At 41.4% G+C, this 144179-nt stretch overlaps 1 protein-coding gene and 1 pseudogene across 1 annotated transcript; one reads left to right on the forward strand and one right to left on the reverse strand.

Annotated features, from left to right (window-relative positions):
• The first annotated feature begins 29496 nt into the window (after nucleotides 1-29496).
• On the forward strand, nucleotides 29497-100815 carry CENPE (centromere protein E). The gene is given in 47 exon segments (XM_069459151.1): nucleotides 29497-29552; nucleotides 30760-30851; nucleotides 31647-31736; nucleotides 31860-31978; nucleotides 32662-32781; nucleotides 33098-33179; nucleotides 33341-33408; nucleotides 33585-33650; nucleotides 37567-37618; nucleotides 40408-40495; nucleotides 40788-40917; nucleotides 41988-42107; nucleotides 42949-43107; nucleotides 47131-47278; nucleotides 48325-48413; nucleotides 49968-50135; nucleotides 56135-56254; nucleotides 57700-57822; nucleotides 57907-58072; nucleotides 58416-58570; nucleotides 59753-60067; nucleotides 60226-60498; nucleotides 60647-60802; nucleotides 62452-62655; nucleotides 64309-64467; nucleotides 65968-66258; nucleotides 66375-66533; nucleotides 67426-67628; nucleotides 67630-67708; nucleotides 68866-69156; nucleotides 69299-69457; nucleotides 69644-69931; nucleotides 70366-70653; nucleotides 71213-71371; nucleotides 71452-71835; nucleotides 72404-72562; nucleotides 75108-75212; nucleotides 77164-77382; nucleotides 79537-79734; nucleotides 80569-80772; nucleotides 88674-88895; nucleotides 90189-90374; nucleotides 92589-92701; nucleotides 94113-94210; nucleotides 95854-96037; nucleotides 98039-98325; nucleotides 100721-100815. Coding segments are annotated over 47 exon segments (7689 nt in total).
• Nucleotides 100816-126649: 25834 nt separating this feature from the next.
• LOC138375511 (programmed cell death protein 1-like) lies at nucleotides 126650-127930 on the reverse strand (annotated as a pseudogene).
• Nucleotides 127931-144179: the final 16249 nt, after the last annotated feature.

Genomic DNA, 144179 nt, shown 5'->3' on the forward strand with positions numbered 1-144179 from the left:
GCAAAAGGGTATTATCATTAGCTTCCCTTACTATTGAGAGTGGATATTAAAACATAAAATAGGCCGGGCGCGGTGGCTCACGCCTGTAATCCTAGCACTCTGGGAGGCCGAGGCGGGTGGATTGCTCAAGGTCAGGAGTTCGAGACCAGCCTGAGCGAGACCCCGTCTCTACTAAAAATAGAAAGACATTATATGGACACCTAAAAATCTATATAGAAAAAAATTAGCCGGGCATAGTGGCGCATGCCTGTAGTCCCAGCTACTCGGGAGGCTGAGGCAGTAGGATCGCTTAAGCCCAGGAGTTTGAGGTTGCTGTGAGCTAAGCTGACGCCACGGCACTCACTCTAGCCTGGGCAACAAAGTGAGACTCTGTCTCAAAAAAAAAAAAAAAAAAAAAACATAAAATAAGTACAAATGTTCCTTGTAGGACTATAAGCATACAAAATGACTATTAAATCACAATATTTATGTTTCACCTATTATGCAAAAGCTTTTCTTAATATTGTGGTCTGTAATGTTGATAATTCACTATTCGATCACCTATTTTTTAAAAATTCGTAGGCAGTATACCCTATCTACCAACTACAATTTATTTATTCTTTTATGGATACATAGTATTTTAAATACTTATATGGTACCAATGAGTGTTTGTTACATGCATAGAAAGTGCAATGATTATGTCAGAGTATTTGACGTACCCTCAGTCATTTATTCTTACGTACTGAAAGGTGTTATATATCATCTTAGGTGAAACAGATAATTTAACACATCATATATAAACATTGAAGAATGAAACCCTTAATATTGAATATTTAAATATTTTAGAAAAATATGTGTTCAAGTTTTGTACGTATATACACAAGAAAGATTTTATAGGAAGTATCCATCTTTGCCCTTAAATTATGAAAAACCTTTCAGGTTTAAAGCTCCAAATTCATAGTGAAACAAAATCAAGTAACGGCTTTGCAAGTTCTTTTGACCCAGATTACGACAGATTACTCACGCTGGCTGCTCTCCTCAGGCTGAAAGATCTATCATCAAAGTGATGACTGCTTCCTCTCACTGGCCTTAGATTTCACCACCTGATTTCTCTCAGGAATTGAAGGAACTTCTGCAAACACCAATCAGCGGTTTCTCTTTTATGCCCGTCAGAATCCATGGAAATCATGGTCTAGTATAAAATGCGGTCCACCTACCTCATATAATAACAAAAGAGCAGACTATGACTATTAAGGACAACCCCTTATCCATAAAGGTGAAAGCACCTACAAGTATCTAAGCACTCTATAATTGCATTGCTAATATTCTTCAATGATGACATGAAATTTCATTGTTAAGGATGGAGTTAAGACCATTGTGATGTTTCAATTTATCATTATGATCATCCTTAGAGAATGCAAGTGTACAAATAGAATATAAGGGCTATAGAACATTCACAATGGTCCATAATATTACACCAATGAAGAATTTCCTTTCCATGTAGTATTAGAGATTGCTCAATTTATTCCTCTTATTTTGTTTATCTTCAACAGAAAATATGTAAGAAGGCAAAACAAAAGTCATGTACTGTTAAGAGTTTTTAAAACTTAACATTTATTTAGTTAAATATAATTTATTACCATGTTCAATCAGCCTCACACCCTTACTACCAATGCAAGCACTGAGTTTATATTCTGAGCGTCATGCATGGCTTATTAATTTTAACACAACCTTATGAATTAGAGTCTTATTCAGATCTTGTAAACAAAGACATTGAAACACAGAGATTTTAAGCATTTTGCCCAAATACACACTTTGCAATGCATGAACCTAGACTTTCAACCCAGGTAATTTGACTCTAGAACCTACCCACAACTTGGCTAGTAGTTCCTGAGTTGCAGCCACATGAACTTCAAGTAGATGCTACATTTGTCTGTCTCGGACTCTGACCATAATCTTAGAAAATAAACAGTTCTGTCACATTCTGATGTTTTATCTTTAAAGTATAGATATGAAGCATTTCATGTGGTAGTTTTGAAGCAGATGAACTACTACCTCCAAACATTTCCAAATATGCAGTGTTTTCAGAGAAGAGGCTGATCAGATGGATGGTAAGAGGTTGTATGAAGTCTAGTTATCACGGTGAACGAACTCCAGTCCTGGTTCTTATTCTAAGCCTTAAGGTATCCCAGGGTTGATTCTGAATCAGGACAGTTAAGTAATATTAACAACATTCACAAGAAACTGGAGAAAATATGAGAATATTGACTAATATTGACTATCAGTATAGTTTTGAATTGTCTTCCTACATGGAAAGACAATTATTCATAAAATTTGATGAACATTCAATAAAAACAAGAGTTATTACATAATCATTTTATTTTATTGGTTCTCTTTATCTATTGTTCCTTGGATAAAAATTCTTATATATGCCCAAGACACCATTGATTAATGTGGCATCTATCTTTTTTGAATCTATCTTGTTAAATCATCAAAATACAAATTAAGCCTCAGTTGCATCTGTGAACAAATAATTTCACTATAATATAACAAATGATTAAATAATAGATATATAAATTGCCGTGATAACAGATTGGGGAGAGCACGTCTGCCTGCCTCAAATAATTGGGAGGAAAGAAGAGATCAATAGGGAATAATTTTCACAGAAGAGATGATGCTTCAGCTGAATCTTCAAGAATAAATATGAAGTCTCTGAAGAGAAGAAAAAGGCAAGCATGGAAAACAGAGTGAGCAGGGCAAGGAGACCGAAATAATTCACAATTTTTTTTTCCCATTAACTGCTAAATTACTTTCAAAGTTAAGGGTAAAGAAAGTTAATAGTATATCATTAAGCACTATTCAAATTATCTTGAGGTTTGACAATGCCAATTAATAAATTTCTTCTGCCAGACAGAGCCAGTTACCTTGTATAATATCAATTTAGATTCACGCAAATAAAGAAATGCTCACAGCCTCTTCCCGTTCTTCTCAGGTTCTCCCAGCCATCCGTCAAAGTCACATGAATGGACACTAATCTGATTACACGTGATCAAGGCCATTCCTGTCTGTGACATTTCAGATCAAACTCAGCATGTAGTGTGTTTCCTGAATTGTCATTAGCATTGAAAAGAATAGGGCTTTTTAAAAATTATTTTCCATTATTTGTACAAGCCATTGGAGCTATTGACTACATAACATTTTGACACAGCAACACCAATGCGGTCATTTTTATTTTAGAAGGACTTGCATGAAAAATATTCAGCTGTGTTGTATTACCATCTAATTTTTAATGCAGATGTGCTCACTCGGCGTCTGAGACTTAACTCCTATGGTGAGGGATGAAATGGGAGAAAAGGTGAGAGTTAAGCATGACTGCAGAGAGAGAGAGGGCTTGAGGTGGAGGAAGGAAAGATATGAAGACCAAGACCACGGTGAGACCAAGTTCAGAGCGAGGGGCTCGGTTGGGAGTGAGGATCACGTGTGGATGAAAGTGAAGTGTCCATGTCAGAATGCCCTGCCTCGGAACCACTGACACTGCTGCTGATTAGATGACTAGTACTCACGTCCATGCAGAGAACGCAGATACAAAACCATCCACATACAGCCCACCGATCATTGACGAAGCAGACAAAAATATACACTGGGGAAAAAAAGTCCTAGTCAATAAATGCTGCTGGGAGAACTGGACAGCCACATGCAGAAGAATGAAACAGGATCCGTATCTCCCACCGCTCACAAAAACTAATTCTAGATGGACAAAAGACCTATGGTAAATGTCAGTACTAGTTTTGAAATTACTCAGAGCCAATACTGGACTATTAATGAGTTGGGAATTCAGAGGGCTAACTTTTCTTTTTTTCTTTGAATAGTACTGACAAACGGGCACTGATCTAAACTTTTATTTAAAGATAAAATAAACTTAGAAAATAATGACAAGACACATAAAAAATAAAAATTAGCCAAGTTTAATTAGCAGATATAATGAACAATGAATATTTTTGCTTAGCGCATAAGACTGTGGATGTGGATGGTCTTTCACGGAAATTTAGCAACTTTCCTAATCCACCACGTCTTCTAATAGAAACCTGCAGGGTTTCTGGTTTTCTTTGTAAATAATTAGCATAACAGACAACATTTGTGTTAAAGTCACTAATGCATTGTCTTGAAATGCAGTTCAAAAAATTCATGAGTTTCTTGTCATTTCAGACATTGTCTGAAAATGGAAATGACTAAAAGTGTAACAATTTTAATATAGCCGCAATGTGTTTGCTCACACAGCTATTAATATTTGGGGTAAAAAGGTGACTATGGTAGCTTACAGCTACACCTACATCCCCCTTATCAGCCATGCACACAACATAACAGCAAATCTCAGTGGACTTCTGCCAAGGGTAGAAACAGAAGAATATCTGAAGAGTTAATGGACAAAAGGAACTAGGATGCCATCCAGAAGTTAAAGATAAATGATGAGAAAGGCCCTAACAGAAAACTGGAAGATTTTTAACCAAGTGAAAAATTGCCATATATCCTAAGTGTTTTAGGAGTCTTCTGGCAATAACAAGAATCATGGCCTCATGATGTGCATGGCCCACACCAAGGGACAGGATCTTACCAGCCCCATGAGAAGTCCTCTGTGCCTAGCAGCAAACCCAGGAGAAGTAGAATACTGAGGTAGGAAAGTAGACCACATTGTTTGGGAAAGCTTGTGTCTTTCAGAAAAAAAATGTTTGAAATTAGAGTCACTAAATTCCTATATAAGTTGTCAGGGAGTAATTCTGTACCAGGCTTACCTATATAAAATTTTATTATCAAATTCCATGGATGTGCAATCTCTAAGAATGTCATTTTCTGATAACTATACCTCCTAAAAAATAAAGAGAAAAACTTATATAGTAATGTCTTCTCCTAGAGGTGAAGTCAGTAGAATTGTTCATAAAAATTCCACTGAGAAAAGTAGCTGGAAGACAGAAAACACATTTCATTATTTTAAAAAGGGTTCCATATGATAAGTCATTTTTAAAAGAAGAAGAGAGGGAGTTGTATATTTTTACAGAAATAATTCACTCAATTCTTCTAAAGATTTTAGAAGATGCAATGTAATGCCATTACCTAAAGCTTTAGCCTGTCTGTGAGATGTTTAATTTTGTATTTTCCCCAGGGAAAGCATCTATTTTTTTGGCCTTTTTCAATACCGTTGTCTTTCTTTAATGGCAAATCTTCCTGACCCAAAACAGGGGCAGCGGACTAAGGAGAGGAGCAGAGCCAGAGCAAAGCAGTTATACCGCATTTGACCGTGGTTTGCCATACTGCACATCACAGACACTGCATTTCATACCAGTTGAAGGTTCGCTGCAGCCCTTCATTGTGCGAGTCCTTCAGCCCTGTCTCTCCAGCAGTATGTCCCCACTTCATGACTCTGTCACATTTTGGCAATTCTTCCAAAATTTCAGACTTTTTCATTATTATTATATCCGTTATGGTGGTCTGTGCCCAGTGATTTTTTTTTTTTTTTTTTTTTTTGAGACAGAGTCTCGCTCTGTCACCCTAGGTAGAATGCAGTGATAATCATCATAGCTCACGGCAACCTCAAACCCCTGGGCTCAAGTGATCCTCCAGCCTCAGCCTTCCCAGTAGCTGGGACTACAGGCATGCCACAATGTCCAGCTAATTTTCCTATTTTTAGCCGAGACAGGGTCTCACTCTTGCTCAGGCTGGTCTCAAACTCTTGAGCTCAAGTAATCTTCCCACCTTGGCCTCCCAGAGTGCTAGGATTACACGCATGAGCCACCACGCCCGGCCTGTTTTGGGGTACCATGAACCATGCCCATATAAGATGAGCAAACTTAATAAATGTCGTGTGTGTTCGGAAAGGTCCACCAGCTGGTCCCCCATTTCCCTCCCTCTCCTTTGGCCTTCCTATTCTCTGAGACATAACAATATTGAAATTAGGTTAATTAATAACCCCACAGTGCCATCTCAGTGTTCAAGGGAAAGGAAGTCACACAGTTCTCACTTTCAACCAAAAGCTAGAAATTATTAAGCTCAGTGAAAAAGGCATGTCACAAGCCAAGACAGGCTGATGGCGAGGCCCCTTGTGCCAATCAGTTAGCCAAGTTATGAAAGCAAAGGAAAAGTTTTTAGAGAAAATTCAAAGTGCTACCCCAGTGAAAACATGAATGATAAGAAAGCTGAACAGCCTTATTGCTGGTATGAAGAAAGTTTGACTGTATACAACAGTAAACCAGCCCTAACATTCCCACAAGCCAAAACTTAATCCAGAGCAAAGACCAAACTTTCCTCAATTTTATGAAGACTGTGAGAGGTGAGGAAGCTGCAGACGTTGGAAGCAAGCACAGATTGGTTCATAAGGCGTAAGGAAAGAAACTGTCTCCGCAACATAAAAGCGCAAAGTGGGCCGGGCGCGGTGGCTCACGCCTGTAATCCTAGCACTCTGGGAGGCCGAGGTGGGCGGATCGTTTGAGCTCAGGAGTTCGAGACCAGCCTGAGCAAGAGCGAGACCCCATCTCTACTAAAAATAGAAAGAAATTATATGGACAGCTAAAAATATATATAGAAAAAATTAGCCGGGCATGGTGGCGCATGCCTGTAGTCCCAGCTACTCGGGAGGCTGAGACAGGAGGATCGCTTGAGCTCAGGAGTTTGAGGTTGCTGTGAGCTAGGCTAACGCCACGGCACTCACTCTAGCCAGGGCAACAAAGCCAGACTCTGTCTCAAAAAAAAAAAAAAAGCGCAAAGTGAAGCAGCAAGTGCTGACGTAGAAGCTGCAGCAATTTAGCCAGAAGATCTAGCTAAGATAATTAATGAAGGCGGCTACGCCAAACCAAAGATTTTCAATATAGACAGAACAGCTTTATAATATAAGATGCTGTGTGGGACTTTCGTAGCTAAAGAGGAGAAGCCAATGCCTGGCTTCAAAGCTTCAAAGGAGAAGCACGCTCTCTTTTAAGGGCCAATGCGGCTGATGACTTTAAGTGGAAGCCAATGCTCATTTCTCATTCTGAAAATCTTAGGGACCTTAAGAATTATGCTAACTCTACTTCATCTGTGGTGCATAAATAGAACCACAAAGCCTGGATGACAGCACATCTGTTTACTCATTTATTGAATAGTAATGGTTTACTGAATAGTATGAACCCATTGTTGAACATTACTGCTCAGAAAAAAAGATTCCTTTCAAAATACTGTCAATGCATTTAGTTGCCCAAGAGCTCTGATGGAGACGTACAGGAGATTAATGTTGACACATTAATCTGCTGACACAACATCCATTCTGACACAACACAACAACATCCATTTGGTAGCCTGTGGATCAGGAGTAATTCTGATTTTCAAGTCTTATTGTTTAAGAAATACTTTTTGTAAGACAGTAGTTGACTTAGATAAAATTCTGATGGATCTGGGTAAAGTAAATTGAAAACCTCTGGAAAGGATTTAGCATTCTAGATGTCGTTCAGAACATTTGTGATTCACAGGAGAAGGGAAAAATATCAACATCCACAGGACTTTGGAAGAAGTTGATTGCAACCTTCATGGATGACATTGAGGGGGTCAAGACTTCAGTGGAGGAAGCAACTTCAAATATGGTGGAGACAGCGAGAGAACTAGAAATAGAAGTGGAGCCTGAAGATGTGTCTGAACGGCTGCAATATCATGATAAAACTTGAACAGATGAAGTGTCACTCCTTATGGATGAGCAAAGTGGTTTCTTGAGATGGAATCTTTTCCTGGTGAAGATGTTGTGAACATTGTTGAAATGACAACAAAGGATTTAGAATATTCCATAAACTTAGTTGATAAAGCAGCATCAGAGTTTGAGAGGATGGACTCCAAATTTGAAAGAAAGTTTACCTGAGTGAAATGTTATCAAACAGAGAGATCCATCGATGTGGCAAACTTCAGTATTGATTGTCTTATTTTAGGAAGTGGCCACAACCACCCAAACCTTCAGCGCCCTGATCAGTCAGCAGCCATCAACAGAAAGGCAGGACACTCCACCAGCAAAAAGATTACAACTTGCTGAAGGCTCAAATGACCATTAGCACTTTTTAACAATAAGGTACTTTTTTTATTGAATCATATATATTAGACATAATGCTAATGTATACTTAATAGACTACAGTATAGTGTAAAGATATCTTTTATATGTACTGGGAAACAAAAACATTTGTGTGACTTGCTTTATTGCCATATTCTCTTTATTACAGGGATCTGGAACCAAACCCATAACATCTCTGAAATATGCCTATATGACAAAGAGATTATCTGAAAGTTTAATCAGTCACCATCTCATCAGAAAACAGCTCATAGCAATTGGGTAATAAGAGACTATTTTCATGTTGTGTACAGGGTATAGACAAATCTGAAGAGATGGTAAAAATGTAGAGTTTTTTGTATGCAACTGAGATTGTTTTCTGCTTAAAATGGATTTTTATAACTACACGATATTTTATGTAAGCTCTATTCTAACCGTGAGAAAAATACCTACAAAATATGCAAAAGAAAAAGAGAAAGGAATTAAAGAATATCAATACAAAAATCAGTGAAACACATAGGAAGACAGGAATAGAGAAAAAAGTGAACAAAAGAACTACAGGACAGAAAATAATTAACAAAATGTCACTAGTAAGTTCTCCCCTATCAATAATTACTTTATTTATTTATTTATTTTATTTATTTATTTTTTTTGAGACAGAGTCTCACTCTGTTGCCCAGGCTAGAGTGAGTGCCGTGGCGTCAGCCTAGCTCACAGCAACCTCAAACTCCTGAGCTCAAGCGATCCTCCTGTCTCAGCCTCCCGAGTAGCTGGGACTACAGGCATGCGCCACCATGCCCGGCTAATTTTTTCTATATATATTTTTAGCTGTCCATATAATTTCTTTCTATTTTTTTAGTAGAGGTGGGGTCTCGCTCTTGCTCAGGCTGGTCTCGAACTCCTGAGCTCAAACGATCCGCCCACCTCGGCCTCCCAGAGTGCTAGGATTACAGGCGTGAGCCACCGCGCCCGGCCAATAATTACTTTAAATGTAAATAAATTAACTCCCTTACCAGAAGACATAAAGTAATTGAATGGATTTAGAAAATCAATATTCAACTAGATGTCCCTATAAGAGACTGAATTTAGATTTAAGGACACACATACACTGAAAGTAAAGTGGTAGAAAAAGATATTCCACGAAAATGCTAACCAAAAGAAAGCAAGGTGGCTATACTTATATCATTCAAAATAGATTTTACATGAAAAACTATCAGAAGAGACAAAGGACATAATATAACAGTAAAAATGTCAATTTACCAGGAAGATACAATTATAAAAAAATGTACACCCAACATAAAAGCACCAAATATAAACAAACATTGACAGAACTGAAGGGAGAAATGGAGAGCAATATGATACTAGTAGGAGACTTCAATATTCCCCTTTCCATAATGGATAGAACACCTAGGCAGAAAATCAACTGCAAACAGCAGACCAGAACAACACTATAGAGCAAAAGGACCTAACAGACATATACAGAACATTTCACCCAACAGCTGTAGAATATGCATTTGAATTTGAATTCAATAGAAACTAGAAACCAATAGCAGAAAGAAAACTGAAAACTTTACAAATATGTAGAAATTAAACAATACATACTTTTTTGTTTTTATTTATTTATTTTTAATTGACAAGATATTACATATTTATGGGGTAGAATGTGATGTTTTGATATATGTATACATTGTGGAAAGATTCCAAGATAATAAACAATATACTCTTGAACAACCATTGGGTCAAAGAAGAAATCATAAAGGAAATTAAGAACTGCCCTAATACAAACAAAAATGAAACATAACTACCAAAACTTACATAATGCAGCAAAAGCAAACTAAGATGGAAGTTCATATCAATAAACACCTACATTAAAAAGGAAAAAATATTTCAAATAAATAACCTAACTGTAAACCTCAAAGAACTAGAAAAAGAAGAATAAACTAAGTTCCAATTTAGCAAGTGATAAATGATAAAGATTAAAGCAGAAATAAACAAAATAGAGAATAGAAATAAATCAATAAGACTAAGAATCGGTTTTCTGAGACAAACAAAACTGACAAACTTTGAGCTAGACTAGAAAAATAGAGTGATGACTCATAAATAAAACAAAAAATGAAATAGAAGACATTGTAACTGACGCCACAGAAATAACAGCATCATAAGAGACTACCATAAACACTTATACACAAACAAATTGGATAACTTAGAAGAAATGGGTACATTCTTAGAAACATACAACCCACTAAGACTGAAGCATGAAGAAACAGACTTATAACTATAACCAGTAATCAGAAACCTCCCAACAAAAAAAACCCAAGATCCAGATGGCTTCACTGGTAAATTCGAATAGAAAATTAAAGAAAAATTAAATGCCAATCCTTCTCAAACTTTTCCAAAAAATTGAAGAAAAGAGAACACTTTCAAACTCATTTTATGAAGCCAGCATTACCCTGATACCAAAGCCAAACAAAGACACAACCATAAAGGAAAATTATAGACCAATATCTCTTCTAGACATAGATGCAGAAATCCTCAGCAAAATACTAGCAAACTGAATTCAATAGCAAATTAAAAGGATCTTACATCATAACCAAGCAGGATTTATCCCTGGGATGCAAAGAAGTTTTAATGTATGCAAATAAAGAAATGTGATACACCACATTAATATTAATAAAGTGAAGAATAAAATCACATTATCATCTTGCTAGTTGCAGAAAAAAGCATTAGATAAAATTCAATACCTTTTCATGATAAAAACTCTCAACAAACTAGAAATGTAAGGAAATTACCTCAACATATTAAAGGTAATAGATGATAAACCCACAGCTAATATTCACACTCAATGATGAAAAACTGAAAGCTAGTCTGGTAATAATCAGGCACAAGTCCCAAGGCACTTTCACCACTCCTATTCAGCACAGTATTATAAGTTCTAGCCAGAGCACTTAGGGAAGAAAAAAAAAAATGTCATCTAAATCAAAAAGGAAAGAAATAAAATTATCTGTTTGCAGATGACATTCTCGTATTCTCAGACTCCACCAAAAAACTGTTAGAACTAATAAACAAATTAAATAAAGTTGCGGGATACAAAATCAACATACAAAAATCAGTTGCATTTTTTACACTGACAGTGAACTATCCGAACAAGAAATTAAGAAAACAACCTCATCCACATAACATCAAAAAGAATAAAATATTTAGGAATAAACGCAACCAAGGAGGTGAAAGATCTATATACTGACAACTTTAAATCATTGATAGAAGAAATTAAAGAAGGCATAAATAGGCTGGGTGTGGTGGCTCACGCCTGTAATCCTAGCACTCTGGGAGGCCGAGGCGGGAGGATCACTCGAGGTCAGGAGTTCGAGATCAGCCTGAGCAAGAGCGAGACCCTGTCTCTACTAAAAATAGAAAGAAATTATATGGACAACCAAAAATATGTATGGAAAAAATTAGCCAGGCATGATGGCACATGCCTGTAGTCCCAGCTACTCGGGAGGCTGAGGCTGGAGGATCGCTTGAGCTCAGGAGTTTGAGGTTGCTGTGAGCTAGGCTGACGCCACGGCACTCACTCTAGCCCGGGCAACAGAGTGAGACTCTGTCTCAAAAAAAAAAAGGCATAAATAAGTGAAAAGATATCTTGTGTTTATGAACTGTAAGACAATATTGTTTAAGTGTACATGTTACGCAAAGAAATTTACAGATTCAATGCAATGCCTATCAAAATCCCACTGGGATGTTTTATGGAAATATAAAAAATCCTAAAATTTCATGTGGAAGCACAAAAGACCCCAAATAGCCAAAACAATCTTGAGAAAGAATAACCAAGTGGAGGCCATTACAAAACCACATTAACTAAAACATATGGTACTAGCTAGCATCAAGACAGACAGACAGACCAATGGAAGAGAACAGAGAGCCTAGAAAAGAAACCATGCATATACAACAGACTCATCTTTGACAAGGATGCCAAGAATACACAATGGGGAAAGGATAGAGTCTTCAACAAATGGTATTGAGAAAACTGGACATCCACATCCAAAAAAAATAAGAAATTGGACCCTTATTTTACATCGTCCCCAAAATCAGCTCAAAGCTGACTGAAAGTTTAAATGCAAGACCTGAAACTATAAAACTCCTAGAAAAAAAAATAGGAGAGGAGCTTTATGGCTTTGGTCTTGCCAATAATTTCTTGGATATGATACTAAAAGCAAAAATAGACAAGTGTGACTATGTCAAACTTAAAAACTTCTGCATAGTAAAAGAAACATCAATAAAATAAAAGGCAACCCACAGAACTGGAGAAAATATTTGCAAACCATTTATCTGATAAGGGACTGACATCTAAAATTTATAAGGAACTCCTTCAGCTCAATAGCAAAAGAATAATAATAATAAATGGGCAAAGGACTTGAATAAATATTTCTCCAAAAAAGATATACATTTGGCCAACAGGTATGTGAAAATATGCTAAACATTATGAATCATAAGGAAAGTGTGAATCAAAACACAATGTGATATTACTTCACACCTGTTAGAATGACCCTAATCAAAAAAAAAAACAAAAATTAACTTGTTGATGTCAATATTGAGAAACTGAGATACTATACACTTGGTAGTAATGTAAACTGGTGCAGGTACTATAGAAAAAGTATGAAAGGTACTCAAAAAATAAAAATAGAACTATCACGTGATCTAGAAATTCTACTTCCGGGCCTTTACCCAAAAGAATTGAAACTGGGATCTGAAAAACTTATTTGCAATCCTGTGTTCATGGCACCATCATTCACAGTATTAAAAATGTGGGAAAACCTAAATGTCCAGTGACAGATAAATGGATAAAGAAAATGTGGTGTAGACATAAAATGGAATATTATTGAGCCTTTAAAAAGAAAGAAATCCTGACATATACTACAACATACAAGAACCTTGAGGACATTATGCCAAGTGAAATAATCCAGTCATGGATGGACACATATTTTATGATTCAGCTTATATGAGGCATCTAAAATTGTGAAACTCAGAAGCAGAGAGAATGGTGGTTGCCAGGGGCTGAGAAAAGGAGGAAATGGGAGTTGCTATTTAACAGATATAAAGTTTCATTTATAGAAGATGAATAAGTTCTAGAGATATGCTGTACAACATTGTGCATATAGTTAAGAGTAGTATAGTGTGTATTTAAAATTTTGTTAAGAATGTCTATAGAGTATACTCAGCCACAAAAAACAATGGCGCTCTAGCACCTCTTGTATTATTCTGGATAGAGCTAGAGCCTTCTACTAAGTGAAGTATGGAAAAACAAGCACCACATGTATTCACCATCAAATTGATATTAATTGATCAACACTTCAGTGCACATATAGTAATAACATTCATCGGGTGTCGGGCAGGTGGGAGGGGGAGGAAGGGAGGGCTATATACACACCTAATGGGTGCGGTACACACCGTCTGGGGGATGGACACACTTGAAGCTCTGACTCGGGTGGTGCAAAGGCAATATACGTAACCTAAACATTTGTACCCTCGTAATATGCTGAAATTAAAAAAAAAGAATGTCTATCTCATATTAAGTGTTCTTACCGCAGTAAAAATATTTACTTAATGAATACGTCTTAATGATGAAAAATCAGTGCAGATGCTTTCATTAAAGTTTTCTTTAGAATAAAAAAAAAAAAACAGATACTAAACTTAGGGGCACAAAACAGGAGATACTAATCCTTAGTAGTTTAATGGTCAGGGCACAACTGACTGTTGGACTATTGTTCAGAGTCCAACCAATATATCTCTATCTTTATAGAAGAAATAGAAAACAAAACACTCTTCAGAATCATTATTCTCATTTTTCCTTTACTTTTATTCCCTTTAGTAACTTTGACCCTATGGCATATACTATGTAAGAAAAGACCACGCACAGTTGACTGCCTGGAGTTGTTATTCCTGTTGGGCCTTCCTTCTCTCCTCTTGCTGGTGTACACCCTCTACCTTCACTCTTGATGTCTCCATCCTACACTTCAGGGTCCAGCCAGGCCTCCCCCTGTTATCCTGCTCTCCTCAGGTTCTTATCTGTGATTAGCTCATTCCAGGAAGTCAAAGGTTCTTCTAACAGAAGAGCTTGCTCAGTTCTTCTTACAGTTTTTTCTCAGTACTCACTTCTCTCTCAAAACTGCTCATACCCCCACATTCCTCTTCTCTCCAAATAATTTCTTCCAGAACACTGTGGAATTTCTCTTGTGAGAGAAATAATTTCAGCTCATTATTATGAAGCAGAACTATTTCATTTACTGAAATTGTTCTTCTAGAATCATAAAATTAATCAAGACCGACAGGATTAAAATAAAGCTCCAGTTATAAACACCCTGATACTTTCATCAGTTCCTACATGAGTCCCTTGTTTTGTAATAAGTAACTATGCCAACTTTTGATTATAGCCAGAATGCATTCCTATGAGTCTCAGAGAAAAAAATCTCCTTGATCTCTTTTATTTAAGCCGTCTCTGCAGGCTTAAATACACTTAGCACTGCGGAACGAGTAAGCATGGCATGTTCAAAGCAAAGCAAGATGTGAGCATCAGAAGAGACAGAGGGCAGGGAGGCAGGAGAAGAAACCTGAAATGAAAGCTTTATTCATTTACTCATCAGAAATTCACTGAGTCCCTTATGCATACTAGCCACTAGGTTCTCTGTGGCGCAGCGGCACTAAAAGAAAGAAGAAAAATGACAAAAGTAAAAAAAAACAAAAAAAAAAAAAAAAGAAAAGAAAAGACATACTAGCCACTAGGTGCTGGGGATGCATCAGCAACAAAAGTTGGGGATGATTAGGAAAAGCTTTAGACTATTGTTCCTCAGTCCTAGAAAACATGCAATGGTATTAAAGAAAGAATTGACATGATCTCTTTTTTAAAAAAAAAAAAAACTGACTTGGAGCAGAAAAGACTCTAGGAAGAGAAAACAGTAGCGTTATCATTTAAAGTATCGGGGCCGGGCGCGGTGGCTCACGCCTGTAATCCTAGCACTCTGGGAGGCCGAGGTGGGCGGATCGTTTGAGCTCAGGAGTTCAAGACCAGCCTGAGCAAGAGCGAGACCCCATCTCTACTAAAAAATAGAAAGAAATTATATGGACAGCTAAAAAATATATATATATAGAAAAAAAAAAAATTAGCCGGGCATGGTGGTGCATGCCTGTAGTCCCAGCTACTCGGGAGGCTGAGACAGTAGGATCGCTTGAGCTCAGGAGTTTGAGGTTGCTGTGAGCTAGGCTGACGCCACGGCACTCACTCTAGCCTGGGCAACAGAGTGAGACTCTGTCTCAAAAAAAAAAAATAAATAAATAAAGTATCGGGGTAAGGGACCAATGAGAATGAGAAGATCAAACAATGATGGTGGCAGTGGGGTTAGAGTCATAAAATGTCTAAAAGACACAATAAAAAAAAACTGTGTCATTAAATGATAGCGTTTTAAGAACATTGGTAAATTTTTATTCCCAACATGAAAAAAATGACTTTTTAGTGCCATGGAATTAAAAAATGTTTTATTTAATAGTTTATAAGCATATCCAGTAACTGTCATAACTTTACAACTATTTTAAATTAAAATATGAAAATCATGTTAATGAATTCAGTGAGTTTTTTAGTAATATCTATTTTACTTTCACAATTCATAATTTATGACAATAGAGCATAAATAAAAACAAGAGTGGAATAAAGGTGCTATCAGAAACAGACTTATTTAGGGGAGAGCTGATATGATCACCAATGCTAATATTATATCGTCTTTTTAATTATTTTGTATAATCAATGCATCCCACTTTTCCTCCTATTTTTTAAAAATAAGTTGTTAGAGACAAATTCTTCCCAAATGTGTTTAAAAAATTTAACACTAAATAAATAATTTTGTCCCTGTTAGTTTAAAAAAGACCCAAGATATAATTACCTCATTTTAGCTAACTAAAGTAAATTTGTTTTAAAGTTTAAACGATACAAGCTAATACACACTTGGGACATTCATCAAGCACAGGTAAGTTTTTACCCTTTGGCCTTTAAATATCCAATAATTCCAGAATGGCACGTCAAGGAGCTATGAATACAGATGCTCCACAGACTTAGGGAATTCTCCTGACCTGATACTGTATTTCTGACACCACACTAGTTTGATGCTTTGTGCCAGATACTTTCACATGTTGTCTTGTTTAATCTTCACAACCATTTCTAAGAAGGAGAATTTTACAAATGAAGAAACTAAAATTTCAGAAAATAAGCTATTTCCCAGATCACATGACTCATAAATAGTAGAAATAACTTCAAATTCAGTGCTCTTTTATATTGCTATCACTGCAAATACTCATATTGCCATACACAGTGATAAAGCAACAGCAAAAAGCACAAAAAAGACTTCCAGATGAAAAAGGTAACAAATTATATAGAAAGGCAAAGGGCTCTCCCTTTTTGAGTGTGAGAAACACTCCACTTTCCTGATATCTAACATGCAGTTACTATGAGAGCCTGAACTGGGTCATTTTTACAGTCCTCTAACTTATTACTACGGCCCTCCAAAACCACTTAGAGCAGGACCTTCCAGACTATCTTTCAGCAAGGTAATAGAAATATTTTCAGGAAAACATTTCTTTCTCTGCCGTAGAGATGTCTCTGAGCATATGGCCATTCTACGGCTCAGTTTCAGGTTGTGCTTTGCAGTTTGAACTATTCTCTGTAGAATTAATCATCAATATTGTTAAAACTGCAGATGGGGCCCTGCAGGGTAGAGGAAGCTGAGTAGAGCAGACAAGCTAGTAAGCAAGAAAAACATGGGCAGGTATCGGTGTCCTGGCATCCTGGCAGGCAAGGTTTCTGAGTGATATGATATAGGGGACGAGTGAATTACCAAATCCTTCCCAAGGTTATATATTTAACAGATAAAATAACAGAAAATATAGGAAAATGATTAAATACCTTCTCTTTTCATGATAAAAATAGGACTGGAAAAGGAAAAATGAAAATAATTTCCCTCTAGCATCTATACTAAGAGTAAAATAATTTTTATGATTCTATTTCATAGCAGACAAATTCTCCCAAATGATTAATGTTAAGAAACAAAAAGGACACTGTATTTCCATATAGTAACTTAAAGAATACAGGACAATAATATGACTGCTTTTACCAACGTTATATGCTTTGACGTTATCAACCAGTGGCGAAGGAAATCATTATGAAGAAGGTGAAATGCAGCTTCAAGTCTCCATGATTAAATAAATAGAAAATACGCCAGAAAGATTTTCCTTTACCCCATGGGTTCTTCCCTTCCATCACATACAATCCCAACTCAACCTGTGGAACTAATGTTTTTAATGGAATTGAACAGTCTCAAGTTCTCTAGGCTAGGTAAAAAAAAAAAAAAAAAACCAAGAAAACTTGGACAGAAACCACCTTAAAACATGTTAGAAAAGACATTTTGGGTATTCCCATTCTATCAGCTAATTTATTCATCACAATGATTAAATATACGTTAACTGTGAATTACTCAATAAATACTACCAAGAGCAGGGCAATAGAATTAGGAAGTGCCTTGCTTGTGGATAATTTAAAAACAATGATAAAACTGAGTTAAAATTAATCTGCTTTTTATTATCAAAGTATGCAAGTAATTCTAAGCAATATCAGTGATAAGGAGTCCTCTATCCAGAAACCTTCTTAGTCTAAATTCTAGATAATTGCACAGATTACTGTTGTGTTTTAATAATATATGTATAAGTTACACATGAGCACATTTTTATTACTTGTCTTTTAATAAATATTTCTTATTCTTTCCTGTTCTGCTTTCCCTGTTTTCTGTGTCAGATTTCTGTATTGTGGATAATTGTCAAAGAACAATAAAAAAAAGTAAATGCTTTACCTGAAAAAATTCAAGTCAGAGTATGAGCCAGAGAATAAAGCTTGAAATAAGAAATCAGGGTGGAAGATGCTGGCTGATGATGAACTCAACCTACAGGCCTAGTCTGAAAGTGATAGGGTAACAAAATAATACCAATAAAGCGAAAGATTCACTGGGTGCCAGGCAGGTGGGAGGGGGTGGGGGATGGGCAAATCCACAACAAATGCATGTAGAGCGTGCTGTCTGGGGGATGGGCACGCTTGTGGCTCTGGCTTGGGTGGTGCAAAGACAATATGTGTAACTAAAATGTTTGTACCCCCATAATATTCTGAAATTAAAAAAAAAAAAAAAACCAATAAAGGAAAATAGAATTGGAGAGGAACAAAAGCAAACATCAAAGAGATTCAAGTTGGAGGAACTCAAATTAGGGTTGTCAGATAAAAGATGTCCAATTAAATTTGAATTTAAGATAAACCACAACTCAAATGTAACTGCATTTTTATTTGCTAACTGGCAACCTTAACTCCAGTGGAATTTTAATACATCTCCAGAGCATCATTCAAAACTCAGCTCCTCTCTGAGCAGGCTTAGGCCAAAGAATAATAAACCTTGAAGGAAAAGGAAAGAGCCAACATCTAGTTGCTATTATACTTCTTGGATCATATCAAGATACAAATTTTATAGGTGTGACCTACATCAACAATTGGTTTCAATTCTATTTAATTTCATTGAGCAGCAAACCACATGAATAATAACATGCCTGCCTTACAAAAGCATCCCAGATAAGGATACACAAAGTTTAGCAAGCTTGCTTAATAGATGATAAACTGAGTCAGGCAGATCTGGGTATGAACTTATTTCCACTTTAGCAGGGTGACGGGAAATTTACAAAACTTGCCCTAGAGTCCCACATTTGTACAATGAGAATGATTATAGTACAGATAAGACTGTTACGAGGATTTTAATAATACTAAATTTGTAAAGGAGTTGGCATAGAATCTGGTCTCTAGAAGTAGTCAATAAATATTAGTTACTAATTAATTCAATCTATACCTATATTCAGGAATGTATCAATTGCATAAAACAAAACTATTAACTACTTTTAAACAAAAGTTATAAGTGTTTCTCTTCCTACTGAGTATCTGTGGAATTTTGGAAAATCCTACCAACCATTCCTACTTTTTTTCTTTTTTTTTTGAGACAGAGTCTTGCTTTGTTGCCGGGGCTAGAGTGCCGTGGCGTCAGCCTAGCTCACAGCAACCTCAAACTCCTGGGCTCAAGCCATCCTCCTGCCTCAACCTCCCGAGTAGCTGGGACTACAGGCATGCGCCACCATGCCCAGCTAATTTTTTCTATATATATTTTAGTTGGCCAGATAATGTCTTTCTATTTTTTAGTAGAGACGGGGTCTTGCTCTTGCTCAGGCTGGTCTCAAACTCCTGACCTTGAGCGATCCACTCGCCTCAGCCTCCCAGAGTGCTGGGATTACAGGCGTGACCCACTGCGCCCGGCCCAACCATTCCTCTTATTCAAATAAATTCTTCTAATAAGATTACCTTCACAGATTTTACAAACAGAGTATGAGTTCTTGATTTCTGATACTCTGCTCTACTTGGGATGAGCTCTTGTCTCCTAAACCAGCCACTGATCAGATCTCTCTGCTTTTTTTATCCTACAATTTATGCAGTGACATTTTCTAATGATAATTGCCTTGTAAGGAGTGACTTGTTTCAGTGCTAAAACCTATTTGCTGAAACAGGATAAAGAGGAGATGCCTAGCAATGTCATGAACACTCAAGCCCTCAATAAATAGGAGTCTGTATAGGTCAGATTCTTCGGCCAGTGTTCTCATAGCCAAAATTATCCCTGACATTTCCAAATGTCATAGCTAATCCACTCTTAATGACAATGCTTTTAAATGTGCTAAAAGGAAGGCCTCCCAAAGTCATGGGTAAGGTAGAGGAAGCAGAGTGATTTTTACCTCAGCGTCTCCCCGAAAATAGCAGAGTCATTTAGACGTGTGTTTTCAAAGTTCTTTATCAATACTATCAGAATACACACAGAAATTTAACATAAAAAATGGTTAGTGGCCGGGCGCGGTGGCTCACGCCTGTAATCCCAGCACTCTGGGAGGCCGAGGTGGGCGGATCCTTTGAGCTCAGGAGTTCGAGACCAGCCTGAGCAAGAGCGAGACCCCATCTCTACTAAAAATAGAAAGAAATTATCTGGACAGCTAAAAATATATATAGAAAAAATTAGCCGGGCATGGTGGTGCATGCCTGTAGTCCCAGCTACTCGGGAGGCTGAGGCAGGAGGATCCCTTGAGCTCAGGAGTTTGAGGTTGCTGTGAGCTAGGCTGACGCCACGGCACTCACTCTAGCCTGGGCAACAGAGTGAGACTCTGTCTCAAAAAAAAAAAAAAAAAAAATGGTTAGTGTTATTTAGTGAGAACCTCGAGCTAATGGTTCCATGGGTTTGATCCCAACGTGGCTAACTTGGCTAACTTAGATTTACTCTGTTCTGTGACGGCAGACCACCAGCTGTGACATCCCACCACACTCCCAACCACCAAGCACCTCAAACCCTTGACCGTTGAGTTGGCCCAAGAGCGGGCAGTTTACCCGATCCAGGCCGATCAGAATCATTCTGATGATAGACATGGACACCATTTCTTTTCTTAGTCACAGCTCGTGAGACTGGGATGATACGACCCTGAAGATCTCTGTGGCTATGCTACATTTTCTTCAACACGTGGAGAAAGGCTGTCTGTTAGAGGAAGCAAACACACCACAGAGAAACAGAACCAAGAAATAGAGGAGAGATCAACTGCAGAGACAGCAAGGAAAAAATATCATTCTTTGAATCCATAGTGTTTCTCATTTCTAAAGACAATCCCACTCTCTTGGACTTCTTAGTTATGTGCATGATTCAGTAAATTCCCCCTTTTAAAACTAGTTTATTTGGGTTTCTGGCATTTTTAAAATAACGATATCTTGGTCATTTAATTTGGCCTCCCTAAGCAAAAACAGGAGTCAGATTTTTAATATAGGTCATAAAGATTATTTTGAAGAATGAGTCGCTATGGCCATATGGCATAAATGGATTTAGATAATCTCTTCAAAACATAGTCCAGTTCAAATGGAAAGTTCTATTACAGTAATTATAAGCACACTTCTTCTCACCGCCAGGATCTATCCAAACATCCCTTGCCTTTGTGTATGGATTATTATATGACAAGATTCTGAAACTTTCTTACAGGAAAGGAACAATTCACTTTCACATACTCTTCAAGTTTGCCAGTTTATAGGAATAATTAGTTTTCTTTTTTTCTTTTGTTTTTTTTTTGGAGACAGAGTCTCATTCTGTCACCCAGGCTAGAGTGCCGTGGCATCAGCCTAGCTCACAGCAACCTCAGACTCCTGGGCTCAAGCGATCCTCCTGCCTCAGCCTCCCGAGTAGCTGGGACTACAGGCATGCGCCACCATGCCCGGCTAATTTTTTCTGTATATATTTTTAGTTGTCCATACAATTTCTTTCTATTTTTAGTAGAGACGGGGTCTCGCTCTTGCTCAGGCTAGTCTGGAACTCCTGAGCTCAAACGATCCACCCGCCTCGGCTTCCCAGACTGCTAGGATGACAGGCGTGAGCCACCGCGCCCGGTCCGTTGCAAAACTTCTTGAACCATCACTGCACTGTACATTCCTTAGCAGTTTCTGGGCCAAATGTGTTGCTGACGTTGCGAGTTGTCTCCACTGCTTTACGACCCATTGTGAACTTGAATAAGAAAATCACTTGAATTTGCTTTTTGTATAACATCATTTCCATAGTCTAAAATAAATATAACATAAACAACAAACAGTAAGTCCTTACGAAAAAAGCATAAAGTGAGAAACGTGGATTAAAATAATATAGAACATAACCACATTTATTTAAGAATGTATTCCAATATCAAACGACAAATGTCAACAATGCTAAAACCACAATTACTTTTGCACCAACCTAACACAAAGTAATAATAAATATCTTTTTTCCTCTTAAAATTGACAAAAACTAAAAATATTGATAATGTCCAGTGATGGTAAAGAAATGGGGAAGTAGACATTTACATATTCTTGGTTGTAGTATAATTGGTACAAATTATTTGAGAAGTAATTTGGTAGTACTTGCTATAATTCAAAGCAAGCACATCATTTGCGCCAGCATTTCAACTTCTAGCAATGTAGTTTATGAAAATAAAAGCTTAAGTGTGTAAGCATATATAAGATATGTGTGGATGGATTTTTGTGTTATAAGCAATATTGAAAAATTGGAAACAATCTAAATATACATAAAGAAATGATATCATTGAATATTATGCAACCAATATAAATATTGGCTTGTTAGTGTAAAAAGCAAATTTTAGCTCAGTAAGCACATAATGACTCCATTCTTGGAAACATAAAAGTGTGTGGTTATATATACAGATAGATTTCTTGCATACACTCAAGAAAATGTCAGACAGGAACTTAACATAGGTCACCTTTGGGAAGATGAAATTTGATGAGTGGGTGATAGAAGAAATGTTCACTTAACAACTTTAGAGAATTGTTCTAAAGTAATGGAATTACAAATTATTTTTCTTTTTTGTTGTGTTCTAGCATTTTTCTGAAATAGAGAGCAAATAATGGCTGGATCAGGATCCTGGAAGAGACGGTAGAGGAAGGAACCAAGGGTATAAGCGGAAGGACGCACTTCAAACACAATGAATACTTCACTCCGCAAGTGCGTGACAAGAGGGAAGAATTGGTGGGGATGTAGGTCTGCAGGGGTGCAAGAGGTAGGGTCGGAGAGCTAGGAGTGGAGACATCTTGCCTGATGATCCTGCGTTCTCAGTAAAAATGAGAAGGAAACCTGGGCTTGAGGAGAGTGGTGAAGGTTTGGAGTCGTCAAAGAGGAAAAGAGGAAAAGATGCTGACCAATGACAAGTGAGGAAAAATGCACCTGTGAAGTTTTTCTTATCTAGACCTAGCGGTGGCCCCTCACTGCAAGACACTAACAGCAAGACAGGCTAACGATGCAGTCTTGGTTTCTTGCCAGAAAGAGAATGGATTCGGTGGACTGCCATCATTGTCTGCCACGTTGTGACTACCTTAGATGTTTTCTGTAACGCAGATCACTTTTCCTATCCCCTCACGCATCCATATTCAATTTTACACTCACCCATCCTCAATTTGAAATTCATTTTTTAAATGCTATTATTCATTTTTTAGTCGACAAAATTGCATACATTTACGGTGCACAACATAATGTTTTACAATATGTATATGTTGTGGAATGGCTAAATCAAACTAACATATGCATTACCTCATATACTTTTTTGTGGTGAGAACACGTAAAATCTACTCTCTTAATTCAAGTTTTTTTTTAATGAAGACATCCTAAACTTATTGGAGCTAAAAATGACCTTTGAAATAAGCATTGTATCTATTAAGCAAAAATTACTCCTATGGAAGGTGATGGCATGATATTTAATATAAACATAATGCAAATAATTTTATATGAAAGGCATAAAAGAGCATGGGTGAATAATTTGAACTGATGCATTTTTTTTAATACCAGGAGCTTCTCCAAATTCTAAAAGTTGCACCACATTCAAGACCTTCAAAACACTATCCAAGGATACACCATGCTTTTGGAAGGACTACACTGCCCTCTGTAGCTTCAGCATAAATAATACCGTTTGTAGGGGAAAAAACAGCAGTTGAAACATCAACATGGAAGTGTGTGTGATTAAGATGCCTCAGAAATTCACTTTTCCTTCTTGAACTGAATGAAAATATTAAAATTTTAATAAAATTTAGTAAATTTTATTTATTTTAATAAATAAAATGAAAATATTAAAATAAAGATCACATTTTAAGCAAAGTGCACTACAGTATGCATAGCAGCTACCTATTTATGTAAATAGATATGAAATATAGAAAAAGATGCATATATGTGCATATCTGTAGATTATTTTGAGGAGAACCCTTTAGGAAATGACACAGTAGCCTACAGGGAGGCAAACTGGCACCTTAGGGGTTAAATGTGAGAAGATTTATTTTTCACTGTGAATCTTATTGTAATACTTGAACTTTTTGATCATACGTATTCGTTAATCTTTCAGGTAGGAGCATCTCTTTCCAGAAATTCCATAACTTCAGATAAGTTATGTAATCTTTGTGCCTGCCCTGACCACTCAATTTAAATTAAAGCATACCTTCCTTAACTCTAGATTAACTTATTAGCTACAGCCCAACATCTTCACAGTACAGCCACAAAAAGGGTAGTGTGTACTAGCTCACATTTGGATAACAAAACAAATCTGAATGAATACATTCTATTTTATATACTGTTTTCATTTATTAACGAATGTCTTTAAGTTGAGAGAAACTAATTTTATATGGCTAAAATATTAATTATGAAATAGTATACAATGAAAGGTAAATCTATTTCCAACTCAGTCCTCCTCGACAAAGGAAGCTACATGTAGTCCATGTATCTTTCCAGAAATTATGCCAATAAGTATTTATGGAGTGGTTGAATAAGCAATATTTTAACTGAATGTTTCTTCTGTGCCAAGCATCTTTCTAGGTGCAATGGATAAGGAGTAAACAAAACTGTCACTGACCTCATAGAGTTGACACTTTAGTGAGAGGAGGCAGATAATATATACATAAATTAATACATACATACTATGTCTAGAAGTTATAAGTGGTATTTAAAAAGAAGAAGATCGAAGGAACAGAAGTAACAGACAAGGCAGTTGCTGTTTTATGCAGAGAAAGCTCTGAGAAGAGGACATTTAACCAGATATTGGATTCAACGGGAAGGAGGACACACGGGTATCGGGGTAAGTGCCTACCAGCCAGAAAGAACAGCCAGCACAAAGGCCTTAAGAGGGAGTCTGTATAGGATTCAAGAAACTGCCAGGCCAGGTGCAGTGGCTCACATCTGTAATCTCAGTGCTTTGGAAGGCTGACGTGGGAGGATCACTTTTGCGGCCAGGAGTTTGAGACTAGCCTGGGCACCACAGTGAGACCCCATCTCTATTTTTAAAAATATACATATATTTCTAAAAGAAAATAAAAATAATTACAGCTGACTACTTTGTTAGAAACCATGCAAGCAAAAATGAGTGGAGTGAAATATTTAAAGTATTGGAAAAAAAAAACCCCACCATCCTAGAATTATATATCTGACAAAATTATTCTTCAAAAGAGAGGAGAAATTAAAACGAAAAAAAAAAAAAAACTGCCAAGAGGCCAGTGTGGCTGGCGTGTAAGGCCAGAGTGCTAATAAGGAACAAGATCATGTAAGGCTTGGGAGACAAATGAAAGATTTAGGTTTTATTCTGAGAGAATCAGAGGGTACAGAGGAGGCTTTGGGGGTCTTCATAGAGGAGTGATATGACCCAAATTACATTTTTTAAAGGATCCCTCAAATTGCTAGGTTGAAAATAGACTCGCAGTGGGGGTAGGAAGGTAGAAACAAAGATGAGTTCAGTGTCAGATGGTGGTATTTTGGACCAGGTGGCTAGCATAAGTTGTGACAAATGGTCATATTCGGGAATATTCTCAAGGTAGCCCCACAGAATTTTCAGGTACATCGAATGCAGACTTTGAGAGAAAAGGAGAAGTTGAGCAGCATGACTGGATACCTGGAAGGACGATGGGCTTGCCCTCAATTGAGATGCAGAAAGCTGCCGAGCAAGCAGTTGGTGAGAAGGAGATTATGAATCAGTGTTGGACATTTTAAGTTTAGAGTATCTATTAGATATCTAAGATGGGAGAAATTACGCCATATGTTTGCTGCTGAGACTGGCTTATTAGAGCAGGAGAAGATGCCGAGGCAGAACAGAGAGGACTAAGAAGGGGAAAGGATCTAGTGTACACGTGGAGAGATCTTCAGAGGGGAGAACGGTTGTTCATCTAGACACAACCGGGAAGGCAGGTATGTGGGCACAGGCACAGGTAAGTGGATAGACAGGTTGACAGGAGCTAGCGCAGAGTCTCTTCTGGAAGCTTCTGTTTTCGTAGTGAAATAAAGAAATTCTTGTTTGAAGGAATTAATAAATCCCTTTTTACTCTCTTGCTTAAAACCCTCCCCAGGCTTCCTCTCGCCATGAGACTAAGATCCAAATGTTTTATCACAGCCCACAAGTCCCCGCAGGATCTGGCCCCGCCCACCTCTCTCCATTGCCCCAAATGCTCCAGCCACAGGGGCCTTCCTTCTGTGTCTCAGACACATGACAAACTCGGACAAGCACGGGTTCACCCTCTGTCTGGTACGGCCTCTCTCTTATCCTCATCACGTAAGTTTTGCCTCCAAGTTCACCTCCCTGGGCCTTCCTTGAACATCTAAAGTGTCCCCTCCTCCCACCATAAATTATTTTACTCATTTATTCTGTATTGTCTGCTTCGTCCCATAAGAATGTGTTTCCTAAGACATTAGCACCCCTACTCCTGGCTCCCCCTCCCCCTCTCTCCTGATCTGGCTTTAGTTTTCTTCTCAGGACTCATCAGAACCATATCTGGCACATAGCACGTGCTCAGTAAATACTTCTTGATGAATAATTTTGACAATTTAAATGAAAAAAATGGATATAGAGCACATAACTGAGAGCCTGGCATATAGTAAATATTCGATAAATGTTACCTGCTATGGTGACAGCGACAAAGACAGCCACGGCAACAATCAGAAGCACAACTCTGAAAGACTGATGCCTCCTCTGTACGCTTGAACCAATTTCCTTTTGTCTCATCAGAGACTTTCATTCGTCACGTCCCTTCTTCCTCTTGACAGCATCCTTCCCTTCAAGTAAATATGAATACGTGCAATATTAGCCCACCATTAAAAACAAAAAGTTAAAACATACCTATCTTAACTCTGGGTCTTATTAGATACAGCTAAGTGTCCTCATAGTTTAGCAATTAAAAAAATAGTCGAGGCCGGGCGTGGTGGCTCCCGCCTGTAATCCTAGCACTCTGGGAGGCCGAGGCAGGAGGATCACTCGAGGTCAGGAGTTTGAGACCAGCCTGAGCAAGAACAAGACCCCGTCTCTACTAAAAAAATAGAAAGAAATGATTTGGACAGCTAAAAAATATATATCTATAGAAAAAAATTAGCCGGGCCTGGTGGCACATGCCTGTAGTCCCAGCTACTCGGGAGGCTGAGGCAGGAGGATCGCTTGAGCCCAGGAGTCTGAGGTTGCTGCGAGCTAGGCAGACACCACAGCACTCTAGCCTGGGCAACAGACTGAGAATCTGTCTCAAAAAAAAAAAAAAAATTAAAAAAAAAATTAAAAAAAATTAAAAAATAGTCTATACTAGTTCACAACTGGTTAACCAAAACAAATCTTGAATAAGTAGACTCATTTTTATTTACCACTCTTATCTATTAACTAATTTCTTTAAATTGAAAAAAACTACTTAATATTTCCATGGTTATATTAATAACTATAAAATAATATTCAATAAAAGATCTATTATCTAATTCAGTCCTCACCCTGCAAAAAACTGGCATATCTGTGTAACTTTCCAGAAATTATGTATGCATATTCAGACATAAATATCTTTTGAAAATACCAGTATGCACACAATTCTGCACCCTAGATTTCCTTTAGTTAATAGATATCATGACTAGCTTTCTAAAGTACACATAAAGAGCTATATCATTACTTTTACTGGCTGTGTTCCATGAGATATGAATGTAATGTCTTCCAATTTAACTATTCCCATATTTACTGGCATTTAATGTGTTTCTTGTTTCATTTGTTCTTGTAAAGAATGCTGGAATTAACAGTCTTGTATATGTGTATGTATATTCATGTATATATTTACTATATATACACTTCTTCAAAAATATCCATACATAAATTCTTAAAAGTACAATTGCTGGCATAAAAAGCATATGCGTCTTCAGTTTTTATCCATATTGACAAATTGCTTTCTAAATATTAATAATTTTATTAAATCAGTAGAATTTTTGACTCCTCTCAATTATGAACAATCCTTAACTGCTTTGCTTCACATTCTTGTTGAGGGAAGGTGGATAATTACTGATATTCCCTATATCAAAGCAGAAAAAGACTGAATCCACTTTTAAAGAAAATGTTAGTACCTACTATCTACTATGATACATACAGTTGTCCCCCTCATCCAGGGTTTCACTTTCCACAGTTTCAGTTACCTGTGGTCATCCATGGTCCAAAAGTATTAAATGGAAAATTCCAGAAATAAACAACTCATAAGTCTTAAATTGCACACTGTTCTTTCTGTACTGAAATCTCTCACCACCCCACCCAGTAGGTGAATCATTCTTTGGTCCAGTGCGTCCCTGCTACACATGCCACCAGCCAATTAGGCACTTAGTAACCATCTCCATGATCAGATCAGATCAGATCCTCTGTCCTGGTTCCACGGTGTTTGTGTTCAAGTAACTCTTATTTTACTTAATAGACTTAATAGTAAAATTAAGTAAATACTACATAATAGTGGTCCCCAAACTCAAGAATAGTGACGCTGGTAATTCGATATGCCAATGAGAAACTGTAAAGTACTTCCTTTAGGCTGAAAAATGAAAGTTCTAGACTTAATAAGGAAAGAAAAAAATTATATGCTGACGTTGCTAAGATCTACATTAAGAAAAAGTCTTCCTCAGTAAAACTGAGACAAAGGAAAAGAAATTCTTGTGGAGCACAGAGGGTTCAGTACTACCTGTGGTCTCCAGCATCCACTAGGGGGCTTGGAATGTGTCCCCCTCAGACTGGGGAGGGGGGAGGGGGAGGGGGAGGGGGAGGGGAGGGGGAGGGGAGGGGGACGGGGAGGGGAGGGGGGAAGGGGAGGGGGAGGGGGGAGGAGGGGGAGGGGGGAGGGGAAAATACCGTGTTTAAGACAAAGGAAAACCAAGCACTATTTGGGGGAAAGAATTTCTGCATTTAGAAGAATAGCTTTCTCTTTCAGCTAATGAAAGCCTCAACACATTAAATGAACTTCTCCAGTCCTCAGTGGTTCCTTCCCCTAAGTCAGCCTCTTAGAAACTCACAGCCTATGAAAACAAGAGTTCAAGAAACAAAAAGAAAAAAAAAAAAAACCTAAACTCAAAGAGTTTCTCAGGAGCACAACGAGCTTCTTACCTTTCTAGACCGGCCAGTGAGTTTCAACTTTCGTCGTTTGAGGTTTTTTTTTTTTTTTTTTTAACTGTTAGTGCGGTTTTTTTTTAAAAAAAAAACAAAACTGTAATTCTCTTTTAGTGAAAAAGTATATATCCCTGCCTTGTTTCTTCCACAGATTGCAAACTCTTCAAGGGAGGGGGTGGAGGATAGTGTTGAGGGGCTTTTAGCAAGTAGCAGCGTCCCGCTCTGGCCGAGACGGCCGCTCTCCGTCAGCCCGGTGTGCGCCGCCCGCCGTCGCGCTCCCCCGCCCCGCGCCGCAGGTGGACTCGTCCGTGACGTCACGAGGACGCTACCCAATCAGAGGCGGCGTTTGGGAAATTTTAAACTCCAAGGCGGGTCGGCCCCTGCGCCCCGAAGTGCCGACGGCGGAGGGTCTCGGCCATTTTTCCGGGGCCCGGCGGGAGAGGATGGCGGAGGAGGGAGCCGTGGCGGTCTGCGTGCGAGTCCGGCCGCTCAGCGGCAGGTAGGCGGCCCCGGACCGCGGCGGGGCGCGCACGGCGGCCGGCGGCGCGGGCCCGAGCGGGAGTCCCGCGGCCTTGCCGGAGCCGCTTCCCGGGGGCAGGAACTCGGGGCTGACCCGCTTTGGGCCGGGGTTCCCCGGCCTGGGAAGTGACGGGGGAGGATCCGCGAGCTGGAAGGTACTTTCCAGCTGCGACAGTCGCTGCACGCGAACGCGGGCTCGCCGGCCTCCGAGACCTTGCCGGCCGCGCTGGCTGTCTTCCCGCCGCTCAGGCTCCTCCCCGCGTTCCACGCCCTAAAGCGGCCGTGAGTGTCTTCCCGTTACCCGTCGCGGTCGTCTGACGCTCGACCGGCCGTCTCTGAACTCCCTGAGGGCAAGGACTAGCCTGTCGCATTGTGTTCAACGGTCCGGGCGCGGTGGCTCCCGCCTGGAACCCCAGCACTCCGGGAGGCCCAGGCGGGAGGATCGCTGGAGGTCAGGAGTTCGAGGCCAGCCTGAGCAAGAGCCAGACCCCATGTCTACTAAAAATAGAAAGAAATTAGCTGGACAACTAAAATATATATAGAAAAAATTAGCCAGGCGTGGTGGCTCACGCCTGTAGTCCCAGCACTCCGGGAGGCCGAGGCGGGAGGATCGCTGGAGGTCAGGAGTTCGAGACCAGCCTGAGCAAGAGCAACCCCGTCTCTACTAAAAATAGAAAGAAATTATCTGGACAGCTAAAAATATATATAGGAAAAATTAGCCGGGCATGGTGGCGCATGCCTGTAGTCCCAGCTACTCGGGAGGCTGAGGCAGGAGGATCGCTTGAGCTCAGGAGTCTGAGGTTGCTGTGAGCGAGGCTGACGCCACGGCACTCACTCTAGCCTGGGCAACAAAGCGACACTCTGTCTCAAAAAAAAAAAAAAAAAGACGAGCCTGGGCAATACATGGATACACCAGCCCCAACCCCCTACAAAAAATACAGGCATGGTGACACAGGCCTGTAGTCCTATCTACTTGGAATGCTGAGCCAGGAGATTGCTTGAGCCCAGGAGTTTGAGGTTGCAGTGAGCTATGATTGTACCCCTGCACTCTAGTGCCAGCACCAGAGCAAGACCCTATCTCAAAATAAAATAAATATTCTTCAAAAGACGAAATCTTAAATTATTCCTTCCTATAACATAACTTTTATGACCAATTATGCTAAAATGCAGTATTATTATATTTTTAGAGAAGAAGCACTTGGAGAAACTGCCCAAGTTTACTGGAAAACTGACAATAATGCCATTTATCAAGTTGATGGAAGTAAATCCTTCAATTTTGGTAAGATATAATAGGATCAAAAATTAGCTTGTTGGCCGGGTGTGGTGGCTCACGCCTGTCATCCTAGCACTCTGGGAGGCCGAGGCAGGATCGCTTGAGGTCAGGAATTTGAGACCAGCCTGAGCAAGAGCGAGACCCCATCCCTACCAAAAAATAGAAAGAAATTATCTGAACAACTAAAAATATATAGAAAAAATTAGCCGGGCATGATGGCATATGCCTGTAGTCCCAGCGACTCAGGAGGCTGAGGCAGAAGGATCACTTAAGCCCAGGAGTTTGCGGTTGCTGTGAGCTAGGCTGACGCCACGGCACTCTAACAAAAAAAAAAAAAAATTAGCTTGTTATCCTTTTGCTATTAAGAGTACACAAGGCTTATCAATAATACTAGATTTATTACTAAAGATGAGACTACGCCTTTTGTAAACTGCTTCATTGGAAACAAAAAATTGTTTAGCCATCATGTATGCTAAGTGAGATAATAAATTGATATTTAAAGCACAGTTACATAATTTGTATCCAGACAGATTCCAGACCCCCATGTGCAACCACTATGGCCTACTGCCTTGTAAAAACACACAGAATCATTAACTTGTAATATATTTTTTGTTTTTGAGGACCAAAACATTTTACCTCAAGGAGAGGTTCTCTCAAAGGACCAAAAAGTCGAAGAAAATACTGTCTTAAATATTTTATCATCCTAGATTGACAATTTTATTTCTTTGGGTAATTACTAATTCAGAATGAAAACACATTTGATTTATTTGGTTTAACTGCAAATGTGTTGTTGTTTTGTAGATCGTGTCTTTCATAGTAATGAAACTACTAAAAATGTGTATGAAGAAATAGCAGCACCAATCATCGATTCTGCCATACAAGGCTACAATGGTTTGTATTCGCTCAGTGTTGCAGAAACATTTTAGTCTTGGGTGTCTGTGCAACAAGTATTGATAGTTTTACCCACTGCAGATTCGTTTTTAATCTTTGTGTGTGTGTATTTTGTTTGTTCAGGGACTATATTTGCCTATGGGCAGACTGCTTCAGGAAAAACGTATACTATGATGGGTTCGGAAGATCACTTGGGAGTTATACCCAGGGCAATTCATGACATTTTCCAAAAAATTAAGAAGGTAAATAACTTAGCTGACTTTCTAGTATAAACTGGTAAAAGTAGCAACAATCTTAGTGTTTTTCTTGTGTAATAATAAAAGGAAGTAAATTTACAGCTATCTCTTGATTATCCATAGGGAAAGAAGAGAGGCATAGCACAGATTTACCTTTATCCCCACAAACTTACTTTTTAAAGCTTAAAGTTCTTTCATTCTTTCCCTTGAATCCTGCAACGGTAATACTTTCAACAAAAAGTAGTCATTAAGGAAGAGGAAAATCTTATCCGAATGGTTTGCTCCTCATTGCCTTTAACTACTAGCTAGTGATTATAAAGGAACAGTGAAAAGTGGGTGCAGGTGAAGGAGAAGGGAAGTACAAGGCCAGAGTAGGCAACCTAATTAGTTAAGACTTGGTTTTAAATTAGCGTTTTCATTAAAATAAGAACATCTAATGGTAGAGTTTTATTTTGAGCCTGGAGAGGTGGAATGAGTGCTCTCCTCTTCTAATTTTATGATACATTACTTTTCATTATTTCTGAAACAATGCTTTTATATTTTTGTGTTTATTGTCAGCATAGAATCATGGGTTTTATTTTACAAACATAACTTCCTTCTTTACCTCTTTAATATAAGCACATAAGCATACAATACTAGGTTTTCATAATTGGATGCTCACTGGTGTTTTTACATATTTTTTCTTCCAGTTTCCTGATAGGGAATTTCTCTTGCGTGTGTCTTACATGGAGATATACAATGAAACCATTACAGATTTATTCTGTGGCACTCAAAAAATGAAACCTTTAATAATTCGAGAAGATGTCAATGTGAGTAACAGACATTATAATCAACTTACTTACTGGGATTAAATAATATGTATAGTTTAAAAATACTGTTAGCTCTAATAGGTTTAAGTGCCTAAAAATAGCAACAGGGAAGTATCAAGTTAGAATTTAGTGTGCTTTGGTATAGGAATTAAATTATTCATGGAGTTGCTTGTTATATTCTTATAGAATAATGATTCCATTTTCCACCTTTAACTTCCACAAATGAACTCTGTAATAGTTTGAACCTTCTTTTTGAAAAGCAGACTTTTAAGTGACTTCTATTTCTTTAATCTTTCCGCAATTAAACTTGTTTCAGAGGAATGTATATGTTGCTGATCTCACAGAAGAAGTGGTTTATACATCAGAAATGGCTCTGAAATGGATCACAAAGGGAGAAAGTAAGACTTTCTGCTGTACTTCTTTAAAACCCTTATAAAAGCTATCTTTTCAATCAAGTGTGTTTAGACTTCAAATCATACTTCATTAAGTTAAAATGAAAATTACTATTTTTCGTTGGATTTTAATGTATCTGCAGCTGAAATATAACTCATTTTTACAGAGAACAGACATTATGGAAAAACAAAAATGAATCAGAGAAGCAGTCGTTCTCATACAATTTTTAGGATGGTAGGTAATATTCTCTCTCTCTGTCTTTCTCTTTTACAACATCTGGTGGTAGGGTTTTATTTTGAGCCTAGAGAGTTGAACTGGACGCACTCCTCTTCTTATTTTATGGTACTTTATTTTTCATTATTCCGTGTAACAATGCACTAATTTTTATGCAAGTTGCCTTTTCTATCTAGATTTTGGAAAGCAGAGAGAAAGGTGAGCCTTCTAATTGTGAAGGGTCTGTGAAGGTGTCCCATTTGGTGAGTATAAATGAGCCATGATAAAGTACTGTATGCGCCTAAAACAAAAGTTAATTTAGCTGCTGGGTATTTGGTTTAATATGAACTGTTAACTAAATGGGGGGTGGGGGGAACTATCAATTGGCAGTTTCATCTTGTCAGTAGCATCAAATTACTAGCTGAAATGTTGTAGGAAAAATTGAGAGGGTCTTTCTTGCTGTTAATGTCATGGCTGTCGTCTCCTAAAAGTTAGATGTAGGAACTATAGGAGTTGAGGCTTCCTCTACCCACTAATGAAGTAGGTTTTTTTCTGTACACATTTAAGAGTTTAAGTACTCTTAGAATTTGGGGATTTTTTTTTTTTTTAATCTCAGCCAGTATGATTTAGACTTGTGTGATTAACAAAAATCTAGGTGGGATGGTTAAAAAATAAATCACATTATTGAAGGCTTTTCTTAAGTACAATAAGAAAATATATTTTGTATTATAAACATAGTGTTTTAGGCTATAAATCTCTTGAAGATGGAAGACTGATACTGCATTCATCTTTGTAGCCCCAACACATTGCGTATTACATAGTTTATGTTCAATACATGTTTGTTGAATAAGTGAATATAAGCATTATGCAAACATTCCTTTTCTCCACAAAGTAAACTTCCCATTTCCTTCTTGCTGCACAGTATCACTGTCTTTTAACTCCTTTCCTCTCCTTTACCTTTATTGCTTTATTCTCTGTCTTCAGGGCCTTCGTTCTTTAGCTTGATGTGGATATGATTTAAGATTACCCTATTTGATTTAAAAAACATCAGGGGAAGAAAGTAATAATATGTTTATTCATTTTCATATTTTATAAAATCAAAATTCTTAATATCCAATCCTAACTTCACTTTAGTTATTTTGCTATAAAAGTATATAACTTATTTTAATCTTTAATTTTTGTTTTAATCTTTTGATATTTAATCTTTAATCTTGTTTTAATTTAACAACAAAAAAAACCCCAAAACCTAACCTCTGTTTTGTATTCCTACCCTGGCCTTTGACAATTCACTATAATTTAACGTTTCTCTTAATAATTTAGCTTTAATACTCTTGGCACCATCAGTGATGTATTTGGTGATTTTCCTCAGATTCCCTGATGCTCTGTCATTTATGGTCCAGGTGGGCCAACCCTCCAGGCTACCCAACGACTGTAAGAATCTTCCTGGAAAGAAGTCTTCCCCAAAGAGTGGACTTCTGGCTCTTTAGAGGTGGAGATATTCTGTCTAGATTTTGAGGTTGTCTCTTGGCCTTGGTGGGATAATAATATTCAGTTTCTCTTAGCTCGTTCCTTCTCTGTTTTCTCCCATGGCTTCTTTTGTCCTCCCCTACTAACAAAAACTCGGAAGTGTTCTGTGGCCTTTCTTACTTGAAGTTACTGCCCTCGGGCATTCTATCATCATTTCTGTGTTGATTACTGCCATATATATATTTTATAGTCTCTAAGTCCTAATTCATATCTTCCTAAAGATTGTTATGATTGTGTCCCGCTGTTATCTCAAACTTCAATATACATAAAACCAAATTAATTTCTTCCAACCATAATGAATATTCTTTTCTTCTGATAAAACAAACATTATCTCAATTACCTAGGCTGGAAACCTGAGTTTTTTGACTCATCTTTTTCTGCCTTTCTCTTTGTTCACTTGTCTCATTTCTTACTGATTCTACCTTTGAACATTCCTCTGGGTCTTATGCTCATTTAGGTTCTCATCTCTTTTGAATTACTACATCAGTCTCCTCGACTTTGGTCTTCCTTTCTTCAGTACATCATACAGATTTCTAGTATACTCACAACTGCTTTGTTATGTTGTCTTCCCTGGACAAGAGGTAGCCACTCTTCACCAGTTTAACTTTACTTCCTTCTGTTCCGCAGGAATGGACTGGGCCTCTTAGTGTCTTTGACTATGAAAGCTGGTTGCCATCTATACCTTCCTCCTACTGCCCTCATTACTACTTTGCCCATTTATTATGCATCTAAGTCATGGTAGTGGATATCATGCAAGAAAAATTAGACTTCCTTGAGTATTTTAGAGAAAGAAGTACCTGAGGTAGTACTATAAAACAATAGCACATAAATACCTGTATGCTCTTGAAAATCTCCATAGAGAGAGATAACTTAAAGCTCATTCTTTTTAAGACAGGGTCTTGCTCTGTCGCCTGGGTTAGAGTGCAGTGGGGTCATCAGAGCTCATTCCTACCTCAAATTCCCGGGCTCAACCCATCTTCCCTCCTCAGCCTCCCGAGCTGGAACTACAGGCACACCACCATGCCTGGCTCATTTTTCTGTCTTTTTATAGAGATGGGGTCCTGCCATGTTGCTCAGGCTCGTCTTAAACTCCTGTCCTATCCTCCCATCTCAGCCTTCCAAAGTGCTAGGATTACAGGTGTGAGCCGCCGTGCTTGGTCTCTACCTTTCTTTTAACACATTCAGGATATTTGATGAACCTTTATTATGTTCTGAGCATGCTGCCGGGCTCTAAGATTAAACGAATAAACAAGACATCCCTGCGCTAACTCACAGGTAGTCTCCCTGGCCCAAACTGCTGCCACCTCTCACTGGGATCCCTGCACCAGCCTCCCAGTGAGGCCGCCTGCGGCCATTCTTGCCCTTCTTCAATCCATCCTCCACCAGGGACCACAGTGGATCCTTTAGGAAGTTGAATCGGGTCGTATCACTCCCTTGTGGGAAGCCCTCTGATGGCTTCCCAATGCATTTAGAAAATTCAGACTTCTTAAGCTTGCTCACAAAGTCCTGCATAATCTGACGCCTGCCTACGTCTGTTACCCTGTCTTCTCCTGTCTTCACTTCACCAGCTGTCCCACTTTGTGAATTCACCAAGCACATTCTGCTTTGTGACCAGGTGTCCTGGCTGTTCTTTCTGACTAGACTACAGTGTCCCTTGATCTTTTCATATCTGGCCCCCACCTCTCTGTCACTTAGATCTTAGCTTAATGCCAGGCCTTTCCCTGCCACCCCATCCAGCGAATCTACTCAGTCCCTCCCTCTGTCCTCTTCCAACTCTATATGTATATTATCTCTGTTACACTCATCGCAATGTGTTTCTTACTTGTCTGTCTTTTTTCTCTTCTAATCAGCGTTCTTTCTGTAGAATGTAAGTTCCATGAGAGCAGAGACCTTATTTGTTTGGTTCATTGCTGTATCCCCGCACCTAATGCACCACCTGGGGCATGATAAGCAGTCACTTTTTCAGCAATATTTGTGAAACAAAAGAGAGGTCCATGCTTTTAAAGATGCTACGGTGTAGTTAGTGACACAAATGACTGGCCCAATAGAATAAGTGCTCCAAGAATAAGTCCCATCTGTAAATAAGTCTATAAGTATTTATTAGGAGTTCTGGATATGCAGTTGAAGGAGCAGTTCATTCAAGATGTAGGGGAAGAAGGATAAAGTATGCAGAGCTATCTTGAGGAGGTAACATTTGCCCTGGTTCTTGAATAAAGAATAAGGGCAGACTGGAACATTAGAACTAACTGAACAAAGGCAATAGCAAAAAGCTGCTGCTTGGAGGTATAGAAGTATGGAGGGGTGTTTGGAGAATAGTGAGGAGTTCGGCTAGAGAGGTAAGAGTGAAGGATGGATAGATATAAAGCTGGAGCAATGGAAGTGCCAGGTTGTGAAGAATCATTCACCATGGCATCGTTTTGGACTTTGTGGGAAACAGAACCTACACTGGCAGAATTATGGAAAATATATTATAAAGAAGGAAAGGTAGAGAACAGTTTGACTCATAAAAGGGAATGCCTAAAGAGTGAGCTGGGAAACAAGGATACAGATGGGATATTCAAATATGGCATGTATTTAAAATGTTCTTTTGGTAGTTTGGATTTTATTATTTCAAAATACCTTTCCTAAAGATTTATTTCATCTATCTTACAGAATTTGGTTGACCTTGCAGGCAGTGAAAGAGCTGCTCAAACAGGAGCTGAAGGTAATAAAAACTCATGAAATACATGAGTCTTTTTTTTTTTTAATAGAATGCCCAGTTTAATTTGAATTTATAATAATCAAGGAATATTTTACCATAAGTATTTCTCAAACATTGCATTACGGAAATACCAAAATGGTATTTAAGGTAATAAAAAATAGCAAATGTACTGAGAGACTATCAAATATTGCATGAGACATACTTAATACTAAAAAATTATTCATTGTTTACCTGAAATTCAAATTTAACTGGGCATCCTTTATTTTAATTTGCTAAGCCTAATACAATCAAAGAAATATATTAGTCTTAATGTCTTACTGTTCTTTTATTGGATAAAAAGTACCACAGGACATTTTTAGAAACTGATAAAATAATAATAGTAATCGTTTTCTGATAAAAAGTCTTTAACATAAAAATTGGTATCTGATCAGCATGCAGTGAGATGGGTTTTTTTAAAAAATTAGCATTTGTATCTGGCTGATTATTTGCTTTGCTCTACTATAGCATCAATTAAAAAACTAAAATTATGCAATTAGTAAGATTGCATAGTTTGAAAGCCCATGAGATTATCATGAAAATCATCTAAAGTTGGAAAATTAATAAGGAAATTAAGAAAGTGAGGTATAAAATTAATATACAGGTATAAATAAGTCATAAACAAAAACCAGTCATAATATTTAGCAGACAAAAAAACTCCATTTACAATAATGACTCAAAAGATGTGATACCTAGGAAGGAGCACAACAAAGTTTGCACAAGACTGATATAAAGAACACCTTAAATTAGACATGAAGGATACAAACAAATACTTGGAAAAATGGAAAAGCATACTTAGATGGGAAGATTCAAAATCACAAAGATGTCAGGCCTCTCTATGTTAATTTCTAGATTTATCACAATCCTAATAAAAATAAAATAATACATTTTTGTGTTGCTTAGATAAGGTGATTTTAAAATTTGCATCAAAAAATAAAAAGAGGCCGGGCGCGGTGGCTCACGCCTGTAATCCTAGCACTCTGGGAGGCCGAGGCGGGTGGATTGCTCAAGGTCAGGAGTTCGAGACCAGCCTGAGCGAGACCCCGTCTCTACTAAAAATAGAACGACATTATATGGACAACTAAAAATCTATATAGAAAAAATTAGCCGGGCATAGTGGCGCATGCCTGTAGTCCCAGCTACTCGGGAGGCTGAGGCAGGAGGATCGCTTAAGCCGAGGAGTCTGAGGTTGCTGTGAGCTAAGCTGACGCCACGGCACTCACTCTAGCCTGGGCAACAAAGTGAGACTCTGTCTCAACAAAAAAAAAAAAAAATAAAAAGAGACAAGACTAGCCAGGAAAATTCTGAAAGTGGAGTTTAGCCCTACAAAATAGTAAAACATGTTATGATACCGTAGTAAAACAGTGTGAATTGTCAGTCCAGTGGAAGAGAATAGAAAATCCAACAAGAGTTCCAAGTACATACAGAACTTAGAATATAATAAAGATGATCTTCGATTTGTGAGGAAAAGACAGCTTATACCTGAGTTGATACCCATTTGAAAATAAAAAAGGTTGGATTCATACATCATGCCATACACCAAGGAATGCATTATAAATGACTCAAAGAAGTCAGTGTCAAAACAGAATCACAAAAATTATTGGAAGTCAATTTACAGTGGGAAAGACCTATTCTAACCATGACACAAAGTATAGAACCTTAAAAGAAAAGCCTAAGAGAAACCAATAGAAAACCGGGCAAAGACTATGAATACATGCTCCGGTGGGTTTAGCTCATGACTGCACTCTTGCCATACGCCATGAGAAGAGCTGCGGACCCCAGGAGGATGAGATTTGTGCAGCAGAGCTGAGCTCATTAGTAGAGCCACTCAACCGAGCCTGGCCTACATCCACACCAGTCTATCCTCAGAACTGTGGATAAGAAATGTTTGTTTTAGCTGATTTGTTAAGTAGCAATATTACAGCAATAGCTAACTAATGAACCTGTGAAATAACATCTATTCAGAATTATTTGTTCCAGTACTTTTTGCATAAGCAATGGATCGGAAACCTACATGTCCCTTAACAGGGGGTGGGGTAAATAAATTTAGGTACATTTATACAATGGAAATCTGTGCTATAAAGGGATGAAAAAGACCAGTGTTTACTGATATGGAGATTTTTCAAGATATGTTACCAAATGAAGAAAAGCAAAGTACAAAGTAGTGTGTATGGACTGTGAATATTTGTATCAATAGGGAAGGGAGGAAATGAATATATGGACTTTTGTTTCTAAAAATCTCTGGAAGAATAAACATCATAATAACTGGTTTCTTGGTAGAAGGACAGGAACTGGTTGAATGGGGGATAAAAGTGGAAGGGAGCTTTTTCAGAGTGTGCTTTTTTTTTCTTTATGAGCCATGTAAGCACATTAACAAAAAGTAAGAAATTAGAGACTAATTTCATTGCAAGTCCATGGTTGCCTTTATTTAGAGGTTAAAAAAATAGATGTGAACTGAAGTATTAGAGGAGCTCTTCTAGGAAACAGGCTTTGTATCCCTCATTCTTTTCTCCCTTTTCATCTTTTTACTGTTTCTCTCAGGTGATAACCTTTTCGATTCACTTAATAGCTGATAGCAACAGGAAGAGAGCTCCGTCTACCAGTGAGATATTAAAGGTGGGCTCAGGTCTAATACTAAGCATAAACTTTAGCATCTGATCCTTTAATTCTTGATTATTTTATAAACTACTGACAAATAAGTTTGTCATCTAGAGAAGGAGACAAGTTCAGTTTTCATATTTGTGTAACAAATTCAGGTGTGCGACTCAAGGAAGGCTGTAATATAAATCGAAGCTTGTTTATTTTGGGACAAGTGATCAAGAAACTTAGTGATGGACAAATTGGGTAAGTTTATCCCCTTACACACTTTCCAAATATGCTTATGTTTTTCATTACATTGAAAAGTATAGTATTTTGGTGACTCAAGTACACTGATTTCTTCCATATATTCAAAAGTTTTTATGATTCTTTCTATTTTAAATATTTACAAGTTGTTAGTTTTAATCTGCCTCATATAGCTTGTAAAAAATTAATTTTTAAAACTGTGGCTGATTTAAGTGTTCTACATTAAAAACCATCTTCCTTTGTTATATAAAAATTCTTAATCTTTTTCTTCCTAAACTCATTTTTTGCTAAGCGGTTTCATAAATTATCGAGATAGCAAATTAACACGAATTCTCCAGAATTCCTTGGGAGGAAATGCAAAAACTCGTATTATCTGCACAATTACTCCAGTGTCTTTTGATGAAACCCTTACAACTCTCCAGGTGAGTTCGATTTTTATCTGAGCTTAATATGGAAGAAGAAAAATTACCTACTAACATTAGGCATAGGTTTTTTAAATCGATTAATACATTTGTTATAATAAAATTGATGTGTTCTCGACTAAATAGCATTCCTTAGTTTAATTTTCCCAGACTTAATTTCTATCTCACCTCCATGATTTTTGCCACATCCAGCACTATTTTACTGAAATTGACTTGATATTTTTCTTTAAATAACTCACTTTTTATACTTAATGTATGATAAAAGGAAACTTTTATATCTGTCCTATCAATGAAAAACTACTATTACTTGTCACAAATAGAAGGTAACAAAAAAATTGTGTGTGTGTAACAAAATAATTCTTAAATTCCTGCCACCTGTTTACTTTCTTTGCTCTGAGCCAAAGGCCTGCATTTACTGTTTTAAAAAGGAAAGGAAAAATGAGAAATGTCAGTAGAATAGCTTTCTCAAAGAAGGATTTGATGTTATTTAATGGTCCCCTTCAGGTACCCACTTAAAGTTGTTTGTGGTAGTCATACTCTGAAAAGCATTGCTTTAGCTGTTGAGCACTGGACCAAGGTAACGTCAGAGGTACAAAGATAGAAACTGGAGTCCCTGACTTAACAGAATTTATGAACTCTGTGACAAGACCGATAACACTTTTCTTCTAACGTGGTTGCCTTGGATTAATAGTTAAGTGAGCAAGAAGTAGGATAGAGTTAAAAGGAAAGAGAGAGACTTTTGGCTGGAAGCAAAACTTCAGAGTAGAGGGAGCATGTGCTCTGGACCTTGAGGGGTCAATGGTATCCCAATAAGCTGGTGTTTGTAGGTTCTCTGTTAGTACCTGTCTTCAAAATATCTTTTTTCTTCTGAAGACTATCAGCCAGGGTATGTTACAGAACACTGTTACAAGAACATGGAATGTTCCCTGTGTTCAAGAGTATTAAGCCAACTAGAAAGATTGGCTTGCTTTCTTTTAAGAGAATTGAGTACAAGAAACCTAAATATTAAGTTAGAATTTGTTTTAGTGTTGAGCACTTAGCACTTTGGGTTTTGTTTTTTTTCCCCCTAGTTTGCCAGCACTGCTAAATATATGAAGAATACGCCTTATGTTAATGAGGTATCAAGCGATGAAGCTCTCCTGAAACGATATAGAAAAGAAATAATGGATCTTAAAAAACAATTAGAGGAGGTATGTATGAACCACTTATTTCAGTAAAGAGCAGAAAGTGATTTATAAGGCAATCTGCCCAAATGATCAGAGATTCCATCTGAGTTGCCACAACATAAGTTTAAAACAGTTTTTAACCAAGAATAAATTAATTCGTAAAAATTTTAGTTAAATTTACTATAAACTATAAGATTTGGGGTTTTTAAAAATTATTTTAGATTTTCTTTTTCATTTTCAAAAGACAAAATCTGAGATTATGAAATGGACCAGGTAGAGATATTTAAAACTTTCCATAAATACATATGAATTACATTTAAAAGAGAGGCCATGTAGAGTTATTTACGACTACTTCCTATATTTTCATGTAATCCTGAGGTCCTCTTCTTCCCCTAAGATAGCAATCTAATAATAAGCATAATCACCTATCATTTTAGTTCATTTTAACCATCATGGTCCCTTATTTTATAAAAATTTTACATATTAGTGATCTTTTTAAAAATTAGCTAAAATATCAAGTGGTAATCTTAGGAGAACATCTTACCTTTACTGTGGGTATTCAAGTCTGTTTTATGACTTCTGCCTATTATTCATACATTCTTGGCAATTAATGGAATTGTTATAACAGCATTATTATTTTATACATGCATATAGATAGTAAGAAGAAATGTATATTTTACTTTATTACAAGTTTGAGAAATGATTATGATAACTCTACTTTGGTTTTCTGCAGTTAGGCCATATGTTATTTCAGTAAAATTAAAATTCTCATAGTGAGAATTAAAATTCACATAGAAATTTAATATTCTGTTCTTTTAAGCTACTTTGAAGGTTTTAAAATCTAGCTACATTTATTATGTTATAGGTTTCTTCAGAGACTCGCGCCCGGGCAATGGAGAAAGACCAATTAGCCCAACTTTTGGAAGAAAAAGATTTGCTTCAAAAAGTACAGAATGAGAAAATTGAAAACTTAACACGGATGCTGGTAACCTCTTCTTCCCTGACATCACAACAGGAATTAAAGGTAAAATTTAAAAGATGACTGCTTAAACTTGGGATTTGGGATAGAATTGATATTTCTATATGCTACTAATATAGTTATGCACTTACCTTCTCATACAGTACATTCAAGAAACCCAGAACATTCTGTGTGTCTGCCTACACGTCAACTACACCTAAGAGGTTCATTGAAAATACCTGATTCCCACATGTAAAGAATTCTAATTCAGGAAGCCTGGAATACAGTTAAAGAATCTATTTGCAATATGCCTCTTAATGAGGTTTAATACAACTGACTGGGTGATTGGAAACCACAGGTTTCCAGGCTATGTGGGAGTATTTTCTATTTAAAGAACAGAAATATTGGCCGGGCGCGGTGGCTCACGCCTGTAATCCTAGCACTCTGGGAGGCCGAGGTGGGCGGATCGTTTGAGCTCAGGAGTTCGAGACCAGCCTGAGCAAGAGCGAGACCCCATCTCTACTAAAAATAGAAAGAAATTATCTGGACAGCTAAAAATATATATAGAAAAAATGAGCCGGGCATGGTGGCGCATGCCTGTAGTCCCAGCTACTCGGGAGGCTGAGACAGGAGGATTGCTTGAGCTCAGGAGTTTGAGGTTGCTGTGAGCTAGGCTGACGCCAACGGCACTCACTCTAGCCTGGGCAACAGAGTGAGACTCTGTCTCAAAAAAAAAAAAAAAAAAAAAAAAAAAAAAGAACAGAAATATTAATCTCAGGAAAATTGATCCAGAATATGAATCAATGTAGTGATCAAAATTCTGGCTTCCAGTTTGTATACTTTTTGTTATTAATAGGACAGGGGTTTATTCATCCAATAGACATTTCTGGGGTATGAGAGTTGTCATGGTTAAGAGAATGGCCTCTGGGGCTGGATCGCCTGGATCTGAATCCTGGTTTTGTCAATTGCTAACTCTTGAGTTTGGACAATTTCTTGAATTCACTTTGTTACTGTTGCCTTATCTGTGGGATAACTTGATACCTACCTCATAGGGTTGTTGCAAGAATTAAATGAGATAATACATAGAGTGTGCATAACGGAACGCTTTCCACATAGCAAATTCTCAATAAATGCACGCTATTAACATTACTGCGAATAGGCATATGTGCAAGCCACCATGCTAGGTACACAGAAGACACTCAAGAACTGTGGGTTGACTGAGTGATGAGTAGGAAATAGCCCAGTGGATGGCTTAGGGAAGAATGTTCCAGGTGGAGACCTGTATGTACAAAAGCTTGGAGTTGTGAAGCAGCATGACATGTATTCCTTGGACTCAAGATTTTCTGGTGGCAGGGGCATTTTAAACCACATTGAGGGATTTAAATGTGACATTATGCTAGGGACAAAGAAAAGCCGTATGTGACATCAGAATTGCGGTTTAGAAAGATGTAGCTGCTGTGCTGATCACATTGGCTGGGCCTCCACAAGGATTGTGGCTCCGGAAAAGGAACAAATTGGATAAAGTGGAGAGCTATTTGCGAGGCAGACTCAACAGGACTTTGTGATTGGAATTTGGGGGCAGGGACAGGGAGATGTCCAGAATGACGTGCAAGTATTGCTTGCCTTCCTGGATAGCAGGTGGCAGTATTCATTGAGTGAAGCGACACTGAATGGAGAGCAGTGGAGATGCTGAACGTTTTATTTGGTACTTCCTCAGTTTGAGATGGCGGGCAGTGGAAATGCAAATACATGAAAATAAGGTAGAAGAGCTAAGATACAGTTAGTCGATTTGGGCATTAACTACTACAGATCTAAATTAAAGTCACGGGAATGAATGAGCTTGTTCAGTGAACATGTTGAGAATGAAAATAACAGAAGGCCAAGGGCAAAATCTCAAGAAATAACTTTTCAGATGAAGGCAGAAAAAGAATCCATAAAGGAACCCAGGTTTAGCGCTAGAATTAAGAATGAAATGAGGTGAATACGGTAACTGAGGAAAGAGAATATTTCAGGCAGCCAGTGGTCTTGGTGTCACAGTCTGCCAAGAACTTAAATAAGGTAAAGATAGACAAAAATTCTTTACATTTAGAAACGAGGAGCTCATTTGCAAACGTAATTTGAGTTATGTGGTGGGGGTGAAAGCCAACTTACAGGGTGAGATGGCCCATAGGGATGGGGTCTTGAATATATTACAAGGAATTGGCCTTAGATAGGAGAAAGACCTCTTGAATTGTAACAAACACAGAGGAGAGGACAGGCCTCTGTGCAAGCAGTACTTCTATAAATGTAAGCGTACACTTTCTTTGTGGAATAAGTTTAATTTTTCTGCAGATGTGGCAGGTGATGGTAGAGTCACATGTTTGCAGAGATACTAAGGGTTTGAAATAGTGTAGCCTTTGTAGCTAATGGAAAAGAAAGCCGACGGGGGGGAGAGGAGCCCTGCCATGTAGCATTAAGGACCTGATTAACGTTGGCAGCCAGTCTCCTGGCTTTGTGGCTCTGGCAGTGCTCAGGAGGCTGATAAAGGCTCAGAACGCAGTGTATTCACTGGGTATACATCGTGTGGTATAGGTGTGAGGCACAGAAAATGGGGCAAGTAATTTGAGGATATTGACTTCAAATGTCAAACGTGATTAAAATAATGATATGGAGTCTAAGATGATGAGATGAGAAGCAAGAGGGAGCTGGCCAGAAGAAAGTCATACAACAAGGGAATAGAGTACCTCGTAAGCTAAATAGCTGTAATGGGATTAACCCAATGAATGAGTTGGGAGGATGGAAACTGGAGTAAGAGCAGAAGGTCTAGGATTTAGGTTTATGAGTTTCACATAGTGACAAGGTCCAGGGGTGGCATTGGGAGCAAATGAGCTTGAGCTAAAGGTTATGGGAGTCAAGGACGTTTATATGACTGGGCTTTTGCAGAGTGGGCTGTGGAAAATGCTGTTCATTTCAAGCAGAAGGGCAGCGTGTGGAGAGGCTTGAGAGAGCACGTAGTATGTTCTGGAGACAACAGATAATCTGGAGAGGCAATGTGGTAGGGTAGGCTCTGAACTTGTAGGCATGAGCTCAGCCACCAGCTGGCTGTACAACCTTAAACAACTTCTCCAAACTTGTTCAGGCACCCAGCTCATATATTAAAAGGATCTAGTAAGAGAACATAGCTCATACGGTTGTTGAGAGGATCACATAAGATGAGATGGTGCGTGTACCTAGTAAAGGCGCAAGAGAAGAGTTGAGACTGTGAAACCTGGAAAAACACACACACTTAAGAGTCAGGCAGAGGAACAGAAAGCAGCAAAGCGGAGTGAGCAGTAAGGACAGCCAGCTGGGTAGGATCAGAAGTTGGAAACAGAGGGGTCCCTGAAGGGATGAGGAGCCAATGGATAAATGATGAGAGAGAACAAAGTAGGAAAAAAAGAAAATGGTAGCTAGAGCGAAGTCTTACTTATTTTTAAAAAAACTCAACCAGAGAGGCTTGAGCATTTGTGAAGCAGAGAGGAGGGAGTCGGTGGAGATGACAGATGGACACATAACTGAATGAGCAAGTCTCAAGAGAGAAAGGAAGCAACGAGGTGAGGGGCACTGGTGGAGGCATTTGCTTTACCAAGGAAACTGGAAGGGAGTTGGCATTGGGAAGTACCCTGTGAAAGATTTGTTTGCTGAGGGAAGTTCAGATGGGCTACCTGTGATATTACCTGCGATCTGTTCCTTCCCAGTTAGGGCTGGTACCCACAGGGGGTCGCTACAGTGATGGCAGCAGCAGCTGTCCCTCCTGTCTCATGACAGATTGTTTCAATGGTTGTAAGTCAACAACTTCCTTTCAAATAAGTCCCAAAGAAGCTTGTAAGTAACACTTCAAATAAAAAGTGAAATTTGAACAGTAGTTTGATCATATTATTATACTATGGGCTTAAACACTCATTTGAAAAGTTTGAGTATATTTTCTGATCTTGGGATGGCCTTAGACTAGTAAGATATCAAACTAGGCTCAATAAAAATTCTACCAAGTGAGTGGTTTTCAAAAATAGAAACTAGTTACCTTGTTTGAAACCAGACCTCTGTGACATAATTTTGATTTTTTTTCTTTAGGCTAAAAGAAAACGAAGAGTTACTTGGTGCCTTGGCAAAATTAACAAAATGAAGGACTCAAACTATGCAGGTGGATTTCAAATGCCAACAACTGTAACAACAAAAACACATAAGCCTGCTATAACTCTATTAGGAGAAATCGATGAATGTGAGTTCTTTTTCAAGTGAATCTACTTGTAATTATAAAATTATAAAAGCCTCCTTATAAAGAGAAGCTAGTTATAACTTAGTTCATGTGATAAACATGATTTTTAAATAAAGTGTGTGTATATTCCGGATGTGATTACAATGGAGATTATGATAAAAATAAGTAATTTTAAGAAAGTAAACATTTATGAAGTTCTTTATTCCAAATCTCTTAAGAATGATGCACTATAGGGAAGCACACAAGAGAAAGGTGTTTTTGTTTCTTTGTTCTAATTATCCAATTAAATTATTAATGATATAACATCTACCTTAAACATTGCTAATCTTGAAAGGGTGGCATTTACATAAGAATCTGTTTCAAAATTATGTCTCCAGGCCGGGCGCGGTGGCTCACGCCTGTAATCCTAGCTCTCTGGGAGGCCGAGGTGGGCGGATCGTTTGAGCTCAGGAGTTCGAGACCAGCTCTGAGCAAGAGCGAGACCCCACCTCTAAAAATAGAAAGAAATTATATGGACAGCTAAAAATATATATAGAAAAAATTAGCCGGGCATGGTGGTGCATGCCTGTAGTCCCAGCTACTCGGGAGGCTGAGACAGGAGGATCGCTTGAGCCCAGGAGTTTGAGGTTGCTGTGAGCTAGGCTGACGCCACGGCACTCACTCTAGCCTGGGCAACAGAGTGAGACTCTGTCTCAAAAAAAAAAAAAAAAAAAAAAAAAAAAAAAATATGTCTCCAACATTATAATCTACTTTGGGGAGCATCTTAAAATCTACTTACAGGGACCAAATTTCAAATTCAGAATTTGTCCTTTTTACCTATATTTCATTAAGGATCTTGTATTTTATCACTCATTCATACCAGTTATTGTAAGTCACACAAAAAAAGAAAGACCACATGTGTTAATGTAATTTTGGCATTCATACTCTAAACACATATTAGCTAATTTGAGCTTATTTATTACCTCTGATTGAATTTTTTTTAGAGATCTTTGAATTAGGAAATTCAATAAATATGTTTATGGATAAATTTCTTTTTCCCCTAATTACAGCTCTCTGTTCAGAGTCTGATTTTTGCAGTAACACTCTTGATACATTAACTGAAATAGAGTGGAATCCAGCAACAAAGCTGCTAAATCAGGTAATTCAATGTATTTTATAGAACATAATCTTTTTGCTCTTTTTAAAATTCTTTTCTGATTGGATTTTGTTGTTGTAGCACATTACTAGCTCTGACTTAATTTCAGTTACAATTGTGGCTCTGAAGAAGGCTTCACTCACTCTTTATATTTATACTTGATAACTATGAGGCATCTAGAGGAAGGCTAAAAATGTCATAAGGCAAGTGTGTCCTAATAGGTAAAACTTTGCTTCTAGCTCTTCACTAGCAGACCTTTGTATCTGTGATGTCTGTGAAGTTTCTGTTTTGCCTTAGGAAATACCATGAGGATAAAAAGATTGATTTTAAAAGTGTCAAAATTCTCAGGCAGATAGAATGTACAGATCGATACATTAGGGAGGGGTCATTTTTCCAGATAATACTATAAATAAAGATATGTAGTTTCATCAAAACCTTAAGAAAGAAGGAATACTGTGGTAAATAATAAAATAAGTTTAGATTCCATGTTCACTTTCTAGATTGTTCATGTTCAAAGACACATAGTTGTATAATGTATTTATTAAAGGAAATTTCATTTTTATTTTGGAATACAATTGCAGTGCTTTTTGTTGTTGTTGTTGTTGAGACAGAGTCTCACTCTGTCGCCCAGGCTAGAGTGAGTGCCGTGGCATCAGCCTAGCTCACAGCAACCTCAAACTCCTGGGCTCAAGCGATCCTCCTGCCTCAGCCTCCCGAGTAGCTGGGACTACAGGCATGCGCCACTATGCCCGGCTAATTTTTTCTATATATATTTTTAGCTGTCCATATAATGTCTTTCTATGTTTAGTAGAAACAGGGTCTCGCTCTTGCTCAGGCTGGTCTCAAACTCCTGATCTCGAGCGATCCACCTGCCTCGGCCTCCCAGAGTGCTGGGATGACAGGCGTGAGCCACCGCGCCCAGCCTACAGTGCTTCTTATTATCATTAGTTAATGCCTATAAAGTACCTAGACAAAGTGCTTTTGTGTTCCTGAGACATACTCTAAAGGTTTGTTGTTTTTTTAAAAATCTCTGGTGTAAGCTTTTTTTTTTAACTTGTAGTATAACTCTTTCTCATCATAGTAGAGAAAGTTGGAATAGGCCTCTTTGAGTATGGTAAAACATAGCCATACTCAAACCCATACTGTTAGTTTTAGAAGTCAATAAATAATATGTTTCCCTTCCTGAATTCAGAGCCATCTGAAACATTAAATAGGATTTGGGGAATTAAATTATCAGCTTTATTACTGAAGCATTTGAGGATTTGTAGCCAAATAAACTTTCCAATATGCATCTTATCTTCCCAGTTGAACTTTGCCTGTCAGGCACAGGCAACATGATTTATTTATATGATACTCCTTTCAAAATAATCTATTCTAAATGAGCCACTTTACCAAAATGTAGACCATTAGAAAGTTATTAAAGAAAAGAATGGCTTAAACCACCGAATGAATCAAAGTTAAATTAATTACTTAATTAATCCAAATTTTAGTTAAGGCAACAAAGCATATATGATATGAATTCCCTCTGATTGGAAAATCTGTTTTTGTTTATAATAGGAAAATGTAGAAAGTGAGTTGAACTCACTTCGTGCTAACTACGATAACCTGGTAATAGACTATGAACAACTAAGAACAGAAAAAGAAGAAATGGAATTGAAATTAAAAGAAAAGAATGATTTAGATGAATTTGAGGCTCTGGAAAGAAAAACTAATAAAGATCAAGAGGTGAGAGATAGAAAATGTGAAACTACTCTAAAGTATACTTTTAAAAGAAGTCTCATTCTCTTTTTTGATAGCGTAAACATTTATTAAATTTAATTTTTAAATTCACAGATAACATTATGTTTTAATTGTGTACAGCATGATGTTTTGAGGTATTGTGATACGGCTACTCTAGCTAAATAACAAATCCACTGCCTCACATAGGTATCATTTTTGTGGTGATAGCACCTACCGTCTACTTTTTACAGTTTTTAAGAATATAATATATAGTCATTAACTATACTCATCTACTGTGCAACAGATCTCTTGAAATTTATTCTTTCTATCTCACAGTACTTACGTATCATCTGACCAAGATTTCCCTCTCCCCCTTCCTCTTAACCACCGTTTACTTTCTCTTACAAGAAATCGACTTTTGTAGGTTCTGCATTTGTGTGAGATCATGTAGTATTTGTCTTTCTCTGACTGGCTTATTTCATTCACTTAACATCATATTCTTCAGGTTTATTCATAGTGCTGAAAATGGCAGGATTTCATTCTTTCATATAATTCAATGGTAGTGCATTATGTCTATGTACCAAACTTTTCCTTTCTTTTTTTTTTTTTTTTTTGAGACAGAGTCTCGCTCTGTTGCCCAGCCTAGAGTGCCATGGCATCAGCCTAGCTCACAGCAACCTCAAACTCCTGAGCTCAAGGGATCCTCCTGCCTCAGCCTCCCGAGTAGCTGGGATTACAGGCATGCACCACCATGCCCGGCTAATTTTTTCTGTATATATTTTTAGTTGTCCAGTTAATTTCTTTCTATTTTTAGTAGAGACGGGGTCTCGCTCTTGCTCAGGCTGGTCTCGAACTCCTGAGCTCAAACGATCCGCCTGTCTCGGCCTCCCAGAGTGCTAGGATTACAAGCGTGAGCCACCACGCCCGGCCAACTTTCTTTATCCATCCTTCAGTTGATGGACACTTAGGTTGGTTCCATATCTTGCCTATTGTGAATAGTGCTGCAATAAACATGAGTGCAGAGCTCACTCTGACATACTGATACGATTTCCTTTGTGTGTATACCCAGTACTGGGGTTGCTGGATCATACGGTAATTCTATTTTCAATTTTTCGAGGAACCCTCCTTCTATTATCCCTACAATCCCACCAATATTTTAAAAGAGTTCCGTTTTCTCCACATACTTGCCAAAATGTTCTCTTTTATCTTTTTGATAACAGCCATTCTAACTAAGTTGAGGTAATACTTCACTATGGTTTGGATGAGTGATGTTGAGCATTTTTTCATGTACCTGCTGGCCATTTGTATGTCTTCTTTGGAGAAACATTTCTTCAGGACTTATACCCATCTTTTACTAGGGTTATTTGGTTATTTGGATTTTTGCTATTGAGTGTTTTGAGTTCCTTATATAATTTGGATATTAATAGTTGATCAGATGTATAGTGTACAAACATTTTCTCCCATTCTGTAGATTGTCTCTTCACTCTGTTAATTGTTTTCTTTGCTGTGCAGAAGCTTTTTAGTTCAATGTAATCCCATTTGTCTATTTTTGCTTTTGTTACTTGTGACTTTGAGGACTTATCCAAAAAATTCTTGCCAAATATCCTGTCTCATTAGTGGTCTGGTTAGATTTTTTATTTCTTTGTAATTCAGTCTTAGTAGGTTACAGACATTTATCCATTTCTTCTAGATTTTCCAATTTGTTGGCATATAATTGTTCATAATAGTCTCTCATGATCCTTGGTATTTCTGTGGCTTCAGTTGTAATGTCTCCGTTTTCATCCCTATAGCTAAGCCCTTTGAGAAACGAAGCTTTTCCAGGTTTAAACCTGGGAGTGCAATTGCCAGATCTCTCACCTGTGTGTTGTTAGGCACCCTCAAAACAACCCTCCTAGGTCTGGGGCTCCACAGGGGTTTCACAACCTCCTGCCTGAATCCGAAGTCTCCCACAGAGAGTTTTGTCTGTAGTGGGTGCAGAATTCTCGTGGGGGGATGTAAACAGGTCACCTCCTGTTCCGCCATCTTCCTGATATCGCTCAGAAGTATTCTCTGAAAGATGTTTATTTCTAAGATTGAGATATTCAGTATCTAACCATTTTTCAGATGTACACACAATTTAGAGATTGTAAGAAATATTTAATTCATTTATGCTGTTTTATAGTTGAGTCATATTTGTTTCCCTTGTGCTTACACAAGAGAAGAAAGAATTAAAAGTATCTATGGGAGGGTTTGGTGTATCTGCCTCTTGGTAGACTTATCTTGAGGAAATAGTTTCCTTATAGTTCCTATATTATCAATATTTCATTTATCGAGCATGCCATAAATGTGCCTAGAGCATAGCCATTTCCTGCTGAGACCAATATGAATTTTAATATCTAGCTGACTGTTTTATATATGGATGTTGCATATTAATGGATTCCTTTTCCTTAGAACGAAAGTATATTCCTAAATAGTTAAAACATTGGAATAACTGGAGAAGCTGATTTTGCATATTTTATTTTTCTTTCTCCATGTAAGAGAGTCATTGTGAAAATTAGTATACCTAATACTAAACAGTTTTAATGGAACTTTTTAGAAATAAAGCATATGACTAATTTTCTACGTATGTAATATTAATATTAGGCTACATGTTAAGAGACCCTAATCCAGAAACCGTCAGGCTATAGAATCACAAATTATCCAAAAGATTTAAGGGACTTCTTAGTGCAATGTGTCCTTAACCTAGAGTCCACAGACACTATGAAATTATTTTATAAAATTTTTAAATGCATATTCATTTTTCTGAAACACGAAACCATACCTGTTATCAGACTTACAATGTTATCCATGAACCAACCCCCCACGAAACATGAGCCAGTGCTTTGATATAGTTAAAATAAGTTAATTTGCAGCTACCTTTGAGATTTCTGTATATGGCTAATCCTAAAGGACATTCTCCCTTTTCCCCCAGTATCGTTGCTTACTTTCCCACCCTCATTTTCTTTTTAAAGGAAAAAAGAATTCTGTGCCAAAGCTATTATTTCCATTCTTCCTATAAATTAAAGTTAGTCTTACATTTCACAGGTATGATATTCAGAGAAGTAAAAGTCTATAAGTTCTCCACAGGGTTTCATTTAACTTGTTTTAAAATGTACTTATTAATAAAGTGAAAAATCTCATGAAAAGAACGTTGGATTTCAATCCATAAAATTGGGTTTTATTGAGGGAGGTGGTCTAGTGTCATGGTTAAAAGCATGGTCTCTAGAGCAAAGCTGCCAGGATTAAAGCCCTAGTTTTGCTACTTACAAACTCACTGCAGATCCAAACCCATCATGAATTATTGGCAAGGCCTCGAGCAAGTCATTGAATCTCTCACAGTTTCCTGTATTTCTCCACCCTTGAGACAGAGACCAGGTGCTCACTAAGGTCCCTTCTGACTCCAAAATTTCATCTAATTTTCATATATTTCTTATTGGTAATAATATTACATAAAACTATGGGCATAAGTATGGCAACAATTTATCTTACTTTTTTTCTCACATCATTACTATATCTAGTTGATAACGAAAACTGAAGCTCATTGAATTGAGTCAGCACACTGAGAGATTACTAAATACCGCAGGGTGTATAACTTCTTTCACATCCCCTCATTTCTTCCATTTTAACCCCAGTTGAGGAGGAAATTAATCCTGCTCCCTTCATTTTTAAATGGATACAAAATTTAAGGTTACCTAAAAGATTATGTAATAGAGACTTACCCTGTTCAAAAACAGTCTTGAAGGATCTATTCCATGTTACTAAAACTAAGTCTCTGTGTAAGCAGCAAAATATGTTCCCAAACCTGCATTTTGGGGAAGAGTTTAACCAAAGGGAATAAAAGTCAAATTATGGCAGTAGGACACGTGGTCATTTTCCTGGTTTTACTAAGGGTTTTGTCAAAAATTATCAAAGCTGTGGGTAATTTTCAAGTGGGAATATAGTAATATAGGATGCTTAAATAGTAAATTTTAAAGGGAAGAATAAAAAAGATCAAGTGTCATCATGCGGAGGAACAAGAAAAATCTTAACCATTTACCTATTCTAATCTGGTTTTTTTAATTTTATAATTTTCACAATTTAGAGATTTAAATTAAATATTTCATTTCCCCTGCTGAAAATTATAGTTGAAATCTGCAATATTTTCTTACGTAGCAATGGGTTAACTCTCGATGCGATCATATGTTTAAATCATTTTTGGTTTTCACACACTTTCTCTTTGCTCAGCAACTTCAGCAGCATGTCATTGGGAGACTACACTTTTATCTTTACAAAAGTTAATATTTTCTGTATATAAGAACCAAACTTAAGATGAAGCGCTATTTCCAATGAGAGTGGAAGAGTTTTTCTTTCTAAATGGTTATTTCCTAAATGTTTTCAAAAGTAAAGATTATTTGGTCCTTCTTTATTGGTAAATGTGATTTTCTTGTCCAGACAGTAGAAATAGGAAAGAAAAGGTCAAGGATGGAAGACAATTTAAATTATAACTAGTACAAATGTCTGAGACTGCGCCGTACAATAGGGTAACCGCTAACCATATGTGGCAATTAAGGACTTGAAATGGGACCTGTCTAAATTGACTTAAGTATGGAGAAAAGAATGTAAAATATTTCATTTATGTTTTTTTAATGTGTCTGCTAGAAAATTTTGAATTACATATGTGACTCACGTTATTTTACTATTGGACAGCACTGACCTAAAATAGGGATTTCAACATTATTTCTAGTCTGAAATCTAAAACTAGTCAGGACTAAATTAAACATCCAGAAAATATTGTTTAAACAAGACACTATTTTCCTAAATCCCTTACATACTGCTAGAATTTCTTTTCACTCTGTAAGTGCTCATCTGATTGAGAAGCTAAATACTTTTAAGGGAAGATATGTTTATCCTTGGTAAGTTGTGGTTTATTTGTTTTGAATACAACACATTTGTACTCAAATATTTAATGCTACAGATATTTTTATAGAAAGGCAACTTTAATAGAAATACTTGTATTTTTATACTTTTACACAGTTGAACAACATAAAGCAATAGCATCATCTTCCCAATATTTCCTGTAGAATAAATCAACAAGGTAATAGCTGATAATCCCATACCTCTATAGCTTTGATGAACAGTAATAATATTGTAAAGGGAAAACATGAAACGACCCTAGTCCAAACCTAGATTCCAAATCAGAACTTGTTACAAATTATGTCAGTGTAGAGCCAGATGTATAATTTATGGGAAGAAAAAACATCTTTATAGCATTAATACATTTCTACGCTTAACTTGCCAAAAACAAAAATCTATTAAAAGTGTATTTTTTAAAAGTTTGATTACCACTTCACTACCTCCTTGAAGTGGTGCATACTAATTTGATATTGGCATTATTGTAGCTTTAACAGATAACTATTGGGGTCAGGCTGAAACTGAAATTTTTTTTCTTATTTGCTTGTTTTATGGGATTTTGGTGATTATTTTTTATATTTTTAAATAATGAGGTACTCTGTTATATAGTAGCTTAAACAGTTGATCTCTCAGTCCCTTCTAATTGTCTTGGATGATTCTGAAGCAGGGAATGATTGCTATCTTTTTTTGTTTTTGTTTTTTTGTTTGTTTTTTGGTGCGTTTTTTTGTTTTGTTTTTTTTTTTTTTTTGCTTTATTAACTATTGGTTTGCTCTATTGCCTGTTCACATGCTCTTACAGATGCAACTAATTCATGAAATTTCCAACTTAAAGAATTTAGTTAAGCATGCAGAAGTATATAATCAAGATCTTGAGGTGAGCATTCATGTTGGTAATTCTATTGATAAGTAACTAGAACTATAAAACATGCAACGTATATAATTGTACATGATTTCAGAAAATAGAGGAATTATTTTTGAAATATTAATAACTTTGAATTTTACTATGAATTTAAATTGGTATGTACAAGTTCTTTTTTAATTCCTTAGAATTGCAGATGGATGCTAAATCATGTTGCCCTCTCCTTTGGTTCTTTTAGATTGAACTAAGTTCAAAAGCAGACCTGCTTAGAGAAAAGGAAGACCAGATTAAGAAGCTACAGCAATACATAGCCTCTCAGCAGTTAGAAACTATGAAAATGGACTTGTCCTACTCATCGGTAAAAATCAGGTTTATTTTGTTATGTAATCATGTTGGCATATATAGTATACCATCATCATAGCAAATGCTTATATTGCATTGCTGTAATCAATTTACGTATATTTCATTTAATTTGTCAGTAACCGTATGAGAAAGTGACTATTAGTATAATTAAATGCCATTTTTACAGATAAGGTAACATTCATAAAGAGTTGATCATATTCTTTGAAGAAATGTAAGGAAGTTAGGGACAAGCTTCCATTAAAAAGCAATAATTTTAAAAAATTTGGATTTTTTCAATTGTTTTATTCAGATTCATGCAGAAGTATATAGTCAAGATCTTAAGATGAGCACTTCTATCAGAATTGATAAATAACTGAAGTTATAAAATACATAAGTAATGGAACATGGCTTCATAAAATTTATTAATTTCATTAATAGATATTAATCCATTCTCATAATTTAAGTAACTGTTTTAACGGTTTGGTGAGTAGTTTTGCAGAATTTTATATCTCTAGATTTGAGTTGACAACATTAACACTGACTCTGATAGTGAAATTGATAATCTCTTTTCAATTTGCTTTCAGTCTGCCCGATTACTTCGAGAATGTATCAGTTTGGTTCTAGTTTTAAACACCCTTTTTTAAGGCAACAGTTTCTAGCTGGGGCTCTTAAACTGTTAGTTTCTGTTGTTCTTTTGTTTTCATTTGAGTTTTTCAGAGTACTTTTTGTTACCTTCTGTTATATTCTTTTTTTTGCCTTCTATTTGTCACAAATGTTTCTCTTTAAAAGGGTTCACACCGGTTTACACCACACTATTCTGAGAGCCTGGGTAGGAAGGCTCTTTCATACGTTTCTGGACTATCCATTCATAGCGTGGCAAGCAGAATTGCCCAGTTTTTTTATTATTCATTCAATTCATTTATTCCTTCATTCATGTATTAATTTATTGCCAAAGACACATTGTTGAATTCATGTAAGCTAAAGTCACTTTAATGCCACTGCTCTCTAAAAATGAAGTTGTAGATTTTTTCATGTATTTGTCATTTGCATTTTCTCTTCTGCGAGTTGCCTGTTGATATCTGTTTTATATTTTTCTATTGGATTGTCTTTTTCTATTCAATTTCTGGTTTACTATCCTTATTTTTAGCTGTTAACTACTCACCTGTCATGTGTTTGAGACAATAACTCAAAATAAAAATACGTAGGGAACTTAAACAGCATAGTTGAAACAACAATTGTGTTAACCTTTAATTAAACAGTAACAGATTTCTAAATTATGATACTTCCATACATTGCTTTTATATTTTGGAAAAATATGACTGGAATTTTTAAAAATATTTTTATTAAGGAAAACATGATTTCTTTTCATTTATTGGTAATTAGCATATTTTTAGTTAGGAATAGTATTTTCCAACTCTACGAAAATTATATTTCACTGAGGCCCTTTTGTCGTCTGTCTAGGAAAACACTGAAGACCTTAAAAAGATGAAACAGACTCTGTTTGATGCTGAAACTGTAGCCCTTGATGCCAACAGAGTATCAGCCTTTCTTAGAAGTGAAAATCTGGAGCTGAAAGAGAAAATGGTAAGTAATTTTGGTAATATTTATAATAAAGCAGTTGTAATGATCAGTACATTTTTGTGAGTTTGCAGTGTTTTCTTTCACTAGAAAGAACTTGCAAGTACATGCAAACAAATGGAAAATGATGCTCAATTATATCAAAGCCAGTTGGAGGCAAAAAAGAAAATGCAAATTGACCTGGAGAAAGAATTACAATCTGCTTTTAATGAAATAACAAAACTCACCTCCCTTATCAATGGAAAAGTTCCAAAAGGTATTTTTTAATTTCAAATATTTCTTTGCAAATCTGAGTTCGTGTAGAAATGTACTTAAATGATTTGACAACTGTATTCCAAGGATTAAACATCCATTATACTCTGATTTTTTTAAATAACTTAATATTAAGTTTTAAGATTATTGCTATCAGTATTTAAGATATGGGTATCACTGGTATTAGTACTTATAATGATTTCCATAGGCTTCAAATCATAAGGATTTAAAAAGTATTTTTCAAATACACTGGGCCTGATCTTTAAAAAGGTGATTCAAAGATTATTAAAAACAAATTATCTGTTTCCCAACATTGGCTCTTTATTTAATTTACCAAAACTTCCTAGATTTACTCTCTAATATGGAACTGGAAAGAAAGATTACTGATCTCCAAAGAGAACTGAAAAAAACAGTTGAAGAAAGTGAGACCTTGCGGAAAGAAGTTAATTTGCTCTCAGAATTAAAATCTTTGCCCCCTGAAGTAGAAATGCTGAGGAAAGAGGTAAACACAGTTTTAAGCACTTAAAACAAAAACCTTTTTTTTGAAATAAAAAACATTGTAATAATGCCTTAAATATTTTGATGTCATTTATTTTAATCTAGCGGCAAGAGACACTGAAACATTTGTCTCAACTCGTTAAGAGGAAAAATGAATATAGTTCATCTTTTAATTTGTTCTTATGCTACTGGATGAAAAAATGCTTATTTTCAAAGTGTGTTTAACAGAATACTTAATAACATAATCCATGTAGCAGCCATTCCTCTAGTCCTCAAAGGGCCCACCCTTAGTCTTGACCTCTTTTTTCTTGGTAGTAGCCAAGAGAGTAATGAGGTAAAGGGGCAGCATTGATATACTTTTAGAGGCCAGTACAAATCTTACAGGCTAGTGAGCATGATTCTGTAAATCCATGACTGTTCTTTCTTTCCACCTTTCTAAAAGAAATGAAAATGGCAAGAATTTGAGTCTTTACTATACAGCAAACATCATGAAGAACTTTAGGAACGTTATTTTATTTAGTCATCCTATAAATTCTTTGAAAGTAGATGCTGCTCTTTAGCCCCAACAACCAGTTATCAAACTAATGGTTCAGCCACAGAGATCCGCTTCCTACGCCTGTCGTTGTAACCACTGTGCTGTGTTACTCCTCTTTGCTTTGTCTCGCCCTTCTCTCTCCTCTTTTCTTCATCTCCCTCTACCTGTATCTTTCACAGTGATTAAACAATTTGTAAACTGGATATGGATTATTTAAATTATTTAAGTAATGCTTTTTAAGTAATAATTTTAAACAAGCATTTAAATTATTCATGGATTAAGTTTTGGGACATCTGACCTGCATTCAAAGCCTTTAGGGAAGAGAAGTAAGTCAAATTCTGAGAAAAACCATAAAATACCTGGCACGCAATAAAGTTAGAAAACTCTTTAGAATGATAAGAAAATAAAGACACATCCTACTTAAGTGTTTTCACTGACTGTTCTCCATGCAGTCCTTACTAGACCCAAAGAGATTAGAAAACACAATATTGAAGGTAAACAGACTAAGTTAGAGAAATGTGACAATAAGAATACTGTATTGCCTTTCCTCAGTCAATTCTTTAATTTAAATGACTTTTTTTTGCAGAGAAATTTTTTCCTAAAAATTGCTTCAATGAGTTATACAGTGCTAAGCCGCATTTCTTTTCATAGATACGTGATAAATCTGAAGAGCTCTGCATAATAATATCAGAAAAAGACAAATTGTTTTCTGAGGTAGTTCATAAGGAGAATAGAATTCAAGGTTTACTTGAAGAAATTGGTAAAACTAAAGATGACTTAACAACTGCCCAGTTGAATTATAAAAGCACTGATCAAGAATTCCAAGATTTCAAAAGCTTTCATATGGAATTTGAGCAAAAGTATAAGGTGGTCCTTGAGGAGAATGAGAGAATGAATCAGGAAATAGGAAATCTCTCTAAAGAAGCACAAAACTTGGGTACCAGTTTGGATGCTTTGAGGACTGAGGTTGGTACAAGATGCTGTCTAAAGAAATGACCTTTAGTCTTCTTGGGTTTGGGGTCTGTGTGTGTGTGTGAGTGTGTACACGCGCACACATGCACAGCCACGCCATAAACTGCTCTGCTGTTACTGTGTCCTGTTTACTTTTTTTTTTTTTTTTAAAGCTTTCTCACAAGACCCAGGAACTTCAGCAGAAAACATCTGAGGATCATGAAAGGTTAAGAGAGGTGGAACAGCTGAAGAAACAGTTAGAAAACAGAGGCTCTGTCCTGCAAACTGTAGAAAAGGAGAAAACACTGATTGCTGAGAAACTTCAGCAAACCTTAGGAGAAGTTAGAATTCTAACCCAAGAAAGAGATGAACTAAAACAACTCCAAGAGAGCCTTCAAACTGAGAGGGACCAACTCAAAAGTGATATTCAGGATACTGTAAACATGGTAAGGTTTTGATTGATTAAACTTTGAAAAATCAGAGCCTCTAAAAACATTTTAAGAGCCAGCATTTATTATTTATGATCAAGTAGTAACTATAAAATAATTTTGTTTCATATGCTAATGGAAATTATTTTATATTTCTCTGACAAAGAATATAGACGCTCAAGAACAATTGCGAAATGCTCTTGAGTCTTTGAAACAACACCAAGAAACAATTAACACACTAAAATTGAAAATTTCCAAGGAAACTTCCAGGAATTTGCATACAGTGGAAAACACAGGAGAAACAAAAGAATTTCAGCAAAAGGTAAAGGGTGTTTATTTTCAGAGTTTCTTTAGCATATCTCAACAAAAATTTTAAACTTTGTGATCAGTAAACTTATTCTCCTATAAAGGACAAAATTTTTTTCTTTATGTAATAATTAGATCTGTTAGATTTTGCTGATAACCATGGTAGCTGAAATGCCTTTTAGGCTAAATTCAGATTGGAATGTACCTTGACTATCGCTACAGAATACTCTGTCTCAGTCTACTTTGTATTTATGTATACTACTGTTTTTAGGAATAAAGATGCAATATTCTAAATTATGATAGCTAACAGACTAATCCCAAAGATTATGTGTTCCCCACCTTAATTTCTCATGTAGTTAGCTCTGTGCTCACCATTGTCAGAAGCTTATGCATATTGCCAACAATAAAAGAGTATTTCAGTAAAGTATGGTTTATCCATATCCACTCTAGAGAATGAAGCAGCTACTAAAAATTATGATTTGAAGCTTACATAACAGCCTGGGAAAATAGATACGATCTAAGTCGATAGAAAAGACAAGCTAAAAATAATCATATGTATATAAATTAATTACAATCGCTATGTTTAAGAAAAATTTCAATAGAAAAAACTCTGGAAGGAAATATACCAGAATTCTAATAGTTGGTTATATGAAGTTGCTAATATTAGATGTCTTTCTTTATCTTTCCATTTTTTTCTAATGTGATTATAGATTATCATAAAAACTTTTAAATGTATGTGTGGCCAGTATGGAGCTGAACATGTGTAGTGGGCTAATGTAAGGTTATGGAATAATACCCTAATATCGTGCTAGCAATTGTAATGTCAGTCTCTGTCTCCCTTTACCAGTGAGTTCATACATTAGGTTACCTTTGGTTGGTTATGACTTATGGATGGTTGGTTAGGTTACCTTTGGTTGGTTATATTTATGGATACCTGAATGTGTATAACTTGCTTTTCTTATCAATATATAAAAATAAGTATATTAAGAAAAGATGAATTATGCCATAATATTATGAGATAGGTCTCTATCAAAATTATTTTACCCTCTACATATAATAACACTCTCTAGCCTTTTGTGAGTACAACTGCCTCGGAAAATATAGATTTGCTGGGAGTGGGGGATAGGGTATGATTTCCAGCTTTGGGGTAGGGGAGAATAGATAAAGTGGTAGAGTTCAAAGTTGCCCATTCCACTCCTGTAGTAGTAAAAAAAACAAACTACTAGTAGTATGAAACTTAGAAAGTATTTATGGAAGATATGTACAAAGGAAAGGCAAATATCTTTTATTTATTGTATAATTGGTTTGAAGTAAGTGAATGTGCATATAGTCAGGTTAACCTATCATATATGAAGATAATTATTATAGTAATTCTTAGCAGTGAACAGGCACGAGAGCACAAACTCTGGAGCCAGCCATTTGGGTGCTGAACCTGGTTATATCTCTCTGAGTGACCATGGGCAAGTGACGTTACCTCTCTGAAGTTCAGTTTCTTCATCTCTCAAATGGGGATTATAATAATGCCTACCTCATAAAGTGATAGTCAAGATTAAATGTGTTAAGATATGAGAATAGTACCTGGTACATTATATATGTATTGACTATTTTATTATTAATATTACTGAAGTTGTTATTAACTACAACTTTAATATATTTGTATTTTAGATAGATGGCATAGATAAAAAAAAGAATTTGGATACTGAAAACACCCAAACACTGATTGCAGATGTTAAGGATGACAAAGTAATTGAGCAACAGAGGAAAATACTTTCTTTAATACAGGAGAAAAATGAACTCCAACAAATGTTAGAGAATATTACAATGGAAAAGGAACAATTGAAGACTGACCTAAAGGAAAATATCGAAATGGTAGGATTTAGCACTGTATATTGGCAATACATTTTCATCTTTATTTTGGATTTTTATCAACTTTATTTAAGTATAATTTACCGGCAATAAATGTATCTGTTGGAAATGTACAGTCTGATGACCTTTGACAAATGTCTTTACCTTATGTAGTCCCCACCCCAGTCAAGATAGAAAATATTTTCATCATCCCAAAAAGTTTCCTCATACCCCTACCAGCTGATCCTCATCTCCCCTTTTGCCCCGGATACCATCCTGATGTGTTCACCTCATTCTGTCTCTTCTAGAACTTCATACAAGTAGAATCATGTAGTATGTAGTGTTTTGTGTTTGACTTGTTTCTACATTGCTTTTTATTGCGAGTATTAGTCCATTGTATGAATGTGCCTCTGTTTTTTTCTTATTCCTTCTCATATTGATGGAAATCTGGGTCACTTCCAGTATTTGGCTATTTTGAAAAAAACTTTGTAAACATTCTTTTACAGCTCTTTATGTATGTACATTTGTTTTTTATTTCTCTAAGGTAAATATCTAAATGGAATTGCTGGGTCATAGGGAGGTGTTTGTAACTTCATGAGAATTTGCTAGATTGATTTCCAAAGTAGTTATACCGTTTTACATTCCCATGAGTAAATTAAGAGAATTCTGGTGGCTCCACATCCTTCCTCACCAACACTTCCTATTTATCGTTGCTTTTAATTTTAGCCATTCTAGTAGGTGTGTAATTTATCTTTCCCTAATGACAAAAGATATTGAACATTTTTTCTTATGCCATTGTATATCTTCTATAATTTATGTGTTCTCTCAGTGGTATGCTGTAGATTTTCAGTGAACAGGTCTTACATATTTTGTTAAATTTGCTCGTAAATGTTTCTCTTATCTATGCTGTCGTAATGTTTTAATTTCATTTTACTTGTTTATTGTTTGTGTTTGCCAATATTTTCACACCTAATTTAGTTTTTGTATCTTTGTTTAGGAGCAATATAATGTGTATAAGTTGAAATTAATATTTGGAGAAGTTCTCCATGGATCACAGTCAAACTTGACCATTTGAGTTTTAATTATCTAAGTTTCTTGGTATTGTCAGCTTGGTCAAAAGAGCTGAATGTAAATAAGCATACAAACAAAAACTATATTCTCTTCTCTTTCTCTGGCTAGTTTTGTTTTTTGTTTGTTTTTTGTTTTTATCTTGATATGAGAATGTCACTGTGTGAGCTTACTGACTGGGATTAGCCCAAGACATGCTAGCAAAGGGTGGCTGCCATTCTGAGCTTGCTGGTGATCAGTGCCGCAAATCAAAGCCATCCCAGTGTTTGAAAAACCCATAACCACAATCTCATTATTAGTCGATGATAGTTTGGCAAAAGTCTTTTTTAGCTTACAGGTAGAAGTGAGCTAAGCTCTCATGATAGAATGCAAAATCCAGTTCTAATTCTCACAATAGGAATGTAAATTGAACAATGAAGAAACAATATATAAAACATATTCTTGACATCTATATGATTAAGGACTTACTTTCTTTTTTTGATTAGTCTTTTCCTAAATAGTTTGCCCTGATGTCTTCATTCGTAGGCTGAGGTAATTGCTGATTTTTACCTGATTTCATAAATATAAGTTAATATTTATTTTAATATCAACTTTTTTTTTTAATTCTAGACCATTGAAAACCAAGAAGAATTAAGAATTCTTGGAGACGAACTTAAAAAGCAACAAGAGATAGTTGCTCAAGAAAAGAGCCATACCATGAAGAAAGAGGAAGAGCTTTCTAGGACCTGTGAGAGACTGGCAGAAGTTGAAGAAAAGCTAAAGGAAAAGGTGAATTTTTGAAATTATCTTCCTGGCCATTTTTTCTGACTAAACATTTTTTTTGGTAATGTATTTTGATTCCCATAGACCTAAATCCAGAAATAACATGTACCTCCCAAATGAACAGATCTTAATGCTAATATTTTAGACAATTTCAACGTACACTAAGATCTAAATTAACATACTTTGTAAGGATTATATTATTCTAGAGTCTTTAGGTGCGAGATGGCCTGTGTCATTTAAAGAAATCATATATATTCATTTATCAAATATATATTGAGCACTACCATGGACCAGGCACTGAGATGCATTAGACAACAAAACAAATATCCTCTCCTTATAAAGATACATTAGTCATGCTCTAAAATGTAAGATTTATAACTATCACCATGTCTTTGATGTCTGCAGTTTCCTGAATCATTTATTTTATAGAAGTAAAGTGCTGTTGTAATATTTGCATAAGAGCTAAGACCCCTGTAACAACCTGGGCATTTTAGCCCGGGTGATTCTAAAATGCACCCACAAAGATATTTCTAGATAAGCTGAGGGCAGTGCCACATGTATTATAGATAATATATTGTGGTTTCTATTGTTCTTCTGTCAAGTGTTTTTTTCCTAATGTGTGTTTTTTTTTAATTCTGATCCCTCTCACCATTTCGCCTAATTGAGTTTACTAAAACCTTATATCTATTTCATACTTCTCCTAAAGAAGTAAAATCAGTAGCCTGTGAAGGTCAATGTCTCAGTATTTTGGGGGGGGGTCACCCCTTATAAGCATTTTATTAGACATGAAAGTAAATTATCCAAAAAGTTTTTAAGAGAGTGAGGAATTAGTTATTTGATAGCTATCTATGTACATTTAATTAGTCTCTTTGCTTTTTTACTTTATCTCATTTTCCCCTTACCTCCTTATGAACCTATATCAGTGTCCTAGGGCTGCCAAATCAAATTACCATGAAATTGGTAGCTTAGAACAACAGAAATTTATTCTGTCACAGTTCTAGAAACCAGAAGTCCCAAATTGAAGTGTCAGCAGTGCCATGTTCCTTCTGAAGGCCCTAGGGAAGACTCCTTGCCTCTCCCTAGCTTGTGGTGTCTCCCAGCCACCCTTGGCATTCCTTGGCTTATTACTGGATCACTCCAGTCCCTGCTTCCATCTTCACATGACCTTTTAATCTGGGTCTTAATGTGTCCTTTTCAGTCTCTTATGAATACACTCTCATTGGATTGAGAGACTACTCAGTAGGGTCTCTTCTTAATCATAATCTAATTACATCTGCAAAGGCCCTGTTTCCACAGAAATTCATACTCCGAGGTTTTAGGTAGACATGAATTTGGGTAGGACACTATTCAGCCCACTCCAGACGCGTATGCCTGGAAGATTAGTTTACTTTTAGTGCTACTTGCCTGTTTCCTGTGGGCAGGGGAGGCAGGAATAGTAATGATTTTACATAAGAATCTTGAGAGAATGCAGGCAAAATGGTAATTATAAAAATTGTACATCTTAAGAGCCAGCAACTCCAAGAAAAACAGCAAGAACTTCTGAGTGTACAGGAAGAGATGAGTGAGAGGCAGGAAATGGTGAGTGAAATGGAGAATTTAAAGAAGGAGTTAAAGAATCACAAATTAACAATGGAACGTATGGAAATGGAACGACTTAAGTTGGCTCAGAAACTTCACGAAAATTATGAGGAAATGAAATCTATAACCAAAGAAAGAAATTATCTGAAGGAATTACAGGAATCATTTGAAACAGAGAGAGACCAACTTAAAGGATATATAAGAGAAATTGAAGCTACAGTAAGTTATACCCTTTTCCTTCATGTGTTAAAATGTTTCTTTCACAAACTGAGCAAAGGGGGAGGCAATGTTGGGATAATGTTGTTATATTTCTTAAATTTCACTTGCTAATTAAGGGCCTACAAACAAAAGAAGAACTAAAAATTGCTCACATGCATCTAAAAGAACACCAAGAAACTATTGATGAACTAAGAAGAAGCATTTCTGAGAAGACAGCTCAAATAATAAGTATTCAGCAGGACTTAGAAAAATCCAAAACCGAATTACAAGAAAAGGTATGTCTTTTCTTCCTCTCATCCTTTGACACTTCTTTCCTTCCTTTCTCCTTTAAAGAAAAGATAAGCAATAAGTAGTGGCTAAGTTATAGTTCATTCATTTATTTGGTAAGGATTTGTTGAGTGTTTAATGTGTCAGGCATAGTCCTAGGTTATGGAAATACACTGGTAACAAGGTGGACAAAATCCCTATGATCCATTTGTAGTGGAAGAAAATAGCTGATACATAAGCAGGCGAATGTACAAGACAACATCAGATAATGATAAATGCTATGGAGAAATGAAACATTGGGATAACTGGGCCAACGTGTTAAATGCCTACTCTGTGCCCAACATTGAGGCTATGGATATAAATAAGACATCATTCTGTGCCCCTGATATAGGCATATAGAAAATCCCTCAAGTCCAATATAGTAAATACAGAAATATGATAATGCAAAATTACATGGTACCACTAATGACCATGGAAAGGGGAATAAATCTGTACACATAGAAAAATTAAAAAGTAGCATGGGGACCCATCTGAAAATGGGAACCATATATTGATTGGAATACAGCCTGCTTAACTCTGATTTTTCATTTGTAGCATTTGGAAACTAATAAGGGTGCAACTGACTGAATCAACAGTTTGTTGGTAAAGCGTAAGGATTGGTTCACTTTTGGTCTAAGCTGGAAAGAAAATTATGATAGAAAATGCCTAGCAGAAAAGTCATGAATAGCTTTAGTTGGAAATGAGGGGAAATGGATAGGAATTTGTGACCCAAGGTAGGCGCTGAGGGTTCAAGATCACTTTCATGGTTGTAGAAAGTATCCTGATCTTTTCCCTTTAAAAAATTATGATATTCATAGTGATCTTCAAACAGTAACCTTGGTATTTTATCAATGTCATAAGATCCCAGGGCTTCATGAGGAACAGGAGCTATTTTCCAATGTGAAAATAGTCAGCTTGTCTCAGGAAACAATAAATGAATTGGAGTTATTGAAAGAACAGTCCACAACCAAGGACTCAACAACACTGGTAAGCATAGAAACAGAAAGGCTCAGGTTGACTGAGAAACTTCAGGAAAGTCGTGAAATAAAATCTCTAAAGAAAGAGACGATTTAAAATAATAAAAGAAGCACTTGCAGTTGAGCATGACCACCTGGAAGCAGACATTAGAGAAACTTTGGCTACAGTCACTGTCATGTTTTCCTCCCATTTAAGAAATATTTAATAAGAGAAGACAGCTGTTTTCTTAAATATTCAAAAATGACTTTGAAAAAGCAATGCTAAATTACAAGAAAGGGTAAAGCCAAAAATGCATCATTTCTTTTCTCCTTTAAACCTGTTCCTCCAGCATCCCATAAAGCATGACGACTGTCTTTCTCGTTACTTGAGTCAGATTTCCGGGAGTTATCCCAGCTGGTGGTATCTCTTCCTTTCTGCTCATTCTGTAATCCAAGCACCAAGCTCATTGATTTGAGAGTGTAAGAGTGAGTGTGTGTGTGTGTGCGTGTGTGTGTGTGTGTGTGTGTGTGTGTGTTTAAAATCCTCCCACTTTTCTCTCCACATTGCCACCACCCTATTCCAAGCCACCATCATTTCTTTCCCTGGCTTTCTGCATCAGCCTCCTAACCAGTCTCCCCACATTCATTCCCACACTTCTCTACTCCAGTTTCCATTCTGAGCCCAAGTGATCTTTTCTTCTTAAATTCCCTTAATAACTTATTGTTGCTTTTAAAATGAAGACCAGGATCCTCTACATGGCCTGGGAGACCCTGGGTCCCAGACCTTGCTGGTCTCTAGACTTCCTTCAGCTCACTCTTCCTCCTGCTCCTTGTGCTCCAGCAACACTTGCTGGTTGCTCTTTCTCATCTCATCGCCTTCAGACACTGATCTCTCCACCTGCAGTGCTTTCGTACTCCTTTTTGCCTAACTAATATTGTTATTCTTCAGATCTCAGCTGTAGCTTTCATCCCTTGGAAGCCTTCCTCATGACTCACAATAGGTTAGGTTTGACACTAGTGCCTGGGGAGACCTCAGCACCTTTATTTGGTAAGATACGACATAAAATCTATCTTTGTTCCTAAAAGTGTAAGCAAAAGGCAGAGATCATGTAAGTTTCATTTATCATTTTATCTCTGACCTCTAATAGGATACTGACAACAGAGTGAGCCCTCAGTAAAAAAGTCTTAAATACCTGAATAATGGAAGAGCAGGAGGGTGGAAAGATTGCTCTGTAAATGAGTCATTGAATCCTACCTTAATTGTTTTAGGAAGTATTCTGATTTCTTTTCCCATAAAATAAAATCTCTCCAAATATCAACTGTATTGTTTTTTGATTCTCTTAAGATCCAAGAGTCTCAAGACCAACGTGAACAGTCCTTCAATATGAAGGAAAAAGACAATGAGACTACTAAAATAAAGAATGAGATGGAGCAATTAAAGGAGGAGCTCAAAGCCAAAGATTCAGCACTACTAAGAATAGAAATGGAAAAGCTCAATTTGTCCAAGAGACTTCAAGAAAGTTATGATGAAGGGAATTCTGTAGCTAAGGAGAGAGATGACCTACAGAGACTGCAGGAAGTTCTTCAGTCCGAAAGGGACCAACTCAAAGAAAACTTACAAGAAGTTGTAGCTAAAGTAGGTTTCATCTTTTCACCATATTTTTTTATAAATATTTTGTAAGCAAATATTTTCATAAGCATTACAGCTTTGGAAAACGGTGTTATAGTATAATGGTTATAATTTTTCTATAAATTTCTTGGAATTTCCTCTAATAAAGCACCTGGAAGTGAAAGAAGAACTTAAAGTTGCTCATTGTTGCCTGAAAGAACAAGATGAAACTATTGATAAGTTGAGAGTGAATCTTTCAGAGAGAGACACTGAAATATCACGCATTCAGAACAAGTTAGAAACAACCAATGATGAATTAGAGAAAAAGGTAAATTGTGGGTGAAGGAGCAGTGGGAAGAAACCTGGGCACAGTGTAGCCAACTAGATTGTGAAGACTACTGTTTAACATACTTAAACAAGGTTGCTTTCCACAGCAACTTTTTCCTTAAAATAAATAAATTATATATGTGTTCATATGTATATTTTTGGCTATTAACATATAATTGTTTTTAAGATCCAACAGCTTCATGAGAAACAGGAACAACTTACTAGTGTAAAAGAAATCAGTGAGACTGAGGAAAAAATGAGCGAACTGGAACAATTCAAGGAGTATCTCAAAGCCAAAGACTCAGCACTACAAAATTTAGAACTTGATAGGCTCAAATTGACTGAGAGACTTCAAGAAAGTCAAGAAGAAATAAAAATTATGATTAAGGAAAGAGATGAGCTGAAAAGGGTGCAGGAGGCCCTTCAGATGGAGAGAGACCAACTGAAGGAAAACATTAAAGCAATTATAGCTAACGTAAGTTTCTCTCTTCTCATGTTTTTTGGGTATAAAAATAATGTTAAGGTGACAATGATGTTCACTATTAAGTTTTATTAATTTTCCTCTAATCATAAAGGGACTGGAAACGAAAGAGGAACTAAGAACTGCTTACATTCATCTGAATGAGTGCAAAGAAACTGTTAGTAGAGGGAATATTTCAGAGAGGACAGCTCAAGTAGCAAATATTCATTGGGATTTAGGAAATTCAGATGTTGAATTACAGGAAAAAGTAGGATTTGTTTTGTTAAATTGGAAAATGACATCTGATTATTGTGTTATTCATATCCCTTATGAAAGAAAACAGAACATACGTTAGATTACAATGTGGAGATGATTGCCTTAATATAGGAATAATTCTGTTTTCCTAAAAGACTCTGCTTGTATCCTAACTGATTTTATGATTTTCTCAGATGCAAGAACTTCAGGAAAAAGAAGATCAATTTCTTAAGATGAAAGCTGTCAAGGAAGCTCAAGAAGAAACTCATGAAATGGAACACTTGAAGGAGCAATTTGAGGCCCAGAAGTTAACTCTGGAAAATACAAAAATGGAGAATGTTAAATTGACTCAGAGACTCCATGTAAACCTGGAAGAAATGAAATCTATAACAAAAGAAAGAGATGACCTTAGGAGTGTGGAGGAGACTCTCAAAGTAGAGAGAGCCCAGCTCAAGGAAAAGCTAAGAGAAACCATAATTCTAGTGAGTTACCATCCCTACCACCCCTCAGTAGCTAAGACCTTATGTCCTAAAAGAACAATTGGTCATAGCGTTAGTGGGAGTGTAAAATAGGTCCAATCTTGGGGAAGATTGGAGGGAGTATATTTGGTAATACCTTCCACATTTTTCAATAAGTTTATTCATTGACCCAAAAAGTTCAATCGTGGCTATTTATCCTGCACACATTTGCATAACTATTCAAAGATATTTGTAGAATATTTATTACAGCAAGTTGCAATAATGACATAAAGCAAACAAAAAATGGGAAAACTTCTAACTGTCCATTGGTAGGGGCCTGGAGGAATAGATGCAGCACATTCACATCATGGGATAATACACCACAGATAAAGAGTGTTGTAGGGGTGGAGTGCTGATTTGGAAGTGTCCTATTAGGGAAAGGGGTAAGTTGCAGAGTAGTGTGGGTGAGGACTGGGAGGCCTCAGAAGGGGTAGGAAGATGTTTACTTCCTACCCTAGATCTTTCTCTACTATGTGAATTATTTTACTCCCAGTGTATTATTTTTCTTTCTCTAATAATAAAGGACCTAGAAAAACAAGAAGAACTAAAAATTGCTCACAGACACGTGAAAGAGCACGAAGAAACTATTGATAAACTCAGAGGGATTGTGTCACAGAAAACAGATGAAATATCAAATATGCAAATAGAGTTAGAAAACTCTGATGCTGCCTTAAAAGCAAAGGTATTTATTTTTTAAGTTGTTACTGAGTAACAGAGAGTTTGAATCAGATATTTTGTGTAATGAAACAAGATATGAATTAGCCTAAAACTGAAGGCAAGTGAAGATTTGCCTATTCAGAGACTATTATTTAGATTTTTATGTGTATCTATTGATATTCTAATTTATTGTATGATTATCTCAAGATCCAAGAACTTCAGGAGAAAGAACATCAGCTTCTTAAAGGAAAAAATGATCTTGGGGAAGCTACGTATCAAACAGAGCAACTGAAGAAACAATTAGAGGCCCAGAGTTCAACTCTGGAAAGTATTAAAATGGAGAAATTAAGGTTGACTCAGAAACTTCATGAAAACCTTGAGGAAATAGGGTTTGTTACTAAGGAAATTAATGGCCTAAGAAGAGCAGAGGAAACTCTCAAAATGGACCGAGACCAACTTAGGAAAAGCCTTAAAGAAGCAGAAGCTAAAGTAAGTTATACTCATTCCTCTTCCTAGGAAGTAAATGTGTTGTTTCTTAAAACGATGAACCCTTCTTTGAAACGAGCAGTATAGTTGGCAAGAGTGAAATGGTATAACCTTTAAGTGCATAATTTGGTAGTGTTCTTGAAAATTTTAAAATAGCATTTTCTTTATGGACTTTATCCTACATATATATAGACTCAATGTTAAATGAATATGTGTATATATGTGTGTATATGTATATATACCACAAGGTTGTTCATTGTAGTAGTTTGTAATGGGAAATAATTTAAATGTTCCTTAGAAGGAAACTGGGTAAATGTGAGCAATGGGTCAAAATAGTATGCAACACTTAAATATATACTATGTGTGTAATGTGTTTGCTTCACGGAAAGCAGGAGAAGGTTATGGGGAGATGAGAACAAGGGAAGAAGAAGCCTACAACTTTCTAAAAACAACAAAATTGTAGAGTAAAAGTGCTATTATTTTTACTAAGAAAATGTATCACTTTATAAAAAAAAAGTACTAGTTAACATTAAGATATGTCATTGTTCTTGAAATTTCTCTAATGATAAAGGATCTGAAAAAACAAGAGGAACTAAGAACTGCTTACGTGCATCTGCAAGAGCACCAGGAAACTATCGATAAACTCAGAGGAATTGTTTCTGAGAAGACAGATGAAATATCAAATATGCAAATAGAGTTAGAAAATTCAAATGCTAGATTACGAGAAAAGGTATTTTTGTGGGGGTTTGTTTGATTGGATGTCTGATTTATCTGTGCCTAAACTTTGGGGGGGGATGTAAAATGGTTCAGCCACATAGGAAAACAGCATAACAGTATTTACTAATGCTGAACATAGCCAGCCTTAAGGCCTAGCATTTTGACTCCTTGGGGACGTACCCAAGAGAAAAGAGTATATACTTCGACAAAATGACATGTACAGGAATATTCATACCAGCTTTATTCAAAAATAGGCATTTGAATTGTTTTCAGTTGTTTGCTATCAGTAAGAGAATGGATACATATATTGTGATATATAAGTTCAAAAGCAGGCAAAACTAATCTAGGATGATAAAGGTCAGAACAGTGGCTCCCTCTTAGAAGGGACACACAGAAACCTTATGGAGTACTAGAAATATTCTCTATTTTAATCTGGGTTGTAGTTACACAGCCGTATAACATGTCACAAATAATTGAGTTATATACCTAAGATTAATGCACTTAATGTATATTGTACTTCAAAAGAAAATTAAATGGAATTCTGCAGGGTATCAGTGACAGTGACATGGTAGACTTTTTTTTTTTTTTTTTTTTGGAGACAGAGTCTCACTCTGTTGCCCAGGCTAGAGTGAGTGCTGTGGCGTCAGCCTAGCTCACAGCAACCTCAAACTCCTGGGCTCAAGTGATCCTCCTGCCTCAGCCTCCCGAGTAGCTGGGACTACAGGCATGTGCCACCATGCCCGGCTAATTTTTTCTATGTATGCTTTTAGCTGTCCAGATAATTTCTTTCTATTTTTTTAGTAGAAATGGGGTCTCACTCTTGCTCAGGCTGGTCTCGAACTCCTAAGCTCAAATGATTCACCCTCCTCAGCCTCCCAGAGTACTAGAATTACAGGTGTGAGCCACCGCGCCCAGCCAAGAACCAAGCTTTTTTGAAAACGATAACAATATTTTTTTTTTCTGGAAATCTCTATAAATAGTAAAAGGTAGTGGGAAAATTATTACTATAACTTTCACACAAATAGTAAACAGTTTTAAATGAAGTCAAATATTTTTTTAGGAAATACCATTTAATTCATTATTTTTAAGAAAAGATTTGTTAAAGCAACTATTTTCTTTAATATAATTTTTTAGATCTTTTTTAAACCAAGAAATAGCATTATTCTAAATGAAGAAATATTTGAAGGATTAGATTTGTAAAAGAGCAAATAATCTCATTTCTCTACACTACATGATAGAGTTGTAGAGATGGGCTCTTTTTGGTGAAGTTAAAAGGGAAAACAGCGAGATAAACATAAAAAAGAGAAGTTCTTCTGGTGTGACTATTGATAAATATTCAGAATCTCATATATATATTTATGAGAATATTTATGAAAAAAATATATACATATATATTTTTTAAGACAAAGTCTTGCTCTGTTGCCCAGGATAGAGTGGTAGAGTGCCAGGGGCATGATCATAGTTCACTGTAACCTTGAACTTCTGGGCTAAAGCAATGCTCCTGCCTCAGCCTCCTAAATAGCTAGGACTACAGGTGTGTGCCACCACTGCCAGCTAATTTTTCTTATTTTTTGTAAAGAAAAAGTCTCACCAAAGTGAGCCACTGCACCCGGTCCAAAATTATGTAGTCCTTTTTTTTTTTTTTTTTGTAGAGACAAGATCTCGCTATGTTGCCCAGGCCTAGGCTTGTCTCAAACTCCTGGCCTCAAACAATCCTACTGTCTTGCTTGACCTCCCAGAGTGCCAGAATCATATATTTTTTAAAAACTTAATTGAATCCTCTAAAAAGTAACAAAAAGTTCAAATAAATAAGTTGTATGAAATACAACAGTTTTATTGTCTGTAAAACTGTTTTTCATTTTCAGTCAATAATAAAGTAGAAAACAATTTCATTTGCTACCTGAGCAGAAATACTAGACATTTGTGTTTCCTAACTAAATTTATATAGAGATTTAATTCATTCAACAAATATTTATTGAACAGCTAGTCATTCTCCTATATACTCTAGTGAACAAGATAAAACAAGTGGGAGAAAGTGTTTTGTTTTGTACTTGTTAATCAGAAATGCAAAACATAAACAGGTTGTGAACTTTCTGTTCCCAGGTGTGGGAAGAATATATGGCTAGGGCTTGGAACACTGTGGACAGCACAGGTAGCTTTGCTAGCGTATTTGGTTGGTGGCAATAAAGTGCTTTAGGATGAAAGTTAGTGCCCCCTGTCAAAACTACAAATGAATAATGCAGAGATTTGGAAAAGTCGGAACCAGAAATAAATCTAAAACCTTATTTTACAGCCATGAAGAATAAATCTTATCTCCAAAAAGTACATGATTCTCCCGCTTTTTTTTTCCCCCAATGAGTTGAGGTCACTCAGTATAAGATTTAGTGATACTATTATTCGTTTTCAGATCATTTTAACATTGCTTTTGAGTTATAAGTGAAATATTTAATTCTATTATTAAAAGTTAATGTAAAAAAGTGATAAAAAGTATATAATTAGACATTATGTGAGAATGTAATTACAGCTGAAGTCCTGTTTATTTCTTTGTACCAAAACAGAACCATCAGAACCATGAAGAGGTAGTAAAATATGAAAAAATGTTACTAAGCGATGGACAACAGCACCTTACAGAAAGCCTGAGGGAAAAGTGCTTTAGGATAAAAGTAAGTGCCCCCTCTTAAAACTGCAAGGATTCCTAAAAAGGATTCAAAGGGACCTCTGTGGAATGAATAGTTGGTGCTCAGTAATTTTCTAAACGTTCTAATCTAGTACAGGTATGTATGTGTGTGCATATACACATACATACACAAACAACAATAGCGGTTTGTGATGTAAGGCCTCTCTGGAAAGGTGACATTTGAGCAAATACCTGAAAGAGGTGACACAAGGTCAAGCCATACAGGTATCTGGGAGAAGAGCATTCTAGGCAGAGGGACCACCAAGTACAAATCTCCTAAGGCAGAAGCCTGCGTGGTGGATTGAAGGAACATGAAGAAGGAGAGAAGCTAATAAGAAATACGGTCAGCAAGTTAACAGGGAGGAGGCAGGCTGCGGGACATTAAAAGGACTTTGGCTTTTATTCAGAGTAAGATGGAGATCCATTGGAGAGTTTTGACCACAAGAGAGACATATGTGACTTACATTTTAAAGGGATGACTCCTATTGTTGTATTGAAAATGGACAGAGTGGAAGCAGGAAGACCACTGCAAAGACTAATTTCAATAATCCAGGCGGAGGTGATCATGCTTTGGCCCAGAGAAGGAGCAGTAGAAGGTAGTGAGAAGTATTTAGATTCTGAATATATATTGAAGGTAAAGCCAGCAGGATTTGCCGTCTCCCCTATCAGAATGCAAGATCACGAAGGACTTTTTGTATAGTTTATGGTTATAGCATTTAGCACAGTCCTGACAGAAGTCAGCGCCCACTGTGCCGCTGCGTACCATAACGTGGTTCATCCCACACCAGAAGTAGGAATCCGCTCTCCAACATCACAGATTAAGGAACATGTAGCTTTTCTTAAATTATGAAAAACAGAGGGCTCATCATTGTGAGAAGCCCCCTGTTGTATTGCTTCACACCCTGATTGAAACATGTCACTGACGACATGATTGCAGCAACTTGAACTTGACATGCTCCTCCACCTGTGCTCTGACCAGTGTGTCACCTTCCTGGCCCCTAGTCATTGGAGTTTACGGGCCCAGGTTTATCACATGTCTACCACATGCCAGGTCCCGTGCTGGGTGCTTTACCTCAGGAGATCGGCTTTGTCGCTGCATTTACACACAAGGAAACTGGGGCTCAGAAAGGAAATTGAGCAGTTGCCCAAGTTTACACCGCTAATAAATTGGTAGAATTATTGGAAACCAAGTCTAAGATTAAAACTTGGGTATAGAAACATTTTTACAAAGATAATTTTATTTCCCTCAAGCTTAATGTCTGTATCTTTTTATAGAGTACATAGGTATATATAGATGGAGTTAATGTTTTACTTAATTCCCTGGAAAACTTTGTGGCAGTTATTGTAGTCATCCTGTTGTTGATGGAAATGGCTCGGTAACTTCCCCAGCTAAGAAAGTGCCAGAGCTAGAACCTGCTCTAGCGCTGAGAGAGGGCTAGAAAGCAGATTCTAGGCAGATAATAGAAACATGTGAAGTGGCTATACCAAGCTGGCAGAGAGGCAGTTTGATTCTTAGTGTCTTGTTTTAGCTGCCAATTCACACTGCCTACTATAAACATAAGCCAGCATTCAGCCTTGAGCTACAATGCGTACTAGAGTGAATTCACTCAAATTTCTCATCAGACTTTGTCAATGTTCATTCAAAGCATGGATATTCAAAGACTAAAAGAAAAAGCATCAAAATGATAAGAATGTTTGTTCCTGGTTTTCTTTGTAATGTTTAAATTTTTTTTAATTTCCACAATAATGGTATATTATTTCTTTAATCCAAAATCAAAAATAACAATTTCCTTTTGGCTTTAAACATAAAGGTCTTAATTTATTTGTGGTCTACAGAACATGTAAAAATGTAAGTTTAGTTAAAATGTTAGGGTTAGAACTACTTATTGTTAAATTTGAATGCATTGTTAAGTTGAATGAATTCTAATTTCCGTTAGGGGCTCCTGAAGAGATACTCAGAGATGAATAATCACTATGAGTGCTTAAATGAATTGTCTCTTGACTTGGAGACAGAAATTGAAACCCAAAAAGAGCTTTCGATTAGAGTAAAAGCAAACCTCTCACTTCCGGATTCGCAAACCAAACAGATTCAAAAACTTCTTACTGCAAATCAGAGATATTCCATGGAATTTCATAGAATCGTGAAGAAATTTAAGGTACTGCCATTTTTAGTAATATCTTTACAGATATAGCTATAAATTTCAGTTACAAGCTTCAGTGTATTTAGGTCCTGCTATGGGTGCTGGCATATTTGCTATTCTGTGTACTTACTACCAAATTAAATATTACACAGGTCTGTGAATAATATGTGCAGGATCTTCAGTATTCCTAATACTTGTTCATTCAACAAGGCCTGAGCTCTGCCTGTGGGTCTAGACACTGCCAGGGAGCTCAGGAGGCAGATGTGAACAACATCTCAAAGACCTCAGTCCAGCTTGGAGTTCATTTTGCAGATGACAGGCAGTCATTGGACGGTTATTTTGAGTGGCGGCAGTAACAGGGTCAGACGGCCATTGAGGTACTTCAGTACAGAATAAAGAAGAAATGAGTTTGAGGGGGTTGTTATCCTCCTAGTGGCAAAAAGAAGAGACAAGAGGCGGTTACAATAGTCCAGATGAAGTCCTATGTGTGACTATACTACTAGGGAAGGTTTCCTAGGGCTGGAGAGGACAAAAGGGATTAAAGCAATATTTAGCAGCTTAATTAAAATGGTAGGTCCACATGATAGATGGTGGAGGCAAGGGAGAACAGTTTAGATGGAGTCTCAGGTTTGGGCTCAGTCAGGTTTGTGAATAGTGAGTGGTACCATTAAATGAGACAAAAAAGGAAGAGAAGCTTGGTAGGTGAGGCAAGAGAGACCAGGTGATTAGATTGAGATATTTTGAGGTTGAAACCTTATAATGGAATAGCCAAGAAGAGAAACCAAGTAGGCATTTAGTTGTGATTCTGAGGTTTGGCAGGAGAAAAGTCGGGACTAAGATTTGAGATTCATCAGCAATACAGGTGAATAGATAATAGAGGTGTGAGGTAAGATCATGCAGAAAGCATTTGAAGAATAAGAGCCTTGGGCTAAGAAGAGAACTCTGGAAAAGATAAATGTCTAAGAGGCGGTAGCAGAAAAGGGAGCAATACATGGGTTCAAGGTTGGAAAAGTCAATGAGACAGGAGAGAACCGAGTGAAAGTGCTATTGCTTAAGTCAGTGGAGAAGAGTATAAAAACTGAAATGGTCAAGACTCAGTGGAGTGGCTCACAGCTGTAATCCTAGCACTCTGAGAGGCTGAGTCAGGAGGATTGCTTGAGGCCAGGAGTTCAAGACCAGCCTGAGGAAGAACAAGACCGCGTCTCTACAAAAAATAGGAAAAATTAGCCGGACGTAGTGGTGCAGACCTGGGATCCATGCACCATACCACTGCTTGAGGAAGGAGAATCACTTGAGCCCAGGAGTTTGAGGTTGCAGTGAGCTGTGATAACGCCACTGCTCTGTAGCTCGGGCAACAGAGCAAGACCTGTCCCAAAAAAAAAAGATGAAATGGTCAAGATTGGCAAAGACTTCAGAGAGCCAGAACATGGACTGGTGATATCCTCTCAATTTGGTGATAACAGAGCTCATTGGTGACCATTGTCAGAACCGTTTTCATTGGGTGGTTAGGGAAGAGGCCAAATTATAACAGGTTAAGAAATGGTGGAGTTGAGCAATTGGGGAGCAGTTATCTCCTAGGTAGATGGCCCCTCAGGCCCTGATAATTCTTCCTCAAATCCTGGCAATCAGACATCTAGAACTTATTCCTGAGGTCCACAGATACATATGGCATTCAAGTCATTGTCACCTTGAAGTCAGACACCTAAATATGATTACCAAGGAAGTTTTGAGGTATGTGACATCATCTTTTTGGTTACCCAATCAGGTAGGGCAAGAGAAGATGTTGAAAATGAATCTCAAGTGTCTAACTAGGAAACCTGGGTGATTGGCAATGTAATTAGCCAAAAAGAGGGCAACAGAAAAAGGAGGAATCATTATGGGGAAAGGGATCATGTTACATTTTAAACATACTGAATTTGAGGTACTTATAAGACATCCATGAGGTATATCTAGCAGGAAGTCAGAAATGTGGAAGTAGAGGTCTGGAAGTTATTCTCCCAAGATGCTGAGAAGAAAAAATTAGGGATAGAGAGGAGGTCCTTATCTGTTCCTCACTTATCAGAGTATATAGATAAATAAGAAATGCCATCCTACCTCATAGTTTCAAGGATTAAAACTTCCTCTAAATGTGATAAAATTTCATTTTCCAATTTAATTTTTTTCTGGCAGTATGTATTAAGCTATATTACAAAGATGAAAGAAGAACAGCATGAATCCATCAATAAATTTGAAATGGATTTTATTGGTGAAGTGGAAAAGCAAAACAAATTGCTAATTAAAATACAGCACCTTCACCAAGATTGTGATGTACCATCCAAGGAATTCAGAGACCTCAAGTTGAACCAGAATATGGATCTACATATGGAGGTATAATTTATTTTAAATGAATTTAATTAGACTTTAAGTCATTTTAACAAGTAGAAAGAGGTCTTCTCATGTGCTTAGAGCCATTTTTATTTAACATAAGTTAAAGATAGGGTTGCAGAGTGACAACTGGCCAGACTTAAAGGCTACCAAGTAATGGACTAGCCTCCCTACTGACCTCCATAGACAGAGAAAAACAGATTTAACATTAGCAAGTGGGAATTCATGGAAGCTCAAAATAAGTTTCCAAAATGCCTTCTAAAACTTCTTTCATCTGTGCTAGGAGTCAGAATCTTTTTATTGCAACAACTCCACGTGGAGTGTGTTACTTTAACCCCAAAATGTGAGGCTGGCATCCAGCTCCTAACATGATGTTGTATGTAAAAGGCTACATTCAGAAGCACTTCATGAAGCTGGGCATGGTGGCATGCACCTATAATTCCAGCTCCTCTAGAGGCTGAAGTGGGAGGATCACTTGAGCCCAGGAGTTCAAGACCAGCCTGGGCAACATAGGGAGACTCAGGGAAAAAAAAAAAGAAACACTTCATGTATTATGATAATGAACTGTAGATTTATCATTTTGACAGGTTTTAATTCTAACGGGTAGAATCTGTTACATTACCTATACTGCCAAAATTTTATTACACAAATAACTAGAATAAAGCTTTAAATTAGAATTATAATTCTTAGTTTACTTTGAGACATTAAGAAGAATAAAAGGCCAGTAGATACTTTCCTTTTTTTATGATATTTGTATCATGTATGATAAAATTTATATCATATTTGGATAAAAACTTTCCTAATGTTCAGGCCCTTCAATGCTTATTCTTCACTTAGGAAATTCTTAAAGATTTCTCAGAAAGTGACTTCTCCAGCATAAAGACTGAATTTCAACAAATTTTAAGTAATAGGAAAGAAATAACGCACTTTTTGGAAGAGTGGCTGAATACTCATTTTGATATAGAAAAGCTTAAAAATGGCATCCAGAAAGAAAACGATAGAATTTGTCAAGTGAATTACTTCTTTAACAACAAAATAATTGTAAGTATTAATTTTTATTATACCACCACATTCTTGTTATTTGCTTTAATTTTTTTACCTCCTTAAAGGGGTTTAGAGCAACTTAATTTTAAGTATTTTTTTAAAATTTATTTGTATATGCTTTATAAAAATTGGTTTTGTAAAACATGTTCTTCCTGTAATGTATTCTGGCTCCTTAAGATAATTAAATATATCAATTTATGCTGATAAAGGTAACAAAATATTGATGTGTAATATTCAGTTTCCACTTGTGGAATCTTGAATCCTCTTACTGTTCTCTGTTCCATCTCCTCACAGCTTTTGTACGAATTGAGCCTTTTCCCCGAGTAGCCTCAGAGATGGTGAGACATGAGTCCACTTCAGGGCTTTGGGCAGCAGCTGCAGTAAAGCCATAGCCAAGCCTGGCCAGCTATGTTAGTAGGGCCCCATGTGCTAATCCTTGAACACTGAGGTTCAAAAATGTAGTTTGTTTTTTATTAATAAGCTTTATTTTTCAAGAGCAGTTTTCAGTTCACAGCAAAATTGAGCAGAAAGTACGGAGAATTCTCAGATACCTCATCTCCACAAGCACACATTCTCTCCCACTGTCGTCACCCCATACCAGACTGGAATATTTGGCACAATTGATGAACCTACATTGATATTTCATTATCACCCAAAGTCCATAGTTTACATTAAAGTTCACACTTGGTGAGTTGACAAATATATAGTGACATGTATCCATTTTTACAGTTATCATACAGAATAGTTTCACTGCCCTAAAAATCCCTTGTGGGCTCTGCCCATATTCATCACTCTCTTCTCTAACCCCTGGCAAGTGCTAATCTTTTTACTGTCTCCATAGTATTGCCTTTTCCAGAATGTCGTATGTTGGAGTCATACAGTATTTAGCCTTCTCAGATTGGCTTCCTTCACCTAGTGATACGTATTTAAGTTTTCTCCATGTCTTTTCATGGTTTTATAGCTTATTTGTTTTTAACACTAAATAATATTCCGTTATCTGGATGTACCAGTTTACTCATCTCCTGTAGGACATCTTGGTTGCTTCTAAGTTTTGTAATTATGAATATAGCTACTGTAAACATACATAGGCATCTATTTGTGTAGACATACATTTTCAACTCATTTGAGTAAATATCAAGGAATGCAATTGCTGGATCCAATAGTAAAAGTATGTTTGGTTTTGTAAGAAACTGCCAGACTGTCTTCCAAAGGGGCTATACCATTTTGCATTCCCACCAGCAGTGAATAAGAGTTCCTGTTGCTCTACATCCCCTCCAGAATTTGGTGTTGTCACTTTTGGATTTGGGTCACTCTATTAAGTATGCAGTGATATCCCGTTGTTTAATTTGCAAGTCCCTCATGGCATATGAGGTTGAACGTCTTTCATATGGTTATTTGCCACCTGTGTATCTTTTTTGATGAAGTGTCTATTCAGGTCTTTTGCCCATTTTTCAGTCATGTTATTAATATATGCTTTCTTATTATTGAGGTTCAAGAATCCTTTGTATATTTTGAATAACAGTCCTTTATCAGATATGTCTTATGCAAATATCTTCTCCTACTTTGTGGCTTGTCTTCTCATTCTCTTGGTGCAGTGTTCAAGTGCTGAGGATTTTTGCATCTATGTTCATGAAAGATGTTAGTCTGTAGTTTTCTTGTGTAATGTCATCCTCTGGTATTGATATTAGGATAATCCTGGCCTCATAGAATAAGTTGAGAGATATTCCTTCTGTTTCTATTTTCTGGAAGAGATTATAGAGAATGGGTATAATTTTTTCCTTGAATTTCTTGAGCATTTGGTAGCATTCACCAGTTAACTCATGTGAGCTTGGTACTTTCTGTTTTAGAAGGCTCTTAATTATTGATTTCATTTCTTTGATAGATGTAGGCCTATTGAAACTGTCAATTTCTTCTGTTGAATATTTGTAGATTGTATCTTTCAAAGAATTGGTCCATTTCATCCATGTTATCAAATTTGTGGGTTAGAGTTGTCCATAATATTCCACGAGATCTGTAGTGATGTCTCCTCATCCATTTCTGATATTAGTAATTTGGGTCCTTTCTCTCTTTTTTTTTTTTCTTAGTTTGCCTTCCTGGAAACTTATTTATTTTATTGTACTTTTCAAAGATCCAGTGTTTGGGGTTTTTAATTTTCTCTATTGATTTCCTGTTTCAATTTCATTGAATTCTGCTTGCTTTAAATTCAGTTTGTTCATTTTTAGTGTCCTAAAGTTAAAGCCTACTTTATTGATTTAGATCTTTCTTCTTTTCTAATTATGTATTCAATGCTGTAAGTTTTCCTTTAAGCACTGCTTTCACGGATTTTGATAAGTTGTATTTTCATTTTTATTTAGGTCAAAATATTTTTTAATTTCTCTTAATATTTCTCCTTTGAGCTTTATGTTGTTTAGAAGTGTGTTGTTTAATCTCCAAGTATTTGGGGGATTTTCCAGCTATCTTACTGGTTTCTAATATAATTGCATTGCAGTTTGAGAGCAGACCCGGTATGATTTCTTTTAAGTTTGTTAAGATATGCTTTATGGCCCAGAATGTGATCTGTCTTGGTAAATGTTCTACATGATTTTGAGCAGAATGTGTGATGTGCTGTTGTTGGATTAAAAAGTAAAGGGCTGGAGAAATTTATACAGCTATTCTCACTTTTTTTGATTAATGTTATCATGGTATACGTTTCTCCATCTTTTTACTTTTAGTCTCTGTGTGCTTTTTTATTAAAGTGGGTTTCTTGTAGACAACATATAGTTGAGTCTTGTTTTTTGATCAGATCCGACAATCTGTCTTTTAATTGGTGTATTTAGGCTATTGACATTTAAGGTGATTATCAATATAGTTGGATTAATATCTACCATATTGTTACCGTTTTCTATTTGTTGCCCTTATTCTTTGTTTCTGTTTTTGTCTTCCATACTTTTTATGCCTTTTATGGTTTTAATTGATTATACTGATTCCATTTTCTCTCCTTCCTTAGCATATCAAGTACTCTTTCTGTACTTTTTCAGTGGTTGCTCTAGAATTTGCAATATGCGTTTACAACTAATCCTAGTCTACTTGCAAATAACACTATACCACTTCATGAGTAGTATGAATACCTTATAACAAAATATTTCTAATTCCTCCCTCCCATCCCTTGTATCATTGCTTTCATTCATTTCACTGATAAGCATGCAATATATGCACATATATAATCAAATACATTGTTGCTATAATTATTTTGAACAAACTTACTTGTTAGCTCAGTTAAGAACTCACTTATTCTGTCTTTAATGCTCTTCCTTTCTTTATGTAGATTCAAGTTTCTGACCTACGTTATTTTCTTGTCCTCGGCATAACTTCTTTTTAACATGTCTTGCAGGGAGGTCTACTGGCAACAAATTCCTTCATTTTTTGTTTTTCTCAGAAAGTCTTTATTTCTTCACTTTTGAAGGATAATTTCACCGGGTCTAGAATTATAGGTTGGTGTGTTTTTTCTCTTAACATTTTAATTTCACTCTATGCACTTCTTTTTTTTATTTTATTTTTTTGTTTGTTTTTTGTTTTTTTTGTTGAGACAGAGTCTCACTTTGTTGCCCAGGCTAGAGTGAGTGCCGTGGCGTCAGCTTAGCTCACAGCAACCTCAGACTCCTCGGCTTAAGCGATCCTACTGCCTCAACCTCCCGAGTAGCTGGGACTACAGGCATGCGCCACCATGCCCGGCTAATTTTTTCTATATAGATTTTTAGTTGTCCATATAATGTCTTTCTATTTTTAGTAGAGACGGGGTCTCGCTCAGGCTGGTCTCGAACTCCTGAGCTTGAGCGATCCACCCGCCTCGGCCTCCCAGAGTGCTAGGATTACAGGCGTGAGCCACCGCGCCCGGCCTATGCACTTCTTAATTGCATGGTTTCTGAGAAGTTGGGTGTAATTCTTAGCCTTGCTAAGGTAAGATGTTTCTTCTCCTCTGGCTTCTTTCAAGATATTTTTCCTTTATCTTTGATTTTTCTGAAGTTTGAATATAATATACTTAGATACAGTTTTTTTGGCATTTGTCCTCTTTGGCATTCTCTGAGTTTCCTGCATCTGTGGTTTGGTGCCTGACATTAATTTGGCAGAAATTCTTAGTCATTGCTTCAGATATTCCTTCTGTTTCTTCTTTTCTTCTGCTTCTGGTATTCCCATTATGTATATATTACACCTTCTGTGTTGCCCCAGAGTTCTTGGACATCCTGGATTTTTGGGGGTTTTTTTTTTTGTTTGTTTGTTTTTTGTTTTTTTTTTTTTTTTGTCTTTTTTCTCTTTGCTTTTTAATTTGGGAATTTCTGTTGTAATTTTCTCAAACTAATTTTCTTTCCTGAGCCCATCTACTAATGAGCTCATCAAAGGCATTCTTCAGGCCGGGCGTGGTGGCTCACGCCTGTAATCCTAGCACTCTGGGAGGCCGAGGTGGGCGGATCGTTTGAGCTCAGGAGTTCGAGACCAGCCTGAGCAAGAGCGAGACCCCATCTCTACTAAAAATAGAAAGAAATTATATGGACAGCTAAAAATATGTATAGAAAAAATTAGCCGGGCATGGTGGTGCATGCCTGTAGTCCCAGCTACTCGGGAGGCTGAGACAGGAGGATCCCTTGAGCTCAGGAGTTTGAGGTTGCTGTGAGCTAGGCTGACGCCACGGCACTCACTCTAGCCTGGGCAACAAAGCGAGACTCTGTCTCAAAAAAAAAAAAAAAGGCATTCTTCATTTTTGTTAACAGTATTTTTGATCTCTAGCATTTCTTTTTTATTTTTTTCTTAGAATTTTCATCTCTCTGTTTATATCATCCATCTGTTCTTGCATGTTGTCTGCTCTTTTCCATTAAAGCCCCTAGCATATTAATCATAGTTGTTGTGTTTTTTTAATTCCTGGTGTGATAACTCCAATGTTCCTGCCATTTCTGATTTTGTTTGCAATGCTTGTTCAATCTCTTCAAACTGTGTTTTGCCTTTGAGCATGCCTTGTAATTTTTTTTTGGCATACAGGCATGATGTACTAGGTAAAAGGAAGTGCAGTAAGTAGGCCTTTAGCAATGCAGTGGTCAGGTGTGGCAGGGGAGCATTCTATCACCCTATGACTAGCTCTCAGTCTTTTGGTGAGCCTGTGCCCTGGGGCTGTAAGCTTCACCAGTGCTTTTCAGTACCCCCTCCTTAGGTGGAACAAGATGGCTGGATGGGGCTGAAGTAGTGTATTTCCCTCTCCTCACGTGGAAGGCGAGTGGTGCCTGGAATTGAGGACTTTTTACCTTTGCCCCTATGGAAGGTTAGAGGGAGCTAGAGCTGGGTATTTCCCTCCTCCCACATGGAAGGCAAGAGCCACCTAGAACTGGGCATTTCCCCTTCCCCCAGATACATTAGGCCCTGATCAAAGCCGAGCATGTTAGGGTCTGCTCAATAGATTTTCCTGAGAACAGGCCTTGTTAAGAAAAACAAAATGGTATGTTTTATTTCAAAATGGTTCCTGTTCTCCTCTCCTGCCAGAATCAGGTACAGTTGTCTGAGCCTCCAACAGTTCATCAATTACAGTTCAGGTTTTCCTACGTCTTGATTGATTCCTGCAAATGTTTCTGTGATTCTCTGTATCTGCCTCTCTGTCTCTCCAATTTTGGGGGCAGCCCTTCGTTTTGTGACCGCACTTCTCTGATGGATCTATATTGAGTTGTTGAGAGTTTTCAGTATTTTCCTTTTTATTTGCTGTTAGCATAGACTGGCAACTTCTAAGCTCCTGACATGCTATACCAGAAACTGCAAAGTTGTGATTTTTATCATTGTTCCCAAGATGGTTGGTTGGTCCTAATTTACTAATTCATAAGAACCAGCATTGCCTAAGACCAGTTTGTTGACTTGTTTTACTTTTCATTGATGGGTATATTCATTCTGCTTCCTGAAGTAATCTCTTCTCCATATATTTGGTAAAATATGTAGTATTCAAAAGGTTGCTTGTTTATATGAAATTGGAGCAGTGGATCTTCCCATGCATAGTTCATCTCATTTGTAGAATAACCAGAGTTAACAAAATAGTATGAATTCTTTAAGGAAAAAAGAAAAAAATCACAATCAATAGAGAAAGGCACAAAACCGGTGTTTGGATAAGATAAACTCTATGTAATTTGGTGTTTTTCTTGTAATATTGAGGGCCCAGCTGCAATTAGAAAGTAGGGATTTCTACTGTGCAGACCAGCATGGATATGTGGCTTCTTCCAGCGCCATGAGAGTAGGAATTGATACAGTGTGAGGTCAGTGGTCCAGAGCCAAGGAGAGTCCAGGATACCAGAAATACAACTAACCTAAAATCCAAACCTGGTAGAATGACCACAAAGAAGTTGTAGATGATAACACAAAGTACATTCCATAGGAATTAGGAAGTAAAAAAGATATAATTTTAGAGTGACTTAGCCTTCAGTATAAAAGAAAGTAGAGATTGACTGTTAATGCCTTGCCCAGAAATACAAGATTTCCAGATTAATTATCAAAAGTCAGTGAGTTATTTCCCATATTAACACTGAGGTTTGAAATGAAGTAGAGAAATAGATAATTGTTAAGTTTCTAGGTGTGCTTTGCTATGTGATGTCAGTTAATGTTTCATTATCTGTCATAGCATATACAATGATTTTAATCTGCATCATTCTTCAGTTTTTCTTTATATGTGAGTATAAATCTAATAAAGTGAGACTGTCATCTTGCAGATCAGTGTGAATCCTCTCCAGTCCTTATTTTCGTTCCTATCATCCACTTCCAACGTCTCAAATCTCAGTGACTGATGCAAACCACAAAGAATGTTCACAGTCTTTTAAAACATTGTTCTAAATAATGGATTTCAGCACACACATTGTCCTAGAGTTCTAGTTTTTCTTTCTTGGGTTTTTATATGTACAGTATTCTCCCCCCACCTTACCCATGGGGATACGTTCCAAAATCCCCAGTGGGTGCCTAAAAATCTCCACATAGGTAGTACTGAACCCTATATATTCTGTTTTTCCTATGCATACATACCTATGATAGAGCTTAATTTATAAACTAGGCACCATAAGAGATTACTAATAATAACTAATGACAAAATGGAACAATTATAACAATATACTGTAGTAAAAGTTATATGAATATGGTGTGTCTCTCTCATAATAGCTTATTGTACTGTACTCATCCTCCTTCTGATGATGATGTGCGACGATACAATTCTACGTGATAAGGTGAAGTGAAGTGAACCACGTAGGCACTGTGATCTAGCAGGCTAACATTGATCTTCTTTTTTTTTTTTTTAGACAGAGTCTCGCTTTGTTGCCCAGGCTAAAGTGAGTGCCGTGGCGTCAGCCTCACTCACAGCAACCTCCAACTCCTGGGCTCAAGCGATCCTCCTGCCTCAGCCTCCCGAGTAGCTGGGACTACAGGCATGTACCACCATGCCCAGCTAATTTTTGTGTGTATATATTTTTTAATATTGAGCCCAGGAGTTTGAGGTTGCTGTGAGCTAGGCTGACGCCACGGCACTCTAGCCCAGGCAACAGAGCGAGACTCTGTCTCCAAAAAAAAAAAAAAAAAAAGAGTTACTTGGACACAAACACTGTGATACAGCAGCATGCAATCTGATAACCAAGATGGCTACTAAGTGACTAATAGGCAGGTAGCATGTACAGTATGGATAGGCTGAACAAAGGGATGATTCACATCCCAGATGAGACTGGGCAGAATGGCTTGAGATTTCATCCTGCTACTCAGACCAGCATGCAGTTTAAAACTTATGAATGGTTTACTTCTGGAATTTTCCATCTAATGTTTTCAGACAACTTTCGAACATGGATAACTGAAACCACAGAAAAGGAGGGACTGCTGTAAATGATTTTAGAGCTGTAACGGTATTTTTTACTGTTTCATAGGCCATAATGAATGAATCAACAGAGTTTGAGGAAAGAAGTGCTATCACATCTAACGAATGGGAGCACGACCTGAAATCACTGAAGGAGCAAAATGAAAAACTATTTAAAAACTACCAGACTTTGAAGATCACCCAGGCTCCTGGTGCCCATGTTAACCATCCCAACACACAAGACAGTAGGAATCCTCATGTTACCGCAGGAGCTGTACAGCTAACCACAGAGGTACATGATTTTTATAAGATATCTTCAATTTGCAGCTTCATCATGAAGTTCAGAGCAAAATTATAGTATTGAATGTATTTATGAAGGAATGAGAACAACACTTTCCTGTGGTGGCCTTGTTTTTTACATACAGTTAGTTCCACTGTGGCTGTCATTCAACTGAATTAACAATAAAGCTAGATATCAGGTAACCTCTTCCCTTCGGACTATAAAAGAGAAGTAAACTGTAGCTTGATTTGATTGTTAAATTTATACAATATATTTAAGTTACTGCCACTTTAGGTATTATTATCATACATTATAAATGTTCTAAATCATGTGACTTTGTATTAAACTATAGTCTGTGTCTGTATGCAGAACAAATAATAGCTTGGAAAGAAATAGCAACTTAGCTTTTCTCTAATTATCATTAGTGTCTCTAGTATTGCATACTGTTATAATCACAAAAAAAGTGAAAGAGGCTAAAAATATAACAAAATTGTCAGTACATTATTTGAATCATCCAAATACTAAAATACTAGAAACAACCCAAACATTCAATAGTGGGTAACTGATTATATAATTTATGATATCTTCATGAAATGAGATTCTGTGTGTCAATGAAGACAAAAAATATGAACGATCTATGTGTTGATACTAGAAAGACATGGAAAATATGTTGTAAGTTAGAAGCAGAACTGTAGTATGTAGTGTGTATTACTGACTTTAAAACTATATATTCATATATGTTTGAATACAGATAGAAAATTTCTAGAAGGATACTCTTGAAATAGTGTATTAGTCATTGCTCTAGGCTCAGCTGGGGATCTGAGAGTGGGGAAGCTTATTCTTATGTGCTTCTTAATATTTTCCACATATTTGTATTTTTCCGTTTAAGACTAATAAAAATGAAAGGAAAGGGATGTTACAGGTATTACTTTAGAGGATCAGTTAAGAAATATACTTTCTTTAGGTCGTGTTCACCTAAAATGGGAGTGCCTATTAAATATGCTTTGCACTCTGCTAACCAGTGAGTAGCGTAACCACTGTGCTGTATTCATCTGCATGGTTTAAGAACTTGTGGACAGATTATAATGTAAAATTTTGGCATTTTTTTAAACCAAAAATCATCCTTTAAATGAAGAAAATAACATGTGTAGATTGACATTAGGCCTTTCTTTTCTATTCTTTGTTAATGCAATCTTTGAAAAAATTCATAGTATCTAAATGCGATCGTCTTAGTCCCAAGTTTGTGCACTGTGATTCTGATTCTGTCTTCATGATAGACCTTATGAATGTGTGCTTTCCTAATAGAAAATTCAGGAGCTGGAAGCTTCGCTGCGTGAGGCTAAAGAAAGTGCTATGCATAAGGAAGACAAGATTATAAAGATGCAGAAAGAACTTGAGGTGACTAATGACATAATAGAAAAACTTCAAGCCAAAGTTAATGAATCAAATAGATGCCTTGAAAAAACAAAAGAAACAATCCAAGTACTTCAGGTAACTTAAACTTATTTTGTAAATAAAAATTGTTGGTTTTTCTTCACCTATTGAATGTGACAAATAATTTGGGGCTGTGTTCTCCCCTCTCACCACAGATTCTTATTATACCTATGTGTGTCTGAAGTTCAATACTCAAGCATGAAAAAAGGAAGTAACTTGCTTAGAAATGAAATGCAATATTGTCATATAAAATATTGCTTTTGTATGCTAGAAAAGTAAATTATTTTTTTTACAATGAACAATTTAATGAACTAAAAATAAATACAATTTTAACAGGATTTGTTTTTGAGTGCAAATTCACATTATTCTTAGAATTGGCTGCTTCTCACCCTTTCCTTACCTGCCCAGCCCAAATTGAGCCCTGAGGTCTAATCAGGTGCATCTGTATAACCCCAAAATTAGCGACGTGCTAGCAAACTAGTTCGCATTATAAAACAAAAAGCAAAAGATCTGAACAGCCACCTCACCAAAGAAGATATGTAGATAGCACATAACCATATAAAGAGATCATGTGTCATCAGGGAATTGCAAATTAAAACAACAATGAGAGCCACACCTACTAGAATACCTACCAAAATCCAAAACACTGACAACACCAAATTCTGGTGAGGATGAGGAACAACAGGAACATCATTCATCGCTGGTGGGAATGCAAAATAGTACAACCATTTGGAAGACAGTTTGGCCGTTTCTTACAAAACTAAAACGTATTCTTACCATATGATCCAGCAGTTGTTCTCCTTTGTGTTTACTCAGATGAGTTGAAAACATAGTGTACACAAAAGCTGCGTGTGTATGTTTATAGCTGCTATATTCAAAATTGCCAAAACTTAGAAACAGCGAAGCTGTCTTTCAATAGGTGAACGGATAAACAAACTGCAGTATATTCACACAATGGAATATTATTCTGGAGTGAAAAGAAATGAGCCATCAAACCATAAAAAGACATGGGAGAACGTTAAATGTATATTGCTAAGTGAAAGAAGCCAATCTAAAAGGGCTACGTGCTATATGGTTCCAAATATATGACATTTTGGGAAAGACAGTGGACACTGTAAGAAGATTAGCTGTTACCAGGGATTAGTGAGGGGTGGGAGGGATGAATAGGCAGAGCACAAGAGATTTTTAGGGCAGTGAAACTAACCTGTATGATACTATTAAATATAATGATGGACATGTCATTGTACATTTGTCAAATGTATAATACCAATCATAAGCCCTAATGTAAACTATCGATTTTAATTATGTAATTAATAATATCTCAATCTTAGTTCATTACTTGTAAGAAGTGTACCATACTAATGCATGATGTTGATCATAGGGAAAAAGGGCTGGGCACAGTGGCTCCCACCTGTAATCCTAGCACTCTGGGAGGCCGAGGCAGGAGGATCACTTGAGGCCAGGAGTTCAAGACCGGTCTGACCCTGCCTCTACAAAAAATAGAATAATTAGGTGGGCATGGTGGCACGCACATGTTGTCCCAGCTACTCAGGAGGCTGAGGCAGAAGGATCGCTTTAGCCCAGGAGTTTGAGGTTGCAGTGAGCTATGATGATGCCACTGCACTCCAGCCCAAGTGACAGAGTGAGACCCTACCTCAAAAAAATAAAGAAAGAAAAATGAAGAAAAAGGGGTGGGGACAGGAATATATAGGAACTCTCAGTATTTTCCATTCAATTTCTCTGTAAACCTAAAATTGCTGTAAAAAATAGTCTATCATTTTTTTAAAATTTTGTACACACACATGTACTCTGTGTGGATAGTAGATATATTTATACCACTAGGTTGGACTGTCTTTTGCTACAATATATACCCAGTAGTGCTTTGCTTTGTGGCTTGAACTTAGTTCTCCCATGATGTTTACGTTGCTCCTCTGACATCTTTCTGTTTAATTTCCTGATTTACCTTGGTCCACCCATTTCATTATTTTCAAACCGTTTCATGTTGTCGGTATATCATTTTCTAATGGGGAAAAAATATTCATTTTAAGAAATAGAAGTTATATCTATACATATTAGCTTCAAATATAATTCATATCAAATAGTTATTATCAGTCAGTTAAAATTCATGGCTTTCCTGTTTTCATGTATTTGGAGTTGCTTGCTATTTCCAAACATTCTTGTTACAGAAAAGGCATCTAACTACTCTTTAACACTGGAGAAATTGAAATTGCTCTAATAATTATTTTATTTTTATTTTCTCTAAAAAATTAGGACAAAGTTGCTTTAGGATCGAAGCCCTATAAAGAAGAAATTGAAGATCTGAAAACAAAGCTGGTGAAAACAGACCTAGAGAAAATGAAAAATACCAAAGAATTTGAAAAAGAGTATGTCTTTGCCTTAACTGAATGTGGCTTTAATAGCTTAAATTTGCATTGTAAATTACATAAATCTCTTTGATTAGTTAACTGTTTAAAATACAATTTAAATATTGTTATTGCTTTTTATAAAAATACAAACATAGATTTTTTAAACTTATTTAATTCTCATTACATATGCAAAGTTTTTAAAAATAAGCACAATTCTGATCAATTAACACACAGTGTCTTTGAGTGCTTCTTCTTTAATGATGTAAAACAACTTGAAAATGGCTTTTTTATGCTTGAAAGTGATGTTAACTTTTATGTGTCTGGGGGGGGTCATTAGCAGTTTGACCAAGGTTTCTGCTGTTTCTCTTAATTTCATTTGTTCTTCCTGTTGTGTTTTTGTGTAAAGGTTATATTTCCTAGGGCCCAAGAGCATGCCTTCTTCTTATTGATTTATTTATAAGTAGCATTGTGCATAATAGCATGCCTAAATTTCTATATGGTAAAGCATAAGGAAGAGAACATTAAACAGAGAGTCAAGAAAACTAAATTAGAGATCTCTTCCCACTTATTAATGCATCACCTTAAACCATTTAATCTCTCTGGTCCTCACATTCATAATCAGTAAAAAGAGAGGTTTATATTAGAGGATTTGTTAAGATGTCTTCTGGCTCCTAACACTTCATTCTTCCTATAAATCTTGAATAAATATTTAATGATCACCTCTCATTCTGCCCCCAAAGTAGCACTCTGAATCTTCATTCTGTCTAACCAGACTTCCATTGATAAGACCTATTGATTTTAATGAAATGTATACCTATAAGGTTCTTAATTATAAAAAGCAATTTTGCTTATAAAGTCAGCAGATACTTTCATAATAGTTAAGAAAGGCAGAAAGTCTTATAACTTATCATTGATAATTAATACCTAAACCAAAAATTCATAAAATTTCTCTAATGGGGCACAATGATCAGAATTTGACCTTTGACTGTAGCACTGTAGACCAGAGCTCAGTCAGGGTTTGCCTTCCTGACAATGTAGAAATGAAACTGCTTTTTCTCTTTCATATTTTATTAATTGTACCTTTAAGATGTTTCTAGGACCCCATGGTAACAGCTCAATTATTTGTTTTATGGTACCTCCAAATATAATTTTGTTCAATATCCAATTAATAGCTCTGGGACCTCCAGAAATTTTAAAAGAACTGGTTTTTCAATGTTAACAATATTGGACTGTCCCTATAACTAAACAAACTACTTCTAATTTGATGGCGTTACAGCCATAAAGGGCATGATACCAGAGAGACATCATGAGGGCCTATCTGCTGCAGCTGATGGATATTATATCAATATGATGTATTTGAAAATTCTTGACAGCAGTTCTGTTATTCTCCCATAAAAAATTAGTTCCGTATTTTTATCGTTCTTGTTAGAATTACTTCCACAAAAGCCACCATAGAACATCAAAAAGAAGTTATAAGGCTACTGAGGGAAAATCTTCGAAGAATTCAGCAGGCCCAAGATACCTCAAGTAAGTATAAAGTGCAGATATTTTCAGATCCTTTCCATTTTCTCAACACACTTATAACAGAGTTTGAAGACTACTATTATATATGTGACAATCAAAAGTAAACCTAAGTTAACCACTAATCTATTTTTCACATGAATTTATTGGAATCATATTTATCTTGTGACTGATATCTCCTTAGTTTATGATAATCTCAAGTGTTTATCCATTATAGATTATGGAAAAATATATGAATTCTACTTTTGCATTATCGTATTTTTATATATTAATAAAGATACCTTCAAAACTTATAAAAGAATGACTTAATCAAAGTAGAAGTACCCCTCCTAATAAAAATCAAACACATATCTTAATAGGTTTTAATTTTATGCAACTAATAAATTATAATCAGTGTGCAGTAAGAATAAATAATTAGTGTTCTTGAAACTAAAAATACCAAGTTAATATGTACTTGCAAAACTCTGCAATTTAAATATACTTTTTAGATCTAATGGTCATGTTTCTGCTTAAACATTTCTCAAACTATCTTTTTCCATATTTCTGTCTCTTGGGTTTTATTTGAAAAGAGAATGCTGAACAGTGCTTGGGACAGCTTTGTGTAGTACAATGAGCACTGAACTAAAAGTCCGGCACAGGCCTCATTTAATGGCTGTGTGAAATCGCAGGATCAGCTTATAAGCTTATACATATATAGACTTGTTATAAAGATCAAGCCAAAAGTCATGTGTGAAAGCACATTGAAGATTCTAAATGAAAAGCAAAATATAAGATGATATTTGCTTGTATTATTATCCACTCATTAAAAAAATAGAAATGGTGTTAAAGATGTTGCCTAGTACCCATTGTAGCTGAACTTTCCCAGTGTCTATTGCAGGACAATCACAGCTCCTACCTGGAAAACTTCAAGGGATAAAAGTAGAAGTGAGGATTCTTTGTTACAGAAGGGTCAGGATACTCACTCTTAATTTGCAGCCAACTTTCAGGTACATAGTACACCTAAATTCAAAATAAAATGAACAGCAAGAAGCTACACACACACACACCCACACACACACCCACACACCACTCTTGTGAATTGTTGGTGACCCAATGGATTATTCCACTTTATAAACACCTCACATTTTTATGCAACTGTACCTACAATGTACAAACAGTCTCTTATGTTACTTTTACACATGTAGTATAGAATACTTAATAATATACGCTTCCATGTCATAGCAAGGTTTATTAACAAGTATGTATTGAATACTTAAAGTGCAGTGAATGACTGGGGGTGGACCACACACACACACATGCACACACTGGGTTATAACAAGCCCTGCAGGTGAGCACTGATACAGAAGGCAGATCAGTGAAGGACAGCTCTAACAGGGGAGGATGCTGCTGGCGCAGTCGTGATGAAAGATCCTAGTGAGCTAGATGTTGTAGTGGAATTGGTTGAGATCGATTCTAGAGATATTTAGAATTGATGATCGAATAGGCAGCGTAGGTGAGGTAAAAGCACAAAGTCAAGGGTGACTTCCAGGGACATGGTGGTTAAGGTAGTTGGTTTTTATAGTGGCTTATTGTACTTAGTAATATTTCCTTTATTTTGAACTTTGAAAATAGTTGAAATTATCACCTATTTGTGCATTTGCCTCCCACAGTGGTATCAGAACATATTGATGCTCAGCCTTCAAATAAACCCTTAACCTGTGGGGGTGGCAGCGGCATTGTGCAAAGCACAAAAGCTCTTATTTTGAAAAGCGAATACGTAAGGCTACAAAAGGAAATTTCTAAATTGAAACAGCAAAACGAACAGCTAACAAAGCAAAAGAATGAACTGCTAAGGTAAGATCTGCTGGCATGATATAGATATTATGCTTATGGCTTTTATGTGTGTGTAGGGGCATAGTATGTATACATTTGCAGGTGGTAACTATTCACACATTATGGAGAAAGTAATTTTTAGAGCTCAGGTAGTAAATGTCTTTTAAAAAAAAATAAGAATATGGTAGCACCATTGCCAATGTTTGCTGTCCATCAGCTGACCTATTTTTAACTAAGCCAGGAACCAGGGAGTAAACAAAGACCTCTGAGGGGGCAGCTGAAATACACCACAAGTTCATATACCCAAGCCAGGGAGGCCTTACTCAGAGAAGAACCCCTTAAGTACATTATCGTAGCCTTTTGACTTTATAAACAGGGCTAACAAATTTAACTATTTGGCTTCTACCTCCATGAAAGATCTCTGTGCCAAGCACTCTGCTAATGGTACAGTAGAAGACAAATAGACGTTCGATAATTTTACAAATAACTGGTTCTTTGCAATGAGTGCTATTAAAACGAGCAAAAAACAAATCCCCAAAAGACATTCTAAAAAGACGCTACTGTGCAAGAGGGATCTAACATTACCTAGGTGTTGGGGAGGAGGGGTGGTGATCAGGAAACTGATATACAGGCAGACCTTGTTTTACTGCACTTTGCAGATATTGCTGCTTTTTTTGCTTTTTTTTTTTTTTTTTTTTTTTTTTACCACTTGAAGGTTTGTGGCAACCCTGCATGAAGCAAATGTATTTGTGCCATTTTTCCAGGAGCATGTGCTCACTTCATGTCTCTATCAGCATTTTTTAGCCATGAGTATTTCTTATTTAATGTATGTGCATTGTTTATTTTTAAGATATAATGCTATTGCACACTGAATAGACTATAGTGTAAACATAAACTTACATATACACTAGGAAACCAGGAGTTTTGTGTGACTCGGTTTTTTGCTGTGGTCTGGCACTAACCTGCAATATCTCTAAGGTATGCCTATATAAGAATAGATCTGAAAAATGAGTGGAAATTAGGTTAGGTGAGAGAAGAAGAGGGGTAAACCTTCAAGGCCAAGGGAACAGCATATGCACAGGCTTGGGGTCAAGAAGAATGACCAGTGGTGGGGCTGAGAGACATCCACTGTGCCAGGTGTAGAGAGTGAGGCAGGGTAAGGCATGAGATGAGGTGCCAGAGGTAACTGGATCCAGATCACACAGGCCCTTCTGGGTCTTTCAGAGGATGTTTGGGTGTTTTCCTAAACGGAATGGGAGGATGACCTGCACTGGGGGGTTTTAAGCTGAGGGCCTGATGAGATCATATGGCATCTCTGGCTGCTAGAGCATCATAGGGAAACCTGAATTCAGACTCTGTTTGTGGTAGCCCAGGTAAAAGATAATTTTGACATGGACCAGCATGTCACCAATATGGTATACATAAGGAGATGGCTTTGGAAGATAGGTATGAGATTGTGTCAACAGACAGGTGACTGGTAAAATAATAGGCAAAAAAATAGGAGAGCCAGGCTTCTAGGCTTGTGTCCCAGGTTTCTCTCTGGAGGAACTAGATAAGTGCTGCTGGCATTTCCTGTAAAACCGAGACTGGAACTATCTAATCTTTTAGAAAGTACAGTATAATATTTCCCTTATAATAATAAAGGTACATCAAAGATTCCTATGTCCAGAAGACTAATTTATTAAATTATTATGGCAGAGTGTCAATAGATAAACCACTCCAGGTGACATCACTGATTCGTTTGAAAACCTAATGTCATGCTTTCAGCTTTCTTTTCAAGACTCCGTGATCATGGAAGTTTACTACAGTCATTCAATCTATATGGATCCATTTCATTTTCTGAACAGTAGAATTAGTCCAAACAGGAAGCATTAGGTTGAAAACAAAATGTAAATGTCTAAAATGGTAAATTTTATTAGGTATATTTCGTCATAGTGTTTTTAAATTTTTAATGTAAATGCGAATACATTTTAAGAATTGAGAAGTCTTACAGTCTCCCTTTTTGTCCTCCCGACATTTAAGCCATAATCATCGTCTTTCCAACGAGGTCAAAACTTGGAAGGAAAGAACCCTTAAAAGAGAGGCTCACAAAGAAGTGTTTTGTGAGAATTTTCCAAAGTCGTCTAAGGTGACTGGAACAGCTTCTGAAAAGAGACAGGTTACACCTTCTCAATGTAAGGAATGGAATTTACAAGATCCTGTGCCAAAGGAGTCACCAAAATCTTGGTTTTTTGATAGCCGATCAAAGGCTCTACCAGCACCTCATCCAATTCATTATTTTGATAACTCAAGTTTAGGCCTTTGTCCAGGTAGGTAACATTTCTCCAAGGACAGCACTGAAATTCAATCACTTTTGCCCCAAGTAACGTCCTTATTATGTCCCTTAAACCCTCAGTTTTCTCCAAAGACAGGCAAGCAACTCTCTCAAGGACATGAAGACACTACTCTAAAAACAAAATAACCTTTACTGGAAAAATCTCTTATCAGTTCAGTGGGCCAGTATATCTAATAGCATTATATTCACTTTACACAAGGCAGATCATACACTTGTATTATTTACATATTCATCAAATCAACAAAATTTTTTGAGCCCTACTATGTGTTAGATATTAGACTCTGATGGTGCCTTGATAAGCAAAACCAGACGTAGTCCCTGCCCTCAGAGCTCACAGTCTAATGGGAGGTACAGACAGTAATCAAATAGTCAAAGAAGTGAAATTCTAGCAGTGCAAAAGGCAGTGAGGCATATGATAGGTATTTGTTTTAGGAATATTGAGGGGAGTCTTCCTTGAGGAAGGGAACTGAGATCTGAAAGGCTAATATGAGTTAGCTTAACAAAGAGGAGAGGGGAAAGCATCCCAGGCAGATGGAACAGTGACAACTTTGAAGTAGGAGGAAACATGCCCAGGGGAAGGGTTGAAAGAAATATGGTGTGGCCAGAGCACAGCGAGTACAGGCTTATGTGAGTGAAGTCGGTGAGGCCAAAGAGTAAGAGCTGGGCATGCAGGACTTTTATAAATTATACAAAGGCATTTTTAATTTATCTTGAGAGCATATAGAGAAAGCTTTCAAAAGATTTTAAGCAATAGCAAGAGAGCACGAGTTATAAGGTTTGAAAACATCACCTCATCTCTAAGGCAACCGGCAAATACTGGGAGCAAGGTTATGACATTGTTTAAACAAGACGTGACGGTAGCATGGACTTGCGGTAGAGATGGAGAGGACAGATGATGCAAGGCACCTGAATGAACGAAGCAGAGGGGAGGGATCAGGGATCACCCCAGCTCTGCAGGGGGGCGCTCCACAAAGGCGGGGAGTCTTGCAGGAGAAAACTCTGCAGCAGTGGGTTTCTGGTGGTCTTTCTCACACATAGCATCTATTATGTGCCCAGGTGTACACTTCTGTTTGTGATAGTGTCTCTGCTCATAGAAGTACCCTGTTACACCAACTGTGGAAATCTAAAGCAGCAAGATCGTACATCAAGAAAGGCAGCTTCCAAATCATTTAAAGCCTTGAGCAAAGGTTCCAGAGTCTATGAGACAGCTACTTGGTGACTATGAGGAAATCCGTCCATTCTCATCCACTACACGTCAAAATTAGATCAAGTTGGCAGTGTGAAAGTGCTCTTAGGGAGATAGGCCTAAAACCATTGGGAAAAACTGTTTGCACTGTTCTCTTCATTGAATAGCATTTAACAAACACTTAAGGACCTTCCATTGGCTGCCACTTACATGGAACTTTTGCTGTACTCTCACCATTTCAAAAGGCTCTCTTGAAAAAACTGAGAAACCTTTATAATCAATTATTTTTTAAGAGGGTCTCGCTGTGTTTCCAAGCTGGCCTCCAACTCCTGAGCTCAAGTGATCCTCCCACCTTAGTCTCCAGATAGCTTAGGCATGTGCCATTGTGCCCAGCTATAATCACCTTTTGATTTTATCTGATAGGGCCAGAGGCACGTGTATAAAATGAATTCATCCAAATGCAACTAAAAACAATTGAGCAATATATGGATCTCTCTGGTACTATTTTTAGGTGAAATAAATAAAAGTGGGCTGGAGGAATACATAAATCAAAAACTGACCAATTCAGAATTAAAGAAGCTAGTCCCAGCTTGAATTAGTAATATTAGTCTAAAAAAAGTTAATGTCGGTTTTTACTTTTAATTATAAAAGTTATTCTAAAATACCTCTACAAATTAAGACAATTGCCAGGACCAGTTATGCTAAATTTATTTACTTCTATAAATATAATAATTTTAAAGTGAGTATTACTTATAAATAGATGTAGCCGAAATGCTTTTTAAAGACTCAAAGTTTTCCAAAGATGACTAAAATACATATTATTATTTGCTTAGCATGCCTTTTGTTTCCCAAAAAAATAGGGCAAAAGAAAGTCAAATTCAGTCTATGTTTGATTCTCATGGAATCTCAAAATGATGAATTCCAAATAGAACTGTATTACGCCTCAGTTTTACATATAATTTGGTTTATCTAACAGTTCATTTTATGAAAAAATGAAGAATAAACTTCTCCAACTTTGATGAAGTGAAATACACCTTGTTAATGACCAAACACAAGGAACCAGATTGTTATTTTTCATCCTCATAGCTCTCCTGTCTTAACATCCTTTCCACTTCCAGCTGTGCTTTGCTTTTTATGTTTTTTTTTTCCTAATAGGATTAATTCTTTTTCTTTTCTCTCTCAGAGGTACAGACTGCAGGAGCAGACAATGTGGATCCTCAGCCAGGTCCCAGGCACACGTCCCCAGGAAAAGATGTGCCTGAGTGCAGAACTCAGTAACTCCTTTCTGTCACTTTTCTGGGGGCCCAACCTTCCTCCTCTGGAAATGACTTTGCTTCTTTATGTGTCTGCCCCTGGGAATGATGTCACACAGTCCAGCCTAATCTCAGTTCAGCTTTCACTTTGCCACTAGCATTGGAAGACGCCCAGGAAATGAATGTTTTGCAGCAATTTGTAGTGCTGATTGCAATACCTTCTTCTTGCATGTGATAATGCTTGTAAAAGTTGAATTATATATATATTTATTATTTATATATTTTATAAAGAATAAAGTTATTGAAGACAATGTAAAGTTATCCACATGCGACTTAGGTAATTCCAAAGTATAATACATGTATTAACATAAAATATCTTTTCTTAACAAAATTATAATCTGTTTTTTTAGTACCTTACACAGTTCAATAAATGTTTAGTAGTTCTGAATCACAACTCCATGTAATATTAATGTTTTCTTGGTGGGGTACTCTCCTCTCTTGTTGACTTTCAGAATTTTGCTGTGAAAATATACACATGCTTTCTAGATTGAAATTCTTAAAGGATAGCAGAGCCTATATCCTCTTAACTTTCTAGTCCTAATCTTCCTTTTGCTGTAATAAGTATAAAAGTTCTTTCTTTTCTGTTAACCCAGCCACCCCAATCCCTATAAGCACTCTAAATTGGTTGGTTTACTATAGACTTTGTTCTCCATCACACCTCACTGCCAGCTGGAAGAACCTTATAGATCGTTTGTTCTCTCTCTTTATTTTAGACGTGAAGACACAGTACCAGAGTTTCTATCAAAGTAAAGTTTTCTAAACCTGGAGTCCCCACAGATACATCAAGGACGTAAGCATGAACTTCATGCGATCTACAAAACTTTTGAAATTTTTTGTGGACTTTTGTGTGTGGATTTATTTTTCTAGGCTACTAGGGTTCGTACTTTCTTTTGTCACATTCCCAGAGCAGTCTGTGACCCTAAAAAATTTAAAAGACTATGGGCCGGGCGCGGTGGCTCACGCCTGTAATCCTAGCACTCTGGGAGGCCGAGGTGGGAGGATCGTTTGAGCTCAGGAGTTCGAGACCAGCCTGAGCAAGAGCGAGACCCCGTCTCTACTAAAAATAGAAAGAAAGTATATGGACAGCTAAAAATATATATAGAAAAAATTAGCCGGGCATGGTGGCGCATGCCTGTAGTCCCAGCTACTCGGGAGGCTGAGACAGGAGGATCCCTTGAGCTCAGGAGTCTGAGGTTGCTGTGAGCTAGGCTGACGCCACGGCACTCACTCTAGCCTGGGCAACAGAGTGAGACTCTGTCTCAAAAAAAAAAAAAAAAAGACTATGGTTATATAGATTATTTGCTATTAATTTTATATTATATAACTTTGAAAAAAACACTTTATTTTTTTTGTTTTTTTTTGTTTTTTTTTTTTTTTTTTTTTTTTTTTTTGAGACAGAGTCTCACTCTGTTGCCCAGGCTAGAGTGAGTGCCGTGGCGTCAGCCTAGCTCACAGCAACCTCAAACTCCTGAGCTCAAGCGATCCTCCTGTCTCAGCCTCCCGAGTAGCTGGGACTACAGGCATGCGCCACCATGCCCGGCTAATTTTTTTTTTTTTTCTATATATATTTTTAGCTGTCCATATAATTTCTTTCTATTTTTAGTAGAGGTGGGGTCTCGCTCTTGCTCAGGCTGGTCTCGAACTCCTGAGCTCAAACGATCCGCCCACCTCGGCCTCCCAGAGTGCTAGGATTACAGGCGTGAGCCACCGCGCCCGGCCTGAAAAAACACTTTAAAAAGCAAGTTGCACAAGGTTATAGGACAGTTAAAGTGATTTCAAGGCATTCTTAACTCTGGTAAGAAGATTCATTCAAAGGGACAGATTATTAATTGCATCATATCCATTATTATAAAATCTGTGCATTGGATATTTTTTTTCTTCTCCTAACATACTACCGTAGGAGTTCACTAGGACTAAGGGGAAATTGTCTCTTCCTAGAATTTTTCCCCTAGACCTGTCCACTGGGAGTCTGGCTTCTCCTTTTCACCCTTATCTGAACAAGACACTAACAGAGAGCCACAGGTTTAATTCTTTATGATATTTTTTCACCTGGATAATAAAACTATTTTAAAGTCATCAAAAATATAATTGGTTGTCAGGTATCCAACCTAGTACAATGTTGCTTGAGTGTGGATGCTCATTTCCTCCCTCAGTTTTGAGAAGTTTGGGACCATTATTTCTTCCAGCAGGCTCTCTGTCCCTTTATTCTCCTTTTGAAACCCCCGTAATGTGTGTGTTGGTCCTGAATGATGTCCCGTCATGGTCCCTGAGGCTTCCTTCACTTTTCTTCATGCTTTTTTCTTTTTGCTTCTCTGATTCAATAATTTCAAATTACCTGTCTTCAAGTTTGCCAATTCTGCCTGATTAAATCTGCTGTTGAATCTCTAGTGAATTTTTCATTTCAGTTGTTGTATTCTTCAGTTCCAGAATTTGTTTGGTTCTTTTTTATAGTTTATATCTCTTTGTTGATATTCTCGTTTTCTTTGTACATTGCTTTCCTAATTTTGCTTGTGTCTGTTCTCTTATAGATCACTGAGCTTCTTTAAGGCAATGGTATTAATAGAGATTTGTGTCTTTGGGATTGGTTTCTGGAGATTTATTTTGGGCCTTTGGTTGGATGATGATTATTTGTTTCTTCATGTGCCTTGTGATTTTCTTTTTCCCCCTGAGTTTTATGCATTTGAAAAAGCAGCCATCTCTCCCATTCTTTATGAACTGGTTTCGTACAGGGGAAGATAGTAGTCAGCCTAGTTAGAGATTCCGAGGACCTCTGAAACACTTGGGGCAGGCAGTGCAACTTCTCTGGGCTCGTACATGTCATTTCCCAATTAGAGAAGTCTGCCTGTCTCTTGTTCTCTCTGGTGTCTGTCTATAACACTGCAGATCCCTTGTTACTACAACAAGCTGCCCCAATCGCCTTTGTTCTGGCTTCCAGACGTCCAAAGTATGCCACTCCCCAGCAACTCCCCAAATCGGTCCCTCAGGCAGCTTTCTGAAAAGCCAAAATGTCAAGTGCAAATCCGTGTCCTCCTGCCCTTCCCAGGATGAAGTTGGGCACCTTCTTTCAACGGCAGTCGGACTCCATGTGTAGCATTGCCGGCCTTCTGGAAGGAAGCCCTCCCCCCCTTGCCTTCAGCAGCCCCCAGTCGTCCAAACTATGCTGGTTCTCTCAGCCCTTCAAGTCAGGCATGGAATGTCAGACACATGTTCCACTCTTCTCTCCTCCCCACCCCCCACAATCACCTCCCCCCAACCCAGAGAAAAACCACTAGGTGGGCACTAAGCTGTGCTGACTTGGGGGAGGGGTGATCACGTGTTAAATGAAACAGCTCTTTTACTCATTTCAGTGCAGCTGTTCTAGGCTTCGCACTCACCTGCTGTGTTTACAGTTCTTAGCTGTGTATACAGTTAGAATTAAGTTAGACAACGGTCAGGGGTGGGGCGTTAGAAGTCAATAGTCGGGGATGAGAAGTCAGGATGCAGGAGTCGATAGTCAGGGGCAGGGGCAGGGGAAGGAGTCAACAGTCAGCGTTAGGGTTTGGGTTCAGGTTTGAGTTCGAGTTCAGGTTAGGGTTAGGGTTACGGATTGGGTCCTGTTAATAATTTAGTATCTTGTCACAAAGTACCTGTTTTGTTAGTCTTATGATCTCTGTTTTCTTGTTTAATATTAGTGCTGGTCAATTGTATCTAAACTGGAACTCAATATTAAGGTTTCTCTGAAGTTTGTGTGGCTAAGAGGGGGTCGATTCAGTTGGCATGGGGCTTGGGATTTTATTTTAGTTTATGTTACCATGCTTTAACAAGTATAATTGAATGTTTTCTTTATGTATGCATGAGAAATGCCCAGGAAAACTGAGTAAATCTCCAAGAGGTGGCTTTGAGTTCAGGCTTAAATACTATCTTGAACTGAAACAAAGAACAGGTGTTGTGGGGGCCAGAAGTGGGGAGGTAACTGGGAAAAGCAAGGTAAACAAGAGCAAGGTTTGTTGTTCAGACTTAAGTGGTGCCTTCCGCATTAATAAGCATCTCATGATTTAGTCATCCGTCTCTTCTTGATATGAGTGGGAGACACCTGTAAGGTTTCTTTGATAGGCCGGCGCCAGAGAAAGAAAGACGAGCAGAGTTGAAAGGGATAAGTAAAGAGGCTTTATTGGAGCGCTCCCAGGTGAGGGTAATGGGTCCCAAGAGAGGGGCCCGGGTGAGATTCTCGGATCCTGGGAGAGAGAGAGAGAGAGAGAGAGAGACCGACCCAAGAAGTCACATCGCCCAGAAGTCTGAGTGGGTTTATATATGTTTTCAGGGCTGGGGAATGGGGGTTTCTTTGGTGGGAAGATTTCGGCACGAAGAGCGAGGAATTTCTTTGTTGCAGTTTTAGGGAGGATATTGAGAAATAGGAGGGGCTGGTAGTATGTGTGGACTCCAGGAACCGTGACTCTTATCAGGGTAACCATCCAGGTGTGGTCGTCCTTTAACTTAGCTGGGCCTTACAGGCATTGTGCTTGACAGGTTTCGTGGGCTTCTTTTTCCATTAGGGAGGGGCGGGGAGCCCTCCACCAGCCTTACAACACCTTTACAAATGGAGGCAGGTCTCCTTTATAGATGTAAATTTCCCTTATAAAAAGGTAACGTGTACTCTGTTTTCAGAGCTCTCCTGTGTCTGTAGTGTCTCAAAATAATCCTGCTGGGCTGGTCACGGTGGCTCATTCCTATTATCCCAACACTTTGGGAGGCCAAGGTGGGAAACTCACTGGAGGCCAGGAGTTCAAGACTATCCTGGGCAATATAACGAGAACCTGTCTGTACAAAAATAAAAAATAAAAAAATTAGTTGGGTGTGGTGGTGCACGTCTCTTGTTCCAGCTGCTTGGGAGGTTGAGGATGCCTCCAGCCTGGAAATTCAAGAAGGCAGTTGGTTATGATCATGTCATTGCACTCCAGCCTGGGTGACAGTACAACACCCTGTCTCAAAAAAAAAAAAAAAAAAAAAGGTATAGTTTGGAGTGGTATATTTAGAGTTTAGCAATTTTCCATCTGTGGTTCTTCTTTGTTGAGGTGTCTGCTCAGATCTTTACCCATTTTTAATTGTTTTTTTGTCTTATTGATTTTTAAAAATTCGTAGCATATTTTTAATATAAATTTTTCCCCAGATATGTATTCTTGAAATATTTCCTATCAGCCCAAAGCTTCTGCTTTTGTTCTCTGAACATAGTCTTTCACAGACTATGCATTTTTAATGTTATAAAATCCATGGAATTACTTTTTTTGCTCTGGATCAGCTTTTGCCGTGTGTGTGTGAAAACTCATCACCAAATCAAAGGTACCCTAGATTTTTTTTCTAGAATCTTTATAGATTTACATTATAACTCTGAGGAGTATATTGAGTGAATTTTTTGTGGAAGTTGTAAAATTTACGTCTACGCTTATTTCGTTACATATGTTACCCACTTAATTCTTTCCTCCCTCCCCCTTTTTCTAAAAGACACGGGGTGGCGAGCCCCATCTCACATTTAATTTCCAGATCCTGGCACTCAATGTACTCTGAACTCAGAATTTAACTGGTTCTGCAGCACGGCCAGGAGGGGGCGCTCGCCACCGCGCTGTGGGCGCCGAGGGCTGCAGTGCCCGCGACGGTCAGCAGGGGGCGGAAGGCCCGTCCTGCAATATGAACACTGAGGGCTGCAGTGCCCACGATGGCCACCAGGGGGCGGACCGCCCATCATGCCCTCTGGCGTCATGCTCTGCTTCAGACAAAGCTGCACTGCTATCCCCTGCGTGATAAGAGGCAGGGTCCCGTGCCCTGCGTGACAAGAGGCAGGGCCCCCATGACCTGCGTGAGGGGGGGACCCCATTACCTGTAGTTAGGGGTTAGGATTTTTAGAGTTACGGTTAGTGTTAGAGTTGGAGTTGGGTCCTGTTAATAACTTAGTGTCTTATTGTCATAAGGATTCTGTTTTCTTAGTCTTACAATCTCTGGTTTTTTGTTTTCTTAACATAGATGCTGGCCAATTGTATCTAAACTCCTGGAACTCAGTTGTAAGGTTTCTCTGAGGTTTGCTTGGCTAAGAGGGGTCCATTCAGTTGGCATGGGGCTGAGGGTTTTATTTTAATTTGCATTACCATGCTTTCACTAGTATAATTTAGTAATGCTTTCTTTACGTATGCATGGGAGGAAACACCCAGGAAAAATGAGTAAATCTCCAAAAGGTGGCTTTGAGTTTAGCCTTACGTACTATCTTCAAGTGAAACAAAGAAAGAATGGGTGTCGTGGGGGTCAGCAGTGGGGAGGTAACCAGGAAAAGCAAGGTAAGCAAGAGCAAGCATTGTTGTTCAGACTTAAGTGGTGCCTTCCGCAGTGCTAAGAATCCCTCATGATTTAGTCATCCTTCTCTTGTTGCTATGAGAGGGAGACACGTTTACAAATGGAAGTAGGTCTCCTTCACAGACATAAATTTCCCTGACAAAAAGGTAACTTCTGGCCTGTTTTCAGAGCTTCTCCTGTGTCTGCAGTGTCTCAAAATAATCAGCTCAAAATAATCCTTATGCTGGGCTGGGCAGGGTGGCTCATGCCTGTGATCCCAACACTTTGGGAGGCCGAGGCAGGAGGCTCCCTGGAGCCCAGGAGTTCAAGACTAGCCGGGGCAATATAGCAAGGACCCATCTGTATACACACACACAAAATTATTTGGCAGTGGTGGCTCATGCCTGTAGTCCCAGCTACTTGGGAGGCTGAGGATCGCTCCAGCCTGGAAGTTCAAGGTGGCAGTGATCTGTGTTCCTGCCACTGCACTCCCGCCTGCGATGACCGGCGCCTTGCCCTCGAACAGCCGGTGCACCTCGCGGATTGGACAGTGAGGCTAAGTCCTGATTGGCCAGTGCAGCCGAGTTTGTTTGGTCATTGAGGCGGAGTCCTGATTGGTCAGTGAGGCTGAGTCCTGATTGGTCAGTGAGGCTGAGTCCTGATTGGTCTGAGTGGCTGAGTCTGACTGGTCAATGCCGATGAACCTGATTGGTCAGTGCAGCTGAGTCTGATTGGTCAGTGTGGCTGTATCCTCATTGGTCAATATGGTTGAGGCTGATTGGTCAGTGTGGCTGAGTCCTGACTACTCTGTGTGGCTGAATCTGATTGGTCAGTGCGGCCGAGTCCTCATTGGTCAACGTGGCTCAGTCGGAATGCTAAATGAGGCTGCGACTGATTAGTTAGTGTGCCTGAATGTGATTGGCCATTGTGGCTGAGTCCTGACTACTCCGGGTGGCTGAATCTGATTGGTCAGTTCTGCCGAGTCCTCATTGGTCAACGTGGCTCAGTCTGAATGTTCAATGCGGCTGAGTCTGATTATTCAGTGTGCCTGAATCTGATTGGTCACTGTGGCTGAGTCCTGACTAGTCAGTGTGGCTGAATCTGATTGGTCAGTGCTGCTGAGTCCTCATTGGTCAACCTGGCTGAGTCTGAAAGCTCAATGTGGCTGCGTCTGATTAGTCAGTGAGGCTGAATCTGATTGGTAGGTGTGGCTGAGTCCTGACTAGTCAGTGTGACTGAATCTGATTGGTCAGTGCGGCCGAGTCCTCGTTGATCAGCGTGGCTCAGTCTGAATGCTCAATGTGGCTGCGTCTGATTAGTCAGTGTGGCTGAATGTGATTGGTCAGTGTGGCTGAGTCCTGACTGGTGAATGTGGATGAATCTGAATGCTAAATGCGGCTGCGTCTGATTAGTGAATGTGGCTGAATCTGATTGGTAGGTGTAGCTGAGTCCTGACCAGTCAGTGTGGCTGAATCTGATTGGTCAGTGTGGCTGAGTCCTCATTGGTCAACGTGGCTGAGTCTGAATGCTCAATGCGGCTCCGTCTCATTAGTCAGTGTGGCTGAATCCGATTGGTCGGTGTAGATGAGTCCTGACTAGTCAGTGTGGCTGAAGCTGATTGGGCAGTGATGGTCAGTCCTCATTGGTCAACGTGGCGGAGTCCGAGTGCTCAATGCGGCTGCATCTCATTAGTCAGTGTGGCTGAATCTGATTGTTCGGTCCGGCTGTGTCCTGACAAGTCAGTGTGGCTGAATCTGATTGGTCAGTGTTGCTGAGTCCTGATTGGTCAACGTGGCTGAGTCTGATTGGTGAATGCGGCTGAGTCTGATTAGTCAGTGTGGCTGAATCTGATTGGTTAGTTTGGATGAGTCCTGAGAAGTCAGTGCTGTTGAATCTGATTGGTCAGTTTGGATGATTCGTGATTGGTCAGCGTGGCTGCGTCTGATTAGTTAGTGTCGTTGAATCTCATTTGTCAGTGTGGCTGACTCCTGACTAGACATTGCGACTGAATCTGATTGGTCAGTGCTGCCGAATCTTGATTGGTCAACATGACTCAGTCTAAATTCTTAATGCGGCTGCGTCTGATTAGTTAGTGTGGCTGAATCTCATTGGTCAGTGTGGCTGAGTCCTGACTACTCAGTGAGGCTGAATATGATTGTTCAGTGCTGCCAAGTCCTGATTGGTTGACGTGGCTGAGTATGAATGCTCCATGTGACTGAGTCTGATTATTCAGTGTGGCTGAATCTGATTGATCAGTGAGGCTAAGTCCTGACTAGTCAGTGTGGCTCAAACTTATTGGTCAGTGCTGCTGAGTCCTGATTCCTCAATGTGGCTGAGTCTGAATGCTCAATGCAGATGTGTCTGATTATTTGTTGTGGCTCAATCTGATTGGTCCGTGTGCCTCAGTCTTCATTAGTCAGTTAGGCTGAATCTGATTGGTGAGTGCGGGTGAGTCCTGATTCCTCAACGTGGCTGAGTCTGATTGCTCAATGCGGCAGAGTCTGATTATTTAGTGTGGCTGAATCTGACTGGTCAGTGCTGCTAACCCCTCATTGGTCAACATGGCTGAGTCTGAATGCTCAATGTGGCTGCTTCTGATTAGTCAGTGTGGCTGAATCTGACTGCTCAGTGTGGGTGAGTCCTCATTGGTCAAAGTGGCTGAGCCTGAATGCTCAATGTGGCTGCCCCTGATTAGTCAATGTGGCTGAATCTGATTGGTCAGTGAGGCTGATTCCTGACAGGTCAGTGTGGCTGAATCTGATTGATCGATGCAATGAGTCCCGATTGGTCACCGTGGCTGAGTCTGATTGCTCAGTGTGGCTGCCTCTGATTATTCAGTGTGGCTGAATCTGATGGGTCAGGGAGGCTGAAAGTGCTTTACCAATGCGGCTGAATCTGATTGGTCAGTGCTGCTGAGTCCTCATTGGTCAAAGTGGCTGAGCCTGAATGCTCAATGTGGCTGCTTCTGATTAGTCAGTGTGGCTGAATCTGATTGGTCAGTGTGGCTGAGTCCTGACTAGTCGATTTGGCTGAATCTGATTGGGCAGTGTTGCTGAGTCGTCATTGGTAAACGTGGCTGATTCTGAATGGTCAATGTGTCTGCATCTGACTAATCAGTGTGGCTGAATCCGATTGGTCAATGCGGCTGAATCTGATTGGTCAGTGCTGCTGAGTCCTCATTGGTCAACGTGGCTGAGTCTGAATGGTCAATGTGGCTGCGTCTGACTAATCAGTGTGACTGAATCTGATTGGTCAGTGTGGCTGAATCTGATTGGTAAATGCAGCTGAGTACTAATTGATCTCTGAGGCTGAGTCTGACTGGTCAGTGCACCTGAGTTGTGATTGGCCACTGCAGCTGAGTCTGATTGGTCTATACGGCTGAGTCCTGATTGGTCAGTGTGGCAGCGTCTCATTGCACAGTGAGACTGAGTCCTGATTGGCCAATGCAGCTGAGTCTGATTGGACAATTCGGCTGAGTGTGATTGGTCAGTGTGGCTGAGTCCTGATTGGTCAATGTGGCTGAATCTGATTGGTTAGTGCGGTTGTGTCCTGATTGGTCAACGTGGCTGAGTCTGATTGGTCAATGCAGCTGAGTCTGATTGGTCAGTGCAGCTGAATATGATTGCTCAGTGTGGCTTACTCCTAATTGCTCAATGCTGCTGAGTCTGATTGGTCAGTGTTGCTGAGTCCTGTTTGGGCAATGCAGCTGAGTCTGATTGGTTAATGCAGTTCAATGTGATTGGTCAGTGTGGCTGAGTCTCATTGGTGAGTGCAGCTGAGTTCTAATTCCTTAATGCAGCTGAGCTGCAGACATGCTAAAGCTGATCCCAGGCTCAGGTTTCTGGAGAACTCCAGTGTGGTTCGGGCGCGGCATGGGCGCGGCCTCCAGTCAGCAAATGGCCCCTGAGCTCCATGTTAAAATCAGACCCTGCGGCTGCTCGGGTCGTCTTGAAGGATGGGCTTTCAGGTACAAATTTGACCGCATTCTGCCTCTGAGCCAGACCCGTCCAGGGCAGCGGCTGCAGCCGGCCTGGTCCCCCTAGTCGGTTCCGGGTGGCGTCCGCTGCGGGTCGGCTGTGGAGAGTTGGCTGGCGCGGTCTGGGGCTTCCGGCAGAGGCTTGTGAGAACGGCTGAGGCAGGGTGGGGAGGACGCCGAGCCCAGCCCGGATGCCAGGAAGATTATAGGGCCCGAGGGGTGGGGCGCCGACGGGACCTGGAAACAGCTCAGAAAGGGAAATTGAGTCCAGTGTGTCGGGCCAGGGCCGGGAGGCTTTCTGAAGACGCATCTGTCAGAGCGTCGCTGCCGCAAGATCTTAGGTTTCTCACACGACCCAGGTGCGGCGGGAGAGTGGGCAGCGGCAGCGACGCCACCTGCGCGGTGGGGCTGGTCTAACGCAGGCAGCGGCTGGGCTGCGACGACTGGCGAGGGCGTCTGGGGACCCCGCTGCGCCCTGGTGGTTTCGGCAGCTCTGTTCATGGCATGGGAAAGGTTTCTGACCACACGGTCATCCCAAGCAGAACCTCGTCCAACGCAGGACCCCAGAAACCTTCCCCATCTCGCTCCTTCACTGGGGTCGACTCCTGGGGTGAATCGCGTCCTCGGGAGTGTACACAACTGTCATCTTCACAACCTGCGGGTTATCGTCGGTGTTGGATTGTGCCCAGACTCCCATGTAGCTCTTATGGAGCAGGGTGGGTAGTGGTGGCCAGACTAACTGAATGGATGGGAATTTGGGTAAAAGCCCTTGTGTGGCAAAGTCTCCTGGTGAAATAACTCAAGCGTTATTTCCCCTAGTTGGGAGAAGGAAGTATGGGCCTGGTAGGTTTTTAAGAAGTCCCTGTCCAGGAGATGTAGGGGGGCTGTCACGAGGGGTCCTAGTTGGAGGATAGGTAGAGATTTAGGAACTGTCATAGATTCATTGGCCACTCCAACCATCTAGATGAATTCAGAACCCCAGGGAGGGCACAGAGACAGTGTGCCGGGGCTAAGGATAGACATCGTAGCCCCAGTGTCACCCACACCTCCAATCTTCATATCTAACTCCTCCCCAATCTGAATATTTAATTCTGTTAGTTGGTTAATCTGGATAGGGGTCGTGTTCCATGAATGGCCCTGGAGTATCCCTGCTTTGCTGCTGGGAGAGGTCCCGGGGACTTTAGCAGGATTTAGTTGTAGCCAAATATTGGAGGAAATCAGGGGATTTAGGATCCATTCCAGGCCACAGGTAGATACAAGGACTTGAACTCAGTGCACAGGGCTTCAATCTACTAGCAGGTGTGCTTTAGTTTTCCTTAGAAGCATGATTTTCTCTGTCCACATTGATCATACAGGAATCTTGGATTTTAAAACTTCCTGAGGGCAGGAAGTCAAACCAAGGCAGGCTTTAGGTGTTACTTATAGTCTTAAGGTTCTCGGACCTGCCAGGAAGTGACAATTTTTACTCATTCACTGTAAGCCTGGGAACACTGGCATTTTATGCATATTCTTAAATATGACACTTCAGTCAAATCCTTGGCAATATGGCCAGTGTTTCCAATTGTATCCTGCTTGTAAAGAGACAGCATATTTTTATTGAACTTATATAAATAAAGATAAGGATATTCACAAATACTTCCGGAATTTTGAAGGAATCGAGTAGGGAGAAAAAGCAAATGCTTTCATCTTTGTTCACAAAAGGATACTTTACGAAATTCTTGCAGACTATACAGGGCTTATGAAAGAAAATTTCCTTGGCTCTGGAAAACATTTAGGTAAAGAACCAACATTTTAAATAAAGGCATAAAAGCAGTATTATTATCAATTACTTAGTTTCATGTAATCAAGATTGTTTTTCTCAATCTTGATTAACAATTTTGGATTATAGCTGATTGAAAATGCTTCCATCAAAGAATTTAAAATAATAACTGTGGAAACCCAGAACAGCCATGGTCAAAAGTCTGATAAGAGTTTACAATTGGCAAGAAAATTTAGGTATTTCTGTGGCATATAACAGTTTAACATACTAATCATGATGACTGATAGCACATAACACATTAGAATTTTCAAAATATTTTTGGAATACATTTTAATAACAAATTTACACAAATATGACTAAGTTACATATCATTTCTTATTTGGCAATGCTTCCTGTACGATTTACCAAATTAGCCTAATAGTTTAATATCTCCACAAGAAGAGATATACATTCTTTGATGCTCTCCTGGGGTCCAGCTGGAAAATCCCAAAGTTAATTTTTGGTCAAAAAGATTTAATTTAGGATTTTGATCCCAGGAAAACCTGCGAAAGATGTTAAAAGGTTTGAGGTACTTCACTAAACAGAGTCATGGGTCACTAACAGACTCAGATAATTTTTGTTTCTTTGAAATAAGAAGTCAAAAGTATATGAGTCTAAACTCTTATTCAATTAATGTTCAATTACTGTTTTAGAATTATGTTATTTGGATAATATCTATATATTCAATGAATATTCATCATTTAACTTCACTTAGTAAAACTCTGAGGGTATATTTACTTACAATATTTAAGAAACCTCCCCAAGTAAACATATTACAAAATATAACCATTATCAAAAATTTATTCACAAACTTTTTCCCTAGCCACATCTACCCAATTTATTCATTCTTAACAATTATGCCTGGAAAATTTCATGAGACATCAGACAAATATAGCCATCATCCCAGGCTAAATTTTCATGCCAAAAAAGCATGCTGCTCAGGCTGCTCCCTGGCCCAGAAGGTTGCTGGGACAGGGTCTGTGACCCCAGTGAGGCCCCAGCCCCGAGAGGGTGCCGGGTGTGCCTGCCCTTCGTTCGGGCAACCTGGAGGCTGGAAGGGATGAAGCCCCGCAAGTCTCCTTCACTGTTCCCGAGGAAGTGAGAGGAGAAGGGCAGAGCTGGTGTCCCGAACAGGTGTCCCCAGGACATCTGCACACTCCCAAGGACAGCCCTCACCAGGGAGCACACCCCGGGACCCCACTGCTCGCAAGAACCAGGTGTGGCCTTGGACCCTCTTGGAGACCAGGGGTGGGCAGTGGACGGGACAGGACAGGTGGCAGAGGGGAGTCCGGGCAAGGAGCCTTCCAGGAAGGGAAACTGAGGAAGGCAAAAAGGCAGGGCCTGCGGCAGGGGCAGCTGGTGGTCATCTTCCACCCCCAGCCCCTCGGAAGGAGATATGGATGCGCAGGGCTTCCCTGGCCTACAGAGGCCTCCCAGTACCCAGCCGCCTGGCGCGCTCAGTCCCCAGGAAACGCACTTGGGGCTGAGAACAGGCTCACAGCAGGGGTGACCGCTGGAGCCACCTGCGCCCAGACCTAAGGTGAGAAAATGAAGACAGCCGCTCCTTCTCAGGTTGGGGGGGCAGAGAGGAGACCCTGCCAGGTCACATGGCAATGCCGTGTCCCTGCGTGGGAGCATCAGGATGGGAAGGTGGAACATTCCAGCACTCGAGTCACCCACCAAGGCTGTCCTCACTGGCCTGTTATCCAGCCCACAGATGCCCGGGCACCGGGGACGCCCAGGAGCAACAGTTAACATCATTGGCAGCCACAGAGATGGGACGGAGCAGCAAGAGAGCGCTAAGACCTGTCTGCCGGTGACACCGCAGCCCAGGGCCTCGCGATCGAGACCCACAAAGGCAGTAGAGGACATCGGATGCTGAACCGGAGAAGAGGTGAGTGGTGCTGGCGTCCAACAGGCCATGCCGCCTGCGAGGACCAGCACTGACGCCTCGGGAACCTGGGGGCAGCGTGGCCACCACAGTGGCCGGGCATCAGCTTCCTCTCAACCCCTCTGGGGTAGCTTCTGCAGCCACCGCCCAGACTGACCCTAACTCTTGCTGTTCTGAGAAGTCCCCTCCAGAGCGCAGGCAAGGCACAGAGCAGGAAAGCGCCATGGGTGGGGTCACACCGGGCCAGTCCTGTGACTCAGTTTCTTTTTACATCCGTTGTGGCTGGCTGCGCTTTCTTTGTGGCCCATGGAGCCCTGGGCACTTGCCTTCTGGAAGTTAGTATTGACAATATAAACCAGGTAGTGAAAAGTTCATCCTGGTTGTGTTCCTTTTACCATTTTAGTCAAAAGGTGACTCACTGGTCCATTTTCCAAAACGAGTACAAATGCTCTTGACATAAATTTAGTGATTTTATCAGCAGAATCACAGCTAGAGGTGGCCTCGGCTTCGGGAGCAGAATTAATCCAGGACAGACGGCAGGCTCCCTGCCGTCCAGGGAGCTAAGCGAGTCCCCTGCCCAGAAGAGAACCAGGCCGGCCGTACAGCGCCTCCGGAAAGCCCGGCCCCACTCCGGACAGGGCCCAGGTGCCACGCCAGGAGCAGCCAGCTCATGAAGACCAGTCCTGACTGTCTGCGAATGGAATTGATTTTAGATGGCAGGTGTGTCATTCCCTAGCACGCAGTCAGCTTGGTCTGCACTTAGAATATCGCCTGAAATAGTGGCATAGGACCTTGCTCAGCTAGGAAAATTAGATCCTGGTTTGGGAATTAGTGGCCCTTCACCAGCCATGGCCACCTGACCAGTGCGCCCTTTGACCCTGCTCTGGGCTCTTGGTCCATTGACAGGACCTGGACAACGTCCACGGATTTACCTTCCAGTTTTTAAGGACCGATTTGCCATCAGTGAACGAACTTCTTCACAGAAGTTGTGTTTGTAAAACCAGGTGGCTTAAACAACAGGAGCTTCCTGTCTTTGGGCCAGTAGGCCAGATGTCCAGGGCCATGTGCCCCCTGGAGGCTCCAGGGAAGGACCCTTCCTTGTCTCCAGCATCTGGTGGCTCCCTGCATCCTGGGCTTGTGGCCGCCAGCTCCTCCTCTGTTCTGTGCTCATGGGGCCTCCTCCTGGGGTGTCTGTTAAAAGGACACTTGTCACTGGATTTAGGGGCCCCCATCTCAAGATCATTAACTTAATTACTTCTACAAAGACCCTATTTTAAAATAAGTTCCTATTCTGAGGTTCCTGTGGACGCGAATTTGGGGGGCGCTATCACACCAGCTCTACCAGTGGCATGAACAGTTGCCAGGGGTGTTCACTGGAGGGCCAGATCCCCAATTGCCCTGCTCAGCTCCCTGCCCAGGGTCTCTGTGCACAGCTGGGAGCTCAGAGGTCCCCACAGGAGGCCGGCTCTCAAGGGTGCCCATTCCCCTGCCCTCTGCTCACACCTTAGCTGGCCGGTGCGGGCCCACTCCCTGCCTGTCAGGTTCTGGACTCTGTGGCTGGCCTTGCACCTCCTGAGAGAGACAGAGACAAGAGAGTGAGGGAGACAGAGACAGACAGAGACAGAGAGCAGGGGAGACAAAGAGGCGGAGATGGACACACACGCAGAGGAGGGAGGGGGCAAGTAGGAGGTGTGGCCACCTGGGCGGCACAGCGACACCACATAACATCTTGGGAGTGCCACCTGCCCTGGAGCTCCGTGGATGGAACTGACTCAGTTTGACCAAAGGATGGTCATGGAGCCCCGCTGTCCTCCCCAACCATGTGAACCTGGTAGAAAGTCCCAGGGCCTTCCCGAACCAGCGGGATCTACACAGCCAGGTGTGGGGCAGGCCCTGGTGGGACCAAGCCTCCCAGGGAAGCCCAGAGAGGGGAGCGGGGGGACCTGTGTCCACACCTGTCCTACCCCTCCGCCCTCTGCAGCAGTGGGGTGGGGAGGGGGCAGCTCTCCCTCCTGGAAGCCTCTCTGTCTGACCAGGCCCTGGGCTACTGCTTTGGGCCAGGAGGGTGTCAGGACGCTGACTTGGCAGCGGGGTGGGGTGTGGCTGTGGGGTGCAGGAGTCTCGGGGACACAGGGCTCCTGAGCAGCTCCCTGTGCCCAATCCCCAGGTATGGGTCTGTGCAGGGGCTAAGGGGCTCCTGCCCACCCCCTGGGCCCTGCAGGCTCCTCTCTGTCCCTTCTGCATGGTCTGACTCCTCCCTCAGCATTCACCCCCCTCCCTCGCCAGGGGACTCTGGGTTTCATTCCAGGTGGCCTGGGGCTGCTGGCAGTGGGCCGTCGGTCATGCTCGGCCACAGCAACTCTTGGATGTCTGTTCAGCCTCTCCCTGGAGAAGCAGCACCATTCACACCCTCCCCCTCTGCAGAGCCAAGGCAGGACCAGCCCATCCATCACCACCAGGCCCACAGCACACCTGGCTCCTGGCCCTGGGGTTTGGCTGCCCGCAGCCTCAGGCCTGCTGAGCCCCTTCCGGGGTCCTGGCCCAGGGCAGGCTCTGTCCTCAAGCGGCAGTGCCAGGGCCCTCTCACTGGAGCCACGTGGGGCCCGAGCACCTGGATGCCAGAACAGGGGCCTCTCGACCTGGTTCCTGTTTTGGGCACAGAACCACCCAGCTCAGCGCCTCGCCTGCCTGGTCCCAGCCCTGCCTGTGTTCCTGGGCCTCCCCAACATGCCTCATCATTTTGTTTGGAGTGGGCAGCTCCTGGGTTCGGGAGGCTGAGGCAATATGGCAGCGATCAAAGCTCCTGCTTGTGAGTACCTTGCCAAGCACCTCAAAATCCACCAGGGACACAAAAAGCCAAACTGAAGAGACGCTCGAGATACACGTGGGGGCCTCTGACCCTGGCAGCGGGGACTTAGTGGGAATTGGCTGGCCACAGTGTAGACAGTTGACCCTCGACATCAGTAGGCGCAGAGTACAAGCAGTAGGCTCACAGCAGGCCAACAGCCCCCCCACATTCCGGGGCTGCGAGCTGGCCTGACGCCTGCCAGCCTCAATATGCCCAGGCCCCTGGAGAGGAAGCTACCTATGCTAGAGCGCCGGCCTGGCCAAGCAAGGTCCTGACGGGAAGTAGCAGAGGTGCTGGGGAGCAAGAGGAAGTGGCCCCTGGGACGTTCCAAAGTCCAGCCAAGGACACCAGCAGGAGGCAGTGGGGAGCTGTGCAGGTTGCAGGCAGGGTGCCACGTGGCAGAGGAAGCTGGCACAGCTGGCAGCTTTCAAGCTGCATCGCAAAAGGCCACCAGCAGGGGTCCCAGTGGGGACTCAGGGTCCCTGGCCTTGAGCAAGGATTCTCAGCCGGGGTGCGGTGGCTCCCCAGTGTCCCAGGGGGCCAGAGGATGGGCCCTTTGTTGAGTGGGAGCTGAGCAGCCTCTGCCGGGCACCGCGACCATGCAGCCCACTGCCGAGCGAGCGAGGTCCGTGCCCTCAGGGCTCCAGTAGCTCCCGTGCAGCCCGGGCAAGGATGAGCTGCAGCCTGAGCGGGAGGTCTAGGGAGGGTGAAGAGCGGGGCTGGGCGGGCCCGCGGATATGGACAGTGGGGGGGAAATCTGTGAGACCCCTGCGTGTCGGGAACAGAAGTTCCCTAAAAGGGAGTCTGGAGGAAAGAGACTCATTCCAGAGACCCCGCCTTCCGTGTGATAGCGTGGCCGTTCCTAGAGCACAGGGAAGGCTCAGGTCACACAGCAGAAGTTCCCGCCCAGGCTCCGATCAGGTTCATTATACAAAGCAGGGATTCACTGGCTTGGTCTGATTGATCAGTGCGGCTGAGTCCTGATTGGTCAATACAGATGAGTCTGATTGGTCAATGCAGCTGAGTCTGATTGGTTAGTGTGGCTGAGTCCTGATTAGTCAATGAGCTGTGTTGGATAGGACAGTGAGGCTGAGTCCTGATTGGGCAGTGCATCCGAGTTGGTTTGGTCTTTGAGGCTGAGTCCTGATAGCTCTGAGTGGCTGAGTCTGACTGGTCAATGCCACTGAACCTGATTGGTCAGTGCAGCTGAGTCTGATTGGTCAGTGTGGCTGCATCCTGATTGGTCAATGTGGTTGAAGCTGATTGGTCAGTGTGGCTGAGTCCTGACTACTAAGTGTGGCTAAATCTGATTGGTCAGTGCTGCTGAGTCCTCATTGGTCAAGGTGGCTGAATCTGAATGCTCAATGCGGCCGCGTCTGATTATTCAGTGAGGGTGAATCTGATTGGTCAGTGTGGCTGAGTCCTGAGTATTCAATGTGGCTGAATCTGATTGGTCAGTGCTGCCGAGTACTCATTGATTAACGTGGCGAGTCTGAATGTTCAGTGTGGCTGCCTCTGATTAGTCATTGTGGCCGAAACTGATTGGGCAGTGATGCTGACTCCACCTTGGTCAATGTGGGTGAGTCTCAATGCTTAATGCGGCTGCGTCTCATTAGTCAGTGTGGCTGAGTCCTGACTAGTCAGTGTGGCTGAATCTCATTGGTCAGTGGTGCTCAGTCCTCATTGGTCAACGTGGCTGAGGCTAAGTGCTCAATGCAGCTGCATCTCATTAGTGAGTGTGGCTGAATCTGATTGGTCAGTGCGGCTGAGTCCTGACAAGTAAGTGTGTCTGAATCTGATTGGTCAGTGATGCCGAGTCCTCATTGGTTAACGTGGCTGAGTCTGCGTGCTCAATGCGGCTGCGTCTGATTAGTCAGTGTGGCTGATTCTGATTGGTCAGTGTGGCTGATCCTGACTACTCAGTGTGGCTGAATCTGATTGGTCAGCCCTGCTGACTCCTCATTGGTCAACGTGGCTGAATCTGAATACTGAATACGGCTGCGTCTCATTAATCAGGGTGGCAGAATCTGATTGGTCGGTGTGACTGAGTCCTGACTAGTCAGTGTGGCTGAATCTCATTGGACAGTGCTTCTCAGTCCTCATTGGTCAACGTGGGTGAGTCTGAATGCTCAATGTGGCTGCGTCTGATGGGTCAATTTGAATGAGTCCTGATAAGTCAGTGTTGCTGAATCTGATTGGTCATTAGATGAGTCCTGATTGGTCAACGTGGCTGCATCAGATAGTGAATGTCGTTGAATCTCATTTGTCAGTGTGGCTCAGTCCTGACAAGTAAATGTGGCTAAATCTGATTGGTCAGGGCTGCGGAGTCCTCATTGGTCAACGTGGCTGAGTCTGAGTGCTCAATGCGGCTGCGTCAGATTAGTCAGTGTGGCTGAATCTGATTGGTTGGTGTGGCTGAGTCCTGACTACTCTGTGTGGCTGAATCTGATTGCTCAGTGCTGCCGAGTCCTCATTGGTTAACGTGGCTGAGTCTGCGTGCTCAATGCGGCTGTGTCTGATTAGTCAGTGTGGCTGAATCTGATTGGTCACTGCGAAGGAGTTCTAAATGGTCTGTGAGACTGAGTCCTCAATGGTCAACGTGGCTGAGTCTGAGCGCTCCATGCGTCTGCGTCAGGTTGGCCAGTTCAGCTGAGTCTGATTGGTTTATTTGGCTGAGTCCTGATTGTCCAGTGAGGCTGAATCTGATTCATCAATTTGGCTAAGTCTGATTGGTCAGTGCTGCTGAGTGCTGATTGGTCAAAGTGGCTGAGTCTGAAAGCTCAATGCAGCTGCATCTGATTAGTCAGTGTGGCCGAATTGATTGGTAGGTGTGGCTGAGTCCTGACTAGTCAATTTGGCTGAATCTGATTGGTCAATACTGCTCAGTCCTCAATGGTCAATGTGGCTGAGTCTGTATGCTCAGTGCGGCTGCGTCTGATTACTCAGTGTGGCTGAATCTGATTGGTCAGTGATGCTCAGTCCTCATTGGGCAACGTGGCTGAGTCTGCGTGCTCAATGTGGCTGCGTCTGATTAGTCAGTGTGGCTGATTCTGATTGGTCAATGTGGCTGATTCCCGACTACTCAGTGTGGCTGAATCTGATTGGTCACGTCTGCTGACTCCTCATTAGTCAACGTGGCTGAGTCTGAATACTGAATACGGCTGCGTCTCATTAATAAGTGTGGCAGAATCTGATTGTTCGGTGTGACTGAGTCCTGACTAGTGAATGTGGCTGAATCTTATTGGACAATGCTTCTCAGTCCTCATTGGTCAACGTGGGTGAGTCTGAATGCTCAATGTGGCTGCGTCTGATTAGTCTGATTAGCGAGTGTCGCTAAATCTGATTGGTCAGTGTGGCTGAGTCCTGACTAGTCAGTGTGGCTGAATCTGATTTGTCAATGCTGCTGCGTCCTCATTGGTCAAAGACGCTGAGTCTCATTGCTTAATGCGGCTGCGTGTGATTAGTCAGTGTGGCTGAATCTGATTGGTCAGTGCTGCGGAGTCCTTATTGGTCAACATGGCTTAGTCTGAATGCTTAATGCGGTTGCGTCCGATTAGTCAGTGTGGCTTAATCTGAATCGTCAGTGTTGCTGAATCTGATTGGTCACTGCGGCTGAGTCCTAATTGGTCTGTGAGAGTGAGTCCTAATTGGTCAAAGTGGCTGAGTCTGAATTCTCAATGTGGCTGCCTCTATTGTCCAGTGCAGCTGAGTCTGATTGGTCTGTTTGGCTGAGTCCTGATTGGCCAGTTAAGCTGAATCTGATTGGTCAATTTGGCCGCATCTTATTGCTCAGTGCTGATGAGTCCTGATTGGTCAACGTAGCTGAATCTGATTGGTCAATGCGTCTGAATCGGATTAGTCATTGTGGCTGAATCTGATTGGTCAGTGTGGTTGAGTCCTGACTAGTCAGTGTGGCTAAATCTGATTGGTCATTGCTGCTAAGTCTGAATGGTCAATGCGACTGCGTCTGACTAGTCAGTGTGGCCTAATCTGCTTGGTCACAGCGCCTGAACCCGATTGGTCAATGCGGCTGTATCTGGTTAGTCAGTGTGGCTAAATCTGATTGGTCATTGTGGCTGAGTCCCGACTAAGTGTGGCTGAATCTGATTGGCCAGTGCTGCTGACTCCTCATTGGTCAACGTGGCTGATTCTGAATGGTCAATGTGGCTGCGTCTGACTAATCAGTGTGGCTGAATCCGATTGGTCAATGCGGCTGAATCTGATTGGTCAGTGCTGCTGTGTCCTCATTGGTCAACGTTGCTGAGTCTCAATGGTCAATGTGGCTGCGTCTGACTAATCAGTGTGACTGAATCTGATTGGTCAGTGTGGCTGAATCTGATTGGTAAATGCAGCTGAGTACTAATTGATCTCTGAGGCTGAGTCTGACTGGTCAGTGCACCTGAGTTCTGATTGGCCACTGCAGCTGAGTCTGATTGGTCTATACGGCTGAGTCCTGATTGGTCAGTGTGGCAGCGTCTGATTGCACAGTGAGACTGAGTCCTGATTGGCCAATGCAGCTGAGTCTGGTTGGACAATTCGGCTGAGTGTGATTGATCAGTGTCGCTGAGTCCTGATTGGTCAATGTGGCTGAATCTGATTGGTTAGTGTGGTTGTGTCCTGATTGGTCAACGTGGCTGAGTCTGATTGGTCAATGCAGCTGAGTCTGACTGGTCAGTGCACCTGAATATGATTGCTCAGTGTGGCTTACTCCTAATTGCTCAATGCTGCTGAGTCTGATTGGTCGGAGTTGCTGAGTCCTGTTTGGGCAATGCAGCTGAGTCTGATTGGTTAATGCAGTTCAATGTGATTGGTCAGTGTGGCTGAGTCTGATTGGTCAGTGCAGCTGAGTTCTAATTCCTTAATGCAGCTGAGATCCAGACGTGCTAAAGCTGATCCGAGGCTCAGGTTTCTGGGGAACTCTAGTGCGGTGCAGGCGCAGCTTGAGCGCGGCCTCCAGTCAGCAAATGGTCCCTGAGCTCCATGTTAAAATCCGACCCTGCGGCTGCCCGGGTCCATCTTGAAGGATGGGCTTTCAGGTACAAATTTGTCCCCATTCTGCCTCTCAGCCAGACCCGTCCGGGGCAGCGGCTGCAGCCGGCCTGGTCCCCCTAGTCCACGGGGGACCCCAGAGGCAGTGGAAGGGTCGGGCAGTGCCACTAGCCGTGTGCCTGGGAAGCGCCCAAGCGCCTGTGAAATACGGATCGGTTCTGGGTCGCGTCCGCTGCGGGTGGGCTGTGGAGAGTTGGCCGGCGCGGTCCGGGGCCTCCAGCAGAGGCCTGTGAGAACAGCTGAGGCAGGGTGGGGAGGACGCCGAGCCCAGCCCGGATGCCAGGAGGCTCATTAGGGCCTGAGGGGTGGGGCGCGGACGGGACCTGGAAACAGCTCAGAAAGGGAAATTGAGTCCAGTGTGTCGGGCCAGGGCCAGGAGGCTTTCTGAAGACGCGTGTGTCAGAGCGTCGCTGCCGCAAGATCTTAGGCTTCTCACGCGACCCAGGTGCGGCCTGAGTGTGGGCAGCGGCAGCGACGCCACCTGCGCGGTGGGGCTGGTCTAACGCAGGCAGCGGCTGGGCTGCGACAACCCGCGAGGGCGTCTGGGGACCCCGCTGCGCCCTGGTGGCTTCGGGAGCTCTGTTCCCGGCATGGGAAAGGTTTCTGACCACACGGTCATCCCAAGCAGAACCTCATCCAATGCAGGACCACAGAAACCTTCTCCATCTCGCTCCTTCACTGGGGTCGACTCCTGGGGTGAATCGCGTCCTCGGGAGTGTACACAACTGTCATCTTCACAACCTGAGGGTTATCGTCGGTGTTGGATTGTGCCCAGACTCCTACGTAGCTCTTATGGAGCAGGGTGGGTAGTGTTGGCGAGGCTAACTGAATGGATGGGAATTTGGGTAAAAGCTGTTGTGTGGCAAAGTCTCCTGGTGAAATTAACTCAAGCGTCATTTCCCCTAGTTGGGAGAAGGACGTATGGGCCTGGTAGGTTTTTAAGAAGTCCCTGTCCAGGAGATGTCTGGGGGCTGTCACGAGGGGTCCTAGTTGGAGGATAGGTAGAGATTTAGGAACTGTCATAGATTTGTAATCTAATTTATTATTTCAACTAGTTTTCAAATTTATTTTTCAGGATTTTATTGCCTGAAAATAAACATAGTTTTACTTTGTGTTCTGTATGCCTTCATTTTTCCTGCTCTGTTGTGCTGGCTGGAACGTTAGTGCAACATCAAAAGTGGTGGGAGGGCACACTCTCGCTGTCCCCAGTCCCAGGAGAAGCGTTCAGTCTTCCCTGTGACCACACAGCAAACTGCTATAGCCACACAGGTAACCTCACACACCACACACACCACACAGACACACACGCAGCCTCACACAGAGACAGGTGCACACACATCACAGAGTCCTAGGGCCATACCAGGAGGGAAGCAAAGGACAGTGGCTGTGGGGTCCCCAGCCCTTGACAGACTTGAGGCCGAGGGACAGCAGCACCTGGTGAAGTCCTTCCTCCATGTGCACTGCTGCTCTCCAATTGCTTTTTCTGCTGTTCTGGGTGATAGAGTCGAATGTGCTCAACTTCCTGGACACGAGACAGGGGAAGGAGGATGGGGCAGGGTCATCAACCGTGTGTACAGCACCCACACGACAGCTCAGCTCTGCCCGCCATGCGGCCCCGTGAGGCCCCTCGAGGCCAGGACAGGGTGCAAGTGCCTTGTGGTCCCTGCCTGGCTGCCATCTGAGTAGGCAAGTGGGCACACGGGTGGCCTGGGGCAGGGGCTCTTCTGTGCCTGCCACCCCATGCAGGGCCACGCCTGACGGGCATTGCCAGTGTGGGGGGCAGCACTGGAGGGCAGCTTCGGAAGGCCCCCTCTGTCCGAGGGTCTGGGCAGCCGGTGGGGGGTCCTCACGTCTGGACACTACGTGCTGTGCACCGGGGACGCACGGACAGAGGAGTGTGGGTGGGGCTGGCTGCACAGGTGCTGCCACCAGCCTGAGGCCACACCGCTGGGTCCTCGGATCACACACCCCTGCGGGTGCTCGTGTACTCGGCCTTGCAAAGTGACCCCTCCCTAAAGCACTTTTTGTTCTCTCCCCAGTACCTCAGCCTTTCAGACGGGGCAGCCCAAAGAGCAGACTTGACCAACTTCTGCACAGGACCCCGGCGACTCGCCACTGTCACCAGCAGCCCACTCTCCAACAGGACGCCCGCAGACCCCACGCCTTCCAGCCCCACGAATCGTGGCCCGCTGCAGATGCCCTCACCCTCCCCTCCCGTGCTCCGGCTGACATCACTCGCATCAAATCTTCCTCCACCTCCACACCCCCCCCCGGCAGTGCTCCTGGCCCCACTCTTCGGCTCTCTGTGTGGACAGCACAGGCCAGGCCGACACCCTGGGTTTGGTGGCAGAGCAGTCGCAGGCCCGTGAGGTGAGTCTGGACCCTGGAAAGTGCCGCCAGCTCGGTCTTTGCGTCCACGGGGGCAGAAGAACCCCCCAGGACGTGAGACGTGCTTATCAATAAAGGAGCAATGTTGGTAAAAATGGGCCTGTGCCTATTGCAACCATGTGCTTCCTTGGACAAGCCAACTTTTCCTTTTTCTTCCCCTAAAAAGCAACGAACGTGAGAACAGATGGTTTATAATTTTTTCTAGATAGTGAAGAGGGCCACCCACGGAAGCCTATTTGCAGCTCAGGGAGTAGATGGAGGTGGCCCTGCGCTGCCGGGACCCGGCCAGCAGCTCAGCCTGGGCCTGGAGGGTTTCTGCAAAGGTTCTTGGGCCTCACTTGTCTGTCTTGATTAACTCCCGGACTCTCATTTCTTCCACAGCCCCTCAGAACCTCTGTCATGGCTTGAGCACGTAAACTTGCACTTGTACCATCAAACCCAGATGGTAAGCACGCCCTGGAACCTCCTGGATGCTGTGCTCTACCTGGTAAGTTCCATGTGAAACATTTAACACCTGACTGCCACACTAAAAAAAAAAAAATTTCCCTGGGGCCATGGTGTTTTATTAAAACTAAACGATCCATTCTAATTTCTTATTTTTTATTGTTTTCTGTGCATGGGTTATGTGCAACTCAACCCACATTTTTTGAATTAAATTATCAGTATTAGTTGTAACAATGAGAACATCAAGATTTTCGTGAACCAACTGCAGGGTTTTGCTTCACACAGACCTGGGCTCAAAACTAGCCTGAGTTAAATGCAATTCACATGGCAGTCAGTGTGTTGCCCTGATTAGGCAGAGGGTGAGAGACAGCCGCAAAACTGCAGACCTTCCAGCAGGAACCTGAGGCCAGAGCGCTGCTGAGCGGGGCGACTGTGCCCCAGCGTGACTGGATGCTCACTCTGGCTCCAGCGACTGGGAAACCCTGGGTTTCCCCGACTCAGCCAGCGGGTTTTCTCCTCTGCTGGGCACACACCCGGGGTGGCACACACCTTCTCACGGGATTGTGTCCTCGCCGTGCCGAGCTGAGGCCTCACTGGGGTGACTGTCCCCCAAGCTTCAGTGGCTCCCAACAGCCCACCCTGGGTGCTAAGGCCTTGTGGTCCCACGCCCTGGAGTGGGGGCTGGGCCTAGCGACTGCAGCCCCAGGAGTGGACACAGGCGGTGCTGGGACTAGAGGGAGAGTAGCCCAGGAGACCAACTCGCCCTGCCCTGGCTGGAGCTCTCTGGCCTCCCGCTCGCTCCCTCCGATGGGCTGTCGCCCTGGTGCCGCTCACCCCAGGAGAGCCCATTCGGCTCAGAGTGGAAGGAGAAGGTGGCGCCCGGCCAGCGGCCCACGAGGACCTGCACTGGCCCCGCGTTGTGGGGACTCGGGTTCAGACCCCCGCCCGCAGGTGAGAAGGCGACTGCACTGGCACCTGGTGGAAGCCCCGTGAGGGACCCTGTGCGGAAGGCCCCGCTCCGCGGTGCTGGACTCCTGACCACGCAAACTGCTGAGGAATGAACAGGTGTAGTTTTAAGCGGCTACATTTTGGGGTAGTTTTACTGCAACTAACAGTAACTAAATAATATATCAACTTTGTCCTGGAAATCTATTCTTCGATGTCCAAACACCCTGACATCAGTGAGTGCCGCCCTGACTGGGCTGTTCTCCGTCTCCAGGGGGAGCGGGCCCCACGCCAGCCTGCCCACCCTCACCTCGACCCCCACCCCCCGGCCACTGAGCCCTGCTGGGTTGAGTCCCTGACGGTCCTCCCATCTCACGGTATCTGTCCCTGTGAACTCATCGCCCATGTCCAGAACGACAGCAGCAGGCTCCAGGCCGGCTTGCTGTCCCTGGTCTGTCCCTCCATGCTGGGGACACAGGGCTGCAGGTGCTTGCTTCCAGGGCCACCTGTCACTGTTCTCCTACGCCACCACTGGGCACTGATGCTTCAGGCAGGGCTGTGGCAGCTGTTACCTCGAGTGGCCCGGGGTCAGGCAGCGGTCAGGACCCAGGCCAGTAGCAGCAGCACCAGGACACCCACCAGGACGCTGGTGACACTGACCACCAGGATTTGGAACTGGCCCCCGGGCTTGGGCGGGTGCTGGGGTGCGGTGTGGGAGATTCCGCAGCTCTCTCTGGAAGGGCACAAAGGACGAAGGTTAGGGGCGGGGTCCTCGGGGGCTGGGTCCTCAGGGGCACCCATGGGCGGGGCTCCCTTCCCCTAGGGTTACCTGCCCCGCACTCCCTGACCTGAGGGGCCTTGCGGGACCCCAGCTGTGCAGTGACAGCTGTTACGTGGCCTTCTCCTCAGAAGAGTGCCCACCTGGCATACCTGCCCCGTCAGGGGTCAGTCGCTGCGGCCCTGAGTGGCCGGCAGAGCCCCTGCTCCCCACACCCCTGCAGCTCCTGTTCCTGCGGGGGGGGGAGGGGGCTGCCCACCCCCGGCCCTGTCTCGGGGCCGCACCTGTCACCGTGAGCTCTGCGCAGGGGCTCTCTTTGATCTGCGTCTTGGGGGTCAGGACGATGGCGCCACAGAGGTAGATGCCGCTGTCAATGGGTCCGGCGGCCCCCACGCTCATCTGGAAGTCGCGTCCCTTGGGCAGCTGCGTGAGGGGGAAGGGGGGGTCCTGGCCGGGCTGACTGCGGTCCTTGGGGAAGGCGGCCAGCTTGTCGGTCTGGTTGCTCGGGCTCATGCGGTACCAGTTCAGCACGAAGCTCTCCGACGTGTTGGCGAAGCTGCAGGTGACGGTGGCGTTGGCCCCCTCGGGCACCCAGAGCCAGGCGGGGGAGAAGCTGAGGGGCCTGTGGGGGCGTCTGAGGGGTGGAGAGGGAGCAGAGCCCAGCATGAGGGAGGGGCTGGGCAGCCGGGGAGACCCCCAACTTCCCTCAGCCCGGTAGCATCCTGGGCGGACCCTCCGCCAGGGCCCTCGGGGCGGGCGCTCACCTTCCACTTCATTGAGACCCCAGGCTCAGGGCTTGTCCCCAACCCTGTTTCCCCAGGAGCCTCCCCCTCCCCTCTAGGCTCCAGGCCCCCAGAGAGGGCTGTGCAGGGCCCGACCCTGCACGTCCCAGCTCTGCCCTCCTGGGCTCTGACCTTTAGGTGCCCTGCCCTGGGCCCGTCTGCTCTGCTCTGGGGGGCCGACGGGGGGCTGGATGGAGACCCCAGCCTGGAGGCAGTGGGTCCTCGTGGTAGGCTCAGGGCCCAGCCTCTGCCCTGCGTTCAGCACAAGCTCAGAGCTGGGACCCTGGGGACAGAAGTCCTCAGCAGGGCCATCGCGCTCTTGTGACCGCAATGGGGCCTCAGGATCCCAACCCCCTGCATGAGGATGTGGTGGTGGCTGCTCTTCCGCCAAGGACGCTGCCTCGTGGACACACTCACGCGTCTGCACACGCACATGCACACCGCCCCCCACACACGCACACCGCCCACGTGTGCTCACACACACACACACACACACCGCCCACGTGTGCTCACGCCCTTTCACACTTACCCTCACCTACTCACATGTGCTTTCTGGCACACAGGAGAAGAGGAGCCCCCATCTCGGCCCATGTGACCAGCAGTGGAGTTTCCTGCCCACAGCTGGGGGTCCCGGGAGGGACAAAGAGCCCACACCTTCCGGCTTCACCCCCAGACTGCACCTGGCTCTGCCGTGGTCCGGATTTACACGTGGGGAAACCAAGGTGCAGGAGGAAGCACAGGCTGAAGCTGCTGCAGACCCGAGCCCGGGTGTGTGCTGGTGCCGGAGTGACGGTAAGAGCGGAGCAGACCCCGCTGCCCCCCGGCCCCGCCGGCCCCCAGCCACCTGGGAAAGCGGCCTCCTCCCGGGGAGGCACTGACCAAAATCGAGACCTGAGACACCTGCCCGCGGCGCAGCGAGGTGACCTTCCTGTCCACCCCAGTCCTGTCCCTCGCTGGCCCCAGGTGCTGGCCCAGCCCTGTGGTGTCAGTCCCGGCTGTGCTCTCTCGGCTCCTTCCCCCGCGACGCCGGCTGGGCTTGGCCCCCAGCGCGTGGTGACAGGAAAGAGGCTGCAGCTGCCACGGCTACTACGGGTCCCTCTACTGCCTCTGGGCAGCGTGGGGACCTCTCACGGAGCAGTCACGGCTCCGAGGGGGCAGGGGGCAGCCAGCCTCAGTGCCCGTGGCCAGGCCGGCCCAAGAGGCAAGTGAGCCACGCCAGGGTGCGTGTGGCCAGGACCGATGCGTGGCCGTCCCCACCGGGCACCTCGCTGGGCGAATGAGGTGTCTGAAGTGACCCCTCTTGCTTAGGAAGGAAATCAGAGATGTCTGGAAAGTGCTGGAGAGGTGAGACCAGGGAGGATCCTGGGGCGGCTCCGCCACAGCCCTGCCCGGGACGAGGACGAGGACTGTGGGCTCCCCACGCCCCAGCCGAGGCCCAGCCATGGCCGCACTGGCTTCCCGCGGAGCCCGCCTGGCGCCCGCTGGGCATGGGGAAGTGTGGCCTGAGCCAGGGCCCCGTGGAGGGGCTGGGCAGGACCCAGGCGGCTGTGCCAGTGGGGGGCGGGTCCCCACAGCCGTGTGACTCTGCACACGGCCTGTCACACCCACCAGGAGGGACGGGGGTGTTGGGGAGGCCACGGTGGCCTAGGAGGGGCCAGGCCTGGGCTGGGGGTGGCTGCAGCACGTGCGGGGCTCCACTGGTGGCGAGGCCCTCTGCCCTGTGGAGCCGGGGGCTGCTCTCTGACCCCACTCAGGAGCGACACGATCACCGCGGGGCCTCGGGGAGCCCTTTCTTCATTCCGACATTGCGTGTTAGAGCCACACGGCACCACCCATCCCAGCACCGTGGGGCCAGACCCCTCACAGCTGCACGTCCCCCTGGGAGCCTCCTGCAGCCACACTAACACGCACCTCAGGCTGCTCCCTGGCCCAGAAGGTCACTGGGACGGGGTCTCGGACCCCAGTGAGGCCCCAGCCCCGCGAGGGTGCCGGGTGTGCCTGCCCTACGTTCGGGCAACCTGGAGGCTGGAAGGGATGAAGCCCCGCAGGTCTCCTTCACTGTTCCCGAGGAAGTGAGAGGAGAAGGGCAGAGCTGGTGTCCCGAGCAGGTGTCCCCAGGACATCTGCACACTCCCAAGGACAGCCCTCACCAGGGAGCACACCCCGGGACCCCACTGCTCGCCAGAACCAGGTGTGGCCTCGGACACTCTTGGAGACCAGGGGTGGGCAGTGGACAGGACAGGACAGGTGGCAGAGGGGAGTCCGGGCAAGGAGCCTTCCAGGAAGGGAAACTGAGGAAGGCAGGCAGGCAGGGCCTGCGGCAGGGGCGGCTGGTGGTCATCTTCCACCCCCAGCCCCTCGGAAGGAGATATGGATGCGCAGGGCTTCCCTGGCCCACAGAGGCCTCCCGGCACCCAGCCGCCTGGTGCCCTCAGTCTCCAGGAACCGCACTTGGGGCTGAGAACAGGCTCACGGCAGGAGTGACCACTGGAGCCACCTGCGCCCAGACCTAAGGTGAGAAAATGAGGACAGCTGCTCCTTCTCAGGTTGGGGGGTCAGAGAGGAGACCCTGCCAGGTCACATGGCAATGCCCTGTCCCTGCGTGGGAGCATCAGGATGGGAAGGTGGAACATTCCAGCACTCAAGTCACCCACCAAGGCTGTCCTCACTGGCCTGTTATCCAGCCCACAGATATCCAGGCACCGGGGACGCCCAAGAGCAACAGTTACATCATTGGCAGCCACAGAGATGGGACGGAGCAGCAAGAGAGAGCTAAGACCTGTCTGCCGGTGACACCGTTGCCCAGGGCCTCGCGATCGAGACCCACAAAGGCAGTAGAGGACATCGGATGCTGAACCGGAGAAGAGGTGAGTGATGCTGGCGTCCAACAGGCCATGCCACCTGCGAGGACCAGCACTGACACCTCGGGAACCTGGGGGCAGCGTGGCCACCACAGTGGCTGGGCCTCAGCTTCCTCTCAACCCCTCTGAGGTAGCTTCTGCAGCCGCCGCCCAGACTGACCCTAACTCTTGCTGTTCTGAGAAGTCCCCTCCAGAGCGCAGGCAAGGCACAGAGCAGAGAGCACGCATGGGTGGGGTCACGCCGGGACAGTCCTGTGACTCAGTTTCTTTTTACATCCGTTGTGGCTGGCTGCACTTTCTTTGTGGCCCACGGAGCCCTGGGCACTTGCCTTCTGGAAGTTAATATTGACAATATAAACCAGGTAGTGAAAAGTTCACCCTGGTTGTGTTCCTTTTACCATTTTAGTCAAAAGGTGACTCACTGGTCCATTTTCCAAAACGAGTACAAATGCTCTTGACATAAATTTAGTGATTTTATCAGTAGAATCACAGCTAGAGGTGGCCTCGGCTTTGGGAGCAGAATTAATCCAGGACAGGCAGACAGTCGCCGTCCAGGGAGCTAAGCGAGTCCCCTGCCCAGAGGAGAACCAGGCCGGCCATGCAGCGCCCCCGGAAAGCCCGGCCCCGCTCCATACAGGGCCCAGGTGCCACGCCAGGAGCAGCCAGCTCATGAAGACCAGTCCTGACTGTCTGGGAACGGAATTGATTTTAGATGGCAGGTGTGTCATTCCCTAGCAGGCAGTCAGCTCGGTCTGCACTTAGAATATCGCCTGAAATAGTGGCATAGGACCTTGCTCAGCTAGGAAAATTAGATCCTGGTTTGGGAATTAGTGGCCCTTCACCAGCCGTGGCCACCTGACCAGTGCGCCCTTTGACCCTGCTCTGGGCTCTTGGTCCATTGACAGGACCTGGACAACGTCCACGGATTTACCTTCCAGTTTTTAAGGACCGATTCACCATCAGTGAATGAACTTCTTCACAGAAGTTGTGTTTGTAAAACCGGGTGGCTTAAACAACAGGAGCTTCCTGTCTTTGGGCCAGCAGGCCAGACGTCCAGGGCCATGTGCCCCCTGGAGGCTCCAGGGAAGGACCCTTCCTTGTCTCCAGTGTCTGGTGGCTCCCTGCATCCTGGGCTTGTGGCCGCCAGCTCCTCCTCTGTTCTGTGCTCATGGGGCCTCCTCCTGGGGTGTCTCTTAAAAGGACACTTGTCACTGGATTTAGGGGCCCCCATCTCAAGATCATTAACTTAATTACTTCTACAAAGACCCTATTTTAAAATAAGTTCCTATTCTGAGGTTCCTGGTGGACGCGAATTTGTTGGGCGCTATCACACCAGCTCTACCAGTGGCATGAACAGTTGCCAGGGGTGTTCACTGGAGGGCCAGATCCCCAATTGCCCTGCTCAGCTCCCTCCCCAGGGTCTCTGTGCACAGCTGGGAGCTCAGAGGTCCCTGCAGGAGACTGGCTCTCAAGGGTGCCCATTCCCCTGCCCTCTGCTCACACCTGAGCTGGCTGGTGCGGGCCCACTCCCTGCCTGTCAGGTTCTGGACTCTGTGGCTGGCCTTGCACCTCCTGAGAGAGACAGAGACAAGAGAGTGAGGGAGAGAGAGACAGACAGAAACAGAGAGCAGAGGAGACAAAGAGGCGGAGATGGACACACACGCAGAGGAGGGAGGAAGCAAGTAGGAGGTGTGGCCACCTGGGTGGCACAGAGACATCACATGACATCTTGGGAGTGCCACCTGCCCTGGAGCTCCGTGGATGGAACTGACTCAGTTTGACCAAAGGATGGTCACGGAGCCCCGCCGTCCTCCCCAACCATGTGAACCTGGTAGAAAGTCCCAGGACCTTCCCGAACCAGCGGGATCTACACAGCCAGGTGTGGGGCAGGCCCTGGTAGGGCCAAGCCTCCCAGGAAGCCCAGAGAGGGGAGCTGGGGGACCTGTGTCCACACCTGTCCTACCCCTCCGCCCTCTGCAGCAGTGGGGTGGGGAGGGGGCAGCTCTCCCTCCTGGAAGCCTCTCTGGCTGACCAGGGCATGCGCTACTGCTTTGGGCCAGGAGGGTGTCAGGACGCTGACTTGGCAGCAGGGTGGGGTGTGGCTGTGGGGTGCAGGAGTCTCGGGGACACAGGGCTCCTGGGCAGCTCCCTGTGCCCAATCCACAGGTATGGGACTTAGCAGGGGCTAAGGGGCTCCTACCCACCCCCCGGGCCCTGCAGGCCCCTCTCTGTCCCTTCTGCATGGTCTGACTCCTCCCTCAGCGTTCACCCCCCTCCTTTGCCGAGGGATTCCGGGGTTTGGAGTTTCATTCCAGGTGGCCTGGGGCTGCTGGCAGTGGGCCGTCGGTCATGCTCGGCCACAGCAACTCCTGGATGTCTGTTCAGCCTCTCCCTGGAGAGGCAGCACCATTCACACCCTCCCCCTCCACAGAGCCAAGGCAGGACCTGCCCATCGGACACCACCCGGCCCACAGCACACCTGGCCCCTGGCCCTGGGGTTTGGCTGCCTGCAGCCTCGGGCCTGCTGAGCCCCTCCCGGAGACCTGGCCCAGGGCAGGCTCTGTCCTCAAGCGGCAGTGCCAGGGCCCTCTCACTGGATCTACGTGGTGCCCGAGCACCTGGATGCCAGAACAGGGGCCTCTCGGCCTGGTTCCTGTTTTGGGCACAGAACCACCCAGCTCAGCGCCTCGCCTGCCTGGTCCCAGCCCTGCCTGTGTTCCTGAGCCTCCCCAACGTGCCTCATCATTTTGTTTGGAGTGGGCAGCTGCTGGGTTCGGGGGGCTGAGGCAATATGGCAGCGATCAACGCTCCTGCTTGTGAGCACCTTGCGAAGCACCTCAAAATCCACCAGGGACACAAAAGCCAAACTCAAGAGACGCTCAAAGACACACGTGGGGGCCTCTGACCCTGGCTGGCGGGGACTTAGTGGGAATTGGCTGGCCGCAGGGCAGACGACTGACCCTCGACATCAGAAGGCGCCGAGTACATGCAGTAGGCTCACAGCACGCCAACAGCCCCCCACGTGCCCAGGACTGCGAGCTGGCCCGACACCTGCCAGCCTGAAGATGCCCAGGCCCCTAGAGAGGAAGCTACCTATGCTAGAGCGCCGGCCTGGCCAAGCAGGGTCCTGGCGGGAAGCAGCAGAGGTGTTAGGGAGCAAGGGTAAGTGGCCCCTGGGACGTTCCAAAGTCCAGCCAAGGACACCGGCAGGAGGCAGTGGGGAGCTGTGCGGGTTGCAAGCAGGGTGCCACATGGCAGAGGAAGTTGGCACAGCTGGCAGCTTTCAAGCTGCATCGCAAAAGGCCAGCAGCAGGGGTTCCAGTGGGGACTCAGGGTCTCTGACCTTGAACAAGGATTCTCAGCCGGGGTGCGGTGGCTCCCCAGTGTCCCAGGCGGCCAGAGGATGGGCACTTTGATGAGCGGGAGCTGGGCAGCCTCTGCCGGGCACCGCGACCATGCAGCCCACTGCCGAGCGAGAGAGGTCCGTGCCCTCGGGGCTCCAGTAGCTCCCATGAGGCCCGGGCAAGGATGAGCTGCAGCCTGAGCAGGAGGTCTGGGGAGGGTGCAGGGCGGGGCCTGGCGGGCCCGCAGGTATGGACAGCTGGGAGAAGGTGTGTGGGACTGGGACCCGCTTGCGTGTCACGAACAGAAGTTCTCTAAAAAGGAGTCTGGAGGAAAGAGACTCATTCCAGAGGGCACAGAGAAGGCTCAGGTTACACAGTGGAATTTCCCGCCCAGGCTCCAGTCAGGTTCATTATACAAATGAGGGATTCACTGACTTGGTCTGATAGACCAGTGTAGCTGAGTCCTGATACGTCAATACAGATGAGTCTGATTGGTCAATGCAGCTGAGTCTGATTGGTCACTGTGGCTTACTTCTAATTGCTGAATGCAGCTGAGTCTGATTGGTCAATGCAGCTGAATTTGATTGGTCATTGTGGCTGAGTCCTGATTAGTCAGTGTGGCTGAATCTGATTGTTCCATGCTGCCGAGTCCTCATTGGTCAACGTGTCTGAGTCTGAATGCACAATTCGGCTGCATTTGATTAGTCAGTGTTGCTGAATCTGATTGGTGAGTTTCGATGAGTCCTGATTGGTCTACGTGGGGCGTCTGATTAGTGAGTAACGCTGAATCTGATTAACCAGTGTGGCTGAACCTGATTGGTCAGTGTGGCTGAGTCCTGACTAGTCAGTGTGGCTGAAACTGATTGGTCATTGCTGTCGAGTCCTTACTGGTGACCGTGGATGAATCTGAATGCTCAATGCGGCTGCGTCTGATTAGTCAGTGTGGCTGAATCTATTGGTAGGTGTAGCTGAGTCCTGACTAGTCAGTGTGGCTGAATCTGATTGGTCCCTGCTGCTGAGTCCTGATTGGTCAACGTGGCTGAGTCTGAATGCTCAATGTGGCTCCGTCTGATTAGTCATCATGCCTGAATCTCATTGGTCAATGTGGCTGAGTCCTCATTAGTCAGTGTGGCTGAATCTGATTGGTCCGTGATGCCGAGTACTCATTAGTCAACCTGGCTGAGTCTGAATGCTCAATGCGGCTCCGTCTGATTAGTCAGTGTTGCTGAATCTGATTGGTCAGGGCTGCAGAGTCCTGATTGGTCAACGTGGCTGCGTCTGATTAGTGAATGTCACTGAATCTCATTGGTCAGTGTGGCTGAGTCCTGACTAGTCAGTGTGGCTCAATCTGAGTGGTCAGTGCTGCGGAGTCCTCATTGGTCAAAATGGCTAAGTCTGAATGCTCAATGGAGCTGCGTGTGATTAGTCAGTGTGGCTCAATCTCATTGGTCGGTGTAACTGAGTCCTGACTAGTCAGTGTGGATGAATCTGATTGGTCAGTGATGCTCAGTCCTCATTGGGCAACGTGGCTGAGTCTGAGTGCTCAATGCGGCTGCGTCTGATTAGTCAGTGTGGCTGATTCTGATTGGTCAGTGTGGCTGATTTCTGACTACTCAGTGTGGCTGAATCTGATTGGTCAGGTCTGCTGACTCCTCATTGGTCAACGTGGCTGAGTCTGAAAGCTCAATGCGGCTACGTCTGATTAGTCAGTGTTGCTGAATCTGATTGGTCAGGGCTGCAGAGTCCTGATTGGTCAACGTGGCTGCATCTGATTAGTGAGTTTCGTTGAATCTCATTGGTCATGTGGCTCAGTCCTGACAAGTAAATGTGGCTGAATCTGATTGGTCCGTGCTGCGGAGTCCTCATGGGTCAACGTGGCTGCGTCTGAGTGCTCAATGCGGCTGCGTCTGCTTAGTCAGTGTGGCTGAATCTCATTGGTCAGTGTTGCTGAATCTGATTGGTGAGTAAGAGTGAGTCCTGATTGGTCTACGTGGCTGAGTCGGATTGCTCAATGCGGCTGCGTCTGATTATTTAGTGTGGCTGAATCTGATTGATAGGTGTGCCTGAGTCCAGACTAGTCAGTGTGGCTGAATCTGACTGGTCAGTGTTGCTGAGTCCTCATTGGTCAAAGTGGCTGAGCCCGAATGCTCAATGTGGCTGCTTCTCATTAGTCAGTGTGGTTGAATCTGATTGGTCAGTGTGGCTGCATCCTGACTACTCAGTGTGGCTGAATCTGATTGGTCAGTGCTGCTGAGTCCTCATTGGTCAACGTGGCTGAGTCTGAATGCTAAATGCGGCTGCGACTGATTAGTCAGTGTAGCTGAATCTGATTGGTCAGTGCGACTGATTCCTGACAAGTCACTGTGGCTGAATCTGAGTGGTCAGTGCGGGTGAGTCCTGATTGGTCACCGTGTTTGAGACTGATTGCTCAATGTGGCTGCATCTGATTATTCAGTGTTGCTAAATCTGATTGGTCAGTGCGGCTGAACGTGCTTTACCAATACGGCTGAAATTCATTGGTCAGTGCTACTGAGTCCTCATTGGTCAAAGTGGCTGAGCCTGAATGCTCAATGTGGCTGCTTCTGATTAGTCAGCGTGGCGGAATCTGATTGGTCAGTGTGGCTGATTCGTGATTAGTTAGTGTGGCTGAATCTCATTGGCCATGGCTCCTGAGTCCTAATTGGTCAACCTGCATGAGAATTATTGGTCAGAGCGGCTTAACGTGATTGGTCAATGCGGCTGAATCTGATTGGTAAGTGTTTCTGAGTCGTGATTGGTCAAGTTGGCTGAGTTTATTGGACAATTTTGCTAAGTCCTCATTGGTCAATTTGGCGGAGTCCTGACTAGTCAGTGTTGCTGAATCTGATTGGTCAGTGCTGTAGAATTCTGATTGGTCAGTCAGGATGACTCTGATTCGTCAATGGGGCTGTGTCCTAATTAGTCAGTGTGGCTGAATCTGATTGGTCAGTGTGGCTGAATCTGATTGGTCAATGCTGGTGAACGTGCTTTACCAATGCGGCTGAATCTGATTGGTCAGGGCTGCAGAGTCCTGATTGGTCAACGTGGCTTCGTCTGATTAGCGAGTCTCGCTAAATCTGATTGGTCAGTGTGGCTGAGTCCTGACTAGTCAGTGTGGCTGAATCTGATTGGTCAATGCTGCTGTGTCCTCATTGGTCAAAGTCGCTGAGTCTGATTGCTTAATGCGGCTGCGTGTGATTAGTCAGTGTGGCTGGATCTGATTGGTCAGTAATGCGCAGTCCTTATTGGTCAACATGGCTTAGTCTGAATGCTTAATGCAGTTGCATCTGAATAGTCTGTGTGGCTGAATGTGAATCGTCAGTATTGCTGAATCTGATTGTTCACTGCGGCTGAGTCCTAATTGGTCTGTGAGAGTGAGTCCTAATTGGTCAAAGTGGCTGAGTCTGAATTCTCAATGTGGCTGCCTCTATTGTCCAGTGCAGCTGAGTCTGATTGGTCTATTCGGCTGAGTCCTGATTGGCCAGTTAAGCTGAATCTGATTGGTCAGTTTGGCCGTGTCTTATTGCTCAGTGCTGATGAGTCCTCATTGGTCAGTGTAGCTGAATCTGGTTGGTCAATGCTTCTGAATAGGATTATCATTGTGGCTGAATCTGATTGGTCAATGTGGTTGAGTCCTGACTAGTCAGTGTGGCTGAATCTGATTGGTCAGTGCTGGTAAGTCTGAATGGTCAATGCGACTGCGTCTGACTAGTCAGTGTGGCCTAATCTGCTTGGTCACAGAGCCTGGGCGCGGGGCTGGAGAGGGGCGGACGGGGAGGGGCGGGGCCGGGGGGACACGGGAGGGGAGTGGGGAGCAGGGTCCGGGCATGGTATGGTGGCTCATGCCTGTAATCTTAGCACTCTAGGAGGCTGAGGCAGGAGGATCGCTTGAGGTCAGGAGTTCGAGACCAACCTGAGCAAGAGTGAGACCCAGTCTCGACAAAAACTAGAAAGAAAAATTAGCCAGGTGTGGTGGCGTGTGCCTGTAGTCCCAGCTACTCAGGAGGCTGATCCAGGAGGATCCCTGGAGCCCAGGAGTTGGAGGTTGCAGAGAGCTATTATGACGCCCCTGCACTCTAGCCCAGGTGACAGAGCAAGACCCTGTCTCAAAGACAGAGAGAAACAAACAAAAAAAATCCAAACTGTACTGTATAATCTGTGGCTTTAAATTGCTTTGTTTTAAATCTTAAAGGCTAAATTAAATATGTAAGGAGAGTGTTATGAATATAATATTGACCAAATTAACTAATAGAAATTGAAACCAAGAGGAAATTTAAAATACAAAACGGGTCATTTTTTTGTTGCTTTACACTTTTTATTATCTCAGGGAATTTAAAAATTTTTCATTTATTCTAGGCACTTGGGTACATCAGTTGAACAAAACAGACAAAAATCCTAGCTTCTACCGGCGAAGACCAGAGAGATACTAAAAGATAAACATGTAAAATAAATACAGTCATACCTCAGAATCTTTAGGGGATTGGTTCCAGGATCCCCACCAATACCAAAATCTGTGGATGCTCAAGTCCCTAATATAAAATGGCATAATATTTGCGTATAACTTATATATATCCTCCTGTATACTTCAAATGATCTCTACATTACTTACAATACCAAATACAATGTAAATGCTATATAAATAGTTATACTGTATTTCTTGTGTTATTTAATTTTTTATCCTGAATATTTTTGATCTGCGGTTGGTTGAATCTGTGAATGCCTAACCATAGATCCGGAAAGCTGACCATAGAGATCGCTACCAGGTGTGAAGTGTCATGGGAAGAAAAGAAAAAGAATGCGGTAGGAAGGATTGAGAATTGGTGTCTGGCGGTTGCAATTTTAAATACCTGGCTCAGGCTAAGTATCAACGCTAAGTGACATTTCCTTGTAAGAGGATATTCCGGCTGTTTTGACAATAAACAGAGTAGATGATGGGCAGGGAGGCCCTGCAGTTTAGTAGGTCACTGAGGTATCATTGAGATGCTGGAAGTAACGCAGGTGAGAACTAGTCTGATGTATTTTGGAAGTGGAACCAACGAGCTTTCTTGGCAGATTGGAAGTGAAAATGAGAGTGTGAGAGGGACCAAAGTCTGTGGCCTGAGCAGCTGGAAGGATGCCCTGACACCAGCACCTGGCTCTCTCTGTCCCTTTGACCACAGGCAGAGTTTGGCGGGTCCTTTGGTGGAGTACTGGCCGCTAGACTGGGACACTGTCACGTGTCCCGACTTCTGGGACGTATGCGATCCGGCTGGAGGAGTCACAGAGGTCTGGGGCACCAACAGTTTTCGCATTGCAAACGCCAGCTGGATGTACGGGGCCTGAAGCCAGTGAATGACAAAACGATTCTGACTGTGACATTGAAAAAAACAATGGTCGGAGGGTTTCAGGACCTCGAGGTCGCAACTGCGACCGACAGACACCTCGCCCCCCACCAGCGCGGCACCCCGCTTCCTCCTCAGGGCGCGGCCGCGGCCCACACCGCGCGCAGAAACCGCCCCTCCGCGGCCGGGCGGGCGCGAGCCGCAGCCGCCTGCGGGCCGGGCTGGGAAGAGGCTCCCGCGCGCTCCTGCGCAGGCCCGGTCGCCATCTTCCGCGCGCGCTTTCCCGCGCAGGCTCCACCCCCTGCTGTGGGCGGTCGGTTCCCCACAGCAGCGGCCGCCCAGCCTGCGCGGCTCCAGGGTGGGGGTGGCGCCGCCCGCCCATCCCGAGGCGGGGCTTGGCGGGGGCGGGGCCTGGCTGGGGCGGGGCCTGGCTGGGGCGGGGCCTGGCTGGGGCGGACGCTGCGGTTGCGCGATGAAGCTCCGCCCCCTGCCCCTCTCGGAGCGCGCAATTCCTCTGGCTGCGCCCGCGCACGAGTCCGGGCGGCGCGGAGGGAACCGGGAGCGGCGAGCGCGCTGGGAGCGCAGCTGCGGGCGTCGGGGCGGCGGGAGCCGCGGAGCCGGCCGAGAGCGGTGCTGCGGGAGCGGGCGGCCGAGACAAAGGCGACGGTGAGTGCAGCGCCGGCCCCGCGCCTCGCCCTCTCGGGCCCTTGGGCGGCGGCCTGAAGCCCCGAACCCCGGTCCCCGAGGGCTCCGCGGTGAGCGCGGGCTGCGGGCTGCGGGCCGAGCAGGCGGCTCCGTTTCCAGGTCCGGGCGAGGTCTCTTCCCCGAGGACCTTTGGGTTTCGTCCCTTCCCTCTGAGGAAGGGACCCGAGCTCAGCTCGGAATTCAGGCAGGCGGGCGACTGAGGCGCCGACCGCCCGCCGCGGTAAAGCGGAAACGCAGACCCCTCCCCCCACTTGGCGGGTCTGGCGATCGCCAGGGTGGCGCGAGGGGCGGGCGGGGACGGCCCGGGGTCTCCAGGTGAGGGTTGGCGGGGCGGGGACCCGGCTCCGGAGCCGGACTGTCGCCCGAGGCTCCCAGCGCATCCCGCCCGCGATCCCGCAGCGGAGCTCGCTGGGCTCGGAGCGGAAGCCCCGGCCGCCTCCTCGGAGGAGGAGCGCGGACGACTCTCACAGGTGGTTTCACCGGCTGTGGCTGCTGGTTGGGATTTTGGTCCCGGGTGTGGTGGGTAGCGGCTCGCTGATGCCGCTTTAACGGCTGAAAAAGCGCCCCAATCCACTGACTTAATGTGTGCAAGAAACGGTGTTGAGATTCCTTATTACCTTGCAATTATTTTAAATGATAAGGCTTCGTAGAGGAATTCGGTGGTGGTGTGCAGTTTGCAAATGTAAACGTTAAAGGGCTTGGAATACAGTAGATGCTCATTAAAATATTTGTTGAACGAATGAATCTGGAAACATCAGACAAAGCTGGTCTCCCATCTAGTAAAATTTAGGCACATACCCTTTGACTAAGATTAAGGAAAAAACGTTGGCAAAAAACATGTAGTTTTGTTTATATGCTTGTTTTGGATTTTTACCCAATATATGCATATTTTGGAACCATCAGTTGTTACTCTCAGTACTACTAACATAGAAAATAAGTTTGAAATGTGAATTTGTTATTTTGAGAAAAGTTGGTATACATTATCTATTTCTTAAAAACAGGCTTTATTTCTCATTTTCTTTAAAAATAATGGAGAACATAAAGAGGCGCTGGGATTTTATTTTGAGACCCAGCTTTATTTTTCATTGTGAATAAAGTTGTTTATGTGCTTTTGAGGGACTGCTATGGTCTTGAGTTTCTTTTCAATAAGGGAGAACTGTAAATTGAAGCAGGAAAAAAAAACTAATGTTGCACTAATACAATGAAACATTACCATTTACTCAACAGATATTCATTAAACATCTATCATGTGCTGAGATCTGTGTTGAGTGGTGTTTCTGGGGACGAACAAAACTCACAATAATCCTTTTTTAAAACGAGCATAAAGTTCTTTCTTATAATCGATGTTGCAAGTGGAGACTGTCTTAAACCCCTAGTGCCTGCTTTAAGTTGGGAAAGGTGGCAGGTGAACTGCAGGAACTGTAAATTCATAAGTCTATTTAAAAGTTAATAAGCAACTTAGGAGGGCTAAAATTATTGGCTTACACTTTCATATTGTCAGTTTAGTAAAATCTATCTACATTTTAAAAAGAAGGGAGGAAGAGATTTAACAGACTGGTGTTTTTATTATCTCTCTCTTACAAGAAGATTTTAGTACAGTGTATTTATTGAAAGGTCATAGACTTCTGGTTCTGTGTTCTCTAAATAATCTTTGCAACAACAATATTTTCTATTTTTAAAAATCACTGATGATAAACATTGGATTCCTTTTCCATAAGAAACGTTTTTAAGTAAAGCACCATTTCAGGAATTTTATTTTGTCCTTTTCTTTACTACTTACAAACAAATACAGTATTAACTTGATAGTGCTGAAATTGGAAGGATTATTAGTAGTAATTTGTGGTTCCATATATGGACTTTACCTGTAGTTTTACAACTGATAAAACTGCTTATTAAAAAGAAGATGAAATTTTTAGTATTGCATTTATTCTAAGGTTGCATTGCCTATTTTTATCTTATTTACATATGTTTATAAACAATATTTGGCCTCTTCAGAAGTCTGAGTTAATGTACTCCAAAACCAATCTTGATCTTTACAAAATAATGTAGATTACTAATTTTTTTGCAGTTAGCTTTTGAATTTTGGTGGACCCTTTTGACTTGTCAATGCTTATAATAGTTTATACATTGTTGAAAATAATGTATGCATTCAAATAGAAGTTTTAGATTTTAGACTTACTGGTTATTAGCTTTTTATGATTGTTTTTCCTAGGAATAATAAGGGAAGGAATCCCTCAAATTTTAGTGGTAGAGAGTTGTGATAGTTTTTCTTTAAACGTGTATTTCTTGGAGGAAGAAATGTGTATTTCTTGACAATTTACCACTATCACTCTGGTGTTGACAAGAAATCTAATAGCGATGACAAAGAACAATGTAAGCAGGCTGTCATATGTTAAATAAAAAGTGCCTGGCATTTTTTTTGGATAGGCACATCATCAGAATTCTTGACAATCAACAGCATTGAGACATGTTAAAATAATTTTTTCCAAGAAATCAGGATTCATAATGAATATTTTTTGTGCTTTAGAAAACACTGTAAATGTTTTTAAAGTATTATTCCTGGGTTGGAGTAGTTCATAATGTTTTGAGGCTGAGTAAATTCCAGGATTATCCTATTTTGTAATTGTCGGAATATTTGAAATGTTGGTGTTTTCTTCATCAAGGTAGATGTGTCTGCTGTGGGGGGTGGTTCATTTTTTTGTAAGGCCCTTCAGAGTGATCTAGAAGGAATTTCTTTTCTCTCAGATGTAATTAATCAAGTGATTAAGAATGATGCTAACAAGGCATTTGCAGCAGTGCCCATGTTTGCCTGTGTAGATTGTGAGAGTTTATCAATTAGCATTTGTAGAAAACATTTTTGAATTTTAAGATTTTTATTTAAATGGTATATAACAAATTTCTCACTTTTATTGTGTAGTATAGGTTGCTATTATGTTTTTAATTCTCAGTTCTCTTTTTAAAAAACATGAAAATGTTTGGGTTTCTCATCTGTTTTAGGATGAATCTGGGATTTTTTTAAAGGTTTTATAAGATTTTTCACTCACAATGAAACATGCTTATTGGTTTTGATTTATTGTAGTGTTTTTTTTCTTTTTTTTTTTTTTTATTTCAGAGACAGGGTCTCACTCTGTCACCCATGCTGGAGTGCAGTGGCATGACTGTCACTCACTGCAACCTCAGACACCTGGGCTCAAGCAATGCTCCTACCTCAGCCTCTCGAGTAGCTGGGATTATAAGCTTGCACTGCCATTCCTGGCTAATTTTCAAATTTTTTGTAGACACAAGTTGTTGCTATGTTGCTGAGACTGGTCTGGAACTCCTAGCCTCTGCGTCCCAAACTGCTGGGATTACAGACAGGTACTGGCCACCCCACCTGGCCTGTTTTAGTGTTTTCTTATCTCAGTTTTTATGAAACGAATATTTTAACATTTTATTGAATGTTAAATGTTAGTAATGTGTCAGAATGGGGCATTGTAGGTTCCCTGTGTATTCTTGAGAGGAACTGAGTAAAACATGTGCTTATCCTTAATGCTTGCTTGCTAGTTAGGTGATAGCATTTTTTCTGATTTTTTTTTTTCATACTTCCTGGAAAAAGTTGGAATTTAGCATATTAAACATTGACTTGCTGCCTCAGTTCAAAGCTTAAGTATGCTTGACTCTTTCTGTAATACTACCAAATTATGAATGGACTAGAATTTCGTTGAGACTGCTCTGTGACTGCATCCAAATGGGGTTTCTGAATTGAAATGCCAAAAAGACTTGGTAATAAATTGTGTTTATTGTCTTTATCTTGACACTATATAATACCTGTAAATGTATTTTAGTCAAAATTATGGTAACACATACTCACTCCTTTCCCTAGAATGCATTAGATAAGTCCGGAT

The sequence above is a fragment of the Eulemur rufifrons genome, chromosome 26 (assembly GCF_041146395.1).
Source record: "Eulemur rufifrons isolate Redbay chromosome 26, OSU_ERuf_1, whole genome shotgun sequence".
Lineage (NCBI taxonomy): Eukaryota > Metazoa > Chordata > Mammalia > Primates > Lemuridae > Eulemur > Eulemur rufifrons.